Here is a 144,179-nt window from a genome sequence, read left to right as displayed (position 1 = left end):
GGGCCTGGATATGTTCGTTCTTTGACTATTCTATCAAGTCTCTGGACTTAATCCCAAAAAATATCACACACTGCACAGCATAACCACCAGAAATAAAAGGCAAAAGTGTGTGCAGGAAGTTGCTGTTTTTAATCCACCACAAATTTCTTGCAAAACATTTTGGATGTTTTTCAGTAGATCTCAAAACTCAAAGCCACTATGCAGTCCATTCATAAAAAAAAGAAAAAAAAAGAAAAAAAAAAGGAGATTAAAAGCAGAGTTTCTACAGGTTTCACCAACTCAAACTGATGATTTGATGTTCATGTGAAGAGGAAACTTGTATTTATAATTGTACAATTTGTTTTATGCAAACGACTGCAGTAGAGTTTAGATTGACAGCCTGAGCAATAACCAAATATTCGGGCTGAAACTTGTCAAAACAGTTTCCTTGATGTTAGGGTAGGTCTTCTGTGGTGTGTTTTTAATAAGCCTACAATGCATACAGCACAGTGAAAACTAAACAAAACAAGAATGCATGTTGTCCTTATTGTTGTGTTAATCTATTCATTAAAGTCTAAATAGATGAGTAGGTAGTTTATCCTGATGAAGAAAGAAAGAATGTAAGGTGCAGAAGTTAATTAGACTGAAACAAGCACAGTGCACTGGCCCTGCCCTGCTCCGCTCCCATCAATCACTCAGCCCAGAAGATTTGCTATTGACTCACCCTGTGGTTACAACATGTGACAAAATGGAACTGGAAGACGTCAAACAAAAGCTAAAAATGAAAGAAGTTACACGACTAAACCAACAGAATGCAGAGTCAGAGGCCTGGAAGTATTTTAAACTGGTTGTTGATCTCTACAAGACATGCACTGGCTTCACTGAGTGCACCAGATGTGTTGCTTTTCTCTCCTATGTCGGGTTTACTTTGGGCTCGAACCTCTATTTGAGGTTAATTAGTAGGGTTGGATCAAGCTCGGATACAATATCTATGGCCCTGGGCCGGGTCAGATTCTTTAGGCCCAGTCTAAGCTTTACTCTGCAGGAGGAGACACCACAGTGCCCAGTGATCCTCTTTAAAAATCAGGAGTACTTGCTGATGATTTAACAACCAATGTATTAATTCCCTGTGTTTGTTAGGTGATAATCACATGTGCTTATTTTAATTTCAATTTTAATAGAAATAATTTGTAACCATTTGTGCAAAAATACTTGACATTTCTTTACCTGATGTCCTGTGTCGTCTTAATACTCTCATAAAAAAATAAGAGGGGTGGGGGCATAATATACGGGGCAATTATGTATTCTTACCTTTGGCCATGAGGATTTGGGGTATTTGCAGGACTAGAATTCTGGGAATTTCCTGGACTGCTATGACTGCTACCTATGAAAAAAGTGGTTTTAAAAAATTAAAATGTTACATTCTAGGTTTAGATTTGAAATGTATCCTAAAATGTTTTGTGCTGCTTTATACTTAATTAACAGGGGGGGAAAAAATCTGCTTTTTTGAAGCACATTTAGAAACTGTCTTTTCTCCTTACATAAATATAGCAAAAATTATTTTATACTTTTATTGCCACTGAATAATTCCAAAGTCATAAAAGTATATGTTGCTTTTACTAACAAAACAATATTTTTTGTACAACCTTATGTTTATATTTGTTTATTGTTAATATATGCTTGCCAGTACCAACAAAATATATTTTTCTAAACTTTGGTTATTAGTTTGAGAAAAAAAGTTTTATTTACAGAGCATTACTTCTTACTATGCAATGAAAATCTGCATAAAAGTCACGATAGCAGCACTATCATTCAGTAGTAGCATTAATGCATTAATGGTGAACATCGTTTCAAGCGTTCCTAGCTAAATTACATTCCATACATGTTAAGAGGCATAAAAGCCTCCTCAGGAGAGAAGCTTTCTAGGCCAAAATAGTAGTTAATCTGTGTTATGGAGTATATGCACACTAAAAATGTCAGATTAATCATATGATTCAATGCACTCATGTTGACAAGCCTAAAATGTATCTATATATGACAAAATATTAGAACTTCTGCTAGTTTCTATTCATTTCAGGGACCTTTGTGGATTTTTCATTCATTAATAAATGGGTACCAGCAGTTTTGTCCATGAGTGTATGATATATTAATTAAAAATGTTACATTGCATTTTGTATCATTATTTCTACAATAATTGAAATTGACGTTTCTTCTCCAATTTAGCAAATAGAAATAATTTTCATAATTCTAACTGATCTAAAACAAGACAAGCTTATTTCAGACAGTGAGAAAGAAAGCATTCTTACTATGTGAATGTACACAAATGTACTCTTTTTTTTTGATATGACATGTTCTGGTAATTTTGTAACATTCCGTGTATCCTCACATATCTGCATAATATTGAAATGTTACCATTTGCAATTTTTATTAACCAACTTAAAATGTAAAATAATTTACTAAGTAAGTTGTCTAAACTTCATCTGTTGATGCTGTCATTTAATGCAAATACCGATAGATTAATTATAATTTGTTGTCGCATTATTTACAATGACCGAGATGTTAAACGAAGCTCATAAAAACAACCGATTTCTCACCCGTTCTGAACTGGACTTGGATCGTTTTCCCATACAGCGATATCCCGTTTAGAAGTTGCATGGCATAAGGCACGGACACCTCGTGTTTATAAACTGCAAAGCCAAAGGTTTTCTGTTTCCCATCCGAATCTTTAGGGATTTTAGTTCGGATGAGAGGTCCAGCCTGCAAACACAACCACTTTCTGTCACAAACCGGGCTGCAAAAACGTATAAATTACACGCTAACAGAATAGCTTTAGCTTACAAAATAAAAATGTTCAAAAAGAAGAAAACTTAAAGAAAGCTTAATATAATATCATGTTCGTAAATTATAACTCTGGCCTGTCTGTCCTCAAACATTTTCTCGGGATTAGCATTAGCCTGCCGTTACAAACAAACAGGACATCTGCTAGCTTGTGGCTAACAACAGCAGCACCTGTAAAAACAGCTCGAACAGGAGTTCCTCCGTAACTCTGGTGTCTAAGTTTCTTATGAAGAGAGTGCGATCCGCTTCGTCTTCTATACCCATCGTATTTGAGGTGCTAGTGAAACTTTTCAGTAAAACAAACAAACACAGACACTAGCACGAAAAACACCGTAGCATTCAAAAGTAACCACCTCTGTTTTCTTCTTCCTGAGCCGTCTTCATTACGGAAGCGTTACTGCCACCAACTGGTAAGGAGTGTGGACAACATGACAAATAAAATAAAATAAAATATTATTATTTCATTTAGGTATTATTCATATTTTAAGCATTACTTTTTATTTGTTCAGTTTAGAGTTTCAAGAGTTACTTGTTAAAACTGATTTTAGATGCACTCTTACATGTACAGTTTAAAATAAACATGTTTCCACCATATCTTTCCACTGTTGGTGTGAGAAGTGGCCACTTCGAAAGCAAAATCAGCCTTCCACTTAATAAATGGGGGTATTCTGAATTGTTTTCATTTTTCAGTGGGGAACCCGACTTCAGAGGGCATTCCAGTTAATTTTTTTGACTGGGAAGTTGGAATTTCCCAGTTCTGAGTACAACAGGAAAGCAGCATAATCCTTCCCTGTACTACCCCTTGAGCCTAAAGCAAACCGACATGCATACCACTGCTTAGTGCACTGGAGTGTGTAATGTAAAACTTGTGTGTCAACACACAATGTTTTAAAGGGACAGTATTATGTATATTTTCCAGGGACACAGTGTCGGTTTATTGCAAAATTAATGTTGCTTTCAGTTGTCATTAAAAAAACTGTTTATATCAAACACGACTTAAAAGAAATTTGACTTCACAATTTAGCACCCTGAAACTGGACCTCTATCAATTAAAGAAGCTCCTGCTCTGTCCGATTCTCTGCCTTTAGCATGTCATCACAGCAACCTTTCTCCAATAATCCTTTCACAATATTTTTTTTTTACCAGCATTTCACCAAGAAGCTGCTTGTGTGATGAGCTCAGCATAGTAGCAGTTTCACAAAATGTGTTTGCTGCTGCTGCTTGTCTGAAGGAGCTGAGCGGGGGATTCCCAGAAGTTAGACCATGAAATTTAGAGGTTGTCTTGGGCTGTCTGAGTGAAATCAAGGAGCCCGGGTGGCTTAAACGTGGGAGACAAAAAGGAGGAAATGGGCTTTAGAAGTAGATATATGCTGTGACAACTGAGTCTCACTTAATAATAATAATAATAATAATAATAATAATAATAATAATAATAATAATAATAATAATAATAATAATAATAATAATAATAATAATAATAAATGTAATTTGTACCGCACTTTTCATTAGAAAAAATCTCAAAGTGCTACACAATGCAACTAAAAGTCAAGTGTTTATTCTCTTTATAGTGGTGATTCTCTCTTTTTCAGCCATCACCTGTAAAAAGAATATAAATATCACATGTACCTAAAGCTTTCATATTAAAGAAGTTTTTATGTTTAAGTAAGCATTACTTAACCCTTCTGACATGGTTGTCCAACTTTTTTTAATGGCTTTGCCTTGGTGTTTTTCACTGAAGAACTTCAGCGTTTCGTCATCTGTCCATTCATTCATCCATGTGAACTGTGACTAACTGTATTGTCTTGACAGCTTTTGAGTTTTGAATTAAGATGTCAGACTTAGCATTAGATACCTAATTTCATGTGTTTAGTGAAATTAGGAACTACTCAGTGTGTACTGTACATTTAACCCACCTGGGCTGTAAACGAAAAGTTTACTGTGTAAGGTAGATTGCCATTTGGTTTATGAAAAAAAAATTATTTAGAATTAGAAAGTATTGTTTATCACTGTAGACACGTATAATGAGAGAAAAGGGTGAATTAAAGGAGCTTTTAACACTACAGGGTGATTTAAATGACTCCAAAGAGGTTTGCAGCATTAATTTGCCCTATTCACGCTGTGTATCCCTCTTCTCTAATTGAAAAGGACATTTTCATTTCCAGAAATGTTACAAGACTGACAAAGGTTATAGTCGTTAAAAAAGATGAATCCGGATTCCCACTGCTGTTCATGAGACCTTGATTGCTAATTGTTTTGTGTTGTTTTAACAATTTTTAATGTACTCTCTTTACATGTAGAATGTATTTTTAACCCTGTTTTAGCCGCTTTCCTATGCTTAAATCTAGCTGCCACATTATTATTATTTTTTTCTTACTTTTTAGTGTACCCTGATTGGGTCAGTTCCTTAAATTGTCCGGAACCAAGTGCCTCTAATGTCCGTGATGTGTCTGACTGTGGAGGTCGAGCGAGCAATTTTAGAGGCTTTGCTCTCGTTGTTATCAGATGGATTCTCGTGTCCGTCCTCCATGTTAATTAGATCAATTTGTCTGGTAATGAATTTCTCCTTCATGCCTGAGAAACATCTTCACAGATTCTGCCATGGTTAGGTGGCATTGGGGTAGCAGTGCGCGGGGTAATATTAGATGTAAATTAGGCCGCAGTGTCTCATTTCCATATTTTCTGGTTTAATTTAATATGAAACATCAAAGTGAGGGGAATGCAACAGACATACACACTAAGAATCTACACCTTATGCTTATGAACATATATTTTACATGCAAGGCAGAGTTTTGATTGCATTTTTCATATGGCAGTAAGCTCCTCAGTGTAAATGGTGGGCTTAGTTGTTAACACATGCTCTTCTGCATGTAAATCTCCAATGCAACACGATGCTTATAGTTTAATATTATCAAAGGGAAGCAGTAAAACTCAACCATAAAATTCACACCTGTGTAGTACAGCAATGAAAACCCTTCCATCTATTTTTAGTTCCTATATGGTTATTACTGCAAACACTTCCCTTACGTCATTATTCCCCTCGATTTGCAACTACAAGGAAGGTTTAGTGGGAAAGAGTAAAATGGAGGACGAAGCAGGCAGCGACATTAAGCATGCAAATATGTAATTGTTCTCTTATGCCGTGAGAGCAGGGCGCAGTTCAAAGGATTACCAGTAGGTGGTAGCATTGATCCGCTGACAATGGTAACACAGTTCAGGCAACATGAGGCTTTTTCTGAGATTTTTTTTTCTGAGATCCATCCATCCATCCATCCATCCATCCATCCATCCATCCATCCATCCATCCATCCATCCATCCATCCATCCATCCATCCATCCATCCATCCATCCATCCATCCATCCATCCATCCATCCGCTTATGAATAGAAACTGAAATGCTTATGAATTTTCTCCCTCTGCGTATCACCCACTGCCATGTCTTAGATGTTGTAAACAAACAGTTTTAGAAATAGCATCACTCACATTATTTAAATAACTCTATGTATCCAGGATAGACTTGAATTTTTCTAGCAACATCTAATGAAAAGAAGCAGGACTAAGAAGACAGTTTTACACCACACAGCTATTGTGCCTCAGTGGAATTATCTGCAAGATTTAATTCCTTATTCTCATTGCTACTTTTTATGTGGAATAGAAGCGGCGATATATCAGCACCTAAGCTGTGGCTGATCAATGAGTCACATTATGTATGTCATTAAAATTATTTTAAATCACATTATTTTATACAGCAGATACATCCAGCCTTTGAAGCTCAATGTGCTGTAGAAAAGCAGGGAATTTCCTAGCGCTGTCTTGTGAGCCGAAGCACTGACAAGCACTCTTACGCCTTTGAATCTTTTTGAATCTATTGACTATTGTATATGAACAAAAACATTGTTCTAATTTACATTTAACATACCTGCTGCACTTAAATTTGGAACCACCATATAAAAGTTAGAAAATATTTTTCTGACACGTAGATTTAGTGACACAGAAATAAGAGTGCCAGCTTGAGTTTGCAAGATTAGACTGTTGAACTTGCCATGGGGAAAACAGTGAAGAAACCTCCAAATTAGGCCAAACCAGTTTCCTATTGGCTGGTATAATGTGGGTGAGATTTTATGGTCACTTAGCCACACAAGACAAGAATAGTCAGGCTCAGCACACACACTTGTACATATACTTTCTCATAGCATATACACACTTCCAATTATGACCTCCAGCCTACGGGTGTTTGGTCGAACTGCAAAGCCAACCGACTGGTGGCTCTTCGTTAACCCCAGTCTTTCCTTCAGGCTCCATCATATACATACACACCCCACTGCCTTTTCCTCCTTTTCATTAATATTCATAATTCATGTGGAATGAAGTGAATTGGGATCATTAAATGCGCATGAATATTTGTCGGATGAAAGTTTAATTAAGCCATCCCTCTTTGGCAGCGTGATGTCATCACAGCAGCTTCCCATTCACTGCATCCAGCACCGCTTAATGGCCTGTGCCTTCTAAAGTGCTACTCTGCGCTCACCAGGCAGTCATCGCCCCACCTACATGCACAATCTTATTTTACACCCCTTGAGTTTGATTTGATAGAACCAATTGACAGGGATGGCATTTGAGTGGTTTATATTGTTCCAGTTGCAATATGGGGATCAATCATGCTTAATTCAGTGCAACAGGAGAGCCGCTTTTGTGGTGGATGTCATTTATTATTTAGGGCTGTGGCCTTATATATAGCCTATAGGCTCTGGTTTAGATGGCTGCTGGCATATGGATCACAGATTGCCACAGATGTGTTAGGTTATACCAGGTGCGTTTCAGCTTTCTTTGAAAGATAATGAAATTACACTCTGTATATTGCTGCAGAAGAAAAGTTGCTGCTTACATTTACACCTGTCCTATAAACTTAAGTTAGGATTTGGAGAAAAAATCCCAGTTTTAGTTTGGAGGACACACAAACAGGTCTTTCTAAAAAGTATTCAGCACCTTACAGATTTCTTCTATTTTTTTCTTCATTGTCACTCTTACATTTTTTTACATGATCAAATCAATTTTTGCTTCAAAGATAATATATCTAATGTATGTCATTGTTAGTGGAAAACAGCTCAGTTAAACTGGGTCAGCTGGGTTTTCTATTCAATTTATTTTGGTTAATTTGAATGCAGGAGTTCTGTTTGGATGTGGCTTCTTCGACAGGCCTCATCTTGGTATTTTCTGCAAAAAGGTGAAATTGATCATTTATGCTGATAAGGGATGGGCTCCTTTTTCAAAATGTTGACAGCTGTTGAATATAACTAATAAAGAAACTTATGATCTAACTTACCTACTCTTAAAATCGAGTAATCTGTAAAGTTACTAAGTTACTTATTCAAGGAGTAGTCATCGATCAAAAATCATGTCACTTTTTAAAGCTAACTATGCCATCTTTGGTCACGACATAAAAAGGGCAACTGATTTTTTACAGCACTGTATGCAGAGAACAGCTCATCACTGGCATGATGCCATGCTGTTTCACCACCCACTCAAGACAAATAGATTCAATAATCTAATGAAAGGTGCCCATGCACTTCTTTTCTGTACTGCTTTCCTTTTTTTCCTCGCAACATGCTTTTTATCCAAATCTCGTCATTGCATGTTACTGCTGCCCAGATATGCTGTGACCGCTTCCCTCTCACACAAACACAAACACACACACGCACACACATGCTCATACGCAGTGGGTTTTTCTATCTTCACAATGACTTTGTATTGACTTTCATTCATATTTCATTAGTTTCTGTAGCCCTGATCCTTACCCTAAACCTAACCTAACCCAAAAACAGCACTTATTCCTATGGGGCTGAGGGTTTGGCTGCGATAAGAAGTAGTTGGTCCCCACAATGTTGTATGTGTTAGGAAAATGGTCCTTGCAATGTATCAAACACACACACACACACACACACACATGCGCACACCCCCCCACCCCCACACACACACACGCATATTAGGGGAAAGATCTATCCTGTTGCTACAGTGCTGCAGTGCTGAGTAGCACTATAAGAAAAAGGGAGAGGGAAAGAGAGGGAGATATCTGGCAAGGACCCCACACCGCAAAAAACGGACTGCAGAAGGCCAACAACTTCAAAATCAACCAGCTTATTACTCAACAGACCATAATAAGAGTGTTAGCTGAAATATTTTAAGTTATTAATAAGTGCATAAAATGAGCATCTGTTGCAGCAAATGAAAATAGGCAATGCTTGTTTTTCATCCAGTAATCACTCTACCCCCACTGCTCCCATCACCCCAACCCCTGTGGCTGCTGCAAGAAGTGAGGTGTCAGCACATTTCAGACAGCTATAGGCTCACTTCATGCCTGCCTGTTGAGGTGCGGGCTAATGCCCTTTGCCAAAGGTGCCATATGGTAAGTGTTTTATTGCATTTGGGAATTGAGAGGGAATAATTGTCCTGGAGGAATAATTAAGAAATGTATTTTAACTGTAAAGTTCTCTGCAGCACAAATATCTAACTTCTCTGAATATATTCTGTGCAGGTCTTTTTTTTTCCCTTTTTCCTTACCTCCTGCTGCTTTTTAAAGCCTCAAACACCTTTTGGAAAAGATAATGAGCTCTGTCAAGAAGCAAAAAGAGACTGCTCCTTTTTGCTCCCTCATACCTCCAACTCCAAAAGTAAGCTTTTGCCTTCTTCTCCTCTTCATTATAATCAACAGCAGAGTGTCCCATATTCTTTGCTGCCGAGCAGAACATGCCCTCAGAGACAGTCAATATTGCAGCTTATAACCTATAACTCTAAGCTCCACCCCAGAAAGAAAAAGTTTTCCCTTTGAAGATTCTCATCACTATGGTAATCAGCTGATCAGAGGGTGTTATGCCAACTTCTTGTTATGCAAATATTTGATTTACATGCAAAACCTCTGGATTAAAAGTTTAATTTGTTCTTGAGTTTTTGCTTGGAGTCTGACTGCCATCAATAGCTTATTGCAGAGAGGAAATTTACCATTTATCATTTATTGCAGAGAGGAAATTACAGTTAGATGAAGAATTACTGAGATAGTCTGATCACTGAATGTAATACTCATTTTAGGAAAAAATAATCCTACAATGATTTGAAGTTTAAGTCTTTAAATGTATGGACATTTTTAAACAAACAGGTGCTCTCATCAGGTGTGAGGAGAGATTTTTTTTTTGCCAGAACAGGGAAGGTTGTACAAGGCAAATGATAGAAGAAAATGTTATGGGCAGTAAAAAATTTCCCTTCCCAGCATGATGAGAACTTTAAACATACAGTCACAGCTTGACAATAGAATACTTTCAAATCTGAATCTAATGAAGAATTTGTGCTAAGACTTGGAACTAATTCTCACAAATACTCTCCATCTGACTGAGCAAAAATGTTGCTTCTCTGGATGAATAAAGCTGGTAAGGGCGTAGCCCCAAAGACTTGCGGCAATATCAAAACCAGATTTACTTTTTTTATTATGCACTACTTTGCATCCATCACAAAATATTCCAATTAAATTCATCAAAGTGTTTTATTGAATCCTGAGAAACTGTGAAAAGTGTGAACACGCTGCAAAGGACTATCATTTCTATACAAATTGGTCATTTATTGAAGAAGTTATCTGAGGAGAGCTGTGAAAGATCATTTCTCAGTCTAAATTTTTACAATAGCCATTTCAGTCCAGCGCCTGTCCTATTGGGAAAAAGGCACACAGCCAACCTTCATGCACACAGTAGGCTCTTTTGAGAGCTTAGAGTTGTTGTTTTTTTCCTCCTTCGCCCCCAGCTTAGGCCCGTTATCGTCACTGTCAGGGCAAAGCACATTACTTCAAACTCATGCAGGAGCTGCTTGAGGCTCACTGTGTTCCTCAGCGCAAAATAAGAGGAAGAAAAGTTCAAGAGGAGTTTGGCACATCCGGCAAGATGGGACCATGTCAAATTCACTGAAGGCTGTTCCAGGCATTTGGGTCTGTTGTTGTCACAACTAATATTGTGTGGTCGCTCTATCCTTGGCTTGTGGGTTTCTCTGTACAGAAATGTGCAGCATTTGCCTTGACATGCAGTCTGTTTATTTAGAATGTCAGGGAATTGGAGACGAACTGTGAAGCTGCAACAGCAGATCTTGAGGGACAGGTTTTGTGTGGGGCTCTGTGAGATAATATCTCTATTTCACAGTCACTTAAATGCCCATGTTGTGGATGAGTGTATTATTACTTATCATGACAGATAACTTACTTTGGATTTTGAAAGCAGTATGTGATTAAAAAATGGTTTTATGCAGATTTACTTTTTACATTTTAGCAATGAATGCATTTCATTCATAATTATCCACGTGGACTACACACATGAATAAGAAAAGTAAATATTTTATATAATTAATTTTTCTACAATTATCCATTTTGACTGTCCATTCAGGTTTCATGAAAAGCTGTCATCCTTCAGGCAGCCCTGTGGGCACATGTCTATGGACCCACAGTTACAAGGAAAATGTCACAAAGGCAGAAAGAGCACACTATAATTTATTTTCATTAGTCCTTTAAACAAAGTCAATTCAGCATCTGATTTGACAAGTACTCATGGATCCATATTTTATTTTAAAACTTTGCCATCACCATCAAGAAAAACTCTTTGAAGTATTTGGAGTTAATATGACTTACAACCCATTTCAATTTCCCTTTGGGATCCATCCATCCATCCATTTTCTTACACCCTTGTCCCTTAGTGGGGTCTGGAGAGTTGCTGGTGCCTATCTCCAGCTAACGTTCCGGGCGAAAGGTGGGGTGAACCTGGACAGGTCGCCAGTCTGTTGCAGCCCTTTGGGATCAATAAAGTATTTTTGAATTTGACTTTGATCTGAATTAAAATGTTTAAAAAGTTAGCCTCTTAAAATATCTGAGAAATGCTGAGTGTAACTTAACTTCTTTGATTGAATACAAACTCTGCAGGAAAGCATCTGCTTAATGTATCACTTAATAGATTATGATTTGGAACATGAACTTCGAACTATAAAATAGTGACTAAAAGTATTCATACAGTAATATTATCTTTTAAAACTAAGCATTAAAATAAACAAGGGGAAAAATACCATTTTCTGGCAAACTAGGGTAGACTCAATGTGAACATAATGTTATCTAATTTCAGATGGAAGTCATTTTTAAGGAATTAAATACAATGCAATTGGTTCTATTTTTTGCACATATTTTGCACCTGTTGCCAGATTATTTTGTTCAGTGTTTACAAGGTGGATTGAAAAGCTATGATAATTTATGTTTGAATTTCTGCTTCTGTTCTTGAGTGTGGTTGAAGTTCTTATTTACCTGTTCTCCAAGTTGCAGATCTGCCTCCTGGGGGCATAATTTGGGCAGAGTTTTGCAGTCACCTGGGGGTAATCTTCTAACCATCTCTAAGAAAATAAGGAACTGTCTGATAACCACTCAACACCTGATGGTCAACTGTACTGGTAAGATATGAAGTGTAATGCTAGCCTTCTCTAATGTAGAAGGTTCCAATGTAGTCCTGTTCTCCGACCAACAGATTTGATGAAAAGACTCGCCAGGTCATGATTTGAGCAACTCCCGGAGCTCCTTTGTCCTTGAAACCTTTGACTGGGCCAACCAAGTCCTGAGTATGTTTACTAAATATTTAACATATTTAAATTGTATTCTCTCTCTGTAGTTATATCTGCTTACGACATAAATATGTACAGTGTTATTTTGTGATGTATTGTGAGAACAAAAAATAAATACTTGTAGTTTCTTGCTCATTCCATCTTGATGCCATTCTTGCTTTGCATACGTTCCCCACTCCATCCTCTTTCATGATTTTCCTGCTATTTTTTTTTTTTTGAAACGCTAGCAGTTTTGAAGATAGATTTTCACTTTTTTCTCCTCTATCAAAATTACAATTTATTTGTTTTTATGTTTCCTGCATATGGTTACAAACAGCTTTTGTTGTGTTTTACATGACTACTCCATACACATACTCGTAAACACTGAGATAATATCTAATTTATTTGGACAAACTGCATTGATGTATAGAGGTCATATGCCTGGTAAAGATATCTTAGAAGGAGATTTTGGGTAATTTGAGAACATGACGGACACGTGCAACCCACATAAAATGGGGATGCCTCGTTAAGAAACACAGGTTAGGGAAGCTAGGTAGTCTACCTAGCCAATAGGAAGTTTAGTTTCCAGTCCTTATCAACCAATCAGAATGCAGACTGTCGCTGTAGGTCCCGCCTTCTTCCCCGTGTCTGCAGCATTGTTTGTGTGTGCGGGAAAGATCCGCCATGAGGAGGAAACTGCAAAGCTGTGCAGCGTGAGAGTCTGTGTTGGTTAAGGCGGAAACTGTAATAGATACGAACTCTAAACAAATTCTATTGCAGATAGAATTACTCTTTATCATTCGACTTCTAAGCTGGAAGTTGTGAAGTGAGTTAAAAGACTGAGCTTCAGTTTTTCTGATGAGCACTGCTAGTGCTTTGTCGTTAGCCTCTTATTGGCTGTTGGTTTCTTGGGAGTTCATCTCGTTCTCCGTTCATCTGAAGGTAAAGACCAAAATATAGTATATTCTTACTTTATTCACGATGAAAGTTCATATTTATTGATGTTAAAGTATGAAAAATATGGCTTGTTACATTATCTAGTGCTCCACGTGTCCAGACTGAGAGCCACCATACTGTTGTCCCAAATGTGTGGCATTGAGATCGGTGAGCATATTATGTGCCTTTCATTTGGGTTTTTGTTCTGTTTATCACATTGTTATTAAATAATAACCTTTATTTGGACTACTTAATTATTCAAATGTAAACTTTTACCACTTTTGGATAAAATGTAATATTTAATATTGTGTTTGGAAAAAATGCTTTTGCAATTTACAGAAAAGTAAGTTCACAATGCAGTGTGATACTGCATTTACATAAAATATAATTGTTTTATTGCAAACTTGAGCAATTTGATAACAAATGGATGTCAAATGTGATGTCTACAGAAACATGATTTAAGGATTAAAGCTAGAACAGCTTAAATTCATCTGTCTGCCTTTGTGTGTCATTTAAACACCCCACTGTGCTCCGATAGCCGAACCTATTGGCTCATTCATCTAAAATATGTAATACCCTTCTCTACTTTGTTACACATGCAAATGTTCATGTATGATTTCCATACAGTCGCATATAAACTGCTTTGTGAATATTACAAATTGTAAACTGAAACACGTTCTACAACATTATACCCTTCAAAACCAGCATTGCCTGTATCAATGTGTCAATGTTGGATGACCCGAATCTTAAAAGAATCAACACATTCTTCCAAAAATAGTATCCAAACTTCCGTCTGCTCAATGTTCCACCCAGAGAAATAATATTTCATCAATCCTTCAACCCTTTATTGACAGGATGTCCACTTATATTTGCCTGACAGGCATTGGGGCATGATAAAATATTAATTTTATATTTGCTGTCTGGTGTTCCTGGATGTGGGAACAAGTCCCTCTCCCCTCTGGCAACAAAAGGCAAAGGTTCACACTGTACAATTACGAGCAGATAATGTTAATGGCATGCTGAATAGCAGGAAACATATTGACAGCACTGGCTAATAACCCGTGTATGTACAGTGTAATGTGGGGACAAATCACTTTGCTATAATGGTTAAAAGAACAACCTAGTTGTCAGAGAGAACATTTTTCAGTCATTTATTCAGTGCTCAGAAAGGCACATTTATATTCATGCTATTGAAATGTCCTTGTCTCAGAAACCCAATCCCCACCAGCTCGCTCATCGTGATATTTAAACTAGAAACTCTGCAAAGGTTGAAAAATCCAGCCCATCCATGCCTCTGCACTGAAGCAAAAAAAAATGTTAAATCTCAGAATATCCAAACTCAAATTTATATTTCACTGAAGAAAAAAGCTGTCATTTAACTTGCAGAGTTAAAACATATGATGCCACATTAAAATGGATGAAAATGAACAAAAAAAATGCTAAAAAAAGTTACCACGAACCAATTTTCATACTTTGCATAAATCATCAAATTGACAACCTTGCACACACTCTTAGATGTGGTGGAGCACTTACTTGCTGGTTTGGTGTGTTTTATTAAGAATCTGTCTGGAAAGTACATGAATTATGAGCATCTATCCCTGCAGCCAGTGCAAAAATCATGCCATCAAGTGTTACTACAGCTGTGAGTATAGATGAGAATCTTATGCATTAGGAAAATCTAATACAGTATTCATAAACAAGTGATACTGCATGTTAATCTTGTGACCATGGGTTTACAAAAATACTGTGAGTATAGATATATGCCAATTAATAAGGACATCATAGTTTCTTTTACTTTATTTCAGTAATTCAGTTCAAAAAAATGAAAGTTATTACATATTTTCATTGCACAGTTTACAGCTAATGAAAACCCAAAACTTAGTCTCAGAAAATATTTCTATTTCATTAGATGAATAAAAACAGATCTTTACAATAACAAAAACAGTTTACAGACTACTTATTGCAGGGAAAACTGCTGATTTAACTCTTAGCAAACCTTCATTGGTGCAGTCAACACTTCAGGGGTGGACTGGCAAACCAGCCTACCAGGGATTTCCCAGGTGGGCAGGTGGGTTAGGGGCTGGTGAGTTAAGCTGTCCTGTCAAATGCCTTCTCCATTTCTCCTCCTTTCCAGTCAGGCAGATCGCAGGACAGAGTGGACCTGTTAACACATGAATGAGCACTACAGCTCCAGTCTGCTGACAATAAAGAAGTAGTCTCATAAAGCTCGGCCTACGAAAACAAATAGCCTCATTAAAAACTCAACAGTAACTTGAGAAACCTGTCCTACCAGTGCAACATAAATTAAATCTCCCCATTTTTCTCTTGCATCCAGCTGAGTGATGCAGAGTGACTCCAGCTCGTCATGTCATTTCTCCTGTCAGTCACTGACACTATAAGCAACATCGAATAAGTTTGCATTAACACTAGAAGATGGAGCAGGAAAAGCAAACTACAAAATATAAAGACGAAGCTTACAAGTGGAGCAAAAAAATAAAGCCCTGTATTAACAAATGTAAAAAAAAAAAAAAAAGTCTCTGAGCTGTTTGGTGGTCATTGATCTAGTTCTGGGGTATATCCACCAGACATGAGAGGTCATAGTGCTGCTGGAGATAAGCATGGTTAAAATTGTTTTATTTTTAAAATGTTTTTTTTGTTGTTTTGGCTGTCACACATTATTTTTACAGGCCTTTAGCCATATTAATTTCTTGCATAGGCCTTGGCTGATGATGACCCACATGAGGCAATAAACAATCAGATTGAATGTTATATAGTTTGTCCATTCTCTCAGAACACATCAAGCTCTCAGAACACATCAAGCTCTCAGAACACATCAAGCAACAAAAAGGTTGAGGCACCTTTTTGTTGTCTGTGTTTTGTGACAGGACCAATGTAGCAGTACACCTCTGCTCAGAGACAACTCATTTCTGTCGGTTTATCATGAAGATGTTCTATGAAAGTGGCTGATGATGATTTAGGGAGCTATGTCATCTGCTGGTGTTGGTCCACTGTGTTTCATCAAGCACTGCGTGCTTTCCTCTGCTGACAAGCTTTATAGAGATGCTGGTTTCATTTTCAAGCAGTACCTGACACCTGCCCACACTGCCATGACCTTGGTATCACTGTGCTTCATTGGGCAGCAAACTGCCCTGCTTTAAACCCCTTAGAGAATATGTGGGGTATTGTAAGAGGAAGATAAGACACCAGTACCAAACATGTAGATGAGCTCAAGGCCACTGTTAAAGCAACCTGTTCTTCCTTAGCACCTCAGCAGTGACAGAGGTGGATTAACTCCACCTTACACTGCATTGATGCAGTAATTCATGCTAAAGAAACCCCAATAAAGTACTGGGTGCAAACATCATACAAGGCGTGGATATACTTTTTGACATTTTTTAATTGAAAATTAAACTTCTGTATAAAATTAGCACAGACACTTGAAAACACTCTGTTTAGGAACGTATATAACACATGATGTTTAATTTCTGAATTTAAATGACAAAAAAAGTAAACATTTTCAGCATATTATTAATAAGTAGTGTAAACCTGGAGTGACTGTGACTCAGCTGGAGAAGTCAGCTGAAAGTTGAGAGTTTGTGACAAGTTTCAGTATGTGCACTTTTGTACATGTATATCAGTTTTGTCTCATGGGTCCTCTTGTATGTGCAACTGGGTGAATGTGGCTCTAGTGTACAGAGCTTTGAGTGATCAAAAGCACTATACTGTATTATGTTTTTCAAGTAGGAGGATGTGCAGGAGTCTTGACGTGGCAGACTGTTGAGGAATTATGACGAGACGCGTATTACTGAGTAAAACTGAAATTGAACACCTTCAAATAGATAAGGTCAAAAGCATTTAATGATGAAGAGCTAATCCAAAATCAGATTTTTCTTCATCAATTGGATCAGTAAAGTGACAAAATGAGGGTCTGTGGGGACTAAATCACATTTTTGAAATAACAATTGCAGAGAATGCGTCACTTATGATGATATACGACTTCATTAATTGGCTATACGGATGATACAAGAGGTTGACAGAATCACCATTCTGGAAGCAACACACTCTTTTGTGATAACCTCTGCTCTGAAGGTTTTAATTCTACTTTGATGCACAGACAAGATAAATTAGCTGCCTAGGTCTAAGACCACCTACATTGAAATCAATATTGCACTCCTCTACATAGCCACAAAGTTAAATACAACAGAAGGAATAAAGGATTATTAACACTGAACTGAAACTCTTTCAGAAAACAAGAACCATGTAGTAGCAAGGTGTAAAAATCATAATAAACTAGAAGCAATTTTCCGCTCTATGAATATCCTTTGTACATGCTCATTATTGGTAGAAAGGCAACATCTTTAACTTTTTCACCCTGCAAAGCCTCGCTCTATAGGCGGTCTTCTTATTATCTTATTTTAATAATTTCCATCTGTCTAATGAGGACCCAGAGGCACACTTGTTTGTATTGTTGGGTTTCATCACTTGGTTAAATGTTAATTGACTTTTTTTCCATATAGCTTGTGCTGTGTTAATGTCTCACTCAAAAGATTTCCCTCAAATTAGCTTTAAGGGTCTCTGCAGGTGTCACAGCTCCATTCAAGGCATTGGGTTGTGTGTGTGTGCGCTTGTTGTTAAGCCATGTTTCATTGCGTAATTAGCCGTCTGTTGAATTTGGAAGGAGGTGAGACTGGTCCACTGGTTATCATGGAAATGCAATCTCATAAGTTGTCCATGCAGATCATAATGTTTGTCCCCCATGTAATTATTGTAACCGCATTCAGCTGTCCATGAGCCTAATGTTTGCTCCATTAGATCCTTCATGTAAAATTTAATCAATGATTGCTCTTTTGAAAACTTTTTTTCTGTACTTCAGTTTCTCTATGTTGTCTTACCTATTGATACATTAGCATATGTTAATTACAACAGCAGGAATGTGTTGCAGGTGACGAAACAAACCAATTTTACAAATAAGATGATAGTTGCTTAAAGTAAAAGTCAAATTATGAAAGCACTTTGTTATAAATAACAGGACAAACCTGGCTTAGGAAGTAGATATGGCCCTTGAAAAACACCTACACAACAATAAGATTCAATTGATCTTATTTGTATTTTATGCTGTCGAGCAAAATAATATATAGAAATAAAAATTACTTTGTTGTCAACATGTTCAGTATGTTGTGCCTCTAGCAACTTTACACACACACACAAACACAATTTTTTACGTATCTTTCAACACACCAAAGAGGTAAAACCTTATATAAATTCAGTATATGCCAGAGGAAGGAATAATTTACTTGAAGAAACATTTTGGTGACATAATGATATGGGCTGTATTTTCAGTCTTTACTGTGTTTTTACAGAACCAAGTAGGATGCGGCCCCAAGCACCAGCACATTTGGTACTAAAATGGAAAAAAGCACTAATACCAGCTGTTCAGTTTGAAGAAGCTGGTTGTTTGAAGCTTATGACAGTAAAAACAATTCTACAATCTACTTAATGCTCTAGGTTTACACACTAAATAAATTTTCACTCGATTTTCACAATATGGCTTAGTTGATAATCAAATGATGGCGATTTATTAAAGTTAGTCTTTTTGTTTGTCCTAGAACACTTAATACATTTTATGTCCCATAGTGTGGGTGTAACACAGCCATTTTTAACGTGTCCAAAACCTATATATTTGAAAAAGTTGTCCCGACTGATTGCCGAGTGGTCACTGCGTACTGACTCAGCAAATTTAATTTGGTTTTCATAAGCGAGCATGGCAGTTTTATGAGAACAGTATTGAATGAACCATGTTTCATTGTAATGAGTATTCTTGCTTAAAGGGTAGTGATCAGTTAGTCTGAAGGCTTGTGAACACTGACATAAAATTTAACATATGTATTAGCAAGCTTCCTTTATGCCCTGCAACTCTGCATTTATGAGTGATTTTTGTTAGCTGGGGTCACAGCCAGGGCACAAGCAAGGCTTTAGAATAAATCTGTCATTATGAAGCAATTCAATTTTTGAGGAATTGGCTGTTTGCTGTTTGAAATTCATTTGTTAAAGCAAAGGGATAAAAAGTGTAAGAATAAGAGGTGATTTCTAACATTTGTGAGATGCTATTTATAGAATTCCAGACGAAACATGCTTTCAAGTAGTAACTAGTTTGATTGCACATTCATTTTATGCTGAATCAGGTGTAGAAACCCATTAAGGCAGGGGTCCCCAAACTTTTTCCTGTGAGGGCAACATAACTTTTCCCTTCTCTGGTGGGGGGCCGGACTCAGTTTATAACAGAAAAAGTGTGACGATTGCAGGAGTGCCTAAATGTAAAAATGTATTGTTTTCCAGAAAGCACAATCAAATAACCCTCTCTGGGTTCTTCACAGAACAAAAGTCAGGAAATAAATAATAACACTATTAATGAAATAAATAATAACCAAATAACCCTCTCTGGGTTCTTCACAGAAAAAATCCAGGAAATAAATAATAACACTATTTATGACGTATTTTCCGGACTATAAGCCGCAGATATCTGCCGCTCCAGGTTTTCCACAGCGATGCAGCAGCAGCAGAGGGGGGCGGACACCCAACATTTGAGTCATAACAGGTCAATTGAATATCACATTTATTATGGTTGAAAAAGAAAAAGTTGCCAAGATTAGATTTAACTGAACTGATTACGGTGGTTTCCGAACGGTAACTGTAACAGTAAAAGTGCTGATCCTTCATGTCTGCTACTAGCATGTGCTAAATGAAAATAGACGCTTTCTTCTTCTTCTTTAGATTTCAACGGCAGCTTGCATCCATTATTGTTGCACTACTGCCATCTACTGGATCCTAATATCTATACCTCAAATTCTCTTAATGATCCCAGTATTATTTAAAAAAAACAAAAAATCTTTTTCCCGTCAATGCTATTTAACTGATCAACAACATTCTCAAATTTCAATTCCCTATTAAAACCTAATTCAGTTTTAATGGGCGCTTTCTTCTTTAATTTCCAATTTTGACTTCCAATGATTCACTTCCTGCTAAAGAGCCCCCTGGTGGTTGAAGAAAAATCCACATATAAGCCGCACTGGGCTATAAACCGCATGGTTCAAAGCTTAGGAAGAAAGTAGCGGCTTATACTCTGGAAAATACTGCAGATGAAAAAAAATCTAAATGCTCTCTGGTATTGTTCAGGGGGCCGGACCAAATGTGGAGGCGGGCCGGATCCGGCCCACGGGCCTTAGTTTAGGGACCACTGCATTAAGGTGTTACCTTGTCAACTTATCAATTAATGGTAATAACCTGGAATCCTGTGGAAGGGAAGACAGACCACTTCAGTATGTGCAATAATAATACAGACAAGGAGAAACTGACAGGAGCACTGACAGGAAGGGAGAAGAGTTTTGATGGAAGAGTGGCTGTGAGCATTGCCTAAGTCACGCTCTGGGCTATGAGGCTCAGGCAGCAGAGTGGCAGCGGTTGGTAATTACCTCAGTATTAGCATCTTGTGTGCTGTGTCGTTTATTTCACTGCACATCTGTCCTAAATGTGGAGTTGGCAAAGCATTACCTCCATCACCTCTCCTCTCCGCTTTTCTGACATTGTTTTATAATCCTTTAAAACTTTACAGATTCTCTTTTTGCGTGAGTTTCTTACTCTGAACGGAAATGTGTTTCATGCTCTGCTCTTAGTACAAGCAGGGAAATTACTGTTGGCATCCCTCTAAGACTAGCTGTTGGCTTCAGCTTCCAGGATCACTTAACCTGGATTTATGCATCACACTTTTTTTTTTTACTTCCTTACTTGCTCTCAAATTAGAAACATTAAATCAAAGCATATGTTACCAAAGACATGGTAAGAAAATTAATCCAGTTAGAATGGGTTTCACATTCACCAATGGCTACGTAAACAGACAAAACACAAAGTGTCAAGTTAGCACTCAATACACAGACACTACAAGCAGTAAAGACAACCCACTCTCAGTCTATCAGCAGCACTAAGCTCTAAATGCAGCATTACTGGTCGTCCTCTTAAGCTGAAGAATGTGCCAGAGTCAGAGTGAGGGCAGGTGGAAGTAGAGAGGAAGGACGGGAGGACTGAAATGCACTTGTGAAACTCTAAACAATAACTTCTCTTATTACCTGTCATAACTCATCCTTGTCCAATTTTGATGTGTAGCTTCCATCTACTGATTTATCAGTCAGACATCTCCTACAAGGGAATAAGACATTTTATTTGAGCTTCACTGGGGTAAGTTGGTTTAATTGGCAGGGTTGATTGGCTGAGCTGGAGATGGCGAGGTCATTTAAAATGCTAAATGTTTGATTTATTTATCTACTTATGAATTTGTGATATTAGATTTTATATTTAAACAACTTTCTGCAGTCTACCAGCTCCCCAATGGTTGGAGTTTATTCTTATGCTATGTGAGACCAACTCTTCATCATTCATGCTGTTTGGTTTTGGTCAACGTAAAATATATAAATGTGAGAATACAATAAAACATAGAAAAGTATAAGATCAATTTGTAAATTGACAAATGCTGTCACTTGGATAACAAATGTTCAGTTTTTCTATCTGGATAAAAACAGAAGGCATTATAAGAAGAAATATTTATTCTCTGCTTAAAGCTCAGAGATGAGTTATGTTTTTCTTAATTTAAAAGCAGCTGTTTTGCAAGTGCTTACACAATTTCTTAACCACATTCCCAAAGCCAGTTTTGCTAAATATATTCAGATGCTAATATGCACATGAAGTCCAGTAGATAGAAGTAATTTGTTACTTTTATGACAAGTTGCAGTTGTCTGTAGCTGGGAGTGATCAAAGCGAGAAAAAATGTTTTGCTTTATAAATACTTTAATTAACAGAAAGTCCCAGATCTTGACTTGATGAAACTTTCTACAACTTTGACTGGAAGAATTTCATCAGAGTTGTTAGCATCCTGGTGTGTAGACGTTTTTGTGTGTGTATGGGAACAGAAGATCTCTGCTGGAGGGCATGTCTATCTTGCTGCAGACTCCAAACCTGTCTGCAATTATCTCATGGTGTGCTGCAGATTTAAGGAGCTGTGATGCAGCCTGTCTTCTGCCTGGTGATCAGCCTTACTGGATGGAGTAAATCCTATGTGTTCTCGCTCCTTGAGTATCTTCTCTTTTCTTTCTTTATAAAGAATTAATATGTTTCCTGTTACTTTGCTCCAGTTGATTTTGGGTGCTCTCTGTGCCTCCCATATTAAAGTTCCCTTGTTGATTTTCACACCAACCCAGAACCTTCCTATGCCCTCTGTCAAGATCTCCTCTCTCCTCCAACATTAGCTGATTACTCGGGAACCATTCTCTCTGGTTCAAATTTATCTCAGTTCATCTCCATTTTTTTCCAACAACTTCTCTATTTCTCCAGCTGAGCTCAGATACTAAAGTGTCCTATTTTGCACATTATTTGTTGTTGTAAGTAAACAGCCTTTATTATTCATTCTGAGTACTGTTTATGATGTTGCATGTGGGTCATTTATATTGCCATTATACGCAATACAAAGTAAAAAAAAAGAAAAAAGTATCAAATAGATTGATTTAGAGAAGAAAAATGGTCAAGAAATGCATGGAAATATCTGTCAATTAAAACAATAGATTCCTTTTTTTTTTACAAGTGAATAAAGCAAATCATGCAGGATCTTTAGGTTTACATTCTGAATGAAAAAATGATTTATTACAGATGGAAATTGTTGCAAAAATATCAGGCAAAAGAGGATACATTAAAACTTCCCCAGCCTAGTTTTAGTAAACCCAGTAGCACATCAGGCCACTTTCTTCCCTTCTCATCTCCTCCACCAAAATTACCACAATCTTTCAGCGGACAGGTTTTTGTAATTTGTGTAACTTAAAACAGTTATAGACTTTCAACTACGTTTATATAATACAGTGTTAAATGCTTAAGAATTGCGTTAGTAAGGTAACTGGTTACTGTAACTGTATTTTAGAAGCAATTTGTCTTTGCATTTAATGTAACAATTAGAAGATGTGTCTTTGTCAGGCTTCTCCATCCATCCATTTTCTTGCACCCTTGTCCCTTAGTGGGGTCGGGAGGGTTGCTGGTGCCCATCTCCAGCCAACGTCTGTCGCAGGGCAACACAGAGACACACAGGACAAACAAACACGTACACACACACTCACACCTAGGGGCAATTTAGACAGACCAATTAATCTAACAGTCATGTTTTTGGACTGTGGGAGGAAGCCGGAGTACCCGGAGAAAACCCACGCATGCACAGGGAGAACATGCAAACTCCATGCAGAAAGACCGGGGCCGGGAATCGAACCCAGAACCTTCTTGCTGCAAGGCAACAGCTCTACCAACTGTGCCACTGTGCAGCCCCTGTCAGGCTTCTCCTTAACCCGATAAATGCTGAGAAGTGAATGTGTGCTGGAATATCTAAAATATATGCTACATATTTGGTTCCAGGGACTAGAAGAACGTGGTTTCATAGAAATTCATGAAAGGAACACCCCTTAGTAACATTGTTACAGAAGGTGCAAGCATGTAATACATGGAAATTGTGTGTCAGCACCATGGAAATCAAAAAGGTTGTGGTGACCTTTCATTGTTGCTGTTGCCATGGAGCAAGCACATATTTCAACACAATGCATGCAAGCACCACTTTGTAAGGTGTAAGAGGCAATGGCCACTTAATGTCTTTTAAGTCAACTCAAGACGGAATCGAGCAAAAGCTAACCTGGCTTTTCGAGAAACATGTAGCCTATCAAATGTTTCTAATGGAGTAAATAACACAGCAATCAGACATAACATTAAAGTCATTGTCGGGTGAAAGCAGTGATTTATGCTGTGAAAGCACATCTGTCAAACTGTTTTATATTCATATTTGTTTAGTCTTATAAGTTAGTATATGTCAGTGCTTTTAATAGATATAGGTGTATACAAATACATCCACAGGTTAAAAAATCCCCCTTAAATGTATGGATTCCTTAATGATTGATTGTCATAATTTCTAAATGTGATTGAATGTTTAAAGTGTGGTAGACTTATTTTCTATGTATTGCCTTTAATCCTCATTTGTTATGCTTGTTCATCATATTTGTAAAAGATTAGTCAGAAAAAACTAGTACTTTGCCACCTCCTTTGAATTCCTGTAGGAGTTAAAGTGTGGTTAGATTTAAGCTGTCCCACCTTACAAATTTCTGGGAAGTTGTCAGAAGGGTTAGCTGATTGACTCATTAATCTGGGACAAGAAAGACTGACTGACATTATTTTGCTTCCACGCTTTTGTTAGCCTAAGTAGGTTCTTGTGCATTCTAGAGTCCCATTTGCTTTTGCATTTGCAGTGATTTTCACTGCTGTCATTGGATAAAAAGGAATTTGTGGAAAGCAAAGAATGATTTTGTCTAATAATACCGGGGTGAATAGAGGAGAGAGAAAAAAGTCCTGGCTGCACTGCAGATAGTTTGCCCTCTCCAGCCCTTGATAACCTTCCAGCTCCCTCACTCTGCCTCCCCAGCCGTACACCGTCACCCACCCACTCCTTCCCACCACCTTCCCCCCAAGCCCACCAATCCCTGGGGCTAGCATTTGTGAATTCATCACTGCCCTCACAACCTCGCTCAGCTGTCACATCGCATCTCGCACACACAGACAGTCAATGGTAACGCTGTTAGAGCTTTTCATACTCCACACACCCAATTTCTACCTCTCACTATAAGCCACAAGTAATGCTGGGCCATTTGTTCTGTTTTCTCATTAGATAACCTTTCTCTGCTTTTTTTTTTTTTGTTAATATTATGGATTTGTTTTGAGAAAAAAAATTTATAGAATTAATGGTTGGTATGATACCTTGTGTTAAAATGAACATTATATACACTATTTCATAGTTGTAAAGACATAAATAATTCTGGGATGATCATTTAAAGGGATTTTATTAAAGGAGCATCTTTAAAGAACGATAATTTAAAGGTCATTCTTAATTCATGCTCTAAAGTATTTACCTTCATGCTTTAGATGATGAAGGCAAACATAGCCAATGTGTTTAACAGAGAAGTAATACCCTTTTAAATGAATAGTTAGAAAATGATTATAGCAGTTTGTGCCTTGGAAAGCGATAATCAAATTCCAAACAGAAATTAGTTTTTAAAAAATTGCAGCTTCTTACCATATTGACAGCTTTTAAAATTCTTAAAAATCAGCTTTAAACTTAAATATACTGTCCTGTATAGTCAGAAACCATTGGAATTGAATGTAAAATTAGCTCTACAGAGCTGTAAGAACACAAATATAGACAGAGACTCATCATCATCCTTCATCACAAAATGGACCCCCTGCAGTCTGTAATAATACACCGCAGTTGATATTTTACAGTTCCTTGCTCAGTGTGACACTCATGGTAACAATCACCAGAAATGTACAACCCCAACAAAAGAGCATTTACTGCTGAAAGCTGAGAAATATGTAGGTCAGATCTGTATCTAATGCATATTGAATATTTAAAGTCAAAAAAACTCTCAAGTTCTTTTGTAGAATAAACCCCTCATATTCATGTTTTCTTTTAACTGTTACTGAGTCAGTGAATTGAGTCCTTTTCCCTGTGCTGTCACCATATTGTGTCCTTTGATCCTGCTTTGGGATGAAAAGGATTAGAATATAATGAAAACCTAACGTTGCGCTAATCCATCATTCTTTTGTACACTCCAAAGATCAATAGTCTCACTGTATGAAAACAAAATGTTCTATTTTGTACTTGTTAGCGATAAAATAGGACATAAATATAAAAAGGGGGTGAGAACATCAAAAACATCTAATGGTAAACCTTGGGGATCAGCATTTTTATGAAAGTAGGGCACACAACAGAAGAATGGGCTTAGCTAGAGGGAAGAAAGTGTTTCAGGAAGCTGGTCAGATGCATTGTAGAGAGTGCAGTGTGAGGACAGGGGGGTCTAGTGGGATGAGGGAGAGCTAGTGAGAGTATGACAGAAAACGGAACAAAAGAAATATAGAAGTGAGAGAATGATTTGAAGCCCATATTTTATTTACAAATACCATAAAACTGGTTGAAGAAAAATGCAGTTTTATAAAAAAAAAAACTCAGTATAACATCTGCCAATCAACAAAAAAGTAATATCTCACATCAGAAGGCAGAGGAGGCGTCAATTAAGTAAACCGTCGGATTATCAAATCTGTATGAGAACACTGTTTTTCTTCTTCATTTGTCACTCAGGAGAATGTTTGAGTTAGTTCTGTTAATTCTGTAAGATCGTGTTTCGTGTTGGTTCAGATTTTTAACCCTGCTTGTCGAATCACATCTAGCCTGAAGTAAAGAGATTGATACAAAGTGGTGCAATGAGATATATTACAGAAACCTCGACATTTGATTACACCCTGAGGAAAGAAATCTGAAAAAGCTTTTGAATACAGTGAACTTTTGTCGCAGTAGTAGCATTAGAAAACTTGTTACTTGGGATACGGATGGGGTCATGTAAGGATTTGTTTTTAGCAAAACAGTTGTTGGTATCTCTGCCTTTAGTATTTTGGAACACATTATCTGCCAATACTTAATCGTCTATGGCATTTTACAAAGTTGGAAAGTTCAGAGAAAGGGATCTTTGAGAATTCCTCCAAGAACATTTATGTCGATCTGAAATATAGATGCATAATGCCTAGCTCTCTTACCCTTTCCAGTTGGCTTAAAAAACAAATTTATTGCACTTGCTGCAAGTATGAAAAAAATAAGGCAAGTATCTTTTTTTCTTTTCCCGAGTTATAAAAATTAGCAGGCCCAACGTAAATAATATGTTTGGTTGTCCTTTCCATTTTCAAGGTTGTTTGAAATTAATTGGCCTCTGTGGCAAAATCTTGTAATTACACTGAAAGAGGAAAAGTGGAAGATAAATAAAAAAAAATTCTGTTATTTCTTTTATTAATTGATTGATTTATTTTTGAATTATTATGGCTGTCTGTAACTCTTGCACTGGTGATTTAAAAAAAAAGCTTTTATGTTTCATTACTTTATATCCCACACATCATGCAATAAATGTAATCATTTTAAAGTTTTTTTTCAAATCTTCTAATTATGTTACTGCCATAAAAGTGTTTTACACTTAAGCATTAGTACATTTTGCTGATTTGTCATTAAGTCACTTAAACCTATTTCACAGTACTATATCAGAAATTCATAAAAAAATATAAATAAGCAAAAAAATTTTAATCCTTTAAGTAAGTCAAAAAGAAAAACATTTAATTGCCTTAATTGAAATAATATAATTTCTCTAGAGCATTCTTGATCATTTCTATTGAAGGACTCTTTTTTTAATAAAATGTTTAGGCTAAGAACAGCATATTTCATAGGAAATAATTGATTTATTAGTTTATGCAAATTACAAGACTGACTTATTCAGAACTTATTGAAATATTTCAATTAGACTAGCAGAAATAACTTTTATTATGAAACAGGAAAGGAATTGTGAAATGTGTTGCTTGGGGCTTGTATTTGTCCAGTTTGTCTGTATTCTGTTATTCCTCTGTTCGGTTCCATGCTGCGCCTGGTTCACCTGCTATACTCTGTACATTAATTATTAAATGGTCAGAAATGAAGACCAACATAAACATCTCTATTGCTTAGAGTATTTAGTTATTTCAGCAAATGGCTTTTTTTTTGAGTCCGTATGCTCCAGTTAACTGTTAATCAGTTATTAAATTAATTGACGATTATTTCAACAATTGATTCATTACGATTAATCTGATTAAATGTTGCAGCAAAAATTGTCAAAGGGGAGTTCTTCCTTTACACCATAAAAATATTTTCTTTTAACAGCAACAGCACTGGGAAGTCAACACTACAGGTTAGTAAGGATGCAGAGACTTCAAGCACACACTTCAGGATGGAGTCTGTCAAATCAATAACACCTCCTTGTGCATCTCTTCCAAACCAGCTAGTGACAGCATGAAAGAGCGTTTTTTCCCCCCAGAAACTTTTCTTTAAGCATTAAGGAACAAAGTAGTTGACCCTTAAGAGCCCCGTCAATAAACTTGGTCAGAACATTTGGCAGCAGTGAACAAAAGTCAAATTCATGACCAAAGAACATTTTTATATAACCAAATATAAACTATTCAAACTTCTCTAGTGCTGAAAGTGAGTGTCAATTAAAATATTTAAAAACAAGACAGTATTTTTTTTGTACATGAGGGGGTTAAGACGGAGTCTGAAGAGAAGTACGAGTATTGTTTTTACAATAAGCAGAGATGAAACAGAAGCATGTGAAGTGCATTGCAAAATTTTATATGCCAGAACTGTAATATATATTTTTTGTACCTAATGCAAGTCAGACTTACACTTACTCCAGCACAGGTAGACTGTATTGGTTCAGATTAATACAGTATTTTGGAGATAAAGTCACGCAAAGCAATGTTTGAAAAGTTGTCACTGTGAATAACCACCAGGATGCACCGAACCAGTGGACCGTCGCCAATGTCGTCTCCTCTCGTGCTGAAATTCATTTTTGCTGACAGCCTCTCTCCCAAAAAACCCCTTTATCACCCATTCTCCTGGATGTATTTTTGTCGCATGTCAAAGCGAGGTCTCTCTCGCTCCATCACAAGGATTCAACCCTCCAGATACAGACACAGGTTTTCAGGTGTCATCAAAGTATGCTTTTATTGGATGCCCCAAAGAAATAAAAATAAAAAAAAGTTGAGGCTGACCAAAAATAGAACACAATAACACATTGTCAGTCAACTTTAGTGAGTGACGGACTGAACTTGTTATTGAAGTGTGCAGAGCTGACAAATAAAAAAAGAGATGGAAACACAGTAGTCACTTCTTCAATTTCACGCAAGACTGGCTTGCATCATTGCAGTATATCCCTATAATAAAGAGTGTTTGCTTTGTGAATAGTGATTACCTTTCCTCGCTTACGTCACATGGCCACTTCAAGGATATACACACACGCACACGCATGTTTGACCCTTGACCTTAACTTAACCCCACAATTTAATTATTGATGAGCTAAAGTACTTCAGTTATGTATAACTGAAGTACTTTTCAGTTACAACTTTTAAAACACAGTGACACTGTATCAAAGATTATTTAATAAATATCACAGTAATAGCTCATAATGTAGTGATTTCTTCTGTATTTGCTTTTTTGTTAACTTACAAAAACTATTTTGTCAATACTTAATCGTCAAACAAATTGTAATATCAGACAATGTTAACTTGAGTGACTATATAAAAAATAATTTAGGATTTCATTTATTTATCTATTAAAAGGAGGGGGCGCGGGGGACATATCCCAATCATCATGTGATCATGTGAAAAAGTAAGTGCTCCCTAATAACTGGTGGGGCACCCTTAGTGGTAACAGCACCCGTTACCACTAAGGGTGGTAACGGGTAAAATTAGCCTTTTACCTTCTATATGAATTTTGGCTCACTGTTCTTGTTGAAGGAGTTGAAGTAAAGCTACACATTCAAGGACACCTGTCAAACCACCAAGCAGGTTGTCTAACATGGCTGTGCATCTATGAAGATGATCAATATCAGGCTGACATTGTGGACAGATACACACACACGCGCACACACAGAGCACACGCACCTCCACAACGCCAGCAGCATCTCTACTACCTGATTACCCTAACTCACTTATTTACGTGTTCACTTATGCCAGCAAGAAAAATGCTCTGCATCAGCATTAGGCTGCTGTGCTGTGTTTGCCATTAGGTCTGTGATTGCATTATGGGACATAAGCATGATTGATGCGCATGGAAGAAAGTGGTGATGCTGCAGAGAGAGGATGCTGCACCTCCACAGATACATCGCTTCATTTGCAGGATGATAAATTTTGATCACTGCTTAAATGCTAAAGGAGGGACTGTTGATTTTAGTATTTTATTGACCTATGCAAAAGTAGCCACACCCTTCAAACTTTTTTGAGATTTCATCATTTTAATGCCAAAAAACTTTAAGGAATTTTTGCAGGATTTTATCCATCAACACAAAGAAGTGCACGTTTATGACTTGATAGGAAAATTTTGCATGGCTTTTCATTTAAAAAAAAAAAAAAAAAACCAGCGAGGGTTGTGTAATGTATCACATTAACACATTGCTGACCTTTCACTGCTGTAAGAACTGTAAGCCTTTTGGGGCATGTCTATCTGCTTTGCACATCTAAAGACTAAATTTTACATAATTATTTGCAAATTTGCAGAAGCTCAGTCCGACTGGATGAGCAAAGCAAGTTAACATCAATTTCAAAATCTTACCCATCCAGAGTTAACATGAGCCTCTTGGCTGCCTTTTTCTATTTATTAACAATCTTGTTACCAGAGAGGTCATTTTAAGAAAAAAAAATCCTGTTAATTTTGCAGTAGTATTCCACTTTTGGATGATTGCCTGCCAAAGTAAATTGAAAGTTGGTATTTTTTTTCTTAATCAACTGCTTTAAACTTCTCCACAGCATTGTCCTCATTGATCTCTCTGCTGGGCATCTTGGTCCTCATGATGCAGTTTGTTCACATCATGAAAGAAACCTCTGAGGCTTTTGCTGAACAGCTGGATTTATACTGGGATTACATGTAAGCACAGGTGAACTCCATTTGTCAGTCAGATGACTGCTGGAGGCAGTTGGTTGCCCTGGATTTTATTTATGGGTTTCATGTTACTTTTATTTATAATGTGACAAAACATTAAAAAAAATCAAGAAGTATAAATACTTTTGCAAGGCACTGTACAAATGCTATAAATATTTCAGTCTTTATTGCTATCTATAATCCCACTTCTTTCTTCTCAAATATATTAACAAAACTACAGCAAAAACATTAACAGTTAAATGTTAAGTGTCATTGATTTGTACACATTTACTCATAACACTATCATAGCTTTGCATTTGGTCATGAAAATTATTTCATTGGCTTATTCTGAGGACTTCTGGGGAAAGATAAAAAACACGTTTTATAAGAACAGCAAAAGAAGCTCAAAAAGATGGCTGCTTTACCTGAGGCGATGGAATGACGCCTACGGATGGCACTGCACTATAAAAACTAGAATGTTCTTTGTCCCAACAACCCCTTTGTAAATCATTATTTCATTGCCTTATCGTCAGACTGAGGAGTAATTTAACATCATAATATGGCATTTGCCCTTTACATTAGCCATAGATGCTGAGTCACAGCAGCATTACACATTGTTATGGCCCAAGTTCACACCTAAGGACAGGGTCTGATGAGTTATGGTCATAACAAATGACTTGGTTATGCTCTTCTTGCCATCTGCATTTTAATTTCTTTGATTGGATTTCCTTCCATATTGGGGCTGATTAAATCAGATGTCTGCCTGATGCTATGTGTTCCTTCTTTTTTATCATAGCTCTGTCACATCCACTCATCATTGACATTTAACTCTCAGGAGACCTCTGCTGCCCTTACATCTACTGCCAAAAATTAGACAAACTGTTCAGTAAAGGTCCACAATATCATGCTTTATTTCCCTTCTTATCACTGCGTTCTTTTACTGCTCCACTACTTTTTGTATCCTGGCATTCTCTAGTTGGTAAGAAATGATTACTCTCTAGTCCACAAACTTTAAAAAATGAGTGACAACTGAATGTTTTTCTTGCTTGCAGTGAAAACATATAGGTTCTCTGCAGGCCAAACTGAAACAATAGCTCTCAAATCTCTACAGCTAAGATTTCTGACAGTGGAGTGAGATCTGGGAGTGGCAGCTGCTTCTTCATGGTCATCTGCCGTTCAGAGGCCCGGTGGTTTGATCCCAAACTCTACCTCGTGTTTAATTGTTCTTGAGCAAGATGGCAAACATCAAAGTTCTCATCAATATGCTCACTGGTTCTGCATTTTCTTGGTGGAAAGATTGTAGCATTTATAGGATGCAAACTTTTAAAACCAAGATAAGTTTGACTGTTCAATGCACTGCTGAGTAAAAGTTGAAAATATTAGAATAAGCTTGTGCAGAGAAATCCAATGTGTCTATCAATAATTCATGGGCACACACTGAAAGAAAGGGCCATTGTCAGCTACTAGATTTTCTTTTTCACTTAGTAAAACACAGATAGTAATTTCTGCAGATGATGGAATGAGTTTCTTTTTTCATTTGCATTTGTTTAGCAATCTTCCCCGCTCATTCCGATTAAACATCTTTCTAATAGCACTGTTTCAGTCCCACTAAAGATCAGGGTCTTCAGTGTCTTCCCGAACGACAGCTACTTTGGGAAATGCACCCCATATGCGGACATGCACCTATCATATTGTATTTCCTGCAAGCCGATGATGGCTGGCACTTCTGTTGACAAGCGTAGATTCAATGTCTCCTAAGCCCAGGCTCTGACAAGATCCTGAAGATACTGTGTCTTAAATAATCCCTCAGAGAAAGGTTGTGGGATAGCTAAGGAGAGGTGGGCATACTAATAAAGAATAGCTTGCTAGCAGAAGGGATTTTTCATTGCCTTGTGTGTCCACACTGAGACATGCGACGCTGAAATAAAGTGACTAATGAAACTACAAAGATCTTGATCACTATTCAGCTGCATTCTGTCAACAATGTTTTCACATACTGTTCTTCCTGGTTTCTTGATTATCCTTTCCTGTAAGGAAGGGAAGTCTGAATATGATCACTGAACTAAAATATCCTTCGTACTTTAGAATTTGCTCATTAATCAGAGCTGAATGTTTGCAATATCCAGTACAATGAAGTGAAGGCCAAAAAAATAAAAACAATTCCTTCTTTCTGCCCCGGAATTTAAGCTTTGCTTTATGTCACAATACCTGTCATGTGAGCTGAGTGGATTGCAACAACGTATTACAGAACACTGACTTTCCCAAAAAGTGTGGCTCTCCAACTCTGCCTTTTTTCATTTAACTCCAATATGACTATGTTTATCTTACAGTGGATATAACAAGTCTACACGTTCCTGTTACAGTCACATTTTCGTTATGTGAAAATGGAAGCATTGTAAACATTTTCAAAAGAGCTTCCAATATTATCATCTTGATCAATTTAACTGAAAAACGAATATGTTAGCTGGAGAGATATAAGAAATAAACTTGGATAAAACTTCAGCAATGTTTTATTCATTCAAAGGTTATTCAAAACAGAATACAAATATAGAAGAGTAATAGAAGTGGAAAAAGTTGAAAATGATTTATCAAGCTTTGTTTTCTTTGTTGCGTCACAGCATTTTAACAAATTTGTAAAGAAATTGTATGTCCATTTCACGATTTATTAAATGAATGTGAAGGAGCAAAAGAGTCAGCGAGGCAAACGCTTTTCTTAATCAAAAATCTTTCAGATAAATATTGTGATACTATCCATAGCCGCTAGGTCTTTGAAACTGCTTTGCTACCATCAGGCAACTGAGCTCATCTTGTTTTGTACAATACAATACCCATCATCATCACTAGCAAGGGCATGGCTAAAATAAACAACCATGTTTTGTTCTCCACAGGCCCATCTCTCAGGCTGCTTCACCACCAGATGTCCAGGGATTACCCCATCCCTTTGGAAAGAGACAGGTTGAGTTAGTCTTAAGTGGTCTCTTTTAGTCACTCAAAAATTAGCAAATATTTTCAGAAAAAAAATGCTAAATTGGTAAGCTGCACATAGCTTGTATTATTCTTTTTGTGAGAAGTTGATAGTTCGTGAACACCAAGCCTCACAATATTGCACAGTTTTGGGATTATACAATGAACAGTAGATTCTCAAATGATTTCTTTTCTTTGGTCACAAACATTGTATTTCAGTCAAACGATACCACAAAAATAGACAATAATTTACAATCCAACAAAACAGAAGTATGACAGTTAATTTTTAAGTTCTTTCAATATTCATATTGTTGTGGTGGTGTGAGTAAATTCTGGATTATCTTAGCCAGACTAGCAGCAGCAGCAGAGAGACCACAGGCAGTCAGGGTTAGTAGCAACCACATCCACTACCATCATGGGGAACACAAGGTCACTTCTGGGATGCATTCTCAGCCCCTTACGTTTCACCCATCAGACCCATGGTTGCATTGAATGTCTCTTTTCTGTACAGTGGAGTGTCTTTCAGTCTGCTGGTTCTTGCCTAACAGCTCCTCCTTCTCCTCCCGGAGGGTAGAAGGTCACAAACTTGACAAAGAAGTTGCTTTTGTGTGTTGGTTAATCTGAAAGGAGATGCTTGTCTCCAAAAACCCCAAAATATGCTCGCAGGACCTGCAGGCAAATCTGGTACAGTAAAGATGAGAGTGGATTCCAGTACAGTCAGCATGATACTACACAATTTTTAGCTTTTATTGGATTTTGCCACAAGTGAAACCTTGACCTGCTGTTAATGAACAACATAAGAACCAAACTAATGCTTGACAGGGAAAATGGAAAGAAAGTCTAGGGCTTCTCTAATAATGATTTTTTTTTTAATGATGACTCTAAAATTGAACTATTTGAGCACCAGATTAGAGGACATATTTGGCATGAACCAAACACAGAATTGGTTCCTGTATGTGGTTGGTGTGAATAACCTCACACAAACTGAAGCATAGAGCTGGAGGGATGCTTTAGTGCAGCAGCCAGCCCATCATCACTGATTCACCATGAACTCTACCAGAGATCAGTGGGTGTTCGAGAAAAATGGATCATACATAACAAAAAAAATTGAATATGATAATGCAGCATGTCAATGACCACATGACGTGGGGTAACCACTTCCTTTTAAGAAAAAAATTTGAAGAACCCACTCAAAAGCCTAAATCCTGAAAGTGAAATGGGGCAAAACTTTTCTAACACTGATGTCAGACAGGCAGATCAGACAGATATGGTTATTTCAACCAAAAAAGGGCTAACAATTAGTAATTGTTGTTACCCCAAGATAAAGACTGGTGACCATAAACCTGAAAGAAAAAGGCATTATGCAGAGGCAGGATGGTCATAAAATTTTGGTTCATCAGAAGCTTATTGTTATGAGGAAGGTGTCATTGTTTAAGACCCTAACCCTTTTTTTTGACTGTCACCTTACTGTTGCAAGGTGACAGTAATGTGCACTGTGAGCTAGCGAAAAATACATATACCCGACACATTTCGGTCAGCACTGAAAAGAAATAACTTACAATGTACAAATGATTTTACTTGTACATTTCCAAAAGTAATTTAGATCAGGCTTGTCTTGATTTATTGTTTCTTTTAATAGCTTCTACCCTAATCGGCTGGGCAAGATATTGTAGTCTAACTAACAAAGGCTCAGTGTTTAAAGTCAGCATTAATTGAAGCTCCTGACCTGTATCTGCATTAATGCATGCACTACATAAAATAATGATTCACATAAAAAAAATTAAAAAAATGGCACCCTCGCATCAGTTGAGTGGGTGGCAATGTGTGCTTAGCGTTCACAACTAATAGCTTCGTTAATCTTCATGTCTTGTTTTCTGAAGCTCTGGTTGCCCCTTAATAGGTGAGGCAAGAGAAGTTCTTTGTGTTTTGTCGTCTCTGTTCTCCCTCTTTCTGTGTTTTAAAAGCTATTCTGCCTGTCAATTATTAGAGTCCCTCTACGACTCTGTACCATCTGGCATCTGAGGTATTTATATAAATTAGAGCTGCAGAGACATTAGGCTCTAAACGTTAACTCTTTCTACAAAGGGAAACCATATTGTTCTACATAGAAAAATTACACTGAAGTTAGAAATTTGACTTTTACCTGCTTTCCATTATATTATTCCAACCCATTTTTTTCAGTTAAAAATTTATCTGTTTTAACAAAATATATCTGGATATTCGAATGCACACACAAAAACAGTTGTGTTTTATTATCTGTATGCTCTACAAACAAAGAAACAACATGCAGCCTCTCATTATTATAAGAAACTATCACATTATGGGGACATGAAAATTATTTTTTTCCCATCTCGCCATAGCAACAAAGTTTGACTTTTTAATTGGATATATATTTTAGGCAGTGGCAACAGGGGTTTTCTCCGGGGAGGGCTATAACTCCAAAATAGACATATACCAAATATATAAAAATAAATTAATTATGGCAATTTGAAGCTAAAAACACAAATAAAAATTCAATTGATTTCAGATTTATTGTTCTTTTTTATATACAAAAATAAGCAATATAGTACGGGAAACCTGTTATTTTTATTCAGTTCAATCAAATACATTGTTGGGCCTCACAATATGTGGTCACTTCCATCTGCATGCCTTCTTCAAAAACTGTTCAGTTGAAATTCTCTGCTAACTGAATATTGGTGTTTATTTGTTTAATTACCTAAACTCTAAGAGAAGCATACAGTGGCATGCAGAACATTGTTTTTAACTACTAAAAATGGCATACTGTAAAGCTGCAGGCACAATTTAGTGATTCTTGATTAAATAGACCCGTACATTGCAAAACCCCCTCCCCCCACTGAACCCGCAGTGTGTCATTTCCACTGTGTTGTATAGATTAAATCAATGATAATGAGTGCTGATTAAACTTAAGAGGGGCTGATGAGCAGATTTTCTGATGAGCACAATCAGTCAAGGCATGCTGGCACGCTGCAAGAGTTATTTTACCGTGGAAAATGTAAAGCTGTATACCAGTTCCTCTCAAAAAGCCCTTGGAATGAGTCACAATCTCATCACAAGAGAAGGATCCAACAGGTCTGCTTACTAATGGTGTATGTAGCAAGTTTACACAAACTGAGATATTATTTCTTACTGATCCATATAAACGTAGAAATATAAATCATGTTCATGCAACCGTGTATTGTGGTAATTGACCTGTACTTTATCTAGTCCAGAGGACCTCAAAGTGCCTAACATTACGTTCAATCCTTCACACATTCACACTCGCACTCACACAATGATGGTGATAAGCTGCTACATTGTAGCCACAGTTGCCCAGGGCAGTCAGACAAAAGTGAGGCTTCCATGCATTAGAAACTATTTCATGCCACTGAACCCTCTGAGCACCACCAGCAGGCGAGGCAGGTGAAGTGATTTCCCCACAGATACAACAACCGAGACATACAGAGGAGGGGTTCAAACTAGCACCTCACTGGTTACAGGACAAGCTTCTACCACATTAGTCCATACAGTATGTTATGGTCTATTTTTACAGGTATGTTTGACTTTGTTGTTGATGTTTTTATGCAGTTGTCGATGGGCATCATCAAACCATCAGGTCTATCCATCCATGACGGCAATGGTGCCAGCGGTGGTTGGAGTTTGTCCTCTAATCAGTGGGTTCTTGGTTATAATATAGTAAAAATTGTACATTCCTATCTGAAGCAATATGATTCAAATGTGTTTGAACAGTTTGAGTATCTGTTCCACAGATCCAAGTGGCATGCATTTATGTACCAAAAGGAGAATATGAAGACCCTTATAAAGCTAAGAGAAGGCTGCCTCCTGAAACACTCTGACCAATAGTGACGCAACAGCTTCCCAAAATCTTTCTTCAAGTGTTGGTGCACTGACAGAAGGATGAGTGTAAATCCAATGAACACAAACTCTTCTGGATCAGTTTTACTGATGCGGTGGTCCTTGGCTCTTTGCTGAGGGGCAACATTCACAAATGGGAGGACTTTTTCTTTGTCTCCCCTGTTTTATAAACTTCTGCTGCTCTCTGCTATTCTCCCTCTACCAAAGTTGGAAAATAGACTTACTCTCTCTTTCAATTGCATTGAGCATTACAATTAGGATAACGAGACCTGTGAGAACATTTTTGGAAGGGGTAGACACACTGGGTTATGGAGAGTGGCAATTACATGCCTTAATTTATTATTCACTTCAATAATATAACATAATCCAATGATTTTCCACCACGAGAAGGTAAATACACCATCTATTTTAAGTGTTTCTAATTCTTTTAATTGTTGACATTATTAACATGCCATAACCAATTTATTTATCTTTGCTTCACTATAGACGTCAACAAACATAACAGATGAGTACAATCAATCTACAAAACGGAATAGAACATTATTTTTCTAATAAATCTAATTCATTATCATTAATAGACAAGCTGTTTATAAAACTTGTATGCGATGTGTGTCCCTGATGACATTGGCCAATGGAGGCACTGATGTATTCAGTAATTGTATGCAGTGAGTAAACAGTACTCTAGCTGAGAAATTAGCCAGAAGAACTCAAACAAAATATGCAGCAGCATTTTGTTTAGATAGCTTTTACAGCAAACCTTTGCTTTTATTGCTTTTTCATAAAATGTTATGTGATGGATGTAAGTCAGTGACACAAAACAACAAAGCATTCATGTGTTTGTACACATATCTCTTTATAAGACAGGGATCTTCAATATAAATCAAGGAGATAATATCACATTATTTTTATGGACATAGTACGGTTGCCTTTTCAAAATATATTGCGTGGCCTTCCTGGTTTAGGAAGATAAATGCTCTATTTGACATGTCAGTTGCAATTTTAGAATAAAATGCTAAAATACAAATGCAAAACTCCAAAGGCAGTGATTTTAAATATATTGTTTCTGTAAGGAAATTTAATCTAGCTGCCTCTGAGTAGGTCAGAGGTCCTGATAAGGCTGCAAAACCAAAAGCGTTAAAAAATGACTCCAGGCAAAATGTGCAGAGAAAATTTTCTTGCAGTAGAAAATGAAAAAGATTGACATAATCACCTCTTGAATGAAGAAAGGTAAGCTCTGCACCCAAAAAGGTTCAATCTTAGAGTTTTTGACCCCATGCTCCTTCAAAGAGGCAGTGTTATGTATTTTCCTGGCATGTAGTGCCATTTTATAGCACAATAAAGTGACAATTTTAATGCTAAATATATCAAATTTGACTTACAGGAAACTTGCCTGTCTCTTTAAAAACTCCTGCTCTTTTTGAAACTCTGCGTTCAGGAAGTCAATGAGGTAAGTGGCATAAACAGTAGATGGATGGATTAATTTATAGCTGGTCATAAAAACTAAATATGTGACACACATTCACTGCATATTTTCAACTCACCTGCCTCCTTGTTTGTATGTCACTGGCACCGTTGTACATTTCTTCTTTATGCTCTTTCTTGTTGCCTTGATTCCAGAGCTCAAAATGATATCACAGCTCACTCATCTTAAATCAAGCAGGTCCATTTCCACAATTCCTCGTTGCTCAAGGGCGCACCAGTTACTCTGTTGAAATCTCCATCTGTCCAGTCCCATCTGTGTTGAAACACGGCCTCGCTCTGTGCTGGCTCACAGGTGAAGTTTGTCGCCTGATCAAGGTTAGCAACCATCTGCACATACAGTTTTTTTTTCTTGAATGAGACTATTATTACAGATTATAAAATGTAGGATGCAAAGACAATTTTAATAATAATAATAAAAAAACAGCGCAGCAAAGTGCGTAATTATTTTTAGTTTTCCAATATACCATCATGTGTTTGTCTAGAAATATTCAAAAACAAGTGGGAAGTTTATGTTTGCCAACAAAACAGACATTTCCTGAGGTGTTATAAAAAAAAAAAGATGTTGATGACAAAGTCTGCACAGGCTTTGTTTCTGTCAACATCAGTGACAGTTTATAAAATTGTCCCCTACAAGTCGTCAATTCACTTACTATTGTAGTTTTTTCATTTATTTGACTACATTAGATTAACTGTTGTGTCATTCTGTTTTCTTCATTCAACAGCACAGCAAGACAAGGCTGTGCAAGAAGAAACTATCTGACCTTCAAATTAGTGCATCAATACATGACTGAAAACATCCCTAACACATCTTCTCTTTCCCCTTAGAGTTCCCTTGTGTCTCACCGAACATTTAACATTGAGTAGCAAAACAGTCGAACTCATGCCAGCTCAATCTTGTGATGGTTATCAGAGTTCGATGATGAGATGAAAAGCTTTGGGACTTTGATCCTCCAGACAATTAGGGCATCTCTGTTCTTTTTAACTTATCTTATTCACAAATGTGCTTTCAGTTGTGTGATCCAAAGTGGATTATATCTATGTATAATATCATTGGATGAAACTTCAAAAAGCATTAAAATAAAAAAAGAAGAGAAATGTTATCACTTGGTTTTGTGTTTTGTTTATGGTTTGTTACTTGTGACTCTTCACTCTTTCCTATTTATAATTTTCAGCCTTATTCCAGCCAGCTGACACTGAACTTAAACTTAGACCAAAGAAAGCCTGGAGAACATTTTATGAGGCCCTATGTTTGTGAAAATTTTAAAATTTTTAACTGAACCAGGATTAGTCACAGTGTTTACAACATACTACCAACTGTAAATAATGGCAGCGGTAGCATCATGCTGGCTGTTTTGCTGGTAGGGGTTCTGGTTCACTGCAAACAGTAATACTTCCTCATTTTTCCAGATATTTAATATAATTGCCCCTTCTGGCAGACTAAAAGCTGTGACTTTTCCACAGTGTGATCAAATATCCAGCCAGAAATTTGCCAAAAGTGTATTGATAACTGAAAAAGCACACACATGTATGTATTTGTTTCATGATCTTTGTGTTTCTTTGTTTTGAATTTTGTGTTACGTTAAACATTGATTCTTTATTATTCATTGTTCTAATCTATGTTTTGTATCACTGGCTACTTCTGTTTGCTGTCTGCATACTTTGTTTCATTTTAATAATCCCTTCTTACGGTTTTGGTGACCCATTTCCCTTCTCAGTATCCCAGGTATCCAGCTGTCATTTTTCTATCCTTTTCTCTGTTTGAGCTCTGTTCCTTCTTTGTGCCAAATTTAGAGCCATCCCTGACTTTCTCACTTTATGTTTTGAATTTCTACTCATGGACATCTTTATGCTGCAAGTTTATCAAATTAATCAACATTTGGGTCACACACATTTTCATAAATGTTTACAGTCAGCATTTTAGTTTAGTATTGTTGTCTGTCTTTTTAACTTTACCAACTGGATCTCGTTGGGTTTTTATCTAGTTAAGAAGGTTTATTAGGGTTAGGTTCAGTAGGTTAGGTTTATTCAAACTAAAAATAAAACCCAGGTGTTATAGTAAAAGCCCTGGACATCCTCTTGGCTCCTGGTTTTAAATCAACTTGGAACGACCAAAAGTAATTAGATGTCATGTGATTGTGGAACTTATTTGATGTAATAAGCATTATATTATTAAACCCACCCTTAATTCATAATTGAACAGTGTCTGTGCTGCATTAACTATTGGGTTTCCTTGTGACTCTTGAAAGTCAGTTTGTCAGGAAGTGAAGTTTTATGCCCTGTGGAGGACCAGACTGGAACCTCGTGGCAGCTCAGCAAAAGGGGAGCTTTATTTTTAGCAGCTGAACTACAGGAAGTAGAAAAGGAGGCCAATTCTACCTGGCAAGATATGTAGGAATGATGACATCGGCTCAGTCGAGTGTAAACTAAGCACGGAGAGGTTGGTACAATTTGATAGGGTGAGCACTGTTGGGGGAAAAGAAGGGACGGGAAGTAAAACAGAAAGACAAAAAAGACAGTTTAGAGCAACAACAGAAGTCCCCACTATACAGACCTGATCCTGTGAGGAACTGTGCGTTTCTTAAAATGCTAGACATTTTAAGTAATGTCTAGACAGAGGAACTGTTTGGAAAGTTGCCATGATTTCATCATCTGGGCTTTCCCAAATTATTTGAAGATATGACATTTTTTGAGAGTGTAAACTTTGAAAAAGGTTTTTACATTTTATTTCCCCCTTTCTCTCATTATTCTGAAATGTAACAAATATAAACAATTTTGGTATTCATACTGACATTACATAACAGAAAGTTTTGTATATTTTATGAGACGGTGAGGAAAAAAATAAACATTTGTTTTATTTTTATACAGTAGCATCACTTTTCAAATGCATTTTTTATATCGTGTCCAACTATTTTGGAGTTAGTTTTGATTTACCTAGGTCACGCAGCTTCTGTTCTCTTTTTGTTATATTGTCCTGCCAACCCTGAGAATAATCACTGACCCACTGAAATCTCAGACTTGGCTCAGTATGTGATTGGTGGTACTGCACATCAGAGATACAGCTCATCTCAGACACTGTTGCTTTTCAGTGATTTGTTCAGGTGCCAGAAACCAGTGAAATAGAGATTCAGTGCCTGCAGGGCCTGAAGAGGGAGGCTTTTGTTGCTTTGTTTTGTTGTTCTAAGCGTTGCTGGTTTAGTGCATGAAAAGGGGTGAACTGCCAGCCACCATGCTAGTATGCAGCTCGATGGGGAGCATAGTATGCGCTCTAACAAAGCTTTCCTATGTCATTCAGTATATCATAACAATGTTCTTGTCAGCAGAAGAAATAATGCACTGTTGTTTTCAGAGTTTTTCCTGTTTTTCTTTCAAAATTTGTTTACACAAAGATATATAATATACCAAAGTACATATTATATATACACAGATGTGACTACCCTACCTCACAGAACAGAGACTGATGTCTCCTTGACTTGGTTGATTTCTGCTTTCATCTATAGACCTGTAACCACTACTGCCGCCATTTGTGAGGTAGTGCTGGTTCTTCTGATTCATTTTATTGGTTAGCATTTTTTTTTTTTAGGTTCTGACATCCCTCATGAGCACTGAAATCTTACGGCTCTTAAGCAAATTAGCAACACACCTGCATTCCATTAGTCCATACCATGATGGAACAGGTAAAACCAAACAACAATATCAACAGAGATAAAGTAATAACATTGTTTTTCTAATGTACAAACTCTTTTACATAACTAGATGGCCTGCAAAGTGAAACATGTAATGCAAGGCAACTAAAAAGGTTACTTTAAAAAAAAAAACAATCAATGCAATACAAAAAAGAAATCCTTCTTTTGGTAGAGCCCAGTGACGCAATCAGTGACACGCTGCCATTTAAGCAGTAAATGCTTAGCGGGCCCCTCCCATGCACCTTCTCTGGCTGTAACATCTGAAATGGTGAGTAAAAAAAGAAAAACAAAAATAATTTACCCTGAATTTACCTAGAAACAAAATAAACATTAATAATGTTCCAAAAGTGTGCATAAACATAGATGTAAACTGCAGCATAATGCTACCACAAACAGCCTCTTGGCAGCCGTCTCTGAACAATTTGAGCCCATTGTTTGCCATCAGGTATGTAAAATCTCGTCTTTGTCTTGATCCTTTTGTCCCATATTTTCTCTAATCTTTGATGACCATTTTTACAATAGCAACACATGTAAATAGTTATGTGGCACTGATAACTAATACCTTTTGTAGTGACATTGTGTGAGTTCTCTACGAACTGTAGCTTTAAGGACACAAATGAACAAATGTCAGGAAAATGCCTAATAGAACATTCGAACTTTATTCTAACCAAGAAAGCTTCACAATTATGATGGTGGATATGAAATTTAAAAAACACTGAATACTAACACAAAATCAAAGGTTTTTGTGTGGTCATACAGATGAAAACAAGTTATTGGATCTTTAATAAATTTTTGTAATTCTTCCAATACATTTGCTTATTTTTCACTGCACAGGATACATCTCACATTGCATTTGCAAAAAGTTCTTAAGTGGTTTTGAATTGGGCATATATACATTTTTTTTACCTGGCATTTTTACAAGGGTGTGTATACTTTGTTGTTTTTAAAGCATATGTGCAGTGTCCACAGTGCCATAAATTGCCAACCGTTGGATGTTTCCTTATTCTTCCTAGCTTGTGTATTTTTGTTTCTGCAAAAACGTCATCAATAAATAATGCTGGCGGCATATAAAAGTGTGACTGAAATGCTAATTAGATTTGGTTTCTGTCTCCCATGTCCCACTGTTGGTTTCTGGTCTTCCAGGGAGTTATTTTTGAGCCAAATGTGGGTCACGACTCACAAGGTGTTATTTTTAAGCATCAGCCCCTTTAGCCAGCTTCTGAGCCACAATAAATTCAACAAGGCTTGATTTGCATTTTTAAAAAGGACAGCTTGGAGGGCTGCTGTACTTCCTTGGTACTATTTCTGTCTTTTCTCTCTATAATTTCTTCTCTGATGCCAGTTATTTCAGGAACACGTACACTGACGAGATGCTATGTCTGGCTTTGGTAACATCTATTGTGATGTGATTAAGACACCTACTGCCTGAAGATGCTGTATCCTCACAGCAAAACTGTTCAAATACACATGAGAAAGTATAGAAAGACGCTGGCGTAGCACTGTGTATAACACAGATGGACTTTAATTAGTTTCCAGGATCTATGTTACAGTCCTCAGCATCTATATTTAAGCGTTGAGAAGCTCTCCTCATATTTGTTCCGCAGTTTAACTTTGCCATTAGTGTTTGGCTCTGGTGACTGACCACATTTTGGCATGGGACTAAATTACGATACGGCTGCTGTAAGCATGGGTGTCGCTGATGGCTTTTCTACTTGACCCCTTTTTCATTACAGAGTTTGACTGAGCTAGTATTTAATATTCTGCTACTATTTTGGGTCTTTTCTCAAATCCAATTAGGTTCCCGAATTTACTGGATTACGACACCGCCATTGGGATTTTAAAAGCCTCAGTTAAGTCTTTGCAGACTTATCAGACATTTTAAAGTGAAAATATTCCAAACACCGACTCATTTGGGTGTAGAAAGTTGCATATACAGTAGCTTTGCACTAAGTTGTCAGTTTGCTTACTGCTGTGATCAGATGTTAGGCAAATGCGTTTTTTATTTAAGTTTTAGACTTAATAAAGTGGACTTAATATCAAACTGGATCTGCTGCAGACATAATTATTCACATTTTGAATCAATTAATCTGTAACACTTCTTCATATTGCATCAGGTTTGAACATGGTTTGGACATTCAGAACATCCATTGTAATCTTAATTTGGTTTAAAAATGTACTTGGTTCTAAAAAAATCTAAAAAAAAAAAACATGAATGAATCAACAAATGAAAACCAAAAGAGAGCAGAATGAAGCTGAAGCTTGTGGCGCCTACACTGTAACAATTCAAACTTGAAAATCACACCTGAGAGTTACCATTCAAGGAAAGTGTTGTCAACATTTCTCATAATTTTGTCCTTTTATTGATAAAATATTGTTGGAGCTAACGTGAACATCAAAGTAAAACATATTTTGATGTGTTTGGAACAAGAGCTCCAGAGCTGAACATCGGTAACAGATCCACAATAAGGTTTTAAATTTGTCTGAAGCAGGGGTAGATTAAAAACACATTTATTTTCCCTCTCTTTGAAGTGTTTCTAGACATGTTTTTGGAGCTGATTATTCTTTGCTTAGTACATGATTAGAAATATTTTAAGGTCTACTTGATCTCAACATTGCAATTGTATAAGTAATGGATTTGCCGATTCACAGTAAGGTTTAACACATATGGTTTTGTTTGGTGATAAAAAGATTGACTTTGTGGGATTTACAGTTTAACATATTAAGCCTTGACATCAAAACTTAAGATTTAACTTTTACCCCAAAAAATCAGATGCACTCAGTCACCTTTGGGTCGCACGAAGTTTAAGCAGACAAAACAGATGGTGTGGAAAATGGAGTGAGGGGAACGGTAGGTAAAACCAACTCTTAGGTGATACCTGAGGCAGCCCTTTCTACTAACACCCTTTGTGAAACCACGACTATCACGGGGCACTTCAATAACCATCACAGGGCACTTCAATAACCATTCGCACCTTCAAACTTCAGGAAAGCAAACAACTTGTAGATGACATAAAACATCAAAATCATTCATAAGGTGGGAGAGTGGGTCCCAGTTTAACTTTTTTTTTCTGTGATTACAAATACATTGTTCTTTTGTTTTCAATCTGAATACATAATTTGTTCTTGTTAGGCCATTGCTTTATTAACTCCAGGTAATTTTCCATTGTTTCCAAATGTTTTTAAATCATTAACATGCAAAATATAATTTAGCAGATTTGAGAGACAAAAATATCCTTGTATGTCTCAAACATCTTTTTTGGGGAAAAAATATGTTTCTACCAGGAATATGTCAAATAGATGTGTAGCTGCCTAAAGGCAACACTTATAGGTTCGATGGTGAGCGCTCCTGCTTTCTAACCCAACTGTTTGCTCTGTCATAGTAAAATAATTAAAATGCTTTAAGGGAAAGAATAATTCAAGACTGAGGGAGAAGGACACACAATTAATGGCAAAGGAAAAACAAATTCATTGCAATAAGTCAGCAGCAAGAGCATCAAGGCAATTGAAGGCTGTCTGTGGGAAAGAAGATTCATCAGGTAAAAATAAATTGTATATATTTTGGTATTTAGTTGTGTCCTTTATCATTAGAAAACATTTTAGAGATGTTTATTGAAAGTAATCACTCTCTCCAATAAGCCCCTGGATGTTCACATACACAGCAATTATCTGCAGCAATAACTCATTGTTATCATCTGAACCAAATACTTATTTTCAGTATTGTGGTAATGTTAAACTACGTGAGTTCACAGACGTGTGTGGAAGAGTGAGACTTTTAACTGCTTCCTTTCGCTGTAGCTATGTTTTGCACAACCACTAAGGCCTGCTAATTTAAAGTACCTCGAAGACGCCAATCTTGGGAGGAAATTTAGTCCAACACATCCAAATAGCAATGTTGGTCAGAACTGGAGTAGAAATGACAATCTACATGGCCAGCCAGAATTTTAGCTGCATCCACAACACCCTTTGTGACGCCTCACCTGTTCTCCTGGGGCACTTTGATAACCATTCACACCTTCAAACATCTGACTAAAACATCCCACTTTCTGGCCAGGAAAGTAAACATCTCACAGATGACAAAAAGACACAAAAATGATTCACAAGATGGGAGCATAGGCCCTGAGTTCCTCTGGGAGAATTCACCCTTTATCTCATAAGGCTAAATCTTACCTTTGGTGGTAAGAACTCAAGTAACCTTCCTAGTGAGAACCAGAAAGGAAACCATTTTGGATCCTTAAAACCATTGCTGGCTTTAACAGTTCTGTGTTTTTGAGACTGACTGTCCTGTGTGGGACACCCATCATGAAAATGTCCCCGCTCTGGCATTAAGTTTTTTTTTCCATTATACATTTGCCGTGTCACTTCCTTTTCCTGTATGTGGTATAACAATATGCCCTCAGAATGATCTCTAATTTACACTGTGAGATCATTCATTATGTAGCACTTTTAACTATGAGGTTTGTTCACACCTGCTTGAGGTGGCAGGTTAATCCCATTTTGTATGTAAATGGTTCCTGCTTCAGGGGTTTGCAGACATACTCACAGAGGCACTCATGGAGAAAACTCTTACCACTGGGTTGTTAACATCAACATTCCCACTACATTGTGATTCAAGTTTAGACTGTCAAATCTTTTAATTTCAAACATCATTGCTTTTGTACTAATAAAATCAAATTTAACTGGCTGCTTATTTTCCCTTTAATGAATGTCAGCAGCTGTTTGACGTCACTTCTCAGGAAGGGAAAGAGGATTTATGTCACCTTTTGACACATTATTGAGCCACACAGTAAATATGTGGTTAGCACTTACTGCTTCACAGCAAACTTTTTGGTCGCTAATATTGACCGAGTCCATTCTATGTGAAATTTGTGAGCTTTGGTTTTCTGTACTTTCCATAAGTCTTAGAAATAGGCATTAATTTTAATTTTAATATTAATCAAGTTTCAATTTGTGGATGAATAGTTGCTCTGTCTTGTGCCAGTCGATTATTGGCACCTGGAATTTAGAATAGATAAAATATTCCAATCCAATCTCCATCTCTTCTGCACGCTAACTAGTTTCTTGACTGCTTTATTTCATCCAAAATAATAATGAAAACATTGTTTTTATGTAAACTTATTAGTAACTTAAGCATTTTCAAGAAACCCTCGCCCATTTGTTGGCCTATATAATTTCAGTTTTCTACACATAATCCTACTTCTGCTACTGAAGAGACATTTTGATGAGGTCGTAAATAATCATTGCTTTTGGTAATTACACATCAATGATCTGATGATTGATGATTCGTTTTCAAATGTTTAATCTCCTCCAGAATTTGGCTAGGCTGACGGTGAATTCTTCCTGAAGGCGTGTTTAGTGATTATTACACAGCACAGCTGAAAGTGATTATTATTTGTTCCAGATAAAATGGAGATGCATCACCTTGACGTCTGTGCCTTCAGATTTCTTTCCATGTACTTTGTTTTTGTCTGTTTGAGCTCATTAAACGTGGCTAGGAGACTGAGTAGTATGTCCCGAGGAGGAAGCTCGTCTTCCAAAAGCATTACCGTAACACAGTGCTTCAAACCCCTGGGTATGCTTCTCTGCCCGTCCCCACTCTTTTGTGGCCCTGAGCCAAACTACGTGTGTATATTTGATATTATTAGTAGGAAAACTGCTGTAAGGTATAGAAAATGTCAGGGAAGAGAGCTATTTTTAACAGCTGGCCTTGATTCTTCTATTCCCTCCGTTTTGTTCTTTTTTTTTTCTTTTTATATCTATGCATGCGGCATGCTCTTTTTCACCACTGGGAATTATACCGAGTGCTGGCTGGGTATCAGCGCCCCCACTTTCACCTCCATGCCGTGCCCACTTCCATACTTTGAAGGCTGATAAATCACAAGGTGTCAGGCTCTTCCACCTCACATGAAAACAGAAAAGTTGGCCACTCTGAGACACACAGTGGAGCTATCATAGCTTTGCTATTTTTAGATAACTTGCTTTTTAATTTGATTCAGCCAGTGACAAATTAATCAAGTGCCTAGCCAAGTGTTTAAATATTCTTCCAAGAGCTATGCAAAAATCCCTTCCTGCAGTTCTTGATACATACTAGTCCTCACTGACATTGTAGTGCTTATGCAGGCAGAAGTCCTCCTCTGTTGTGTCAGCTGAGATTTTCAGACAACAAAAGAAATGCAGATATCATTTTATGTGTGCTCGTAGAAGTACACTCAAATGCAAATGTTTGAGTGGAAACTACATGGTTAGAGTGGAAATATCTGACTATGCCTTTTATAATTAATCACTGAGAACGAACTGGTTAATTGGAGAGAAAAAAAAGTTTACATTTTCTCCCTCCTCTGGCTTTTCTCTTTAGATGTTTGGAAAGCATTATCATCTACCACTTTAGGACCCATGGAGATGATAATCTCTCAGCTGCCTTGATCACATTGTTTCAGGGACATATTTTGAAAAGAGACAGAAAGGAGAATAGTATAACTCTGATTAAATCTTTGTCTAAAAATACCAAATTTGTGAGCTGTCATTCTAGAACAAAAGAGGGATATTTTCCCTTTTCAAATGGAAATAAAAATGTAATGTTGTTCCTTTGTCAGACTCTTATTTTTGATGCTCAATGTGGAAAGTGTAATTACAAAGTAATATGTAGCTTTCTTTACAGCAGACTGGGCAAGACTTTAGCGAGGCAGCAGCTCGGTTGTAACGATACATCTATTCGTTCTGGTGATTTTCGGCACAGCCAATTTGGTTCATCGCAAGGTTTTTGTACCACACAAATGGTCATGCTTAATGCCCAGTATACGAAAGGGTTGTACACGAAAAACTAAAGAGCGGACCTTCAAGTTTCACTCATTCTAATGTGAAACTTTATAATGCGACGTCAAATATTATAAAATAGCAGTGTGTATTTCAGCCTATCTTTACAAATGGGGTAAAGGAATGTGGTTTGAACCGAAGCTACGTCACAGTGTTTTTAATAGCAATACAGTAAAAAGCCTGCTCTGCTGAACTTAACCACTCACATGAAATAAAGTCAAAAATGTAAACCCTACTGTCTAATACTCAACCATCCCTAATGCCATGGGAACCATTATTGTTACGACTGCAACCAAGCACCAGTACTGTGTCAGAAGGAGGAAGAAGGAATGTTTTATGAAGGATATATATGTGGTTTTGGAAAACCTACTGCAATTAGGAAAAACCTAGATGTGATGTGTGCCTTAAAATCAATCTGATGCTTAAAATAATGGTGTGTAGGAAATGTAGTGTTGATGTTGTAGTTCAAGTCATATTTGTTAGAACTCTTGGTAAAGATGTGTAAAATAAAACAACAAATAAACTGCCAATTTGATGCAAGCATAGAATTCCTCATCCTTTTCTTCTTTATTTCCAGTTCTAAATCCTACAGAAAAGGAAGAAATGAACTAAAGCAAAATTTTGAAAAGACCAAGTAATGGCATAGACAGATAGTGCAAACAGTGGAATGTTTTTAAGAAAGCCTAAGTACTGTCGTAATTCTGTTTTTTTTTTATTTTTTTTCTTCAGATCAAGAGGATAGTTGTGCCCCTGATTCTGCTTGGTAAATATTATAGTTTAAAAATGGTAATAAATGGGAATATTTACACCCAAATTAAAAGCAATTTTGCCCCCAGAAATTTCCAGTGTTAGACTGTGCTACTGTAGCTAAAGATGAACTCATTTTGAAGCTTTAAGTACAGCTTTACAAGGGGTAGCAATGAATGTGGTCCGGTCTGTATGTGTAGTGCCAAGACTGCTTCCTGCAGAATGTCTGAGTGTTGCAGAAAAAATTACTACCATGTTACATTTGATGTCAGCGAAAGCATTAATCAAGACTGTTTGTAATTTGGCAGGCCTACATAAGGTTATAAAAAATACAGTACTAAATAAAACTGTTGCAAGAAATAGACACTATATATGACAGCGTTTCCCAGCCCTGGTCCTGAAGGCACTCTTCCCTGCATGTTTCAAGGCACACATGTTTTAGATGTGTCCCTGCTTAGATACGCCTGATTCAGCTGATTGCTGTTCAGCAAACACCTTTAAATCAGCCATCAACTGAAAACAGCTGGGAAGGAAACTCCTAAAACACGCGGGTCAGTGTTCCTTGAGGACCGGGGTTGGGAAATACTGACATGGTGTAAAATCCAAGGTCTGTAAAATCATCCTGGGCTTTAAACGGCAGTAAATGTACTCACTTACAGAGGCACAGGAGAGAAAAGAGCAGACACCAGTTATGAAAGAGTGTATATGGAAAATGAGAGAGGTAGTGACAGACTGAGAAGACGTAGAGCCTGTGCGGCTGGCATCGGCCTAGCACATTCATTTTGAAAGGCCACAAATCAGTCAGCGCTATGTGAGTCACTGTGCACAACTTGAAACAGCAGCCAGTGTTCACAGTGTTGGAGAGTGATCAAATAGGACTGAGGTGCAAATGAACACACTGAAGTGAAGATGGAATGCATTTTGCTTTTAATTTACTAGTTCCTTTTTTAAAGCTTGTTTACTGCGCATTTGTGTTGCAAGTAATAAATGCAGTCATGTTTATCCACCTTGAGAGAGTAGCTACTGACCCTGTGCGGTCCAGTCATGCATAAATGGTAACTATTCCCCAGGGGCTTGTAGTGTTCAGAAAACACCTAGTCTAACTGTATGTAGAGTTGTGTACAACGAGTTTAACTGACTGGCACAATTTTATCCAGAGGCGGCAGCATTAGGCCTGACGCCTCCTTTACTGATTATGGGATTTATTGAACACCGTGTAACCTACAACAAAACCCAGTATGTTCTGTTGGATCAAAATGCACATCCTGAAATGCAGGTTGAATACATAATGGGGTATTTCTTTTGTTCCCACTGTGTGTCCTTGTTGGAAATAAATTCAGAATAGATTTTTTTTTTTTTTTTGTCATGTTCAGCAGCCCTGACGTGCGGTACAGCACAATAATGAGGTAGGTGATATTTAGTGGGTGGCCTTCCAGACTAAAGCAAAGTGAAAGCTGCATGCTAGGTTGTAATTTGTTTCTTATAAAACCCCAGTTCAGTGTCTGACTCCATTACATCTGAGAAAGTGTCACAAGCTGTATTTCACCAGTAAGTAACCAGCAGCTTTAAGCTCATAAAACCTCTAATCTCAAGGGTTGATGCAAGATACTGTACCGCCTCATCTGTGCCGAGCTTTGTTGCACAGGACTGCAATTTCATGGCTTTCATGCAAAGAGCCTGCATGTTGAGCTGAAAAGTAATGCTAAAAATGGATACATGTGAGGAATTGAAAGTTGACAATATATTTCTATATTTTCTTTTTCTTTTAAGTTTTTGTAGACAGCATAAAGCCTAACATGTTTTATATTCCTATTTATTCGTTGGTACCGATGAGCTCATCATTTCAGATTTTTACCCCAGTCAAAAACAATTGGATGGAATAATTTTCTATTAATGCTTTGGGAAATGCTGACATGGAGGGTAACTAGTTTTATAACTTTCAACTGTTCTTACAGAGTTAGATTTCTGATGCTGGTATGTCTGGGGTTTCTAAGAAATCAAACACTTCAAGATGCAGTATGTTGTCATGGCTCAAAAACATCGTGAAAGTTGAAGCTCTCAGCTGTAGCACTACTGGCAATTTATTTCTCCTAAAACCAGTGACACTTGGATCTGGACAACCTCTGTTTGTGAACATGTTCCTTTAGTGTTTAGACAGAAAATTGGCTTGTATGCTTACAAGCAGCTAGTAATTTACTTTTGCAACATAAACATCCTTAAATGAAATGTAGCATTTCAATATCCAAACTCCCCTTTGTGAGATACACTGAAGCATAATGTTATGGTAGCTTTGTGAAAACTAGGAAAAAATTGCATTGAAACAACTGTTTTTTTTCTTTGGTGTGCCACTTTCTTATTTTATTTGGTTTCACAATCTAAACATAGTTTTTTTTCTTCTCTGCTGTCATATTTTTGACCTTGTGTGCTTCAATTCTTTTCAGATAATAGCTGTAATTTTCTGTCTTGAATTAACCTGGAAGTACTGTCACAGGCCTGTGTATTGTGCATTGTCAGGCCATCTTGCTGAAAGAGGTCTTTCTTTAGCACAAGCTACAAGCTTCCCCAGAGGACTCTGGGACCTGAAGCAGCATTCGATTGTGTCTGTGTCTCCAGAGCCTTTTCATTAACTGAAGCGTGATAGTTTCCACAGCTTGTTCCACTTTGCCTGAATCAAATATTACTCACATTCGAGGCCAGCCAAACCTCCATTATCATATTCATTACCTACGGTACTGCAAACCACACGTGCAAGACTGAACTCCCCCTCTGACCGTATGCAAGCAAGCAAGACTTCCCGTTAGAAAAAGAACTTCTCCTTGGTTATTAGTCCTTTAACTAATTTCTTTCATCATTGTCTTGTTCAATCTGAGATGTGACTTGTGCACAGAAGGGACTACCATCAGCACAAAATTAGTAGGACTTATTATTAAACTGTTCAGTTAAGAAGAAAAGAATTAAAATCAACATAGCAGTGCCTCAAACGTATAGAGAATGCATTTAATTTACTCAAAATTATTTTTCAAAAGCTGTTTTTAGTGGATTGTTCTATATATATATATATATATATATATATATATATATATATATATATAGAGGCTCAGATCTACCACACCAGACAATACCCAAGGTGTAGGTTGTGCAAGGAGGCCCCTGAGACAGTCCAGCACATAATAGCAGGGTGCAAGATGCTGGCAGGGAAAGCGTACATGGAACGACATAACCAAGTGGCGGGCATAGTGTACAGGAACATCTGTGCAGAATATGGACTGGAAGCCCCAAGATCAAAGTGGGGAACACCCCCAAAAGTGGTGGAGAATGACCGAGCTAAGATCCTGTGGGACTTCCAGATCCAGACAGACAAGATGGTAATGGCGAACCAACCGGACATTGTGGTGGTGGATAAAGAACAGAGGAAAGCCGTTGTGGTGGATGTAGCAATACCAAGGGACTACAACATCAGGAAAAAGGAGCATGAGAAATTGGAGAAGTACCAGGGCCTCAGGGAGGAACTGGAAAAGACCTGGAAGGTGAAGACCACAGTGGTGCCTGTGGTCATCGGGGCCCTTGGGGCAGTCACCCCCAAACTGGAGCAGTGGCTCAAACAGATCCCAGGAACAACATCAGACATCTCAATCCAGAAATGTGCAGTTCTAGGCACAGCCAAGATACTGCGCAGAACCCTCAAGCTCCCAGGCCTCTGGTAGAGGACCCGAGCTCAGAGGATGAAACAGACCACCCGAGGAGGGTGAGAAGGGAATTTTATATATATATATATGTATACATACATATTCTTCACACATATAACGCCTAAATAAACAAAAGTGAAAGAAAGATAAAATATTATTGTAGCTGCTCCCCAGCATTCGAATGAATTGCGCGGTCTCGACGGGTGAATTTTCCAGGTTTGTTTATTTTCTTTGACTGGATCATCAGACGTCACACCCATCTCAGTCACCGTGAAAACTAAAAACATATACAATTATTAGAATATAAACATAAACTTACAACACAAACAACAAAATAAAACGTACCTCGCTGCTTTCACAGGGGAACACTAAGTGTTGATTGTGCCAAGCACATCTTTGACAGTTCATTCAAGTTGTTTGCGAGCTTTTATAGGCCTGCCCTCATTAGCTATGGCAGCCCGTGAGGTACAAAAAAAGAACTTTACAAAGTGCAATCCAAATAAACAAAATACAAACCATCAGTGGTAATCAAACAGACAAATATCATTAAACAATCTGCAACATACTTAAATAATTTACAATGAATAATTACAAATTTGAATAATTTAGGAAACTTAATTAAAATGATTCACTATCCATTACAATTATTTTTATTTTTAAAAAATACCTAAGTCGCCTCTCATAACTCGTATTGTGTTAAACAAAGATCTTACAAATGTACTTCTGCGCTGAAGGATCCTCCAGCTGGATTCACTCAGCACCAAAATCCAGTTTGGACAGCTAATTGAACAAAGAGATTGAATGATTGGTTTGTGTGTAAATCCTTTCCCACAGATGGTCATAAAACAACCTTTCTGCATAATCTGTAGTTTTGTACGCTGAATGTTGAAAAGCCCATAGTCTATAGTGGCCAATGGAAGTGCCACAACTTTGTGCTGTTTCCTGTTTTATTCCATTTCTTAGTAGTCCATGTCACATAAGTAATTGTGCATCACTGGTCTCTGTCAGTCCTCAGCCCACAGTTGCTCTGGAAAACTGCCTTTTACTTCATATTAGTCTTCAGCCATGGAAAAGCAAATGCTTTGGATTTGTATTTTTCGTCATGACTTGAAGAAGTGTTCTATTTGCTCTTACGGTTCCCTGGGATGATCTAGGGAACCTTAAGAGCAAATAGAACGCCGCTTTATTTTTGTTTATTGCAATGTTTATGACGGATTAAGAAAGTATGACGACTCATTCCTTTCTCATGCTGTCTAGGCTTTTTATTTATGTAAGACTGGCTTTTGAACTATTTTCTATATTCCATCCATATGTTGAAGTTGTTGTTTTTTTCTTTCTTATATTCCAGCTACTTACAGAGGCAGTAAAATTGCACACATTTATTTCTCTGTGACAATGTTGGCAACAGTGGTAGGAGTTCGCCCTGCAATTGGTAGGTTGCTGGTTCAACCTGCCTCTGTCATTGTGTCCTTGTGCACAATGACAAGACACTTCACCTGCCTCGGCTGCTGCTGCTGGTGGTCAGAGAGCCCGGTGGCATTGGTGCATGGCAGCCTTGCCCTGGGGCAGTCTGACAGAACAAAAAGAATGAATAAATCATCCTGAATACATGAAGCTACACAAAGTACTTGGAGATAAAATAGGTGTGTCTGATTCAGTAAATGCTGAGCATTAACTGAGGAGGATCAGTCAGAAAAAGCTAAACACAAGGTGAACATGGAATTCAGCTACATATGACTAACATGACAAAAGATGACAAGTGAAAAGCATCTTGGCAACATGTTGCATTGAAAACAGGAAGTACATAGAACAGTGGACAAGAGACAGACTAAGAAAATAAAAGAACAAAACAAACTCATGTAATACCCTCCATCCATTATCTTACATGCTTATCCTGGTGCTGATCTCCAGTGTTCTATGGGCCATAGGTGGGGTAGGTCACAGAGACGGACAGAACAAACAGCCTCACATTCACACCTAAGGAGAATTTAGAGAGACCAATTGACCTGACAGTCATGTTTTTGGACTGTAGGAGGAAGCCGGAGTTCCCAGAGGGAACACACATATGCACAGGGGGAACATGCAAACTCCATGCAGAAAGACCTCAGGCCGAGAAATTAGCTCAGGACTTTTTTAGCAGCAAGGTAACAGTGCTACCAACTGCGCTACTGTGCGGCCCACATGAAATAGCTATATAAAAACAAAACAGCTAAAGTAACTCAGCCTTTCATCTCATCCATTTCAGAACTGAAGCGTGTCCATGCCAAGATGCAGTTAGCTATGAAAAATTAAAGATTAATCACAAAAACTGAAAATGATAAATCTATTTATTAATGATCAATCAGTAAAGCAAACTTACAAGTCTAGCTTTAACATTGAGCAACCAACCCAGTGTATGTTTGAGAGTTGAAGAACGTTTCAAACTACAGCATAATTTAATCATGATCAATTTTCATGTATTTTTTAAGGACTTTTGTGACCCAAATTAAGACCTGAGTAACAAAAGGAAGAAAACAATGACTCCATTAACATGAACATAAACGCTGTACTGCAGCTTCTCTTGGGTGAAAGGTCTTTCAGTGGTGAAGAACCAGCTTTCTCTATTTAAACCAAACAATTCTTTCATCACCAAAGAAAACATTACCTTTTAACGCAGACAACTGTGGTGCCTGCATTCCTTGTTGTCCTTCACTACAAGGTGCTGTGCTGTCTTTTTGTGCTTCAGTTTCTGTTGAGTGCAGCTTTATTGCAGATAGCACCACTTAAGTAATTGGTTCCACAGTGGTCGGAATATACTCGGCTAGACTCGGGGTGATTGGTAAACGTTCTCCTTGCTGTTACTCTGAAAGTGTTTATCAACAGCTCGGTCATTCCCTCCAGTGATGAATGGAGACACACTGAGGATGGATGCCTCCAGCTACACTACTGCCTGACATACAGTTTGATGCAAAGAGTCCATTGATTTACGCTGGCTTTTTACCACCATACGGCTCACATTACTCATTCCCTGCGACCAAGATGGCAACCACGTTATCGAACACCACGGACAGGGGACAGTTACCGTGGTTGCTTACACTGGACAAAGAACACAGGAGCTTCTAAATTAGGCAAATCAAGCAATCTGCACTATCCTGGCACCCCTCCTCCACTCACTTATTCTCCAATCAAGCCTTGTTTATTTGCCAAACCAAAATGGGCTCGCAAGCTTTCGGTCCTGTGTTTGCAAAGCTGAAGAGGCAAAGCGATCAATGACAAACAGGGCTTTCAATTTAGGTTTAAATTACAGGCTAATCAGATAATTAGCTTTGCTGGAAGTGGGATCCGACCCTTCCTACAAAGGGGCCTCAAATGCCCCGATAATGATTAAGGCTGTAGTTTTTATCTTGCATATTAAGTCAGTTAATTGTGGCCACAGAAGTTAAGTTGCTGAAGGAACAGTTGAGATCCAAAAGTGAGACCAGGAACATGCCGATCTACATTTTTGCTGTAGTTGTGGTTAAAATCAGCACCACAAGCACTGAAAAACTATGCAATAAAACTACATTACAATCTAAATAATTAGGTGATTTTTTTTCCCTCCCCCCTGGGAAAAACACCTGATGAGAGGAATGGGTTTACTATGCCTCTTTGCTACTTTGAGTAAGAATGACAAAAATGTCATTTTCTAGATGTACAAAGCTGAAAGATGTATCGACCAAAAGACTTTCAGCTGTAAAATCACCAATAGGTATTATTATGAGCCATCAACTTGGTAAGGGAGAACCCTGACCTCAATACAAATTAAATCCCACTTAGAAATGTAAAAAAGCAAGATTTGCTCTACTTTTTGCAGATTCACAAAGGAGTACACATAAAACATGTTGGAAATTACAACATTAAAACTGTATGTGGTAAATATATACGTTTTCCAAGGCAATGTAGATAACTGATTGACCTGCCACACTCTGAGGTTACAAATGACACCTTGATCGTAGCAGGCTGCTGTGCATCCACGCCCTTACTGTTGTAAATGAACTCTCATAGCCTTCTCTTACTAAAAAGATGTAGCTGATTTTTCTTTTTGGAACATTTACAGGGACAGGCGAGATCCAGCATTTTAATATATCTCCTGGTGTGGAAAATGTTAGTGTTGAGGAAGATAAATTCTAATGCTAAATGCAACGATGTGGAAATTATTTTCCAATGTGATTGATCTCTTTTCCCTTGACTCAAGCACTAAAACTTTTCCCTTTTTAAAAAAATGGAATTATGTGATTTGAATTAAATAGCCACGAATCTTAACTGTTTCAAACAAACTACAACTTGGAAAGTGTTTGGTTTAATCAGTCATTAATTCACGTGCTGCTTGATGAATTCACCCATCCACTCTTGCATAAATTAGCCTTCTTGAACTTTTATATATACCTGTTAATTGGAATGAAGGAAAACTTGGCTTCCTGATGCTTTTCAGTTGCATACCTTGCCTTTAATTAGAGCATGGAAAATGTTTTTTTTAATACCCTGTCCCTAGCTTCTTCTTGTTCCCAAATAACCATAAATTGAGGCAGAATATCACATTTTGAACTGGTTTGGTTCTGGCGAAGGATAAAAAGTGGTATGAAATATGCTTTTCCACCATTATAGTGAGTAAACTGTGTTTTTTAAAGACACACCATAAATTAAGAATTCATGCAATCATTTCAAGGTTTGTCATGAAGAAATATCATGGACACAAGTAGGAGTTTCTGCAGGCTACAGGATGACTTGAATACTTTGTGATACACAAAGCTTGGAGAGACACATAGTGCCTATAATTTCTAGAGCCTTCTTGAGACAAATATAATCCACTCCTGAAACCAGGCTACTATGAGGCTGTTTCCATATGTTTGTGATTTCTGCCATGGTTGTAGATTTGCCTTCCCCAGAATCCTTAGACATTGTCTTCTTCATTGAGGGAATAGCGACCACATTAGATTAGATTCTTAAAGTGTTGCTTTGACAACCAAATAATATCCACTGTCCTGATCTGCAATTCATCAAAAAACAAAAAACAGAACAAACAAAAAGATATATAGATCAGAGTGGGCACTACTTTCTCAGATTTGTCCATTAGCCTCCTTAGATCTAGATCCATGCTTGAATGAGATAGCACCAAGGATCATAAAGGTACTCCAAGCAGAATGTCTCGTAGAAGTTTCTTAAAGTTTTTTAATGAATTAAAAATACCAATTCAGAAAAATATCCATATAACTCAGCTGTAGCTAAAATCTTATGTTACAGTAAGGCACCAAGGACAGGCACGCGTAAGAACACCTTAACCTGATGCACCATGTTTCCCAGCCGAACAAAGCCTTATTGGGAGTGTTACGTTTTCATTATTCAAGCAAGAGAATCCATTCTGCTAATGGAGCCTTTTTATGTGTGTGCAGCAGATGCATGCAGATAGAGAGGAGGGAGGAGACAGAGATGTGAGGAAGTTGTTACGTTTTTGTTGTTCTCCTGCTTCCATTGGCTGGTTTCTAGACACCCATTGCCTTAGAGCACCAGAATAGAAATGTATTGAACACCGCAAAATGAAAAGAAAAAAACAACAAAGAAACTGTAGGCAAGTGGCTGTCTCTCTGCACACAAATATACTAGCAAACTGCTGGAGAATAATTCTTCTTATCTTTACTTTGTCTGTCTTCTCTGACCAGAGAGTTATTTGAAAAGAGAATAAAAGAATATAGAGAGAGTAATTTATTTTACTGACTTAAAAAGAGGGTGACAATTTGTTCTTGCGGCAGAGTCAGAGAGCATAGACGGGATACGCCCTTACTGACCCACACAGGGATCAATAAGCTGACCAGCGCCGCCTTGAGATGTTCGCCATATATCTCGGCGGGCTGTCATCTCCCTCATTAAATTATAAAGGATCTGCGAGGCGTGAAGCACTAACGGAACAGCATCACATTGGTTGCTAAAAATAGAGATGCCTAAACAAGAGATTTTTTTTTCCTTCTCATCCACATTGTTACCAAGAATCCTTTTAACTACCCGCCTCTTTTATTCCCTCAAGTCGAGACATCTCAGCGCACTTGTGTGTTTGCAGGGTGTTGTCTGTGCTTCGACAAAAACCTTAACACATCTCTGTGATGCCATGATAAAGGAGATACAAATGCTCAGGATAGAAGAAACCGTCTCTGTGAAGCAGTTTGTCTGCGTCTAAAGGTCTGAGGTGCAACTAGTTTCTCTGATTTAGATTTCAAATCCACCTACAGTAGACGGGTCAGATGTGTCGTCAGCTAAAATACAAGCCGTGTCGTGGCAGATACTTTTCTTTTTTTTTCTTTTAAATCGTGCGCAACTGCATTTTGGAGGATTACATTTTCATGCACAAAAGAGGTGGCAGAGCTCTGATACATTATTATTGCCTTCAAGTCTAGAAGAAGCAAAGGATATTTTTTTCAAACACAATGATGTACTCTCAGTTTGGCCTTAGTAATGATTTTCACTGCTTAAAACAGGCTTTTCAGTCCACTGCAAAGCAACTGTGCTGATATTGCTTTGCTCTCAGTGATGTGAAACTAATCGGGGGGGGGGAAGAGCTGTTTCCACACTGGTGACTTTTCAAGGCCCTGTGGTATAAATATCAACCATCTGTGAGGCCATCTGCATTAGGGTGCTGTATCATGCACCAAGGCCAAACCACCAAATGCAGACAGGTTGCCTCCTGTGGCCCCATCTACAATGTCTGCAAGACAAGTGAACAATAATGCAGTCATTACAATCAAAAAAGCATCTGGGCTTAAAGTCCTGTTATCCACTAAATAGGTAATAGAGCAAGTCTAAAAACCTCAGTGCTGTGAAGTGTTTAATCTAACTTCGAATTTGTGTAGAAAAGTGGGCTTGCACCATTCTCTGTCAACCTCGGAGATGGTTGTGCTTGAAGAGGCACAAGTTTCTGTGATACTTATTGGAAAAAGAGCCACACCATTTTCACGGTCATGGTTAAATCCCCTTTTCCTCTCCATCCTGATGCTTAGTTTGAACCTTAGCTAGACGTCCAAATGCAATAAGTTGCTGCCATGTAATTGGCCGAGTTGTACCTAATAAAGTGGTCAGTAGTTGGTTATGTACTGTGGCATTGTTGCGTCTCAAATTACAATGCGACCGTCATGACAGGAAGAGGGAAGCATGTCTTTGAAACTCAGCCATTCGTGGTTCCTTCACAGCTGCACTTCACTCCTCTGTTCTACAGCTCATTCTGCGAATACCAACCTCCATGGAGGAGAGTTGCAATGAGACGGTGACCTTTTACATTCTGCTGAAAAAATATAAAGACAGACAGGATGAGGAAAGTAAAAAGGAACAGAATGGAATTACGAACAAAATACCAAGCCACACAAGACCAATAGTATGTCACTCACTGAGCATTGCTGCTTCTTGCAACATCCAGAATTACGTTGTTTATTTGTTGCACTCTCTGCCTATCATCGGCTGTTTGTGTCAATATGCATGAGTCCGTGTACTACTGTGCTACAGCCGATCAAGAGAGGAGCGAGTATGCGTGCATGTCAGTTTGTGAATGTTTTTTTTTTTTTTCAAGCTATCTAGTTATTGAATGAAAAGGGAAAGAGCAAGGCTGGTGTTGGAGAGTGGGCCACTTGAGGGCTGAAAGAGAGTGCGAGAAAGCAGACTAGCCACAGGCGAGTTAAAATCCTTTTGTTATTTCTGTTGATTGTTGAGACAGGGAAGAGCGGAGGATTAATTTGTCTCCGGGCCCCGAGAGCAGCCGTCAGAGCACAGCCGTACTTCTCATTTCGCTTTTTGTTTACCCAACTTGGACCACGCTGCTCTTGTAAAACATCCCACCAAAAATCCTCTCAAGAGATAAATGCAGTGTGGCAGGTTTGAAAAGATTGATTGAATAATCCCAAGATTGAGAAGCTTGTGGACAAATAAAAAAAAAAAAAGATATTAAGCAAATACGAACATGCCTTCTGGATCTAAACAGATTTTGAACCGGCTTTGATCACAGTCATGAATCATTGTAGCTTACAAAATATAAATAGAACAGAAACATGACGTTTTGAACTCGACATGTGATTCAGTTCATGTAGATTTTTACTAGCACAAAAAATATTTTTGAGAATAACAAAACGCCTTGGTCACACTGCTCACATTTACTGAAAATTAATTATTCAACTTTTAGAAGTATTGTCTCGCACGCACACATGGAAGCACAAATACTATGCAAATAAAACTAAATCACTGATGGCACAATTATTAGTACCCTGATCAACACTTCTAAAATACATACAACTGAAATCTCTTCACTTTAAGCTTTACTTCATTAATTAGAATTTTGAAAACATAGATAATTAAAATTTCTGGCTCTTCTCTCTCTTCTTGTTTTCTTCAGCTGACCTAATAGGCCTTTAATAGGATTACAATCTGGCGACTCAGACAGCCTGGGAAGGAGGCAGATTGTTTAGGTTTGGACCAAGGAATTACATATTACTGATAGTATTTCCCTGATTTGTATTAAACATTTTCTGGAAATTCAAAGACTTCATGTTGCCTTGCAGTGGTGTGAAAAAGTGTTGCCCCCCCTTCCTAATTTCCTATTATTTTGCATGTTTGTCACACTGAAGTATTCCAGAACATTATTACTATTTAAATATTAGGCAAAGACAATGCAAATGAATTCAAAATGCAGTGGTTAATTGAAGGTTTTCATTACAAAGGGAGAAAAAAAAATCCAAATCTGCATACCTTTATTTTCATGAAGACAGAATGACCCTGAATTTTTAACTGCAGTAAAACTTTATTTAGATTAACTTAATAAAAAAAAATGTATAAATGAAATAAATGTTCTAGGTACTAATAGTAGTGGCACTGGCGATTTTGCCAAAAATAATTAAATTTTCATAAAATGATCACTAATAAAATGCAGTTGGTTTTTTTTCCTGAATTATTCAGTATAACATTATGACACTATTTCAATGAGAAAATCTGGAACAATACAAGGAGAGCTGTGTGCCCACTATAGCAAAGAATCAAGTCGACTCACTACTGAGATTGTTTCAGTGCAGCCAACACACAGTGCTGTTGGAAACGTCATGCTGACTGGTTGCAATTCTGTGAAACCAGGTTTCAATTTTGATGAGAAGCAAAAAAAGAAAAAAAAAACACTGGAAAGGTTTAGTTTGCACAAAGCCATGTCCTCGCTCCTGGAGTTTGTTTTCACCTCCATTGTTTCTTCTGAAAATTCTGTTATGTTGAAAGAAAAGATGTAGATCTAGTTTAGATGAATTTTCCAGAAATTAATCTACCATTGCATATTAAGTTAGAAAATTAAGTCACAGCTGGATCAAGCACGCAGATTGTATGTCCGTCAAGACACAATAACATCAACATGGGTTAGCCTTAACATTACATCAACATAGCTGAGATGTTCGCAAAAGACAACGCGGCTGTTTTTCAAAGAAGCCACTTAGTGTGTCAGCCTATCGCATCACAAGAACAAATCCTTAAAAATATGGAATTATTTCTCATTTCTTTAATTTACTGGCATGTTAATGATTCTCAGAGTGTAGACTTTCAGTTTACTACAATTCTACCACTAAAGTGTTTTGATGCACAGATATTGTGGGACTAGCAGGTGCTATCATTTGATGTTAGCTTATGCTAAATGACACACTGTCATTTAACAAGCCTAACAACAATACAAATTGCACACGTTATGTACTTACATTGCCATCATCTGCAAATTTTTGAAAAAACAGTAGGGACGGAATCTTCCTTTTCTTGAAATACGTTGGCAAATCCTGTCGTGTGAGTAATTTTCAAAGGACCCCTTCCTAAACTGATCTGTACAAACTACAAATTTCTTTGTCAATACCGCAGAGACATTGCAAGCAAAAGTAAAATGAAGCTTTGTTTTCTGTGACTGGGACACATGCTCTGTATTGTAGCCAACAGCAAAAGATTTTCCTTTTCCAAGAGCCATTGTATAAATCCAGCAGAAAAAAAACTTAACATCTTGAAGTAGGTGGAGCTCCACTTGAGTTGCCATGTGATGGGCTTGGCTTGGTTTGGGGAAGTAAAACAAAAACACAGAGGTTTTTGAAAAAAGATGTTCTGCAGACACCAACAGAACATTTACTTTTTACCAAAAAAGATTGGGTGTTTTTTGGGGGTGGGATTTTTTGGGTTTGTTTTGTTTTTTTTTGCTTCTGGACCGTTTCTCAAAGCAGGAGATACCCAAATGGAAGAACAAAGACATGCAAAAAATACATTTTGCATAATAGCGGACCTTTAATGAATAGATTTTATGAAAACACCTTTTTTTATTTTATCATGGTGAGGTGTTTTTGTTGCATCATCATGTGTCTAACCATTGCACAAATATCTGATTATAAAATGATAATTGTTGCCCCACCTCAATCCTGGCCAAACGGATCAGCGGCGAGCAAACCTTTGGCACATGCGTCATGCTTTGTTTGTTCTTTTTCTTATTTTTTTAATGATTGAGTTACAATGTGGTATACAGGACAGTCAGTGTTAGTTTGTGGTAAATGACACATCATTTAGCAAGCCAAAGCATCATTCGGCTTGCTAAATGACACATGTAATTTAACAATGACGTGTTTATAAAGCGCTTTTTAGAAAGAACAATAAGACTGTTCCAGAAGAACTCCTCTTCAAATCTCCCCTGTAATAAACAGCTTTCTAAAAGTGGTTTTGGATTCCATAATTGCAGGCTAACTTAAGCTTCTGCTGTGGTTTCTGCAATGGCTTTCCCAAAGCCCTTCAAACTTATTAAAAATGCATGAACTATGTTTAAAAGCTGGGTCTGTGCCAGAAAATTAACCAGTTTAAATGAATTCTGCCAAGATTAATCAGAGTTGTGCCTAAAGATGTCTCAAGTGTATTGATGGCTACAATATATATCTGGTTGAGGTGTAACGTAGCTGGGGAAAATGTAAAATATAAGTGGAGTGTATACATGTAGACAATAGCTAATCATTCCTTTATGTGTGGTTTTGATCCGATCTAAAATTGTGTTCGCCCAATTCTTGTTTTTGAAATGACTGAAAGTGTTATACAAATAATCTAGAGTGGAAAAAAGAAGGGTGCAAATAACTACCTGAAAACCACACAATTCATAAGACATTCATGCACATTATGCTTGAATATCTCCTGAATCCAGAAAACTAAATCTGTAATAAATGTCATCACGTTGCAATCTTCTATGACATGAAATACATGGTTTTGGTCCCATGAAAATACACACGTATTTACCCATATCCAGATCACATTTGGAAGGATTATTTATTTACCATAACAGTGGCCACATAAATCAACGTGTCGGTTGTAGTGGTAATTTCTCACACCGGTAAACAAATCATTCTTGCTGCGTGACTACGGCATGATCTTGCCCTTATAAATCAAACCACGAATAGAATCAAATTATATTCATTTATCAAGCATTTTGAATTCTTATTTTTATTTTATTTACAGCGTGCATAAGACAACTACTCACACCCTCCCATGAAGCCTTTCAGTGTGTGTTGCAGGATGCTCTGGCTGCGTAAGAGAACTTCAGACTCTAGAGGTCTCCATCCTTCAGCATCCCCTCAGCAGCCACCTATTCGCCCTCTCCTCCTCTTTGGGAGCTTTGTGTAGCGCAGGAGGAGATGAGGAGAGGCTGCCCGAGGAGGAGACAGAGGGGAGCCCGAGACAAACACGTCCCACGCCAGAACCACACAGCCGGTGGGCAACTTTGATTTTTTTATTTTTTTTATTTTTTGGACGCCGCGGATAGCCTGCGACTGACACATGACAATGAAGAGAAAGAGCCACGTTTCCTCTTCTTTCTCTACCCCTTCCTCTCCTTGGGAGGCTTAGATGCGTCAGGCGTGTGCAACATACTACTACGTCCTTGGACTGAGACGCTCAATGAAGATTTATTTCTCTGTGATTTCGCTGCTCAGCTCGCTGATGGTGCCGCCTCGCCGTGCCTGCGCTTAGGTCAGCCGAATGAATCCGAAGGCGGTCTGAGCGCTTTGTTTCCTGCTCCGTTGCATTTGGGATTTCCAGCCGTGATGTCTGCAATCTTGCGCTCTTTGTTTCTCGGTAAGTCACTTTGTGTTTCTTTAAGAGATCAGACATTAGGCTAATTAGACAGGAGCGCCTTCCTGTCACAATTCTCTCTAATGCAGTCTAACGTGGATTGGCTGAGTACATCTTTTATTCCAATCTTTTATTGTCTGAGGCGTCACAACAGCACATCTGACTGCTTCATTTCGGAATGATGTCAGAATATATTGCCTTATAGTAGGCAATGGCACGTTACGTTTCAAAGAAGCTGCCTGTCACATTTGTTGGAAAACGTGGAGAAAAAAAAAAAAAAAAAAAAAAGCAGAGGTCAGCTTTAATTTTCAGCGCATGTTTGTTGCTCTTCTCTTAAGAGGATCTATTTAGATGAGGCAAAAAAAAAAAAAAATATAGGGATAAAAGTTTGCTGGACCCCTCCTTTTAAGTCCCTGCATGTACTGACACATACCCTGCATGTACTGACACATGTTCTTCAGAGGAAGGCCTGTTGTGAGTAATAAAAACCCCATAAGGGATATTCTGAACTAATGTAAACATATATATGCATGTACTTCCTACCTATTTTGCATAGTCATAGCTGTCAGGGTTGCAACTCTGCAAATGCCCAAAAATAAGACTTCAATTTGTTATGGTAATAAACCACCAGCTGTTATTCACATCGCATGTCAAGAAATGAAAGGAAGTGTAATGTTTCTTGTGCTGATGCCAAGTTCTGCTGCGGAATGGTCCAGAGGCATTTTCAGGTTTCCAACTAAACGAGGACTGTTCGATTCCACTGTGACTCCACTGACTGGAAGTTTCTGTTGCAGTGCGAGCCAGAGGTTTAAAATGACTTCCAGTAAGTGGCGTCACACAGCACTCCTCACTGTTGCTCTAATACCTGCAGTGAAACCGAGAGGGGGAAAAAATCCCAATTCCCCCACGCTGGGTGGAATAGTCTTTGAATAAGAGTGGCCGGCATAAAAAAAAAAAAAGTTTAGAGCTCTTTGTGTCGTGGTTGAGGGTGAAGAGGTTCACAGTGGCAGCTCTTCACCTATGGGCTGATCCTTTGGGGTTTGACTTTAAGGTTTTGTGCTGTTTGCTAAAAAAAAAATAATAGAGTGGAGAGGCTGTTACTGGCTTGAGCCCAACACGTTTTTAGGGATTATGAAAGTTTGTTCTCTTTGGTTGCCGTTTCTGGTTGTGCCTGTGTGTTTTAGCCTTTCTCACATTGTAAGGCCCATTTTTCCCTTCCCAGCTGCTTTGTGAGGGCCCACCTCTCCTTATGGGGCCCAAAGTCCAGGCCCCATAAGAACAAGTGCTGTTTTAGAGGTAGGGGTTAGGTTTAGGATTAGAGGTTAGATTTATGGCGATGGTCAGGGTACAGCTATAGAAAAATGAATGAAAACAAATGGAAATCAAAGTAAAGTCCCTGTGAGGATAAATAGATGTATTGTTTGTGTGTGTGTGTTTGTGTGTACAATACCAATATATACAGCAAAGCTTCACATCCACTGTATGACCCAGTATAAAATACTGAACAATACACATATTATGCAGACATGGATGAATGCTGACCTGGAAAAGGTTTGGATGCTCACCTGTTCTGACTCCATTTTGCACATCGTCTGCTTTTTGCCTTTCGTGATCTAATAATAGTAAATACATAGATGTAGTTTTTGTAACAATGACATAAATATAATTAAGCCAGCGGTAGTACAACAAAGTCTTTTGCCACAAGATTTCACAGAATTAAAACACTAGGATTTTTGTCGTCAGAGTAGTTTGTGTTCAGTTGCTGCCAGCAGGCCAACTGACTGCCTTGTCTGGGCTTGGAAAAAATCATTTCAGATGGCCCCCCACCCACAAAATTCTGTATTAGCAGAAACTGATGTTATATTTACCATTTGATATGTTTTTTTCTGCATTTTATTTTATCTTTTCTCCTCCCACCTTCTCCCTGTTTTTTCCTTCCTCTTGCTGTCTAATTCTTAATGTTAAATATTTTTTTGCAGAGTTCATTAGATAGATGGATCATAATTGAGAAATAAAAAAAAATCAAATAAAGCCACATTCAGTAGATTTTAATATCGTTGACAAGTTCATTTATTTGAGCAACTCACTCGACTAAGTGAAGGTCTTTAAGCAATGTAAATTGCTTAAAGACAGATGTTTTTAAGGCTTTCAGTTAATTACAATGATTACAATAGAATGTAGAATATTAGATCAGAACAAAACAAAACCTTTTAATTAAGAAATGTGGGCTAAATTTAAAAAAAATGTTTAAAACCTGCTCTAAAGGCACATTTAATGTTAAAACAAGCATCAGAACGTATATTCATATATAGTTGTTTATGGTATGAAAAATGCCGGGTTTTTTATTACTACTTTGCTTCCTGTGCAAAGCTACATCATGGAATTATTTAAAGACAAATATTATTTATCATTGAATGTCCTGTGGCAGCCAGTTGGAGGTTGCTCATGCAAAGCGCCACCTATTTCTGCAAACCTTCCCCTTGGAGCTGTAGTCCCCAGTCCGGAGCTCCCCTCCCCCGCAACTCCTTCCACCAGTATAGTAATTGGCACACCTGGTGGAATTGCATGTCTGTTGAGCTGATTATACAAACTACTTCACAGATCATGCTCCTAAGAACAGTTGTAAATAGTGAAGTGTAAATGGTTGATCTTCATCAAGAGACAGGTGCCAATTTCAAGACATCAAATGGCAAAGTCAAATTTCTTTTAGGTTATGTTCTATATTTAGCATTGTTATGATAACTAATTGTAACAGGGTTATTTGATTGTCTTTTGGGACTATACACCTGTAACTTACATTACATCACCCATTTAAACTATTACTGTGTCTGATTAAATACATTTTAACCCATGCTTATGTAAATTTTGATTAGTAAGGCTGAGAGACAAAAAGTAATTCATGACGTGATGCAGGAAATGACTTATTATTTTCTTAATTAATTTTTTGCATGCAACTTTAATTTTACAACAAATGTTCCCATGTACAAATAACAACTTTTGGACTTCTTAATTTATTAATTTGTGTCACTTTTGGCTTTCCACATAGGCTACCTGGTCCAATCATTTGAATTATAGGCTACTTCTTGTGTGACATGTTTAGAGCATTTGAGATTCTCTGTTAGTGTGCAGGTGCGGTAGTGAGGGTGTGGCACGTAGTCACATCCATCTAGAGCTATAGTTACAAAACAGCCTGACTATTAATGTTTACCAGCCTCCAAACAATAAGAATTGGACCTATTCTTATTAGAATTTCTGCCGGGAAAGGTGCAGAATGCATCTCTGACAGAAACTGCTGAGTTTGTTGGCGACATTAGAGCAGAGGACACAGAGATGAGAGGTACAGTTCTAGTGATGGAGTAGCTGCCTGACCCAGAGCAAAAGAACAAGGATGTGTATTTTCCTGTTTCTGCCTGTGGTATATGGAGCATTTTATACTTTAATAGATTAACTTAATGAACTCAAAGTCAGAAGTCTTGTCAGTGACAGTCTTTTTTTCCCCCTTTGGAATGAAAAAAAAAAAACTACTACAAGGATAAGTAGGAAGAAAAAATAGTTTTGTGTAATTTAAATATCAGACCTTCATTTTTCTTTACATCATGTTTATTTTGAACATTTTTACAACTTTCCAACCATTTGAATGACAGTATTTTTGTTGCACCTGTGTAAAAAGAAAACATGACTGAGAAACAGACAGGATGATATTGATTTGTAAACACTAGCTACCTCAAGGCTAAATCATGTTTTTATTTAGTCTGTTTGGTTGTCTAGTCATTAAAACTACATAACAGAGACTATAGTCCAGACTTATTACGAATGCTTAGAAACTACATTACTAATCTTCTGAACATTTACTCTGCTTGAGGAAACAAACAAGAGAACATGGGGTTATTTAAGAATATGACTCAAATCTGCCTCTATTTTTCATAAACCCAAAATCATGTGTTGACTTGTTTCAAAATAACCTGAATTAACAGCCAGTATTTTCAAGTAAAGTCCCAACATTACTTATTACATTATACTGGAGTTGCATTTTTGCAGCTAATAATAGAATTCCCGCTTTCTTAAAATAACCACACGCATGTGCCTCGAGTATTAATAGAGCTGTTGTTGCCACGGTGATGCTTTTTTCCCTCCCTGTATACTTTTCAGATTGAATGTCGTCAATTTTATTTAGCTAATTACTATAATTTGCCTGATTGTTCTCCCCAACAAAATCACACAAAGGAAGCATGTCTTCCGAAAGCTTCGCCAAATGAGAACAATGACTAAGTAAAAAATAAAAAATAAAAAGCCAAAAACGTGGTTATCACATTACAAAAAAAAAAAATCAATATTGGTTAATGCTGCCTTTTCTTTATATTTAGCTTTGGCTTTGCCCATCCTGAGACATCCTTAAATTAATATCTGCTGGAGATGTAATATCCAGTGTTCACATTACAGATAAGTAGCACAATTAATTGCCACAGAGAGTTCTTCTGCTCCCTTCGGTAACTCTGCCCAGACGAAGTAAGAAGCAGAACAAGGTCAAATAAAGTAACTCTTTCTCTCTCACAGAGCTGTGCATTTGGAGATTTGGCCAGGTAAAGACGAGTGATTGATTGCTCCGCTGGGCAGAATGAAGGAATTTTAAAGTGACTATCCGGGGCACAATAACATAGTCCGAGGCCCCAGACAGAAATGTAATTGGAAAGTGTGAGCACCTCTTATAAGAGATCGAAACCTTTACACTTGGAGGGCAATAAGGGTCTTAGCACCACTTGATGCTGATCCGTGTATGTTTGCATGCATAATTGAATAACAGTGGGAAGATGGCCGTGCGCATAAACACGTAAGCTAGCGTTACATGTAGATAAAGAGAGCAGTGGCTCCGAACAGAAATTCTGTCCCCATTCTATATTTAGCATGTCTGGCGGGGCAGGCAGAGGATCTCTGAAATGTGAAGATGACAGGAGCCTCCTGAGCCAGAGGTTATGAAGTGACATCTTGATGTGCTTGTGCCTGAATCACACTCCCACACACACACAGTCAGCCAAAGACTTTTGACATTCCAACCCAGAGACTTTTCTGATATTTGACGTTTAGTTACGATGCATTCAGGCTTGCTTTTGATCTTGGTTTTGACTTACATTATTCTTCCGCATTGTCAGTTGGCATCCCCTATGTATATTCCCAGCTTTGAAAGTATTGTGCGTGGAGTATACGGCAGGAGTTTGACAGCTGTGTTGATGGTATTTGTCTTGTGCATTCACATTGTAAGAACAGACTTTCAATGTCACCTCCAAACCTCTGGAATGTTCATCTTAACAATATGGTGCACTACAATAAAGTTGTGTTCAAAATAATAGCAGTGTGTTTAAAAATGTGAGATACAGCAACATTCATTTTCATACACCAAAATGCTCTGGTAACATTTACCATAACCATTCATAACCAAATCAAAATGTTAAAAAAAGTGAGGGGGGAATTGAATATTGCTAAAAAAAAAATGGATATCTGCATTTTTTTTACAAAGTCATACATTTAGTTCACAGATAAAAATCTGATTAAAAATTTTGAAGTTGCATGAAGTCAACCAATAGTTCTTTCAGCCAAGTCCCATTTGACATTTCATATTTCTTCCGCAATTCTTGATTGTGATGCAGTATTTTGATGTTACCTCGTAAATTATCGATTGCATTACGATTTGGGGATAAGTCTGGCTGCTCCATATTATGTATGTTGTTGCTCTGGAACCACAATGCGACTGACTAAGTATTGTTTTTGGAGTCATTGTCTTGGTAAATCAGCCATTTTGGAGAGTATCTTTTAAACAACATAAGGCCACATCCTTTTCAAGTATTTTACTGGATTCAAATTGATCCTTGACTCCTGGTATGTGATGAACAGTGAATCCCCATAACATGGTGCCTTCTCCACCATGCTTGACATTACACCAGGTCAGTGTTTTGGGTTTGTCCTACAAATGTTTTCAGTTCATAAATGTTATATCTACTTAACAGATCAGTGTGATCTTTACCACTTAGAAAAAGACAAAAAACCAACTAGACTTTTTGGGATCTTCTTGGCATTAGCTTGTCCTTACATAGCGTTCTTCTAATTGTTACATTAGACCTTATTTGATCACCCTGTAGCTGATTATTGACTGACTCTTTAACATGCTGGCTATTCTTTGAACCATTCCAATAGTTTTGTTTTCTTCAAAAATCTTCCTGGTTTTAGAGAGAAAGGGAAGATGTATAATTAATGGCCCAACACCGAGCATCAAACCCAGAACAACCATGCTGAGGACTATAGCCTCCTCACATTGACCCCTTGTTCTTCCAATTTAGCCACCCAGCACCCAGCCACCCTCTTTTTTAAATACACCTCTCTCGTTTAATGATTCGGCAACACAGAATCAACTGCAAGCATGTTATGATTTTTGGGTTTGTTGTTTTTCTATTGCTCTACAACACCTGGCAAATCATTTGCCATGTAAAAATCTAATTTGAAGCACATATTATAGATTCACTATTCATTTAAACGTAGGAAATGTTAACATCCTGACTCGTATCCCTGTCTGTCTTGCATTTACATTTTAGGACATGGATTAAAACAAGAAAAGCAAATATTTTTCGCGCATTTCTCCACATAGTAATGTGACTTTCCTTCCACCTTTCAATGTCAATTGTTACTCATGCGGCGTATAGTGTAAACAGATTTCCATGCAGAAACGATTGTGTAAGTCAGAGCAAAAAGTGCTCATTCCGAACGGCTCTGCAAAGGCACAGCAACATGGAATATGAAACGTCAAACACTCGGTGATGGAGCACACCTCTCAGATGAGTGCCAATGATTCAGCCAATGTTAAAACAAATGGCAAATATCATTAGTAAACACCATTTTACCTGCCAAGCACTTTTCCTACTGATGCATATGGATTTTGAATTATAGCTTGTTTGCCTAAATAAGGAGCTATCCTCTTTTTTTTTTCCCCATTCCTGAGAGATGCGTCATCGAATGTCACGCTTTAAGACACAGGGGCTTTTTACGCCACCACAGTGAAATGACTGTTGCACTTTAAATTGAAAATGTTTGCAGGTACAAAAAGATATTTTTCTCCTTGAAGCAGTAATCAGTGTTGTCTTTTGTTTTACATTAAGATATCGGTTCTGCAGAAGGGATTATTGTTGATCTGTTGATTGAAAATGGCCAATCATATAGTTCCTTCATTACAGCCAGACATTTCCCTGCATAGGTCTTTTGTCTTTTGCGTCTCGCAAAACTCAAGACACATGCCTTAACAGAGCTGCGTTTGTATGGTGCCTCTGACCTGCGGACCCCTCCCCCTTCCATCCTTCTCGAAGGAAAATTATTGCCAGATTTTTTTGGGAATGTATTAACAGGAACTGCTTTTTTCACTTTACTGCTAATCTTTGACAGATGTTCTGCGGAGGCTCACATTCACATTAACTGGAGCCACATGCGCAGCCTGCTGATGACATAGCTCCACATAAGTATGCTGCATTGTCCAACAGTGTTGGAAACAATAAAAGGCAGTTCTTGTACAATAATTGTTATTCTTCACAATAATTTGAACATGTGATAATCAAGATTCGCATTGATTTAAAGAAGATGAGAACAGCATCTAATTCAGCAGCCTCTTTGCTGACGGAATGTTTTCAGAATACATTTTAATTCATAAACATCTATAGTTTAATAACTCATTTGCTTAGATGCTCCTCTCTAACAACTTATAAAATCCTCCAACTCTGCACTTCTCTCAAAGCAATATTTCTTTCTGTGAACTGAACCATGATGAGGGTTTTTTACGGGCTGCTATCTTTTTGATACTTCAGAAGTGCTTTAGCTGCATTTTCTGACACACAAGGTAGTAGTGATCTACAGCTCCTTCATGCAAGGTGCAGAGTTTTAACCTCCAAAATGATCCACATGGAAAAATATGTTCAGGGCTTTTCATCTGGACGCTTGATTTCAAGTGACTAAACCTAAAAATGCCTGCTGCTGCTATATTTTGGTTTCACTTTAGTTTCAATCTTTTTTTCTTCTATTCCCTGTATTCACAGCGATAAAGATAAATATTTGACATTACCGCATGCTGTCCACAATATGTGCTTCACATGATCTGAGCCGTTTACACAAGGGAAGAGTAAGGATTTACCGCTTTTTCTTTGTTCACTGCCTGTGTTTATTTTTAGCAGTTGTTTAGAGCTTTAATTGGACATGGACTGCAAATGCAAGAGTTTGCTGTGGAATATAATTAGATCTAAAGATGCGCTGCCAGAACAATGAAAGCAGGGAATGACCATTTTCCAGGTTTGCCACATTTATTTTTACCATCTTTTGCTTTTAATGTAGGTCAGACAAAGTAGTCAACACTAATAGATGCATCAGTTTAATCAGAGAAAATTGATGCTTTACTTAAATGTTGAAATGATTTGTAAGCCTTAACATTTATTCTTGTAATTTTGATGAGTTTGATTATGATTTACTATATTGTAAGAGAGCCACAAGAGAGCAACCACAATATGATTCTAATTTATAATTGTAATTTATAACCGTTTTATAACTCATTTGATTGCACTCCATTTGAACCAGACAGACACTGAAAGTTAATCATGGTCACGTTTGTATGCTTTTGTAATGAATTGGTGGATGGGAAATGTTTGTGCCCACTCTTGTATAACCATTCTAAAAGAGGGAAGTAACAACAAGCACCAATCCTGATTTTTACTACTGGATTTAGTTTTGTCTTGATGAATTTAACTTGCAGCAACCCATCCAGCTAGCCACACTGTTCAGCTGACATCATAAAAATAGATTTTTTTTCTTTTTGGAATTGTCTTATGGAGGTGATCTTGTGATGCTAAAACATTCTAAGAAACATCTTAGTGTTTCTTAGTGTTTTTCACAAACCAAACATCCAAGTACAGGCAACGCAGTTAATATTTGTTAAATTTACAGAAGTCTTGATCCACTTTGAAATGATGGTAGCATTTTGGGTACCATATTTTCCGCACTATAAGGCACACCTAAAACCTTCAATATTGACCAATATTGAGCCACAACAGGTCTAGCAACTACGGTAAGCAGCCGCCAACTTCATTTTCCCCTGTAGAAGAAGAAGTGCGCGGTGCATGCTGGGACAGTTGTCAGAATGCTGGTTTGTTAATAAAGTTTGATAATACATTTAAAGTCAGTGGGGGCGGAAGGGGGGGCGGAAGGGGTGGGGGGTAGTAGTCTGCCACATGACTGTGTACTCGGGGACCAGTTCTTTACAAATGTGGTGTGTAATAATAGAGTACGGAACAAATTGGCAACCCAAACGGAAGCGTCTATTCTATGCGCCTTATAATGCAGTGTGCCTTATATATGAAAAAAGCCCTAAAATAGGCCATTCATTGAAGGTGTGCCTTATAGTGCGGAAAATACGGTACTCGGGAGAGAAACACTGTGATCACAGACAGAATGAGAATGATTTGTAAGAGACTATTAAAAATATGCCAATCCATTGTAGTTTGCTCCCCACACTTCTTGTCATCAGTAGTTTAGTTAACTATTACGAGAACACTGGTGTCCTCATGGACTAATTGGATAACATGTAATTGTTTTATGGGTGACAGTGAAGGGGTTAATACATAAAATACTAATTAAACTTTTTTTTTCCACTTCTTAAAAATACTTTACACAATATGTACAATTTGGCAAACTGTTATTCTGAAAACCCTAAAAAAAAATCAAGGCTAAATGCTAGTGTGTGATTCCCAGCTTCATTAAAGAGAGAGTGTAATATGAGAAATCTTGATAATAAAATGCCATCAAAGGGAAGTGCTATCCAGTTACTGTCAGCATGCAACTTTAATTAGTAGAATAAATGCAAGCTATTACTGTGAGACCTGGATATGAACAAATGTGTTTGTTTGCCTGACACTCATCTACTTCAACCATCTTTGAGGGAAAAAAAATGCACAGTGGAACCTCTGATATAAATTCAATTTGTTCTTTCTGAAGCTTCTCAAATTTATCAGTCAATCTACAACCCAACCCTCGTCTACGGTCACAAGCTCAGAGTAGTGACTGAAAGAACAAGCATGTGGATACAAATGACTCAAATAAGTTGAACTTGGAAGAATTAGATGACAATTAGAGAATTCAAATATGCAAAGAAGAAGTCTCTAATTGCTACAGACTCTTTAAAACATATTTGATTAGCGAAACCTTGCACAAACAAAAAAAGTCAGGGTTATTGTTAAAATCTGCCTTTGTCTCATTCTCATTAACTTAATAGCATGTGCCATCTCATCGCATAAGATGAATGTTTTATTAAACCTCTAGTCATGTTGTATTACATAAAAATAGCTTCAGTCATTGTTCCAAAACTATACGTGCCAAACTTATTTTTTGCCAAAAGTAACTGTAACGAATAACAGTGCTGGCACAGTTACAATTTTCCCTTTTCTAAGAAAATATTAAATGATTTGCTCCATGTAAGCATTAGTTCTGGATTTTAATCAAGTGCTAGGATCGCTTTATGCAATTAGTGAGTAAATCAGGAAGCGAACAAAACAGAGATAAATGCTGATGTCTGCGGCGGAGAAAGAAATAGTCTTGCATGGACTCATCCCACTCGATGTCCATCTTAATTCTCTGCAGATATTGGCAGGACACAAAACAGAACTTAATGGTGAGTGCAAACATGATTAAAATTCAGACACCTTGCAAAAACACCATTTAAAATGATTTGTTTATCAGGGGAGAGGTTGAGATACTATCATCTTTGAGCCCCCAGCCCTGCTTTGGTGCTTTCAAGTGCTTTCTGCCTCAGTGAAAACTGGCAGCGCAGAGTAAAGCTGCCGTGTTTTTCTTCTCTAAGCAGAACATGCTTTTGATCAATGTTCTCTGTCTCTGAAACCAGGGATATCTCCTGTTTTCTATGCAGCTGTGCAATCCAACTGTGTCTGAAAATAAACTGCTAAAATAGCAAAATTCCTGTTACTAAGATGCAGCCTGGGATAGTGCATGCATCAGTGACAGAGCAACCAAAAAGAAAACCTGCTATTATTGATTAACAATTTATAGCTAATTAGTGGCATAGTCATGACCCCATTGCGTTAAAGAGGAGGTCAAGCCTCCCACTCAGCTGCAAGCAGGTTAACATGACTGGTTGCTTTAAACTCGTAATTGAACATAAAAGATGTCTTTCTTGTTAGAGAAAACATATTTTTGCCTGCTTTTTAGTGTCAAACCCTACAAGCTGCCTGTTAATTGATCCTTTCTTAGCAGTTGTTTAGCACTTTAATTGGTCGCTTTAGTGTACCTGTCAGACCCCTGCTTCTGCAATGCCTCATCTCACACAGTGATTATTGACTATTATGTTCAGAATTCAGCTTGGACAATTTGTTTTCTTCCTCCGAGACTGGTATCAGCGAGAAAATAAAGCTCACGGCTTGACTAGCATTGACAAAGCATGAAAAAATAATTGAAAACACAAGACATTTTTCTTCTCCTCCAACCGTTTGTTGAACAAAAAAAAAAAAGTACTTTTTTTCACTCCATAATTCCATCTGGAGGATTGACTAAACATGAATAAAAGCAGCCGATGCTGCAGCAAAGCAATAGCTGACTTGGTATTGTTGTCCTCTCCCATTTCTTCCCCATTTTTTTCCCTTGCAGGAGCTGTTGGAATGAACAGGAGGAAATGTTCCTCATCGTTCTATTTAGTCGCCTGCTGCTCCTTTCAATTTGAAGCAGTCTATTAGCTCAGCAAGCAGACCACTCCATTAGGTGTTTTGAACCCTCACACTCCTTTGTCTCACTCCATTTCCTCGTTTGCTCACCAGGCTTTCCTAAACCAGTTGAGGCTTTAATCAACATGGGCTCCACTCGTCCCTTGAACAATCATCCTTTGTCATTCTTGGTCATCGCAGAGCAGCCAGGAAAGACCTCCAAATGGATGGTGTGTACAATGAAGGGAATTTGGTATCCACTTATTACACTCTTGGTTGACAAAAATGGTTATCTAAGACTATCTGGAGGAAGATCTGTTCCGTTCTTAAAGGATAACGAATACCTGCACTAAATGATCCTCTTGGGGGTCTTCATATAGTACAGACCTAGAGTAGCAGAATATGACGGTGGAGACCAACAACTAGTGGGTCAAGTCTGAAGTGAACTTGGAACATTTAAAAACAATTTCAACACCTTCATAGGACTCTATTTTGTTTGCAACATGTTTGCAGTCGAGACTGATTTACAGAGAAGGTGAAGACTTTTTACATGCAGCTACATGGTGGCAGGTCACCGATGACCTTCCAGTGTGGAAATAAAAAATTGTAGTGGTAATGGGACATATTAAGTTTTTCCAGTGACTGTCACTATCTGACTTAAATATGAAGAGGTGTAAAAAGATAAGTCGTAGTCATTTAAGTGAACATTATTTAAATTATTTGACTGCCTTTCTCTTCTACCAGGCAGTTACTTTGAAACTGTAAATCTTCCAAACGGCGGGCCCCCAGATTAAAAAAATCTGGACTTGGATCTTTTGAATCGACTTTAACCATGAACATTTACAGTCATTTTATCGTGTGGCATGGCAGGAGCTGCAGCCTTCCTGTTGTTGCAGAGAAGCTGACCGGAAGAGAATTTGTGATGGTTAAGCCTGAAAAAAAAATATATTCTCCAAGCACACTGAGGAAAATCTGCATGCTTTTCTCTAAATACAGATAAATTGAGATGGGACAAAGATTTTTATCACACCTAACTGATTCCTTGCAGGTTCTTTATGTCTATGGAGCGATTGAAACCTGCTTGTGCAATATTTTCAGAGAAGACAAAGAGGAAACAGAATATTCAACTATATACAAAACATTTAAGCTACACAGATCTAAAACAATATTATCCCAAAACAGAAAGTTATCCAAAAACAAAACCTTTTCCTTTTTACTTTTGAATTCTAATCTGAATCTGAATTTAGATTAAATGCAAATATCATTATAGTTATCTAATGCAGCTAAGTTGTTAGGTCCTTAGAACTTTTTAACAGTTAACTAATTCCGACTGAGTGATCATGTTAATACAATGTTGCCATTTCCCTCTAAACTCTATTCCCATAACAAAACATAAATTGTATTGTATTGCAGTAAAAGCATAAAGTGCTTTACGCTGCAACAGTAAAGAGTGGGCTTTATCTGTTTATATTCTGTAACAAACCATTGAGGTTGACCTTTAAGTATCTACTACATCCACAATTTCTGCTGATCATTCCTTTACAGTCCCAAAGTCCTTTGTCATCAGAATTCCACCTTGCATAATTACTATTTAGCAGAAACTGTAAAATGCTATGATTTCAGTCTGGTCTTGAGGTTCCCATCTTGTCGTGTTTCGTTGCGGATGTTGTGTGATGGATGATTTAATTATCCAACCACACTGCAAGCTCCTTGGCTTTAGATAGCACAGCAAAAAAAGGCAAAGTAGAAAAAAAAAACACATAGTAAATATCTCTAATCAGATTCAAGGTTCCCACATATTAAATACCTAGCGTCAGAAGTTGCACTTCAGTCGTCCCTCCAGTATTAACATTAAGGAACACAGTGTCTTTATTAGGCCTGGAAGGTTGAGGACATTTTTTATCACAGGAGATAAGGACTTTTTTTTTTCCCAGCACTCGGGCTGTGGCTGGTAGTCTCAATGCTGAGAAAGCTTTTCTCCCCCTCGCTTGTCCTCTTACTTTGTTTTCCCTATCCAAGCAAAGTGGTTCGGAACAGATGGCACCACCACCTTTTTTCTTCCAACTCGTTAGACTTGACTTGTTGATGAAATGGAGCCTTTACGCTATATTGCCCATGCAGATGTGTAGCTGCTCATTTTTTATTGTAGCCTCTGCTGTAAACTGCCCCTGCAGTGACGACGAGCAGAGAGCGCAGCCTGAATTACCTGCAGTACGAACGGCGCGCTTATATCTTGCACCGTTTCTATACGGTGTTCTCCAAAATGGGACCCATTTCCGCTGAGACCGGGGAGGCTGCGCAGGATTTTTATAGTCCTAAAGTAAACGTCGGATGTGTTTGTGTTCCTGCACAGTTGCTGCATTCATTACAGGACTGGAAGGTCTTTGTAAGAGAAGGACAACACATTTCGCTCTTTGAGTCATACTCTGCCTGTTTAGCCTGGCCCGTCATGGATTTTGTCAGACTGAACTTACACAGCAGCACATCTCTTGTCAAGAGGCAGACAGGGGCTTAGGACAACATTCAAGATGCCTTTCATGGTTTGGCAGTGTTGTCCAAACTGTCATGTTCAGTACAAAATAATTTCACTGTGATTTCTAGATGGTAGATAGTGATCTGTTTCGGTGTGTGAATGCTGCAGCTGCAAGAGGAAAACTGTGGCGCTCTCTGAATTTAATGCCTCTCTCAAAAGTTATTAACCGTTGGGCTTTTTTTAGATCGCATTTTCTCTCAGCGGCAGACATCATTTTTGTTTTGTGTGTCTTTCTTTAGAGGCAAATCAAGAGTGTTTGCCTTTTGGCTTGATTTGCTGTCTGGGACTCAAAGCAGCTGCGGATGTGGAAATAGCAGAGTTTGCAAATTAAAGCTCTTAAAATAATTAAAGTTGGCATGATGACTCTGCTTCCTAGACGGATCCAAGCTTAAAAGGGGAAGCTTTGGGAGTTGCAACACAGCAGCAGCAGCAGGCTGCGTTATACTCTGAAATGAGAAATAATAGAAGTTAGAATATGCAGCGGGCTGATAAGACGAAATCAAATGCATAATTTTGGTAGAGTGGAATGAAATTAGGCTTTTTTTTAGCACTCACCCATCATAGTGGAAAATAAACATTTTTACATTTAGAAGATAGAAACACTGTTTACGCTATTAACCTTTCCTCTCAGTTGCACTCCTGACATTGAACAATGTGGAGGAGACCGAATCCTCTTCGGCCCTTTTCCTAATGAGGCAATTAAGTCTCCCCTGCCCTGAATGAGCAAGGGGCCGAGAGAGAGAGAGAAACGGAGAGAGAGAGACAGAGACAGGCAAGTCATCTGCTGTCTCAGCAAACACCAAGCACCTCAGCTGAGCAGCAGTTATAATATATAACCCCCCCCAACCCCCCCTTGATGTCGTGGCATCCCAGTCCTTGTGGTTCTCCCTTGTCAGTGTGATGTGTGACACAGGCAGCAAAAGTCACACTTTGTAGTTACTACATTCAGGGGGATTTTATTTTGGGGAATTTTTTTGTGGCAGAGACTGAAGCTAACAGCTAATCAAAGAGAATCAATACCAAACAAATTTTGTTGTCCCAACACAACTCCAGTCTCAAAAACATCCTAGGGGTTTGTCACTTTATGAACTTTTAACCTGTTTAAATCTTTACAGTGGACAGTTATTTACATAAAAGCTGACTGACGCATTTCACAAAAAAATAAATAAAATTGAGTATAGTGTACCGCCAATGTCATTCCAGTGAAACAAGTGCTGAGAATAGAATATTAAAAGCTATTCTGAATGCTATTTTACAGATTTTTAAATTGCCTTTTTTTTCAGTTTTGTTTGACAGAAATACTACTGGGTGTGCACTACTTCATAAATCAGTTTCTTGCTGAAATGATCATCAGCTTTTTTTGGAAATAATCACTCAATGCAAATGTGACATTGACACCAAAGTTGTTTTAAGATGAAGCTGGTTTTGCCCCTTCTCGGACTAACTGTCAGCTTCAGCATTCGCAACCAACTAATCTGGATTAATATTATATAAAGACACCAAAAGCATTATCAGCTGCAGGTAAGATATTAAATCCTATGATATTTTAACAGAACTTCAAACATCCTGAGCTGTCTCTTCAAGTATTTAAAAAGTGTCCATGAGCCACCATGGCTTATATTTACATGTTAGTATTTCACAAGAGACTACTGGACTTTTAGCAATTCTGCTTGTTTAATTTTCGAGTGTTTGTGTGGATTAAATAAAAATGTTTGACTGCTTGGCTCAGCTAGTTTCCACTGTGGAATCAGCTTGAGGTCAACCCAGAAAACAGGAGTGACAGTGTTATGATTATTCTAATATACAAGACTTTTGAGATAAAGTTTGAGCCTTTTCATCTGATTATCAGATGAGCATGAATACATGACTCAAAGAGTAACTATATAACCATATGAACACTTGCATTTTAGGCTAAATTTTAGTGCTCAGGATAAATTAATTCATCAAGTCTCTTCCCAGACACACGTTTAAAGGCTACTACATTTGCATTAGGTGCTGTCCAGAATGAGGCAGATGGCTTTAAAATATGCTGATGAATAACCCCCCCCCCCAAAAAAAAAACAGTTACTTGTTCAAACAAGCTTGACAGCAATTAGCATGCTTCTTCCTTCTTAGCTTAGTGGTTGTCTGCTATGAACAGATGCTGTGTCATACAAAAAAGGCCAGCATTTGGACCTTAGTTAATGTCTTTAAAGGATGCACAATTCTAACGAGTGATATCCGAAGGCTTACTGCTGCTCAGAAGGGATTACTATACGTAGCTGTCTGTCTCAAAGCTCAGGCTTACCACTACACTCTTTATTTATTTCCCCTCTTCTATTTCAGCTCCCTGGCAATGAATCGCCAGTGAATTCTGACACAAGGCATGAAATAAGACATCTTACCCTGTAGGGAATAAAGATGGCTGCTCATTAGCTGTGGAAAGGTGTACCGAACCAGAAACGGAAGATGTCTAGGCAGATTTGTTTGAAATCAATGCTTGTCTTCTGAAGCTTCCTCTACAGTATTCGGCTGCCACAAGTCATCAGATAAGATTCAGAGAAACTCAGGTAGCCTCGCATGTAGTGACAGCAGAGAAACAGAGAACAAAGGACAAGCACCATGACACCTTTTAGCATCAGATGTCGGCTTTTTTTGTGCAGGTTTCACTGTCCACTTTTACTTATTTGCCTTTGCAACGTGACCAGATCGATGCAAAGTGATTATCTATGCTTTGTGTGCATCACAGATTCCTCTGAAGTAGCAAGAACGGTGACAGAGGTGATAGTTTTCAGTTACAGGGCACTAAAAGGTGCATGGGGCAAAGGCGCCAGATTAACTGCCCAGTTAGTAATCGTCTACTCTGAGAGCTATCACATGCTAGTTGTTGATTTAAATTCTGGCATTGAGCTCACTCTGTCAGTTCTCTTTTTTGTACCTTATAAAAAATAATGAAAATATTAGGACCCTCCATAAACATGTAGTATCCTACTAAGCATGGCAACTATCAGTAGAAACATTATGGCACAATGGTATTAAAGCATAGCTATTATTTAAAATACAAAATCAGCAACTATTTTTACAGGTCTGCCAATATATTCTGACCCTCATTTTTGGTCTCGAGCTTTGGTTAGAGACCAAAAGAATGAGACTTTGGCTTTACAAGCAGCTGAAATTAGTTTCCTCCTCTGGGTGTCTGGGCTCTTCCTTAGAGATAGGGTGACAAGTTCCGTCATCTGACAGCATCTCAGAGTAAAGCCACAGCTCCTCCACATTGAAAGGAGCCAGTTGAGGTGGCTGGGGCATTTGGTTAGGCTGCCTCCTGGCCACCTCCTCTTCTTGAAGGTCCCACTGGGAGTAGACCCAGAGAAACACCCAGGACATGCTGGAGGAACTGTGTTTCTTGACTGGCTTGGGAACGTTTTGGAATTCCCCTGGAGGAACTTGATCAAGTGGACGGAGAGAGGGAAGTCTTGGCCTCTCTGCTTAGGCTGCTGCCCCTGCGACTTGATCCTGGATTAAGTGGAAGATCATGGATGGATTGTTGGCTACACTTTCGTGTTTTCATGCAGTCACTTTCTTCATTGTCTTTCATTTTTTAATAATGGTTAAGAAGGGAGATCCGATCTGTCCGACACGTGCATTTTTACGTGTTGTTCAGTCTAAAAGCATTTGCATGGCTTGTGGAATACAGAATCAGAAAGCCCCTACTATTTTCCATATTGATTTTTATAAAACGTCACCTGTACGTGAGTTGAAGTAATTCCACTTATTGCTTATTGATCGTCTCTGTGGTAGTGTATTTCATTATATGGGACTGGAGAGCTGTTCTTCAAGTTGCCACAGTTTGCCTGCCCGGGTATGAAATGCAATAGAGGAATGAAAGATGTTCCAAGCGACTGATCAGTATGGTCATTAATCCTAATATCAAAGTGGACCCGCCATCCACTCCTTGCCATGGCTGGACTACAAGTAATCATAGTTGTACACCTTTGTGAACTGAGCTGCAGGAAAAACACTACAATCGAATACACTTTCTCCATCAATCAAGAGGCCATGGATTTTTTTTCTTCTTCTGACCTCCTTGTTGGATGATTTTACACAGCTTCCTCCTCCATCTTGATGGACTAATATTATAAACCATTTCTTTTACTGTCCTATCCTTTCTCCACCCACTCCTCCCATTCTTTTAAGATCTGAGTTAGGGGTGCTCAAGTCAACTGCACCAGTATAGCCTTTTGCTGCAGGGTTGTGATAGATGGTCACTCAGCTCTGCGCCCCTTGCTCACCAGAGGCTGACCGTATTTCTCCTCCGCTGCAACGATAGTCAGGAATTCTGCTTTCTGTCAGCTCAGCAGGGCCGAGAACAAGTATTTGATTAGATATAATGGAATTAGAGTAATCTCATTCCAAAAAGATGACATCTGTAATCTGTTGCAGTCACTGTAAATATGCAATGATCAGATTAGATTCTTGTGATGTTCCAGAGTTATTGCTTTGCTCAGCTTAGATGTCCCAACTGTGACATCCAAATTGTGAAAATTCTATATGTAGTGTAGATTCACAGATAGAAAAAAAAGAGCCAGATTTAATTGAATGATACTGCATGAGTGTGGCATAAATTAACTATTCAAGTGGCATTAGTGGTTGTGATTTTCAGCAGGTAATCAGCACTTTGGGTAATTGCTTTTTAAATGTAATCGTTTGCAAGTGTATATCTTGGGCTGCGGTGAATGATTGTCTCCTTGTGGTAGGTTGAATTGAAAGGGATGCCTATACGTACATGTACACTGAAGTGCAGAATTTGCAAGTAGCTAATTTTATAGCAACTCTCTCCTCAGGCAGTGGTGGGTGGGGGTTAGATTCCACTCTTAGATTTGCCCCTAGAGTGGATAGAATATCCTACTGAGAAATTGAACACTGTTTCAAGAAGCTGATTCATCATCAGTTGTTGCCGTTTCCTGGTATATTTTGGTAACCACACATGACACAATGCGTGGTTATTAATTGTGGTTTTGGCATTTTTTTGTGCTTATTATGCATTGAGTCATTACTTCTACCTATCAAGAACTCCCAATATTTTGATGCAAGTTACAGGTCCCATTAAGCAGTTCCTGTATTTTTTATTTTTTTTAAGTTGCCAAAGAAAGTGTCAGAGAGAGCTTTGGTTTCCACAGCTGTACAGGCTGAAAGACGGCTGCTATAACCTTACTTACTAAAAATGAAATTGTTTTTGGCTGTTTGAAATTATTTCCAGTCACAAAAAGCACATGTGGCGGAAATCCCAGCCACCACTCTCATTTAGCACAACACTGATATAAATGTGCAGTTACATATTAATCTCCATTCTATAAATGTAGATATCAGTGGATTTTTATGCTGTATTTTTGCCGAAGTCTATGGATGAAAATGCTAGAAAATTGCTGCATTTGTCAAAGTAATTTCCCATCTTATTCATCTGTTTTAAAATTGTTATTAGCACCTTATACCTTAGCCTGGTAAAAAATTCTAAACTGCTGGTAAAAACAACTCTGTCGTCTCATTAAAAGCTATCAAACTGTTACTACTTTAAGTAGTAAGAATAATGTGACAGAAAACCTTAGCATCTTTTTGATATCCTAACTTTTTTTAAACCTTGGTGTACTTTGATACTGGCAACTGGTTGATGCCTGTCCATTTTTATTTCCAAATGTGCCTCTAAAAAATCCTTCTGTTTTTAGAAGGATTTTTTAGTTGTTAAACTAAAAAACAACTAAAAAACAGAAGGATTTCTGTTGTTAAAAAACAGAAATCCTTCTGTTTTTTAGGGCTAAAGAGCCATGCCATTTAGCCCTCCTACTGCTGGACACAATAAATCTGCCTCTTACAAACGCAGGCCTTGAGCTTTCAGTTAAATTCAATTCATTATATTTATACAACACAAATTTCCAATAAATATTGTCTCGACAGTGTAAAGGGCAAGAAATAGAATGAGACTGAACCTAAATTCCGTAGGTTGCTTTGCATGGCCGTTCGCTGCTGCTTTTGGGCCAAACACATGAAGGGAGGGAAAGAACTGAAGCAGATAAGCCTCTGCCATTGATCTGGTGGCATTAATCTTAGCTGCAGTCATAGAGATGCCAGTGTTGTGTTGGCTCGAGGTGCGAGTCTGAATGTGTTTTTGCCGTTAAGAACTCCAGTGAAGTTCAGTCTGCTTTGGAGTGTTTCTAAGCTGGTGATTAATTATAACCTGTATTGACACAAAAAACATCACTCAGAGCCGGCACTATGTGTAACATATGTTGGTGTTTACATCCTCACATAGTCTTGGGTTAGCTTAATTTTGTTTGTCTATGTTTGGCCAGGTGTTTGTGTGAGAAAGTATTCAGTATGTGCAGATCGGAGGAGTGTGTGTGAACACACTGCATCGTCGCAGACTGACTGAATGCATGTTTTATGTTTGTGTGATACTCTCGTGTGTATGTACACAGTGATGAGGCACGAGAGACTTCTTGGCGACTCATCCATCATTTTCCCCTCTGGCCCACGCTGCCCTCAGAGGAGCGCTGCTCTGTCACGGTGACATTGGGCTCATTTTAGAATAGAAAAATGGCGCATCCAACCCCAACATTGCCAGCGCACAACGTTAACCTTCCCCTTTAGCCATCCGGCTTGGATAGTTTGGTAACAATCCCTCTTTAACAGTCCCAGACTTCACTTGCTGTTGGGTTTACACGCTGTGTCCGCAGGGAGAGATTAGCAATCTGAGTCTTATTTTGAAGGGCCTTCATATGTCTACAGCAGCTTCATAAAGTAGCTTGAGGTGGGATTTCACCTTCTCTCACCCACCTCACCCATATCATTAGCATGTTTCTTTCCCTTCCTCTCTGATGGATAACCTTGGACGGTTTGGACGGAAAGCAAATGAGGGAGAGAAGGGGACAGACAAAACTACTTCATGAGCATCCCACGTCCTCCGTGCCCTGCATCTTTCCCTCACTGATAATGTAAGAGGTGAGTCAGCATGAACAACTGCAGTAAAGCCTCCCAATCAATCTGTTTACACTTGCCTCGGAAGAGACAATGTCAGTGCCACACTGCCAAGCCACTGCTGCAGTGTGCATGTCTTCCACCTCTCCTCACAGATCCCCTTCCCCCCCTACCCATACCCACAAACATAGGACAGGCTTTCCGTCCAGATTGATATGCGACATTCTGTAGAGAGGGAGAACATTCCTGGCATGAGACGAAGAAATGAAGAAAGGGGGGGTTAAAAAGCATGGGAGGGTTAGGGTACGATTTTTCTTTTGCAGGAAAGTGTGTCGCTGCACTATGGCAAGCCTTATGCAACATGCAGTGCCACTTTGTCTCTCATCAGGAGTCAGACAGAGTGGGTGGTGCCAGTAGTCCTATGTAAGAGTCTGGACTCAACTTGTTGAATTTTTAAATACTGGTTTGGGAAAAGATGGAGCACAGTTAAAAAGATATGAAACCCCACAGATGCACCAATCAATTGGCCGGAGATGTAAGTCTGAAAATTTCCCCTTGCTTGGCTCTGTACAGTAACTGAAATCTGAAAAATCTGATTTTTATTGAATTTATTTCATACCTCTAAGCTAAAAACTCCCTCTGTTTTTGAAACACATCAACTCATAGCATGTACTTTGTTGCACTTGTTTCAATTTTGTGAAAAATAAATAAATAAAAGTTGGGGTTTGAAACAAATGCTTTAATGCATAAATGTAGATAACCTAATTCATTCATTTTCAGTTTGATTTAAATCTACTACCTTCATCAAGACGTGTGGTATATTTTTCTTTCTGGTGCTGGATTGAGCAGGAGGTGGTTTACTTTACCTGTCTTTAAGTTCACAGGACCCATACACTGTTAACTCTGCATAATTCTTTTTTTTAACTTGTTTTAGATGCAGGAAAACAAGTTTTTTTTGTTACTTCAGTCCCTTTTCTGGCTTGATTCCCAAATTCTGCTTATGTTATTAAACTGAGTCGGTCATTTGTCTTCTGAAGTTTAAGCATAATGAAATCATATTTACTTTCTAACACCACTCTTAAAAATTAATAACACTGTAAAACAACTTTGTTTTTGATATTCATCTATTTAGTTGTGGGTATTGTAGTGAACTTATAACATTTGCATAATATACACTGTACATTAATATTTTCTACCATGAGGTTCGGACAGTCATTCTTAGAAAACTATTAAAAAAATCACCTCAGACTAATTCAGTCGCTAAATAAAAGTAGAAACCTGTTGAAGAAAGCTGTTACCATGGAAATGGATTTAAATCCCAATTGATATTTTTTCCCCAATTCTCACCTTAAGCTGCTCCAAGACTGACACAACTACTGCAGACTTTGGTCACAAGTTTGTTGGCATGTGCAACATAAATGCAATAATTTGTTGGACAGACTGTTTTTTTAAAATTATTTTTATTTTTATCACAATTGTGACATTGGTCACACTGTACAGTCTTTTTCGAGATTTTTTTTAACAGTAATATATTTAAAAGTTTAGAGAAAAATTATGTCAATTTGCTAAAATTTTGTCGTTAAACAATATTAAATTACATCGGTAATATCTGAATGTCCAATATGAATTCACAAACGCTGACTAAATAACTAGCTTGTTTTACTTTTATTGTGTAAAGAGTAGAAAAAAATGTGTAATCTTCTGTGCAGCTGGCAATATTTTTGTTTTTTATTAAAATCTATACATAAAAATCAACGTAACAATAAGTATAGATAGAATTATATCAACTATAATAATCCAAACGCTATTGTAACAGCAGGATCAAGTTTTTTTGTAACAAATACATGTAATCAGATGATTTTACCATGGCACCATGAATAGGTGGTATACTTAGGCAAGGTTTTTGTACTTTGTACCCAAACCTCATACTGGCCATTTAGCAAAGAGCATTCTTATTTATTCTTTCATTTATTTATCCTCTTGAGATTGCACTTACTGTGATGTTTCAACTTTACACTTGAATATGCTGACATTACCACTACGCAAAAACAAACTGATGAACATAAAAATGCATCAAGATGTAGTTCAGTCACCTATTCCTATTTCATCACATCATTCAGCACATTTTACTGTCATTACTTGCAAATGACACCGTGCAGTCAGAGAAGAGGCCATTACGAAGAGAGGGGAAAAAACAAAAGAAATACAGCGTACATAAAGGGCACAGACAGTGAGAGGTTTGGGGATAGAAAAAAAGGCAGTACAATAGCACTAATATAACATGTTATCTTCAGTGTCATCCTTCTACTTTACATCTACACTCAGAAAACTGCTTGAGATGTGAATTGATCTTCTGATACGTTGGCTGAGACGCATATCTTTTTCTCAGCAACCTTCCCTTCATAGATAATATCTGAAAATTGCTACAATCACATAAACCTGGATCCAAGTGGGCAGCGGTATCCCTCCTTGAACTAATATCAAGTTTCAGAGCTCTTGTCTTTTTATAGTATATTAAGGAGGGACTGGTTTTGCTAACCATAAGCGTTCTGAGGGGTTGTTGGTTGCTAAACAGCATGTTGTCTCAATGTCATCTGCCATCTTAGTCATCCATCACAACCTCTCATAGTACGCTTAGCAACTTTACATCCACACCTGATCTCACTGTAATGGTAAGTCAGGCCAAAGGTCAACAGCTGTTATCAATTTGAGCGACCTTGCTGACTGTAATGTCCTATTGAGCTACTGCACAATGACATGAGTGTATTGTCTTTCGTAGAGTCCTGAAAATAACTTCCTTCCTGTGCACAAATCAATATTGTGGCATTGTCTGTAAGAAATATTTTTTCAGTTTCCCTTGAAATAACGCCAGGAATCTTAGAGGACGTATGTTTGCTTGGCTGGAATTGATAGCTGTAATGTAAATGTAAGTCTTGGTCTACCTCATTTAGTGAGGTAGACCACTATTCAAATATTCAAATATATTTAATAAATGCAGATCTGTGTCTGAGAAAGCTTCCCTGAAGGTTGTATTTACATATTAGTGACATGCGGTGAGTTTCATAGCTGGTGAGGCACTGACTTAATCAGATACAAATGTAGACACCTTGGATGTTATTGTTTACGTACAGAAATTTTGCGCATGCGTACAACTGCGTTAACGCAATGAAACTTGGAAATACAGGTATTATTAAATTCAAGCTATGCTCCACAGCAAAGAGAAAAACCAAAGTACAACTCAAGACCACTTCTTTCTCCCCTTTGTGTCGGCCAAGCTACACACAAACTCGTTTCCATAGCAACTGACAACAATGCCACTTTATGTTTTAGGATTCAACACCAAAAAAACAATCAAATATTTTGCACAATTTACAGAACATTCAGTCAGTTGCAGTAGTATGTTTTTAGGCTTAGTGCTTTATTAATAAGTGACTGCCGTGTTAAATTAGATACCGATGCTATTAGCTAATCTAACAGTGGGTTGTTTCTTTGCTGAATTCTTTACACATACAAACTACTTCCCAAAACATGCACATATGATTAAAAAAGTAAACAATAAAATGTTATTGCAATCTTACCTTTACTTGTAAACGAAGTCCACGCGCCGCTCATTCTGCACAAAAAATATCCGTTCCATCAAAGCCAAGTCTATCCTCGACATGTTTTTTCTTGTATCCCACTCTGCTTGAGAATCAGCAAACTGTCTCGAAGAAAACCTTTCAGCTCTGGTGTTGGTCTTCCTTTTGTTATTATTTCGTGGTTCAATTGAAAATCCTCTCTAGAAAACTAAGTGTAGAAATGTAGTCATCCATGTTGACGTCAGAAGAGAGTAGAAAACAATAGAAATATTGCTGCACTTATTAACTGTATGCCTAGCTCGCTGTCCCTTACGCTGTAGTTGTGGAGTCACAAAACCAATGTCTGGGATCATGAGCGCCCCCTGCCATGAGACAAGAAAACTCCCTGTTTCGCCTCGAGTCTGTTCTTTGCAGTTTATGATCCGCACACGAAGCATGTTACATGCACAGTTGGTGACAAAAATCACTGTACATTATATAAATAAGCTAAATTATGGAAAATCAGTTTATTATTATTATTATTTATTATTAAATGGATATGGTTTTCTAACCATTTCATTGGCGACGTACAGACAGGAGGAACATGTTCTCATCGAATGGCAGCCAGCGCAGTTAGCAAGAGGTTGCACAATCCAAGGTGAGGCTCAGCTCGCTGCTGCCTCGCCAGCTGCGCTTCTGAGCATTTCAATGGGAAATTGCGAAAATTCAGTGATTTTGAAGAAAAAAAAAATCTAAATGGGTTAATCTAAATGAAAATTAAATACATTATAGTACAAACCACAGGGTGAATATAGCAATATAAATTATTTTATACATTATTTTTCCCCGTCTCCCCTGACCTCACGTCACGCATATATGTATATAGCTTACATTACAATTTTCCTTTGTAACCATAGCCCAGCAATATGACGCAGCGCTCGATAGCCTCTTATCACAGCCTCTCACCATGAAGCAATAGCATGTTTCAATCATGCTGTCACAGGAGAACTGTAATCTCTTTTTTTCTTCTGCATGGCATATGTCCTTCTACTCCTAACTAATCCTTATTATGCCTCAGAAGCGAAGGTCATTGTCAAAGCCGAGGGGTGATTAAGTTAATCCACTTGTTTTGTGAATCCGATTTACCTCATTTTCCAAACTAGGGAATAATGTTCCAGCGCAACGACATCAAGATGATAGTGTTGTGTGCATTAAGGAGGAGGACCCCTACACCGGAGAGCCTTCTACTATCTACCCTCATCATCTGCATCACATTCTGCTTCCCAGTTCTCTATCAGTGGTTTCCTAATAACTGCATCCAAAGCTCTCTGTGCCAACTTTTTTTTTTTTTGCCAGAATGACAGAGAAAAAAAGGGACACGCAAGTTAAAAGCGACATGATCGCTTCTTTTCTGAAATCAATATGTCACTGCAGCATAAGCCAGTAGCCAAGAAAAAGCACATTGCCACGAGGAGTGGGAGTCCATGCTGCGGCCAGCGAGCCTCAGTAAGTTACGCAGTGCAGTGGCATACAGTTGACTTCATTAGCAGGTCCCTCCCTTCAAGGGAATGGGCTATTTACTTCTGCACAGTGCAAAGACAGATGCTGCACAGATAATATACAATAGAGATTTAGACATGTACAAATAGGTGTGTGTATGCGTGAGTAAGTGTGTGTTACAGGGGAAAGGCTGTTTGTGTTCCTTCTGCCAACAAATCAGGTTGAATCCATGATAAATCCTGAGAAAGCCATGTTTAAATGCAATGCATGAATGAAGAGATGAAATTATAGACTTGTGTTATTGTGTGAAAATGTCTGCAATCGAGATAAATGATTTTGAACTTTAACTCATGCTGTATGTGCCTTACACATGGTTGGTGTGTCTTCTGCTGTTGCATGTTGCTTTACATTTTTGAATATTTCATTATGAATATTATAATATTAATGATGTATTAATAAAACATAAAATTTTACTTTTTTGTTATTTGTAATTTGACTTAAATAAAATTCAGATTATGTGAGCACTAAACCATTGTATTTGCCGTCTTGTACTTTTGCAGTTTAGGTCACACTGTACCTTACTTTTAGGTATGAAAGAAGCCTGTATATGTTTCTTACTGACCTCAAGCTGGTCTTTGTGTGCTGACTTTTGATTTAAGCTAATTTTCTGTAAGATACCCACATTCTGCTGTAAGAAAATGGTTTGTGAGATAAGCGTCTCCAAAACATATCAATCAGTGGTTACAATACTGGTTTGTTTAACTATTTCTCATTTTGGTGCTTATTGTAGTGGCAAAATCTTCCACAAAAAGAGCTGCCTCGTATGGGGCATTTTATATTAACTGTTCATGGACTGAAATTAGGGGAATACCTGGCTTAAAGCAGTTCTTGTTGGTGAAAGTTCATATCTGAGTTATTTGTGTTAACTAAGTCACAAAGATGGTAACGGTTTTCAAATGTCATATAAAAGATTTTGAAAGGCAAGAGGCAGGAGATAAAGAGTTAAAGATGAAACAGGGACTGAATCTGGGATGGAAAGAAATAACAGAGAAATAAAATCTGAGAAAAACAGTAGCCTGATTAAAAATAGCCCCTTGTTCTATGCTTTGCTTCATACAGAGGGTCTGGGCTCTTGTCTATCAATTGCTTGCTGGACTCTGTTGAAGTTTTAAACTTTACCCAATCACTAATGTTTGGCCAGTGCGTATGTGATGCGCCATTAAAATGCTATGATGTTTAAACAGCTATCCCCCACTGCTAAGAGAGAATACTTGAGCCAAACTAGATGGCTGTGGATGTTAATTCAATATTTGAAAGCCATATCTAGCCAACATGGACTGAATGACTTTGAGCACTTCCTCCGCTGCCATCGCCAGACTACAACCCTACATGCACAGTTCAAACACAGTGCAGAAAATCAACGTCATCATTCACAATTCTTCCTTCTGTTTGCTGATTGGCTCGGTTGAGTTCAACTGCAGAAATCAAGCTCAGTGGGAGAAATCCTAGGCAGAGCACTTAAAGGAGATGAGAATTGAGCGGAATTGCGTAGGAATCGATGATCAGGCCAAAAAAAAAAACAAGAGTTTTAATTGAAAAATTGTGATCCCATTTATTCTCTGAGTGAGTCATAATAAAATTGATATTATGCACAAATGGAAACACCTGGAGCCCCTCCATAACCAACTGAGTTAAGATTACAATCAGTGCTTCTTTTCTACCTGCGCTTTTCTCCAGCTTCCATGTCTGAGCTCCACATGTTTGCAAATTAAAAGTGTGACCTTAACAGAATAAGATTTATCTCCAGTCAGAACAAACACAACAGTAGGCATTTCTCACAAAGACTATGTTAAACAGTATAATAGTTATTTTTATGACCACGGTTTTGTAGTAATAATTAAAATTATGACTATTGATTTTCTTAGAATCTTCCCTACAGAGAACTGCACATCCCAGCTTCACAGTGTTCGGCATCCTTGAGTCATCTAATACAAGTCTGACTCCTACGCTGAACAATTATGGTTACTTAACAAAGAAAACACTTGATTGCTAATTGGCAATGGAATTTATAAGTGACACATTTAATTTCTTTGCTACTTTTACTGGCAAATTACAGCAAATGAGTGTTTGAGCATTTCAAACACTCACTCAATGTACTCGGATTCGATGCACATCAGGCAGAGTTAATGCACTGGCAAAATTAGTATTCTTTCTAAGTAGCTATTACAATTAAAATTATATTCTTCTTGTTTGTGAAAATGAAAATGTATGTCATCTGGTGCTTTGATTTTAGATATTTTAGAAACAAGCAGTTAATCGACTGGATTTGGTTAAACAGCAGAGTACAATTGTCAGTTTTTTGAAATTCCTCTCCTGGTTTGCACTCTAAGCTTTAAGCAGCCTTCTGAATGAAATGGCTTTAACTTGGACTTGCTTTTGGGAAGGTTTTTTGCGAAAGCCACAAAAGTACTTGCGTAGAATATTTGTCTGTGTTTCCTGCTACTCTAGCTCATATGCAGGGCTGTTTGTGTGTGGAGTACAGTTTCAGAACATTAGCATTCTGTTGCTGACCCCTGAAAGTAAACCAAACTAAGAACAACAAAACTCTACAGCATTCCATGCTTCTGTTATTTGAACATTTTCTTCTCTGTTAAACAGAACCACCCAGGGTTTCTCTTAAAGTTTTTTTTTTGGCAAAGCAAGTCAACATAACTAACCTTTTGAACTAATGCTCATTTGGGCCAAAGAGGAGAGGAAATAATCAATCATAAAATGTAAAAATTGCACAAGTCTGAACTGTCTGTGGACTGTCTGTTTAAAGCAAGGAAGAGGATTCTTCAGCTTGCTAATTTCTGAAAATTTTTCAAAATTGTATACAGTATAAAGACTTTTAGGAGGGATTGTATTTTGCTGAATACAAAATGCCAATTTTGTATTCAGCAAAATTGGCATTTTTGTGCTTTATATCATTATATTGTGATTCCCTCATCAAATATGTGTTGCTTTGACTCTCATGAACGTATTTCCCCAAAGCTTCAGTTCACAGCTGAACTCCTGCCACACAGAGCACCCCAGCCTCTTGCCTCCGCCACACAGCTCCACCAGACTAGCGGCAGCAGCAAATAACAAACACTTGGTAGAGCTGTGTGTGTGTGCGTGTGCGTGTGTGTGTGTGTGCTGAACCAACACACGAACTACAGCACTCCTGAAAACTGGTAAATGGCATAAATGGAGAAGTATTGCTGTAATGATGTGCTGAAGGGGGAATGTCAGAAAGGTTGTGAGGTTCTTAATAAAGGCAAATTTTAGTTTGTCACATATGACTTTGATATGACGTTAAATTTCTTTTACACTGTTTTTGATGTATACAGTTTTTTCATAACAACTGAAGGTGACATAGTTGCTTAATTGTGGTATAAAATGTCACCATATGCCTGGAATATACGTGATATCCCACTTTAATTAAGCAATGCATTTTATTTCAAAGACAGATTAAATAAAATGTAAAAGAAACATTTGTGGATCAGCTCAGTCCCACCCCACTCTTTCTTTATTGCTTTCTGGATGACTTCTTTCAATGATGAATCAACATTGGTAGTGGCCAGTATGGGAGCAGATCCTTATCTCTTGAGCTCCCATTGTGTTTGCCAGATGGAGCTCATGGTGTCAGTTTCTCTGCCAGAGTACATTGGAGAAGAAACTTCAGCTTTCAATGAGGACTCTAATAGTTCAGAGTGACAAACTTTATCCCTCCACACGTCTTCATGGACTATTGGAAATGTATGCCAATTGTGCCTAATACCCGATCTCCTACTTGCAAACCAATGTTGTTTTTTTTCTTAATAGATTTGCAGATTTTTTTAGAAGCACTTTCAGTTGTTCCAGTAGTTATTAACTGACTGCTTCCTATAGAAGAGGCTAGGGTGGATTTTATTAACTATTTCCCATCATGCAGTTTAAAGTGCATCTGTCCAGGTTTGCAGCTACCCAGCTAAATCATTGTCTACTTTGAGACTCTGCCTGTCCCTACAAATTATCTCTTGGCTCACCCTGGGAGCTGGAGTGCAATGATCCATTTGAGCAAGAGAGACACCTCCCCCATTACTCTGAAATTGAGCTCAACACCTTTTACAATGCCATTTTAGTCCAAAACAGAAGTGCTTTGGATTTGTTTATGTGAAAGAGATGTCTGAGTGCATTATTCAGCTCTGCATTGATAAATCATCTATTTTTCATGAGATTGTATTATTAAAAATGTAGAATCAATTTACAAAAGTTAACAAGCAGATTGGAAAAGCTGCCTAAGCCGGAATAGAAATTGTTTTTTTTAAATAGACAGTGTAAAGGCATAAGAAACTCATGTTGTTTATAAGACTGTCTTTGAGGATTAATGGAGAGATGATCTGTAAAGCTCTGTAAAAGTAGCGCCATGTCCAATCTATTCAGTTTGGACTAAATACATGCAGTGACATAAAGTTCAGCAAATGGAAAAAACATTTCTACCTTTTTTTTGTGAAGGCAGTTGTTTTACTGTATTTTCAGTCGCAAACACAATAGAGAAACGATTGGTAACACTTTATTTGAAGGGGGATGAATAAGACTGTCATTACACTGTCATAAACATGACATAACACAAGTCATGAACATGAATAAGCCTTCATGAATATTTGACAACAGTCATAAAGCGTCATTCGGTAAATTATGACACTTTTAATACAAAGTTGACATTATTCAAAATGTCTTTATGACAACTTGACATGAACCAAGAAATCATTACTGTTTAAACTTGACCTTTTATAACATAAAGTTACCTAATTTTTAAAGTGCAATCAATAATACTTTTATAAAAAATGTATATCGGTAATGATTTCTTGGTTAATGTCAAGTTGTCATAGCAAAGACATTTTTGAATAATGTCATCTTTGTATTAAAAGTGTCATAATTTACCAAATGACGCTTTATGAAAACAGTCATAAATATTCATGAAGGCTTATTCATGTTCATAACAGGTGTTATGTTATGTTTATGAGAGTGTCATTTCAGTCTTATTCACCCCCTTCAAATAAAGTGTTACCAAATGATTAAGAAAAATAGCTGTAATTATTAGTTAGCCCTCCTGTTTGTGATAATTTTCTTGCAGTACCTTCACTTAATTTATACAAACAGCATACACTTTGGAGTTGCAATTTGTTACCTAATTTTAAAATTTTATTGTTAGGCATTGAAGTTTATTCAAAATTGCATTTTTGTTTTATTTTTTTTTTCCATGTACTGTAACACACTAAATTCTGCAGCACATTTACATGCTGACATTGTCAAAGTCAAACTAGCATAAGTGGCCTGTTTCCCAGGCCCTGACAATTTTTTTCTAAGTTTTTCCTCACCTTGTTATGTAGTTTTCATTGTGTTGACAATCACATGGTATCTAATCAGGGATGCAAGCAGACGCTATCTTGATGTTGATTTTTCCACAGCCTGATAAATTAGCATCCTGTAAGCCTTTGCAATCTTCCCAGCTGAGTTTCTGCCATAATGCTAATTGTTTATTTCTCTTCAAGCAATTTTACTGGTGGCAGGTAATAGCAGGCAGGTTTATTTTCAGTAACTGATCCAAAATAGGAAAAGCCTGTCTAAGTTGTTTGTATCACTCTTCATCATTGCTATGCCTATGTTACAGATTAGCATTTTTGCTAACTGCCCCCCAGCGGTTGAACTATGGCCTGTTAAGATAATGGGGATTTCCCATGTGTCCCAGAAGTTGATTAAATCACAGGCAAATGGGTGTTATTTACAGCATAACCCCTCTGTGTGTGTCTTGTGTGGCCTGTTTACATGTGCACACCTCTCAAGGACTTTGCATTCTGGCACCATCACCTTTTCCCGTCACCCACAGTTGCAATGTATCATGCTAGGGGGATGAGAAAGAAGCCAGTGCACTTAGCTGTAATATTTTTTTTTTCTGGCTGATGTGTCACCTCTTTAGCCTTGGTGAAATGCTAGTTTAGGGTTGAAGCCTACTGACATGCACTTGGAGCGTGGTGAATGTACGTGGGTATATTTTTGCACATTTCTGTCCGACTGGGTGCTCATGACGGTTTGTTCAGCCTGCTAGTGTATCCTGTATATTTTCATAGGTGCATTTGGGCAGGATGGTGCTTGTGAACGTGCACCTAAGACGACACTGCAGCTGATGGCTTGTCACTGATAGTGGTCATGATGTGAAACGAAGGTCACAGTACTCTTCTCTGGGTTTCATCTGGCCCTCTCTCAGGAGTACTTCCGTAGCTGTCAGCTAATGAGACACCAGAGGGGGCCAAGTGAAGCAGAGGGCAGATGGAAAAAAGTGACAGAGAGGAAAAAAGAGAGGAGAGATGGTGTTAGGACAGGAGAAAGGCGAAAAACAGGTAAGTATGTGAGGATTAAAAAAAGAGCTGGGTATCAGCAGGAAAAGAAAAAGACAGTGGTGTTAAGAGAAAAGAGAATTGAACTTATAGGAATACAACAAAAGGCAAATGAGAGGCTCCAAAAAAGTTAAATGTAACACTCAGTTAGCTCTAGTTCAGAAAAGCTGCAAAGCGAAGAGAGAGTAACAGCATGGGAGTGGCCTCCTGCAGTCTGCCATGCACCACACCCTCACAGACATCCAGCCCTGTCTTCTTCAGCTCCTCACTGCCTGCAAGTTTCTCTCTGTGGAAACTGTTTTTTTGTGTGTTTTTTTTCTGTTTTGCACATTTTTTTGTTCTGCCCACTTTTTCCTATTTTTCCTTTGGAGATTGCTCTTGGACATTGTCTGTAGGTCACCATGCTGTAGAATGATAGATTGGGTGGAAGGGTCATGGAAGCAGAGAGGGGCTTGTGGTGCACTGCAGTGTAGCATGACTGATGGGAACATGCACTATTTTCCTAGAGGGCTCAACCATAAAGGGCCATAGTGCAGCCTAGCAGTACTGCACAAAAGAAACCTGCAGCATCCACATGAGGCTTCATTTGTATTGGTTATTCTGTTATCCTGAATCTTGCACCTCTGGTTATCACTTTGGAATAGGCGTTGGCAGCAACAGCAGAAGGAAATTGCTGGTGTGAGTTCATTTTAACATTTACTTCTTAATGGTTTATTGAACAACCATTGGTCTGCTCCACTTCAGTGCAGTTTGTTTCCTGCAAATGCTACGCTTTTGCTGCATCTCGACCCTCTGAGTCACTATTACCATAGGACATCATCTCCCAACCACTACCTCACCGTCATACATCATAAATAAGCATTACTTTGGGCCACCTCCATTTTGAACTCTCCTTTTTTTTGTTTATCAGTCACCAGGGTGAGCACTTTAGGAGAAGTCATTTAAAACAAACTATCATAGGCATGGGGGTCTGCCCATGCCTATGGGCAGACCCCCAGACATCCTATGGAGATCTCAGTCCTCGACATTGCCGAACCAACAAAACCTTTAAAAAGTATCCAAATTATCCAGTTGGCCGTTCCTGCCGTTTCTTCAAGTGATGTCATTGGGTTCTCACTCAAGATCGATATTCTAGTCCCATGAATTTCCAGTGACTCAGAAAGGAAAAAAAAAAAGTCTGTAAATGTCGCTTCCATTACATTGTGCCTGTCAAGCCACGCATATGTACCAAAGTCTCAGCCCAGCTCATTCATTTGTAATGACTGAGTTATGACTCCCCTGAGTCACACTGTGGACTGAGGTCTTAATGTTCATTCAACCAGAACCAACTGTTGGAGATGGAAAAACAGGGATGTTCAGCTAGACATTCTTTTAAACACAGCAGCAAAGAAGTGATGTTGCAACGTTAATATCCAAGTGGAGAAAAAGTTGGGGCAAATGCAAGAGTACAAGTCAACTGTTTTGGATTTTATTTAACTAAAATTTAGCATTTTTTTTGTGCCCATCATGTCTTTCAATTGCATCAAACATTTGAATAAAGGTCTGTTCATCTCAAGCTGTCTGAGCAGAGCTTCATGACATTAGAAAAAATGTGGTTGAAATATCTGTTTTTGTTATGATGTTATAAGATTCACAACCATTTTACACTGTTCTTACCATATTTGCCTGTAAAACCTGTAGCAGGTCTTGGCCCCAGGTGCAGGAAAAGCCTCTGTAACTAGCCTGCAAAAATTGAATCTGAATTACTTGTAAAATAATAGCCTACAGAATATTGCATGCAGTATTTTGCATTGAAGATATTGCACACACTGATGTTGTGATAATGATTGGATTTTAATATATAGTGGAGCTTTGTGTTTCAGATTAGACATCAGAAATGTAAGTCACAGTCAAATATCATCTTTATGTTTGTCTTTTTGGCTTTCGGTTTAGTTCTAGTTCATAAACATCATGGCTGTTACTGCTCTCCTCTATGACCACAAGTGCCTTAAGCAGCAGCAAAAGAGCGCACACCCTGTGAAACTCAGGGGTTTTTAGAAAACATCTCAAACCCATGAAGTCTTTGAACCGCACTGTGGCTGCTTTTCTTTTAACTACTTTCAGCTGCACGTTTGAGATGTCGCAGAGCTGCACCTCCCCCAGCATGCCCTTACCGATTCATAATCTGTACCTCTTGTGGTGATGATAAACATGGATACTTCAGGTCCGTCTTGCAGTCTGGTCTGTATAATTACAATGGCTTGGAAATGTCAAGATTATAGAACTATTTATTTTTTATGAACCATCAGATCTGTTTTAAGAAAACCTGATTCTCAGTTTGCCTGAAAGTTGGTATTGGAGAGATCCCGAGCTTACTTTTGATTCCAGTTTTAGCATGTCAGCACAACTTATATAATTTCCCACTTTTTCCCCATATTGCTCGAAAGCATTTGTAGAGTGATGGGTTGTATCTCACTGTCTGTGTCATATCTAAAATGTAAAAAAACATGTGTTATTACAGCATACCATTGTCAGTTAGCTCTTTGATTTAACTGTCAAACTCAAACAAATAAAAGTTTTTCTGTACGAGAACGAAAGTCCGTTATAAATCAAGACAACTGTGTGGATTTAATTATGTTGTTAAAATGTTTTTACCTACATGTGTATGTGGTCAGAGAAAACTTCAGTTCAGCTCTGATATTGTCTCTACGGGTGTTTTTTGAGCCCATGACCAGAGGCTCTGTGAAGGGAAAACTCTCTTTCCAAGGGACTAAAGCATAAACATTGAAAGAGCACACTTCATCCCATCTGTCTCATGCCACGGGTTTGTTTTCTCATCTCTCTCTCTTTCTCTCTCCCCTTCCCTCCCTCCCTGGCCTGCTCCCTGTTGCATTCCTGCTCTCACTCCTTTCCTTGAACCATTCTCTTACTCTTACTTTCCTCTAGCCTTTCCATTATCAGTCTACTTAGCTTTTTATCTAATCTAGCCCACTGTCTCTATCTTCACTCCATCCTCCTATCGTTCCTCCTCTCCTGCTGTGAACTGGTAGAGCAGCAGAGAGCTTGAGGACATGATGTTAAGAAGCCAGCTCCCATGAAAGGCAATGGGTAACCACTATGCCTGTATAAGGCCAGATGACTGGTCACTGTTGCATTCATGTGAGTTTTGTGTGTGTGCATACGTGAGAGTGAATGTGTCGTCTGTGTTGGTTTTAGAAAGTACCTACTGCTGCGTGTTCGAGAGTTTTTACATGCGACTATACATTAGGGAGAGTGCGCTTAGGCTTAGCATGTCAGCGTGTGTGGGTGTGTGTTTTTGTGCGAGTTCAGCCCAGCAGCAGGCTGACGTGTGCCGAGCAGCCACAGGGACCAAAAGGGTTTTGCTCTCTCTCAGCTAATCCAAACAAAGCTCAGATGGAGCCAGAATGAGGAATGTCTGGGCTGTTGGTCATAGATGCAAAGAGGTCAACTAGTACGAGTGAGAGTCGGTCTGCAAAAGAGGCAAGGGGGCCAGCTTTGTGACTTTTTCTTCACTTTTTTTTATTTGTTTGCGTAAGAGTGCTGTGGTAGCTCTCCCATTCCCAAACTGACTTAACTTTGTGTAATCACAGAGAAGCAATGAATTATCCCTCGACTGAAATTAGGCAGAATGCAGCTGCAGTCCTAACATGACAAACTTTCCAGAGTAAACTAATTTACAAACATAAACAGAAAAGTAGTCACAGTTCACGTTTTTTCCTTCTTCCATTCTGTTTACATGATCTGCATTATGCTGTATACAAGAGCTTGTTTTTCTGAACTGAGGCCTTTGCAGAACAGGTATATTTATACTAAAATGCCTTGAACTGTTTTGAATGTAATTTGGGGATTTGGGGATGTCGTATTAAAAGGGACTAAATATTTATGCACCTGTGCATCGTTTGCTTTTATTTCACAGTGATGCTTTAGAAATACTTTTACAAAGCAACTTATATTCTCTTCTCCTATCCAGTCACATTTGCACAACACATTCCTGTTTGGCTCTCTTCTCACATTCCTATTGCATTTCAAAACTAACCGCTGACGCCGAGTTTTTCCTTTGGGGAAAACTGGTGAAATACCATTAAGGTTTTTGAAAAGTTGAGTCTTGTGCAATGTGTTCTGTCAAGCACATTAAGAAAATACAGAAACGACAGCACTGACCTCATCAAATCAATCGCTAAGTTAGGAATTTATCCCTTTTATAAGTGAAGGAAGGCATTTTAACAAATATTAGTGTCAGAAGTGAAGTCAGGCGAGTCGTCCTTGGAAGCTGTGTTGTGATAGGGGATGTTGTAGTTTTGATTAATTCTCACTTATGCCAGGGTGTGTTTGTGTGTGTACAAAGAGAAAGCAAAATATTGCGATTTATCTCTGCGTCCTCAGACCCTGTCGGCTACAGACTTTAGAACAGCTGTGACTAGTTCACCTCTGACCTCTGAATATTTTACTCTCAGGGTGAATCCCAGGCTGCTGTGTTTGCTTCCACATGCTGATATTTGTGCATTTATTTGGCTGCATGACAATCAAATATTTTCTTAGTATTCAGTAAAATCTATTTTGATTGTATCACAACATTAAGCGCTGTGAGGCAGTATAAAACTGGTAAGAGTACTCTGCAGTGGCTCTGCAGATTACTATATGCACAGATATTTGACTACTGTTTGGCACTAATTAACTTTCCCTTCTCTGCTTTTTCTTCTGCATTGCATCACTATGAAGTCCAGGCAGTAGTGGAAAAAAGACGCACCAAAGCAGGTCACTTTGTATTTGAGCACGGTCAAAGTCTTTGGGTATTTGGCCCATCGTCTATTGCTGTAGGCCGTTTTAAACAAACTTTGTGTCTTTCCGTCGCTCCCAGACACAAGCAGCATTGTAGCCATACAAGCAGACCAATTACAAGCCAGTGACATTCGGGTGTGCAAGACAGAGTGACATTAGAGCTAATTCCTTTTAAAGCCCAGTGACATTACATCCACAGTCAGACAACTGGAGACTGTTCTTTTTAATCTACTGCGTTACACAGTGAAGAATGTGGCACTGTGTAAGAAAACTGCCAGTGGGAACTTTATGAGCTGCCTTTCAAATGTCATTAGACTTTTTTTTTCCTGCGCTTTTAGCAGCAAAGATGACCCACGTATACTGTACAGGGTAGCCTGGGGATTGATGGGCAGGGACACTGCCTGCTTGGAGCTGTGATAAGGATCTAAAGCACATTGTTTCACTGAAGAAATTAAATGCATTTTTAATGCACGTGTTTAACATTTCATGCAGATACAATGCAGCGCAGTGCATGATTGTGTTTCTTTCCACATAAGTACAGGAGATTGATCATCACAGAGACAAGCATGCATTGAGTACTTAAAGGATAAAAAGATAGGGAGTTCCCTTCCAATCCTGTTTTCTTTTTATATCCTCGCTTTCAGCCTCAGATGGATGTTCATTCTACCCTTCCTGCTTTGCATTAGTGAAGGATAGTGGGGCCAGGCTTTAATAAGGTAGACCTTAGGGATGAAGGACACTGGGGCTGGAAAGGTTACACCATGGAGTCGGTAACACATTGCTGAGGGAAGCATTTACTCTCCTACTCAAGTGCGCATCCACCCATGTGCTTGTGAACAGCCATGAAGATGCAGCCTAAGAAATGTCTATGCGAGTCAAATGGCTAATTAGGTATGTATTCTCTATAGATTGTTTATAGGAAGAGAGCAAGATGTGTATTTGCTTCTTAAAACGTCGCCCTATGCTGGTTGAAATGTAAACATCACAACAAAAGAGTCCCATGTTCTCCAGCTAGAACAATGTGATTTCCACACTCTTGATCCCAGTACACACGCACTAGTTAAAAAGGCACCTGATCAAAGTGAAGCGCTTACTTCAAAGACAGGAGAGGACTTGATGTTTCGCTAAATTAGTTGGTTTTCCTCATATTTAGACCTGCTTCATATGCCTGTTTAATTAATATGTGATAGAATTACAAACAATGTGACAGAAGATTTAGATTTTGAACTAAAGGTAAACCAACTTTTTAAAAAATCCATGAAACAGATCTTTTGCACCCATTGGAAGCAACTAATACTGCTTTAAAGCAGTATTAGTTTTTGCATTGTTACCATCTGATAGTTTGACATTCACAATATAAAAAATAATGGTCTAAATCTTTTTTTTTTTTTTCACCTAAAAAAAGTGGTGATTTATTTATTTATTTATTTATTTATTTATTTTTGTCAAATGACTGAGGCCATTATTTCAGGAAGGTGATGGTATTCTACTCTTTTGCACTATGCCTACATGGTGCCACACAAACTGAAGTTTTGAAGGTTCATTCTGTGACATGTAATCAAGCAGTGTTGGCAATCACATTGAGAAGTTTCTAGTTGGCTCTTTCAATGCAACACAGCAACCACAAAAGAACCTACATCCTTTGTTTCCTCATGGCTTACTTCTCCAGATGGTCACACTCTTAACAGCAACTAGATAGTGCTTAACCAGATCTTGTGGCAAGAGATTCTGTTACACCATTACTTTATACAAGTTATATTGGATTTATTTATGCAGAAACTGCCCATCAAAAGGTGTATGTCACTACCTATTAAAATGGCGTGGATGTTCATTCGTACCGCCTCTGCACACATGCAATCTTTCACGCAGGAACAGCATTAATCTGTCGTGTTCTCTCTGTGTCTCTGACCTCTTATTCTCTTCCTCCTATTAGCATGGCTTCTCATGCAGAGCCACAAGTGTCACATTGCATCATTGGGAGGCACCACTAATAGAAACATTAATGCGGGGGAGATGATAGAGAAAAGCTTTTTTTTTCCACTCCCTCTCTTCCTTTTTCCCCTCAGCGAACAGATTAGTGCCTAATCCACCAAGAATAGGAAAGATAAAATGGTCCTGATTGGCTACATTGGGATAAATAAACACATGTCTGCTGTAAGTGGATTTATACCACACCAGCCAATTTTTATCAAGTCATGTCTGAAAGTTTAGTGATAAAACATTACTCTCCTTTAGATAATTGAATTCTGGACCATTATAATGTGTAGTGGAGTGGTATGTGTGTGTGCGTGTGTATATATATATATATATATATAGAGTCTGTTATTGCGCAATAGTCAGCCCCACCTAAACCCTCTCAATTCTCATAGACTGACTATTGACCAGCTCTCCAGTTAATGGGTCGGGAAAGTCTCTAGTTTCTAGGGCTTTTACTCCATTGATAGTCTAGAAAACATTCTGTTTAATCTGGTGGCAGGAGGACTCGTCTAGCCTCTGACTGCCTACAGTCCAAAAGTTATCACCCTTTTCGATTATTAAGGCAATTAACCGAGTAGCTCTCACGGTTACCTAACCCCAATAATCACTTTTGTTAACCGCAGCTCTCTCCCTTATAATAACGAGCACTGATCCTTGCAGAGTAGTGAGGGGGGCTGGTGGTGCCCATCTCCAGCAGTCATCAGATGAGAGGCAGGGTTCATCCTGGGCAGGTCACCAGTCCATCACAGGGCCCTGAAAGCCAACAACAAATAAAATGTATGAAAGAGATTAACAAGGAGAAAAATTATGTCCAATTGTTTTGAAATTAAATCATGTTTATTAAGCACTTGGTGTTGGTAACACACCAGTTTTTGTTGTTAAAAATGTAGCTAACCCCTCATTAAAAAAACCAAAAACAAACTTGCATCATGAAGACAATGTGGAGGTTCATCTTCAGAGCTGGTTGATGATCTGGTGGAGTTAGAACCTCTTCTGAGACAGAAAAGTCTTTAGTTTCCTAACACCTGATTTCTCTGGCTTCCCTCTTTCATCTTCATTTGCTTAGACTGCAAACATATGTTGAAGATAAAATAATTGATGAACGAGTTAGAACAACCACCTCACAATATCAAAGTCTCTCTGTCTTATGGAGCTTAATTAAATCCAGGTTAAGTTTATGAATAAAAGTACAAGTCACAACAAACAGCCTCCATGCAGTTATAACATGAAGCTGAATAATTCCTATTGTAATAATCATACATGTCACAATAAAATTGATAAAATGATTATTTATGAAACCAATGTAAGTTATATATCTTTACTGCATTGTTTATAATTAAATGAAGATAATTAATAAGCAAACTTACCACCAGCTAGCAACACTTAGCAGCCTTCGTCCCTCCGGGCTCCTTTTGTGACAAACATTTCATTTCCATCGGTTGTTGTCCCGTTGTGTTGTCGTCTAACTCGGACTATGACGTCACCAGCTTGAATTTACCAAAATTAGTAACTATTGTCAAGGCCTTCTCTACTTTTAAGGCAATATTATTAGTGTAACAAAGAGCAGCACCACACAGAGCGGTGATTGACAGCAGGACTAGCCTCCTGGCTCTTATTGGTTGTTTCTAGATAGCACTGGGAACACTGGGAGAAGGCAGAGGAGCCCCATTCGGTCTCATCCCAAACTGTCACGGCATCTGCCAGTTTCAACAAATGTGTAAAAAATATATATTTTTATGAACATTGCATGTTACAGTTTTAACTTATAATGTCGTAAACCATAACCCTGATTTAGTCTTCTTCCAAAATGTTTTAAAATCTGAAAATACTCGAGCAAACCCAACAACCTAATTTGGTTTTCAATAATTAGCAACGATGCTCTTCCCAGTGCCTCACTTGGAGGAGTGAGGCACCACTTCTCCACTGATGTCCTTGTCTATCTCAAGGACATCAGTGAGTTTCTACTGCTGTGATAATAGTGGTAGAATAGCGGCTCAGATGTTTATACAGATTTTTTATTTTTTTAATGTGTTTTGAAGCTATCTAAAACAATACTGTCTTATGAACCCAAGAAGGAAGATGTTCTTAGACCATAACGTGACAGACGGGATTATGGATTCTCTGTTCTGACCAGTAGTCATGCAGGCACATGAAAAAGTATACTTTTACGGCAATTACTGTGTGCGTGTGTGTTCTTCATGGGGTCTGACGTACATCAAGGTCGAGAGATAAGAGAGAACGGAGATAGATGGTGATGGGGGTGAGGGGAAGTTGAGTTCCTGCTGGTGATGGTGGTGGTAACCTCTTGCTTTAGGCTGCCAGACTCCTCTATTTCCCCAAAGAGCAGAGACTGAGAACAAGATTTTTGAGGTGCCTGTGTAATGTAACGCAGAATCCTTTCTCCACAGAGGAGAAAGGATGCTGTATGGGGTATTATTTGTTTCCTTCAGAGCTAGCAGGAAGTTTGACAGGACTGACTTTTTTTTTTCCTTTTTGTACCACTTTAACCTAAGGTCTGTGTGATATTTGTGCTTTGATTTTATTTAGTCTCGCATAAAGATTCTTACTAATCTTGAGGTTGTGTAAAGATTAGTTCTGATGTCCACACCACAAATTTAAAGAGTTTATCTCAAGGACATCAGTGATATAACCTTTCCGGCTACAAAAGATAAGGAGAAGCGTTGAAGCTTTTAAGAGCTTAACCAACCAGACACTTCTAGTCATCTCTGAATTAAAAAAAAAAAAATGTGGCTCTGAGTTTTCTCCCCTATTATACAAACATCAGGGACTTAAGAATACATCAGAATGTTTATAAGGTACCTCATGTGTACCAGACAGATGTGACCTGTAATTTCCATCTGGCTGTCTGAATTAAGATAATAATAGCTTTCCTAACACCTGGTTCTTGTAGAGCAAGATCCAGCTGCTGTTGGTGCTTTCTTCTGTCATCGGAAAACTGTATACTAACCAGCTTATTGTCAGCATGTTTGAATAACTGACATGTTGGAAAATTATTCATTCTCTTGAGCTTTTATACTTTTTTGTCTTCAAAATATCCTATTTGTGTTTACCCACAACTGAAGTGAGTAGGAAAAGAATCCATAATTTATATTTTGATGCAGCAAACCTAGAATGCGTTCTGGTCAAATCAGACCAAAAGTGAACATTTAGGTCAACATGCCAAACAGCATGCGTGCAGAGAAAATAGCACTTCACACATCAACACACTATCTCCACTGTGAGATACGGTGATGGCAGTATCAGTATTAGTAAAATAAACAAACCAGCAAAGGAGTTCTCAGTAAGATATTCTTTATTTATATTAGTAAAAACTCTGTTGACATTTCAAGGATGTGACTTTCACGTGCTTGTACAAGTACTGAAGGCAAGACAATTTAATTTAACACATTTCAGCAATAGGGCCGTTCAAAGTAATTTACATGATTTAAAAAAGAAAAAGAAAACTTGAACCAGAAGACCTGAGTGTTTTGTAAAGTTGATACAATGACAAATGATTCTTAGTGTAATTTGGCTCTAAGCCACTCAGGAATCTATGATTGCAACATGACAAAATGTGAAATATTTCATTTGGTACAGATACTTTTGTAAGCCACGTAAAAATATTGGTTTGTAATTTTCATAGAACTGAGCTCCACTTTTTGATGTTGGCGAAAATTAGGGATAGGCTAAAATAATTGCTTCCCTGGATGAAGAACATTTTTTATGGGCGTGCCACATAAACTTCTTGCTGGTCAGAGGCCATTTATAACCTTTGCGTGGGATCTAAAATGCCAGAGAACGAAACGTCTCTCATTAATCTCAAGACAAAAGCTCAGCGCAGCTCTCAGCGCATCAGCAGAAGCAGCAGCGTCGGCAAATCATATCCCAAACCTCCAGAGAAAAATATATCACCAATTTTCGTTGCAGCAACTTCGGGTGAAGCCTGGAACATTCTCCTTCTTAATTAGGGAGTAAACACTCCTTGAGGGCTTCAAAATACTTCACGTGTCTCATCCTAACTCAAATCCTCCTTTCAGGTTCCAAAAATATACCAGTTTTATTGGTTCCCGCTGGGTTTTCTTTGCATGATGTTGATTGTAACGCTGTAGACTGCCCAAGCTTTAGCAGTGGGGCCAAATTTAAGTGAAAGCACTGTGGGAAATGAATTTGCATTATACTCACATGTAAGAAGAATGGGAGTGGGTTGGGGCTTCCGGCTGGGGAGGGGAGAGGTTCAAGGTAGAGCTTGAAACGAAGTGACTGCTGCGTCAACAAACCAAATATTAAATATAGAGCTTTGCTCCGTCCTCCAACACCCCTAAAAATATCCATGCTCACATCCTTATTCTAGCATTTGACAAATTAGTGCCTCATCTCGATGACGTACCCTCAGATACACCTCATTCACATTCAACCTAATGTTTAATTCACTTAAAACTTGAGCAGAGGGCATGTTTTCCTTTACCCAACGCTCCCTTTTCGCTGTCTCCCCATGGCGATGTCACAGGGGATTAAGTCACGGAGGCCGAGGGACTTGTTTATGATTCATCTGGAGGGAGGCTGTAGCCGCCCGGAATACCCACAGGGCATGCAGCTAACAGGCTATTTCCCCCGTGAAGCATCCTCACTTGGCTGCATGCTAACAGAGCACCGAACACTAAGAAGTTCCTAATGATCGTTCTATCTGTGGAAGGGCAAAGCTGAAGTGAATTGTTCTTTGCCGATTCATTGCCTGATATACAGTGCAGTGCAAAAATAACCGTTTTTCTTTTTATTTTTTACTTTTTTTTTTTACATCGCCGCCACACAATTCTCTTATTGTGATTTTATGTGATAGACCAACACAAACTAGAGTCTTACTGTGTAAAATGCATAAACTCTCTTTATGCATGCATTTTTTTGAAAACAAAAAAGACGAAGGATGAAGTGCACATCACAGCAAGCTAACGTTATGTATTTCTGGTGTTTCTCACTGGCCAGTTGTTCAGAGATTTGCTCCTTGCAGGACTTCTAAATCACGGTCATTCCACTCCAAAAGTAACGCATTTGCTCCAGGTGCTGCTCATGATTAAACACATAATTCCTCCACACTGAGCAGCTCTCTGATAGCAGACCTCATGTCCACCTGTCCACTATGGCGGTTGAGGTATTGTTTTGAGTTTGCAAGGTCCGCCCTTCACTCGTGCAACGACGTAAATAATTGATCAGTCAATGAATGCAGTCTGCTGTCAATCAAATGATTTTGCATGCAATGCAATGACATAACATGACTTCTACTACCCTTGAAATGGTTAGCGAAAACAGCGACGATCTAATGGAGACAAATTTGCCTGGGGCAGAACTGGTTAGAAGCGACTTCAGTAGTAAAGAGGATCCACCTGTGTGTAATTTAATCTCAGTATAAATTAAGCTGTTCTGTGAAGGCCTCAGGCTTTTATAGAGAACATTCTTGAACATACCGTATTGTGAAGACCAAGGAACACATAAGACAAAAAAAAAAACATTGTTGACACAAAGTTCCAGAAGTCCAGTATTAGATTTACTAAAAGCCACATGGAAGGACACTAAATTAGTTTAAAAAAATTTTAAAAAAAGAGTAAAACTCAATATTTCGACCTACATACAAAGCATTTATGGTTAAAATAAGAATTTGTTCTAAGTTTTTTTTTATTTTTAATCTGAGTCCAGCAGATCTTACTTTGCAGGTTCATTTTTTTGTTCTTTTTGGGTTTTTTTTTAAATGTGCGCGCCTCATCGTGTCTGATAGAAGGAGATGCATGGCATGGCACCACTAGGGAATTTACCTCTAATGCTGGCAAGCTTTGTCCAATTTACCAACCTGTTGGAGTTAATTAACATTTTTTAATAGGAGCGTGTGTATAGTGGCGAAGATTACTTTTAACAAGCTGACTTCCAGTGCGTAAACCACAGTGACTTCTGAGGGTTAGTTTGAAACACATGTTCGGCCACAAAACAAGCGGATCTCAAGCAAGATGCGTCAGCTCGACTATTACTGCTCTCCTTTGTTCTTTATGAAAGGTGGTTTGTTAGTTGTGACACACTGCAGGAGAATAGAGTTATTCAACATCAATGCATTGGTGTCAAGGGAGCTTACATATTACCACTGTTAGTGGAACTTGATGTCTTCTTTTAATTGCTCTTTTAATTAACTCATGTCTAGCCTTCTCTTTGTCAGAGGATGCCCGAGCTTGCCATTTAGCACAAGGTAATGAGATTAACCTCTCATTGACCAAGCAAATGTAGATTAAACATTATAGCCAAATGAAATGAGTGAGCTTTGTTTACTAGTGTGCACAGGCAAGGCGGCAAGCAGTCGAGCCGCAACCCTCTTGGTGGTAACATAACTGAAATATCAAGGGGATAGAGGGGAGTGTGCTTGGCTTCAACTTGCGAGTGTGGCTGACCAGCTGTAGTGGGGAGGAAAGAGAAAGCAGCCGTCGCTGGAAAATAGTACCAAATTCTCCCACTCTGCCTGGCTATCTCTAGAGAGCCGGCTGCAGGCAATCGGTGAAAACGGGCCTCTAATCATTCAGTCACGCTCACACCTAGTGTGCTAGGTGCTACAGTCAGAAACAAACGGAGACCTACACTATCTAGATTCCCTACTTTGTAATGTTCTGTTGCTGCTCACCGCTAAAGATTTGTACAGGAAAAACTGACAGAAAAAATGTAATACTCTTTTAATGTCAAGAAGACATAGCTTGACAAAACAGTCAAACTAAGGAAGGGGGAACTTCTTATTTTGTCTTTTCTGTCCGAGATTGATTGAGTTTGCAAATAATGGGCTGAAATTTCAGTCTCTAGAAATTAAAAACCCCTAAAGCACCAAAAGAAATGTGAATCAGGAATGGTGAAGGTAAATGTAAGCAATTCTTTAATGAGTATCCTTTTCCTTCCACTTTAGAATGACTAGTACTAAAAAACAGTAACGCAAATTAAAAAACGAAATACTCCAAAGTCTGTAGTGGTGAAATGAGGAAAATGTGGAAAGATTCAAGAGGTGTGAATACCTCTACAAACATGTAACTAACAACGCAATTAGGTCTTTTATCTCATGCATGCCACTTACACACAACAGTGATAGTCCTTGCTCCAAAATTCTTCACTCTCATTTCATATGATGCGTTACTTTAAACATCCTCCTTGACAACCACTGCATCCTTCATAAAGCACTTTGTGTGTCAAGGCTGGATCCTGTCCTATCAATCTCTAGTAAATATTATGGATTAAATAAACAGAGAAAATTTTGCAAACTTGACTGCCTTTGTCAGAAAGATTTTCTACCTCAAATACACGAGACCCTTTCAGGCTCGTTATTACTAACCTTCCCCTGTTTTATTTTTTGCCTAGAATGTGAGTGCAAGCAAATTCTCTTCTCTGAGCCAGACTTGCCTGCCTTGGCCTCAGTTAGTGCCACACCTCGTTTTAATCAGGCTCTGAGAGTGAAATATAGCCTTGGCAAGAATTCTGTACCAAGCTCCATTCATCTGGTTTCAATCTTCTCTCCGCCCTCGGATGTGGCCGTGTGGGCATTCCTTTTCTAGACGTGGGGGTGGGAAGACGTGGTGCTGAGAAGCACAAAGGGCAGGCTTATTTGTTTGTGCGTGTGTGTGTTTGTGTCACTGTTGGAGGCTTGCGACTTATAAAAGAAGGATGGCTTTTTATAACTTGCAAAAATTGAAGTAGTTGTAATTAGGCTAGTAGGTCAACAGAAGTGTGATAACAGTAAAGACTTCATGAGATGTCTTCAGGCTATAACCACAAATTTAAGTCTATTTTGTTGAAACGATTTTAGCAGACCAACACAGTAGCGTTTTTATGCAATGTAAAAGAAAAAGATAAATAGTTTTCAAAATTTTACTAATAAAAATCTTTGGTGTGCATTTGTTTGCTGCATCACTGGTAATCCCAAATAAAATCTAGTGCAATCAGTTTCCCTCAAAAGTCACCTTATTAAGTTTGTGTGCTTTGTATTGTAACTTAAACAACCAAAATATTCAAAAAGAAGGAGAAGTTGTGAATGATGAAGTTGTTTTTCTGACTTGTTTTGGAATTGTGGTCCACCTGTAGTCCAATGTCATCCACTCTAGTTTTAGCAATGGCAACAGAGGAAGAGAATGGAGCCGTTCTGTCCATGTTGGCCACCCTGAACAGCCACCCCATTCGGATCGGCTCTTCTTTCTTCGCAGGGAAGGACGGCCGTTTACAGCGTGGGGGATTTCGCTTCTTGGCGTCAAACTGGAACCTACTTACGTCCAACATACGTCATGGGCAAATGTTAACAATTGGGTAAAATTTTAAACTTCAACACAGTCCACACTTCTAAGAAGCAATTATTTCTCAGCAGCCAAGACCCTTTGCACAAACTAAATTGTGCAGGACAAGGGGCTGGTTTCTACCAGGCTAAGTTGAATTAAAACCCACAACTTTCCAGTCACACGATTACTATCCTTCTCTTTCGATCACATGTGCCCTTTATATGGCAAACACAATGCAGGTTTGCCTTCTAGGAAGACAATGATCATAAACATGCGACCAGAGCTATGATATAATGGTTTAGATTTAAGCATATTAACGTTAGAATGACACATAGAGGTTAAATTAGAATTCATATTATTTGACTAGGTTTGAGTTATTCGATATAATTCTTTTTTTCTTTCTTTCTTGTCCAATTCTGGACAACTATACAAAATCATGTCAGACGTTTTAGAATTTTATGTGAGAAAAATTTTGAAACCAGGTTTAATTTTTTTACACTATGGGTTCTTCTGTTATAAAAGTCCAAATCCAGTCAAATACACTGAAGTTTTGTAGCTGTAACATGAAACAAGTGAGATCTAATAGCACTTTAGACTCTTCATCCTGAAATAAAAAAAATGTCAAGTTGCAAATGGCTGATCTTTAAAAGTTGAAATCCTACTTTATTTTTTAAAGTAAAACAGATGCACTTGTATGACCTGTGCTTTAGTCTATCTTAAATTAGGTAAGTCGCAGTGGGACAACACACTGTGCATGTTTATATTTTGTTGCACTACATGCAGAAATGCACTGTAATTTGGCTGCTGTTTATCTGAAGCAAGCAAAAACAAAAAAAAAAAAGCTTTGGGTCTTGCATGAATGGACTTGCCTAATCATAAGGACAGATGGTAGCTTGGTCTATTAGCGCCCATAAATGAGTCTAAGTGAGGCCTTTCCTGGAAGCCTTGCAGCCCACGCTGACCTCCTCGGTCATCATACAGACAGCACTTTTGACTCTGACAGCTATTCTAAAAAGTCTACACCTTTCAGTTTATAGATCCTAATAACAATTTTGTGCTTTAGAGCTGCAGTAGTAGAAGCAGCGACAATGGCATCCGCTCTAGTATTTTTTTTACCTAACTGATCAAGTAAAAGGATGTGATCAGATACATGCCATAGGACTGACAGCAGCACTAATATGTCAGTGATGTAGCACACCAGGCCTGGATGGATGGAGACAGGGAGTCAGAGCCCCATGTGTTTTCAATTAGCCAATGAAATGTACAACATTGGAGCTGCTCTGTCGCGTTCCGCTTCTATTCTCCCTTGAATCCAGAGGAGTAAATTAGTGTCACCGCCGATACAGACCTTACCATCAAACCCCAGGTGAACTGGAACTTTAGACAGTGACAAATAATCGCAGTGACCTAAATAATGGAAGTAAATCTATGTGTGCAGAGAGGCGAGATTGCGGAGGAGAAAAGGAAGGGAAGCATGCACAATCCACACACACTGTATGAGCTCACAAAATGAAATGCTTACATGTCCAGACTGGAACTATCTCCCACTGCCTCTGAAGCTCAACTTTAATGTGGCTTCAAATCTAGTTCTAGCTCTTGGCTTGTTTTCTTGCTGTTCATCTTGTTTTTCAAGTCTCTTTATACTTAACCATAAACCCCAATGTAGCTTTTATCGTCTTTCCACAAGTTAACGCCTGTTTTGAAACTCCATTGGGATATTGAGTTGTGTTTAATGAAAGCAAAAGGTGTGGTGTTTTGTAGTGTAAAGACGTATGTAGCATTTTAAGTTTCCATCAGTTTCACACCATTGTAAAGCATCCATCATCAGGATGACCACGATATATTCCACTTCCTGTGCCCATACACCTAGTCAGCTCTATTTTCAACCTAATGGGCATAAAAAATTGCATATTGCAGCAAAATGGACTTGGCAGCACAAAAGCTTATTAAGTATTGATCCGCTGATGTCAGTGCCCATGTCCAGGCACTCCAACAATGCGAGAGAAGTTCATTCACATGCTTGCCAGCCACAAATTGAGATTAGACCACATAAATAACTGAGGAAATTGAGGTACATTTTGTGAACAGCAAAGGACGCTCACATTTATCTGAGGTTGTAGGAGGGAGAGGTTGTACATATATACACAGTGTGGGCTTTAAGGCTGTTTTTTACCATTGCTTGCCCATCTGTCCGCACCCCAGTGGTGCTTAGCTAGTTTGATATACACCAGTACCAGTGCCCAACTGGAAAGATTTAACCCAATCAGCAGCAGGCAAACCTGTCTTCTGCAGTGTTTTTTAATGAACATGGCTCATCTTGTTTCTCACCATGCCATCTGTCAGGTATGCAGGATCAGGCAGAGCTTGATCTCAGCAAAATACAATGTTCCACTGAGTTGTAAAAGGAGATTTTTGAGAGAGTCTGCTTAAAATATCTCATGTTACTCTACACATGTTCGCTAAAGTACCAAAGAGATACAGCAAATATTTGTACAGTTAGACACCTTAAAGTTTTCAGCAATTTGTGTGATTACAGCAGCACACCTCAGTGTTTTATCCTGGGATTTTACCTGATGGCCCCTAAGCGATATGAATGGGAAAAAATGGTCTTCAAAATATGTTTTAAAAATTCTAATAAGGATGGCCAGCATATATGTTTTGCCCCTTTTATTCTGACCACCCTAAACGAAAACCAATGCCTTCACAAGTTATGTAATTTAATCTCAAGGTAATAGAGTCTCTGAAGGCATCAGAGGTTGGTAAAGAATGTTTTTTGAACAAACAAATGTTCTGAAGATGTTCTATGCAGATTTGAACGTCACTCAAAGCAACATTTAATTCACCATTTAAAAATTCTGATACATTTTTTGGCCCACATGCAAAAAACAGTGTCACAGAAAATTAATTCTGCAGATTACTCTTAAAACATCATTCCTACACTGATGGATGGTGGTGGCAGCATCATGCTGTAGGGAATTATTTTTCTTGAGCCGTCACCCTTTCTATTTGGTTATTTGGTCAGCTGTATTTGTTTTGACCTGGGCTGGACAATAAAGTTGGTTGGAGTTACGGAAAATGCTCAACAAAAACAGGCTCTGAAGACTTGCAGCTGTCAGTGCAGCATGGATTCTTCAAAAATATTGACTCTAGAAGTCTGGGAGCACTTTTCAGATTTTCATTTGTAAACAAACAAACAAACAAACAAACAAACAAACATGTTTTTCCTTCCAATATGTTATTGTAGGAAAATATGAAAACAAATTTCAGGAGTTTTCATATTTTCCATAAGTTTAAGTTATTGCAACAAAGAAATCTTCACAAACTTAAGACCAAAATTGCCTATATCATGAAAAATATTGGAAAACATTTTTTTGTATAGGAAAAAAGAAGAAAGCTTTATTTGTGAACCAAATGGGATTTTGTCCAAGCAAATACAATCTTCCACACTGGATTTGGAGTTGTTTTCTTTTGATAACCCGTATTTGCTTACTTTGAAATGAAGCAATTGTTTTTGTTCCTCAGATTTGGATGAGATTCAGCAAAAATGTAATCGACAGCAGCGTAACAAAAGAGTCTTATTATATTTTTTTAAGTATAAGTGAAAGAACATTCTCTCTTGTCCTCATTTACTTCATGTTCTCAGTGGGAAACAGCAGGTTTAGTCAAGGCTGTGTGCATGTGCTGCAGGGAAGATTTGCCCTTTACACACACACACACACACCGCATGCAAACACATGCATCCACACATACACATGCGTCTTTTGTCACCTTGGCGATACGTTTCATAAAGATGTTAGCTTTCCTTCTTATTTGTTGCTTGTTTCACAGCTACAGGGATGCTCAAGCAGAACAAACTGACTCTCCATACATGCTGGTTTGTTTAGGCTTTGCCACATGTTGGGACGATTTGTTGTTTCGAAGAGAGGTCACTGTCCAAGCCCCATTTAACTAAGGCGTATTATCTGGTACAAAGCAGACCACTTGACATTTGGACTTTTTGTTCACTGGAAAGACATTAAAGGGAGGAAAATTTTGTTTTCTATAGTGCATGTAAGCCTGGGAATGGTCTAGGCAGCATACACTTCTGGACATTAATACGCAGAAGCTCATTCATTCAAGTTTGTAGAAGTTCATGTGCTACTGTAATTAACATTTAAAATAAGCACCATCCTTTTCAAATGATAGATTTTTTTTAATCTAGAGATATGCTTTTTATAGCCAGCGACAGTGAAATCTGTCATTTGAAGTATAGAGGTTTTTGGTATTCTATCACCCTTTCTATTTGGTTATTTGGTCAGCTGTAGTTGTTTTGACATAGGGCTGGACACAAAAAATTAATAACAATGCAAGTTACCTAGTAACAACATGCTGAGCAACATGCACAGCGGCAGGGTTTCATCACCGTGCCTCACAACTACTTAAAAAAAAACAATAGCATGGAGTGAAAACTATGGCTAAAACAGGAAAGGTCACGTCACTAATTTGGTAGTATTTCAGATATTTAAAATAAGAAAGCAAATGAACAACTATAGATTTTGAGTGATATGAAACGCTTATATCATAAGTTTTTCAGGCATATTATTTAGCCCTATTTTGACGCATGCAAAGAAGGCTAAAGGACTGATACAATCTGCACATTCATGATCAGCCATCAAACATGGTGAATATGTTGCATTTGTGCCTGTAGCTTTTTGGCCAAAAACGGTTGTTCTTGTTAAGATGCTTGTGTTCTTTGGACAGTTTCAGGCTAAAACAGGGAGATTTATGGAGCAGCCAAAATGCCTTGGACAGCTACACCCATGAGTGTAGGAGATGCCACTAGATGCAGCATTGATAAGATATGTATAGCTATGTAAGCAGGTTGCATTGCCGACTTCACTCCCATGGGGAATGGTGTAATTAGCTTTTTTTTTCCTCCCCATTGTCCCTGCATCCCTATTTAGCACAGGGAAATAGAGAATACTTTGGGGGAATTAAAAGTGCTTGTTGCAAAACTAATTTTGGATCTATTTTGGGGATGTGTCAGCGGAATGATATTGCTATCGCTCAACATGACGGCAATGACAAGGCCATGAAAGGGATGCTAATGAAGGCAATAAAAGCAGCACAAGGTGAACATTTACCACAGGGGCTTACATTATTCAGGCCTCCATGGTATTCATCTTTTTTTCCTATTCCCATTGGGCCTTCTCTTTTTCCAATTTGCTTTCCTTCCAGGTTCAAAGGATTAGTGTGAAAATGATACTTGCTCTGTTTTTCCATCTACATTTCCAAGCATCTCTCCTCTGGCCCCACATATCTTCTCATCAAAAGATGAACATTAAAGAATACGAGCAAATTAATTAATATTTTGACTCTAATACTTCAAGTAATTATAGAAGTTCAAAAACTGAATGCCCTAATTCTGTAGAACAAAAGTAGGACTTTGTTTTTTAAGTGTTTTATACTAATGGCTCATATTTCGATCAGTTATTTTTCTCAGATAATTTAGAATGCAAAGAGATGACATAGTGGAGTTGTAGCTTCATGTAGGTAAATGTCCTGATCCTTCAAACTGAAGTTAATGATAAAATAATCAGGAAGTCTCACTCATTGCAAAAGTTATAAGAGGTAAATTTGTCAGGAAAGCTGGGCATCGCAGCCCAACACTCTGGTGTCATTTAGTTTCAATATGCAGGTTTTATTATGTGAAATCCCTTATTTTGGCCTAGTCTGTAGTCACTGTTCTATCCAAAAGGTAGAGTTAGTTAAAACCCAACCCTTTCAGGTGTTGGACTTTCAGGGAAACAAAGGAATAAAAACACTACCTTGGCATGTGCATGTTTGCACTGAAAGTTATGCCAAACTCAAATCATGTGGCTCAGATATTATGAACTTAAATCATGAAGCTGATGGGCTACTTTGTTGACCCTGTATCCAAATTAATCAAACTGATATAGCACATACAAAAGCAGATTCTGTAGATCAATTCCACCGAGAAATCTATCAAAAAATAGCAGACAGCGGTCGTCCAGTGACAACTATCTGCAGGAAAATCAAGGAATAGTTTTTATTATCTCTTCAAAGACGTAGCCTAGATTAAAAATAAAGGCAATGAGTAGAAATTGAAACTAAAGACGAGGGTAGTAACCCATATACTGAACATGCATTTCAATGGAGCAGTGATGACATTAAAGAGTTGAACCCCTAAGAAGTCGCTTGACTGTATGAGTGAAAACAAATTTCCTGAACATGAAAATAGCCTGAGTATTGGTTAATGTTTTCCAGCAACTCTCCGGTTGAAACATCTGAAGAACTGTATGCGTGTGTTCTTCAAGAGAGGCAAAAACTCCTATCTGAAAACCTCTGACTTTGTGTGTATTTATAGCACGGTTGCTGTACAGTTGAATAGCCATCTGGGCCTCACAACAGTAGATAAATAAAGTAAAACAAAGGCTGTGAAACAACACGCTGAGCTCTGAGTTATTTCACTGCTGCTTCATGCCCTATGCTCCTCTCAGCATGTCCCCAAGTCAGCTAAAAAAAAAAATTGTGCTTGTTGTCAGCAGTAAGAATGGATGGATTGCATTTGCATGTGCCATGTGAATTATTTCTGGTTGCATGCATCCAGCTCAAACTCTGTCCCCTTGCTTCTTTGTGTTAGGATCCATTCCCTGAGCAGCCTGGTAATTACAGAAAATGAGCTGTTCTGGCAGAAATTGGAGATAATTGTTTTGCACGTTGCAGTGAGACTCCGGGTGTCACTTAAGCATCACAATGTTGGCCTGAAACTACTGTAGGTATGTGTACTGAGACACTAGTTGTTGCAGAAAATTATTTGTATCTGAACTTTTCCTGGACAGTTCTTGATTTGTCCTTGCAATGTAGAGCATGTTCCCATTATTCATGCATCATGCATAGCAGGATGTATACTTTGTCCTATATGTATTATGCGTCCATAGAGAAAATTCTGATCTAGGATATCTCAAACCTTTTTTTGTTATTATTATTTTTATTTTTGTGCTTTCAGCTTCCTGTGTCTAAAACCACCTTTGTGATTCTATAATCCTTCCTCCACACCAGTGACTTAGCCTAGCATAAGAGCTCAAAATAAGGCAATGCACCATTCCTCCCTCCTCTCCCTTAGCCCATTTTTCTCTGTCCTTTCATTCTCCCTTTCTGATCTGCTGTGTTTGAGTACCAGAGGTCATAAAGCTTTGGACAAGGCAAAGGCCCCAGCCAGGCTGATGTGCTGACTGGGGGGATATGAGGCTTGACTTTGGGGCAGTGTGAAAGATCCAGGCCTGTCTTGTTTGTCTGTCTGTCCGTCTCGCTGGCTACACTATAATGAGATTGCAGGGTTCTGTAAGGCGGATTTACTGGAGCACAACTCCCCCTAGGGCCTTTTCATAGAAATTGGTTCCTCCATATTTCACCCAAGCTTCTCACTCTCTCTCTCTCGCTTTGTCAAATGTGTCTATCTTTCCCCCCTCACACCCTCTCTCTTTCTAAAACCTCTGATGTCCGCTCCCACTTTTGTTAATTATGATACGCTGCTTTCCTTTCTTTCTGAGGGGAAAGATTGAAACTTTCCATAAAGCACAAAGCTTATCCAAAAGCGGGGAGAAAGAAAGACACAATGAGAGAGAAAGTGGGATGTAGGATTTGGGCTGGGATGTGGCACCAATACCCTATCGCGAGGCCTCTCCACATTATCTCCCCTTCAAGATGGCCACATTCATTTTGATGGCCTCTCTCAACTCCATGTGGAATCCCATAAAAATGCATGAATGCATACATGCAACTGTGACGAGGATATTTTCCTAGCGGCTGTTAAAACAGTTCCAGTTTTTTATTGTCTCCCAGTTACTTTGCTGCAAATTGAAAGCCAAGGTCATAAAGCCCATGCACATTTTTTACAGCACGTATGCAAAGCATTTCGCAGAAATGTTTTCTGTTGGTTTACACTACTGATGTTTACACACATGGTGGGGTCTCACAGTCCAGCCAGCCCAGCTGTGCACATTGAGAATGGGGCCAATTCAAATACAGTCTCAAACTTGCATCAAGCCAGCCTTTTTTTAAGAGGTGCTACGTTATCCTCTTCATCATACCAAAGCACCTTTACCTGAAAACAAATAGTTTTTTTCATTTTATTCCCAATATCAGCACAATACCATTCATTTTACACCACCCAAGGATGTGCAGTCATTATTCACCTGCCAAGGCTCCTGATCAGATTGTGAAGGAACACTGGATGAATATTTTCAACTTTCCTGGGTCATGTAAACACTTGAGTGCACATAATCAACAGCTTAGGCAGCAGAACATGAGAAATAAGGTAAGATGAGCCCACCTACTCAGCAGTGAGCTAAGCCCCAGGCTGCTAATTGGTACAGGGCCACTGATTGCAGAGGCTTGCGTAAAGCGCTGCAGGGAGATTGTGGGTAAAGGTTTCCCAGCAGACCCCTGTGCCACCACCAAACATTAACTTGCACCATTAGGTCCAACCAGCTGCGCTTACACACATGGTCTGGGTATTCTCACTCCCCAGAGTTCTTATCACTGAAAAGCTTTCTCTCTCTTTTTCTGACATCCAAACCAATATCGGCGGGGAGCCCACAAGATGAATGACCCTGCAAATGCGACATTAAAAAGTCATAAACGGGAATACCTTCAGGCTCAGGAGTGGGGTTGGCCCATATTTTATTTTTTATTTTTTTGCTTACTAATGCTTGAACTGCTAAGAACAGGTGGATCAAGGCAAAAGAAGAACCACAGTAATTTATTACATCACTCTTGTGTTACAAAATAGACTGAGAAGCATTTTTAGCATGTGTTCAAACTTTTATTCCACCAATTAGAAACTTTTTAGCCATTTTTCAACTTATAGCATTTTGTAAGCCAATTGGCATTAACCATATAGCTCAATCTCTGTGTGTATTTCAAAGAGGTCCTAGATCTTTAACCTGGAGATTCCCAAAAAAGTTGCCAACATTTCTAAATCTAGCATGTGCTTTAACAGACAGAAAGTGAAGAATCAAACCAATGAAACAGATCAGGTTTTTTGTATATTCACCTTTCTTGATATTGACTAAAGTCCTCTTAGTCAATTCTCTTCTTCACTACTTAAATGAAAAGTCCCAGTACTAATTGCAGTTTTGTGACAGAGGTCTATCCATGACTGCAGCCTTAATGAACAACATACATACCTCATCAGAAAACACAGTTTCATTTTCATGAAGTTCTTTCAGGTTTTGCACTTATTCTCACTCATTCTACTAAAACTGAAAATAGCTATTATTTTTTATCCCCATTGCAGCAACAACACTGAAATGAGTTGTCACCAGTATGACATGATGTAGTTTGGGTATGGGAATCTAAAAAAATTTATTTTTTTTATTTTAGTTTATGACTGGTCAGCCATTAGCCAGGACAAGTCAAGCTGAAAATAGGCCAAATCAGGTCACCAGTCAGAGTTAATCTAAAATGAAACATTTGTTTTTTGTTTCATGCAAAGCAAAGAAACAATTTATAATTTTGATTAAAGTGGTTAACTATTAACTTACAAAGTTAAGACAGAATTTGAACAAAACTTTAGAAACTGTTGACAACTGTGCAGACAAGAGAAGATGGTCTCTTTTAGGCTGTTCTTTTCCACTGTGTCCTTCATCAGCACTGACTCATTGGTTTCAAAGTGCAGTGCTGACATTTTCATTGGCCCAGAGATCACTTATGGGGCAGGGTGTTGGCTCCTGTGGGGTTGGACCAGTAAACAAGTGGACAGGGGCCCAGTGAGGGCTGGCCTTCTGAGGAACATTTGACAGCCCATAATTATGTCTACTGCATACAAAGGCATTTTCACTGTCAGTATGTCCAGACTGAGTCACACAGTAGATGTAGACATCTCAAAAAACATCTTATGAATCCCATGTATGATGTTTACCTATTACCTGGTTCACATTTCAATCCCAGCGAGGATGATGATGTGAAATTTTGATATATTTTATTTTCAGAACTACCTAAGCTGATGGGTGATTTGGTATGTAACTAAAAGATAGGCTGCTAAGTGTAATGTCATGTATCCAAAAATAGACATCACAATTGTGCGTTTAAGAATAGCTGGGCTCTGCAGTATTGTGCACTCTATTGTACACGTTGGAGGGAGGCAAATACCTCACAAATGCATTACCCCTTCTGGATGTTGAGTATCGCACAGTAACACACACACAATCCATAATTTCAGGTTCCAGCTAACCCCAGTGACGCCTTTGGTTAATTCTGCTGAAGCCCAGGAGGCTGTCCAGTATGCGCCAGTAAATTAGCCTTGGATATCCTCCATAAGTCCTCTCTCTCTGGTCAGTGCCTGAAGTCACAATCACGTGCACACACTCTTCAAATTCACTGTAACGGAGACTTTAACTTTGAATAATGTGGAGGGTTTGCGCATATGTGTGTGAGGTGTTGTGCTTTTTGTGTAAATGCTTCCTAAAATTGTGGCCAGATCTGGTTGAATCTTCCAACTGGCTCCACCTTGATATTAGTTCTTAGTAGGAATATGTGTATGCGATGGCAGAATGCCAGACCACATGCTACTCAAAACTTCAGCTAATGATGAAATGTTTCTATTACATTTGTTGAACCACTTATGCTGATACTAATCTCCTGTAAATACATTTTTTGGGCCATTTATTGTCCTCTATAAAAATGTGAAAAGCATATTGCTTCTCATCATGTAATCTATTTAGGTCCTCTAACAAATCTCTGTTTGCCTCTTTGATTGAATTTTTCTATCTCTGTGGTTTCTTTGATGAAACAACCTGCCTCTCTAGGGTTAGCCCACTGTTCTGATCTGACACTGCTTGTTGGTTTTTTTTCACCTCTTCATTCCTTCTCTCTTCCACAGTTCTGTTCGGTCTGCTGTCAGTGGGTGCCCAGACAGAGATGAAGAAGGTTGTTGGGGACAATGCCACTTTACCGTGCCACCACCAGTTTCCAGCTTCCAGCCCTCTTGACATTGAGTGGTTGCTGCAGAAACCTAACTCAAAGCAGAAAGTGGTAAGATTTCTTAGTCTGTATTCTGTATGGCTTTCTCTTGCTACTGCATCTTAGTGGATGGTTAAAAAAATGGCAACACCTTATGTGAAGGTACATAAGACTGGTATGACACTGTCAAAAACATGATACAACACCTGTGATGTACATGAAATGTACTTGTTTTTTATTGTTCCTGAACTTCATTATCAGTGTCAACATCTTTAACTTATTTATCTTATTTGTTTTTATCTATCTTTGAACGCATGTTCTTTCACACGAAACCCTGCTGAAGGTGGTGTGGTGTGCCCTTTGGACTCAGGTTTCTGTGTCCATGGCTGGATCTGTCAGTGATTTCAAAATGAAAAGTCCTGACCACCATGTTTATGAACAGGACAGTCCAATGACTTTCCCATGTTTTCATTTTTACAGTACAGTCTGGAAGAATTTTCCAATGAAAAAAATTTGATGTTAGCAATACTACCTGAAAATGTTATTAAAAGCACTACAGGCTACATGCACAGCCATTTGAAACTGTACTGCTTACTGAACTCAACAAATACACTAAATTATACAGAATACATGTGCTTTAAATTTTACTGTGCACAACTGTAAAAAAAATCACGTGGAAGCTGAGATTCACTTGAGTGAAACTGTTCAATTTGGGAAACATTTTGACAATAGACTGATGAAGAATTTCTTAAAATTGACAGATTTTGACAACTAGTTCAACATTTTTGATAGTAATGACTCAAGCAAAGAAATAAGAACTGTTGGTTAAAGTTTATGTTTTGTTTAGTTTAATAGATGTACTTATTAGCTTTTAGCAACTCCACAGTAAATAGAAAAATATATTTTCTAGATGATGGACAACAACAAAAAAAACATATTTTCTCAAAGAGGGATCTTTAATTGTCCTTAAATGAGAACTAGTGTAAACATTTTCTGATGTTTTTTGTTGGCACAAAGGTTATTTCATTCTAAAATTATACACAAATTGTGACGGTGCAAAGTAAATTAGTCTAGAAATGACTTTTTGCTATTTAGAATGGAACACATGAAATAGAATTGCCATACAATGAGGTGTTTCACTTGATCAAATTAAATTAAATTGATTTGGTCCTAAAATTGTTTATGTTGGCATTGCAGTTTTCTTCCTGCAAAGTGGCAGGGAGATTTTGCTGAATTTATTCACAGCCTTTAACATCAACCTTAATGTTATGCTGCACACTTTTAAGAATTTTTCACATTGGAAAAAGTAAATAGAAATTGTGGGAAACAGCTAAAATTAATGGGAAACTATATATTATTTCAACAACGTTATATATTTAAATATGAATATATTTATTTAAAAATATATGTATTCCATTACATAATGAAAGCTTACTTCTCAGATAATCAGGTTGAGCTGATTTACTCATGATCAGTCTCTTTCAACTGTATTTGGAAAATTATTGGCTGATTAAATGGTAAATCAAAGAAAAGTTTCTGCTTTTTGTGTATATTTTTGGCTTTCCTCAGTTTTATGATTTTTCAGTTTGAAACTTCCCACCTTTCAAATCAAATTAAGTTAATGTAGTGCCTTAACAACTTGTTTTTATTACTTTTTATAACATTTTTATAACATTTTTACAACTTTTGTGGTATTTGTTTGTTTAACTACAGTGAAAAAGACACACTACAACAACAAAACTACAAAACTACAATACTGCAGAGTGGAAAACTGGAATCTGGAGCAGAAAAAAGGAGCATGTGTTTAAAAAAAGAAAAACATCAAATGTTACATTTTAATGATCTCAGAAATAGGCTGCCATATTGCAATGAATATTTAAAAGGATGAAAACAATGAAGGCACCATTAATTAAAATCAAACATCCAAAGATGTGGTTATGACACCACGTGTGCAGCTGAATGAATGAATCATTCTTTTTTTTCTGCTGAAAGGCAATATTTGGGAGGAAGGACTGGGCATTTGTCAACATTTAGCCACTATTTAGCAATAGAAGAGATGCATGCATTAATGACTGTGAACACTGAAGTAGTCATGCCTCTGGAAGATTTGCATTTATTGTCATTCAAGTTTGTTTCTGATGGGAAAAAAGACAAACTGTAAAAAGCTGATAAATGTTTCATCTGATTTTATTAAAATATGGCATGTTGAAAATTGTTTATACTTTTGTCAGCAATAGTAAAAATATGTATTGCCATTATAACATTCAAGAATTTCTTGTAATTTCAAGTAAACAAAATTATATGTAGATTTATTGACCTCCACTGAAAGAAGGACTCTTAAAACAATTGTGAATCGTAGCCAGACACATGGAATAAAATGTTCAATAAATGAAACACAAAAGCGAAACCAAAAAAAAAATGATGGTCTCATTTTTGTTCTTTTGGAGGTATAATTGGCAATGCAAGATTAAAATGCTATTTGTTGATTTCACATTTGTTTTAATTAAACCTGAAGAATACATTAAGGAGTTTGGGGGGATATCTCATCATGTATTTCAGTTCGTGCTGAATAAACAAACCACCTCATTTTAATTGGAAACTTTATCCACAGCCTGTGGTCATTTTGCTCAATTTTCCCACAATTCCTCACACTCATGAGTACTTTCCACGTCTCTGTCCCATAAGTGTTTGCAGTATACACCCAGACATAACCAGAGGCATAAATACACATAGTCATATGGCGCAGCCTGCGCTCACATATGTATGAGTAATAAATGCCCACAGTTCATAAAAAAAAACGTGCCCATAGGCAAATATCTGTAAAATATTCTTTTCATGGTGCCAAGGCTGTTCACGTTTGCACTGTAATGTACGTCTTGTTGCATTTATGGAAGGTGTCCTCAAAATCTGCTGCGTGTGAAGTCTAGATATATACATGTGTAAGTGGCCAGTGGTCACCTGTGGTCCCAGCAGGTGCCCCCATTTCTTTGGGCACTGATGTGCTGTGGCACCGGCATTTAGCAGGCCCCCATCTGCAGGCTCTCACTTGCCCTGAGTAATAGGCCACTGTGACAGCTGCGTTTGTTTGTGTTTGTGCATGTGGATAGAGCGTAAGAGAAAAAGGAGAGGAACACGTGTATTCTAAGCTGAGAAAAAAAAAACTTTGAAAATAAATGACCATGCTTACAGTGGAATTATCCATCATATTTATTTATTTTTAACAACTTTTGACTGTATAGTAAAATAAACTAAAGCTTTAATATTATTACAAGCCAACTGCAATGTTTTGTCATCTGAAAATACAGCGTTGCATTATGCAGTGCACTGTGCTTCTGTGTGGTTTTTAATTCTGTGCCAACACCTAATCTGTGCCACAGTGGGTACTTTAATCTTTTATCAGCAAACCAAATAGATTTTTCTGTCTTTTTGTATGGTCAGTTTGACAGCTTTGCTTGTACAAAGACCATAAGAAGATAGTAGTCCTCATAGATAATCAGCTGAATGCACTGTAGCATCACAGCAAATGCGTTCATCTGTGAAATATTCTATATATCCCAGGGGTTAATTATAAAATAATCGCTAGCATTGCTACTCATACTGTAAGTACTGGAACGGTGAATTTTCCAGCATTGTGAGTAGACAGTGAGGTAACACTATGCTTATGTACCAGTCATTCACGTACGACCTTTGGACTTATGAAAGTTTTAATGTTCCTGTCTGCCTACCAGTTAAGCAGATTGAGGATGTTCCTTGTGAGACATAAAAGTCTACTAGGGCAAATGTACTTCTAAGTAGCATGAATTGGAGCAACGTTTGGAATGATAAAATAACAGGTATTTCAAACGTAAATGCAAGATTAAACAAAAATCTGTTTTATTTTTTAAAATTAGGAAAACGACTTTTTAGAAAGGAGCAGGGCAGATCTGATTTTAGTCTTTGCATAACACATTTGAAGCTTGTTTCAGACAAATCAGAAATAAGCATTTCACAGTCAAATTTAGTAGAATTTTAAATAAATTCCTGTAACTTACATAGTCAATCCACAACACCATCTACACTCAATTTACATAAAAAGTTATTTCAATTCATCTACACTTACATTTCAGTTGAAGCTAGTTATAAAACAATTCAGTTTATTATTTGAATAGTTTAAAAAGGTTTTCTAAGGAAACTCAGCAGATTGCACTCACTACTCATGGTTAAGCATTTCATGAAAGTAGACAAAGTCTTCCATTGTGTCGTTGACTTCACTGCAGTCCCTCATCCATGTGGAAACAGTGGAGAGGAAAAATTGGCTCAGTACAAGTGGCCATCTGCCCCGACTAACGGGGGCTTGAGGAGACAGAGCAGACACACAAAAAGAAACAGAAGAGCTGATGTAGGAATACTTTCTATGTTAATGAAATTTAAAAAGTTAATAGTAGGAGAGGAAGAATGTCTAGTTGTTGGCAGCATTATCTCAGCCTATTGCCCCCTCCAGGAAAGCATCACAGTCGCATGGAATGCCAGACCAGATGTAGCCTCTATGGAGAGAAGTAGAAAAAAACTGAGAGAAAACATAAAGTTAACACACAGTTGAAATAACACAATTACATCTTCTTTCCCACATCCAGATTATTACTTTCTTCGGAGGACAGGTCTACACTAACGAGGCCGTTGGCAGTGACGCCAGCCGCTTGTCCTTCGCCGGGGAGTACCTGGGCGGCGATGCCTCCCTGCTGATCAGTGACCTGCTGCTGACCGACTCCGGGGAGTACTACTGTAAAGTCAAGACTGGGGGAAAGTACCACTGGAGCCAGGTCAACCTCATTGTTCTGGGTAAGGGTTTTCAGAGATACTCTCATAGTGAGCATACAAACAAATAAATAAATGCAGATGACAAATCCACTCAGAAGAATTCACACTCAGATCCTCAGACATGCCATCAGGTTATGACGGAACTCATTTGGACTGAAAACACACACAAAGACTATCAAACACATACACATGTAGGCCTAATCAGAAGATCATTAGCCTGGCACATTTCCTCCATCATGCTCACTGATCTAATGATTCAATTTGATGCAGACGGTGTGATTTGATTTTCCTTATGCTGTTTGGGTCCGTTTGGAATGGTTTCTTGATGAGGTGAGACGGAAAAACATTGAAGGACATAGAAATGGGCTCGGGAAGATGAATTCAGGGACCGAGTAACACAGACAGATATGCTAGTGAATTCAAAAATACTTAACATCCCCTGTTAGACAAATGAAACAACAATCTGAAAAGGCATTTGCTCCCGAAATGTTTCTCTGTGTTTCCACTATATTCTTTGTATAAGAAAAAAGTTATGGAAACCGACCTGTGTAAAATAGTGACTGTCCCGTAAATCCTGAAGCTGATTTTTGACATTCTTTGGCAGCAACTATAATAATGGTAATAATTTCTTGTGGAGTTATTTTCCCCCACTCTTTATGCAGAACTCATCCTTAATGGAGAGTTTTTGAGCATAAACCACATTTTTAATGTCACAACATCTTTATCCAATATTAAAAATTGATGATCTTATGGATTTAAGTATGACAAAAAAAAAAGCTGAAGAGGGCAAATGTATTTTCACAGAACTATAACATGGATTTTTCTCAGTTTGCGATACTTTGTGTAAATTAAATTTACACTCTCTCTGTCTCTCTCTCTCTCTCTCTCTCTCTCTCTCTCTGTATATATATATATTTTTTATTTATTTTTTAAACGTAATCTATAATGCCTGGACAGCAGATGTACCTCATGGTGTTTTAAGAACATCAAAAGAGGAGGAGCTCTGCCACATGAGTCTGACACAAAGTCTGGTGGGAGGAGCAAGATTGTTCTGTGTCAGAAAAGTGTCAGAAGAGCAGGCGAATTAATAAAACATCACAGGAGATTAGTTCAACCAGACGTTATTGGTTTTCTAATGGAGCAATCTGTTAATCCTCTCGCTCTCACTCTCCTCTCACTTCCATGAAGATATTGTGGTGACTTAGAGCCTCAATTTTCACAAATTGCCTTCAGCTCTGCGTCGACACTTTTGCTTCCAAGAGGGACAACCGTCTAAGATCCTGCTCCTGCTCCCCCGCGTTCGGATAATGACTTACAACTGGCTTGGCATGAAACAGTAAATGTCAGTGGTCGCATTTGTTTGCTTGCCAGTGCATATAGCATCATATGCAAACTTGGTCACTCATGCCAAGGAGTTTACTGTCTGCTCGATCGAATGTTGGCATTTTCATGTGCAGATTTTGGGCTTTAGAAGAGATATGGATTGATGGTGCAAATTTGATAAACTTTTTTTTTATGGGACTTCTTCTGCGGTTTAGTCTTACTCACCATGACAGAGCTGACAGATGCTCAGTGCTCTGCAATCACCCGCTCTCGTTATATTGCTCACAGAGCGTGTGAGCCAATGCCATTCTGCTTCTGACATACTCTCGAATTATGTTGCCATGTCAGAGTTACTTATTCTCCAACTTTGCTCACAAGCAAGCACATGCAACTTCACATGGCTAATTTGACAGTTGCACAAAACACAAAACGGATATATAAATTTAGTCGACCAATCATCTAAAATTATGTCACTAGAGAGGGAGACAACTGTGCTCCATTTTCTTTTTATAGTGAAGTCGTGCCTCACAGCAAGAATCTAAGCAGAGCAGCTGTACAGATCTCAGCAGGGCTGCAGCTATACTGCTCTGTGCCTCCAGCTGTGGCAGACTATGACCAAAACTATTGACCTGTGGAAAAAATGGTACTACACGCATTCTGGCCTGGTCTGGGGCCCCGTTTGTCCATTCCCTGCAGAAAGCCATTTTTTTATTGTGTCACCAGTTTGCAGAAAGCAAACAGAAAATGGCCAACTAACTTTAAAAAGACTACATCTTATGTTTTAAAATACCTACTGTAATAGTACCCACCATTGTTACTGGTATTTGCCTTATTGTAATCTAAAACATCTTCAAAAAGTGATGATGAACCTCAGATGTCACAATTAACCTCTTTAATCATCTTGGTCGCTAGGTGTGAGGGCACGGTGACCAAAGTCCTCATCCAGCTGCATTTATTAAAAATTTCTCTGACTGTAGTTATGGAGACATTTAAGCAAGTTGTTTTCTTGCAGTGATTGTCTGACATTATGTGCTTCACTTAAGGGGTATTTTTTCCTCTTTTTACCATTTTGAAGAACCGTGAACTCATTTCTGTTTATACATACACAACGACTTACTGGACAGTTATATACTTACCCAATGTTGAGATGTATGCAGATGTTGCCATCATGTAGATATCTGCAAAAACCCTAATAAGAGGCAGCAGACTGTAATTACTTTTCCATTTAGCTAGATCAAACTACTACCAAACTTTGTTGTGGAGAATTAGCTTTCTCTACTGTACATTTTCATGTTTTTCTTATTTACAATCACACAAATTCAGTGTAGGGTTGTGCGTGTGTGTGTGTGACAGGAATTTATAATTTTGTGGTCTTTTAATAGCGGTCCAGCCAAGGACTGGGTTTACAAATTAGCCTGTGTCTAGAAAACCTTTCCACAAAACAACGGTTGCTTTGTTTCTCACATGTAACATTGTTTACTGAGTTGTCCTTGATGAACTCGATTTGAATTCAGTTCAGTTGAAGCGCCATGTCTTAAGCAGATGGAGAAAACTGCGGGCTTCAGCACTTTCTCCACTGCTCCTGGAGCTGTGTCTACCTGCCCTTTGCCGCTGTTGGGTGCTGAGGGTTGCAAGTTTTCCACCATTCTCAACATTCTATCAGTTTTGCACTTTCAGATGACAAATTGTTGAAGGTCATAAAAACACAGGGGCCTGTTTCAGCAATGTGCCCTGTCTGCTTTAATGTTACATGATGTCTTGATCAAATAGTCAATAACACAACTGGGATTCCCTCTTGAGATATCCTGGTTGTGGAGCAAAACTACCCTGGCTCATGTAAGCAGGCAGCTTCCCCTAAATGGGGAAGCTGCCTGCCTGCCTGTTTTTTAAACAAAAACCTTAGTATTCTAAGAAGTGTGCAATCTTTTGAAAACTGTATCTGCTATTTTTAACATTAAAAGAGAAATAATTCTGTTTTCTCTGTGGCACATTTTTTTTTGTTTTTTGGTTTCTCACAGAAAAGCCCTCCAAGCCAAGGTGCCGGATGGATGGAAAACTCTTGGAGGGCAAGGATGTCAAGCTGAGCTGTAAATCCAGCGATGGTTCAGACCCCATTAGCTACAAGTGGGAGCGAGTGCTTGACAAAGGGAAGAGTTTGGGCAAGCTTCCAAACTTGGCACTGATAGGTAAGAAATAATACTGCTTTAGAAAGACTTTTAAAAAAAGAGAAAGAGATAACACTACACTGAGATGATGTGCTGATTCACGATTCAGTTCCTCTTCGCAGAAATGCTATGATAATTCATTTTTATATTAATGACTTTTTCTTTCTTTTTTATTGCTGCATTAGTCCCAGAGAGATTTCTGCAAAGGACACCACTGTAAACCTGCCTCCTCTATTATCTTAAACATCTGTAAAACACCGGCACCTAAATCTACCGAGGCAAACCTCATTCTCCCATTGTAGATCCTTTAGCAGCTTCACAATAATTATTAAAAGTTACAACATTTGGCTCAAGGGAACATGCGTTTATTTTTTTCCCAGTTTCATCCACTGATACTTCAATCAGTTAATATGCTTGGATTGTTCTGATTCTTTGCCCACACACAACCAATAAGCCTAAAACCATGAAAATGAGTTCTATTTATTCTTATTCAGGAAATCCAATGGCACAACATTGTGATTTGTGGTTTTATTCAGTCAGAATTACTTGCATTATTACGAGAATTTGTGCTGAAACCGGGTTTAGTGAATTTGAAATGTCAAGCCGCCTCAAGTGAATCACAGTTGCGAGCACACACATTAAAGCAGTGTGTGCATTTTCTGGGAGTGAAGCTGAAGTGGGAAAAATACAGATCAAATCCAATACACTGAAAGGTTTTTCAGCTTTTTTTTCTATATTCCAATCAACAAACCAAACGATGGATAAATAAAGTACCACTATTAGTTTTTTTTTTACTGTAATAGTGGTACATGTCCGGCCAAAAACCCTCTAGTTAGTGGCATCAACCAAGCACCACCTGTTCAGTATAATTACTTTTCATGGGACAATAACACACAGCATCAGCAGCCATTATTTATGGGTCTAGTGAAAGCTAATACCACATGGTTGTCAGTGGTGCAGATGACTAAATATCCCATAGGGCTCTGGGTCTCAGTCACCCTGTCAGACACACTCCAGCTTCTCTCCTCAGATCCTCCTGACTGTGATGGACCTCCACTGGAAAACACCCCCCCTCCCCCGATTCCACTCCTATTTGCTCTTTCTAGTTGAATAGGCCCCTTTTTTCATAAATGACATCTTATGCTTTTTGGGGCAGATCTGAAGAACCCAGAGATTGTCACCCTGAGGAATCTTACCATGGACAGCACAGGTGTCTACAGGTGCACAGCAAGCAACGACGTGGGAGAGGAAAACTGCACCATTGAGGTCACGATGCAGCGTGAGTTGTGGAGGGGAACTTGACCTCGCAGTCTTCACCTCACACCAAACTGCCACACTGATTGATGGTTATTGTTTTAAAACTACAGCTGCAAATACATTTATTCTTCACCCTGCCTCTACTCCCCTTTACCCTCCCATCGAATGCAGTAAACCCGTGGCGATGGCCTCTCTGTTTTAAATGCCACGTTTCACTGTCAAAATGATGCATTCCTCAAGAGTCTCCTGACAGGGTCATGTATGGGGAGGGGGGAGAAAAAAAAACGACAGATCTATCAGCTCAGCATAAATGTTTTTTAGTCTTTGGTGGTAAATTAATGTCCTTAAATTAAATATGGATGGAGGGACTCAAAAGAAAGAAGCGAGTCTTTTTCTGGTGAACGTGCATGTAAAATGATTATTAATAAATTGAAGACTAACAGGGAAAATGGAATAGTATTTTACCAGAGAGAAAAGCAGAATATATCTCTAATCGCTTTCTTCTTTTTTTCATCTACAGATGTGAGGGATGTTGGGACGGTAGCGGGAGTAGTGGTGGGAATATCCCTGGGTGTCCTCATTGTCATAATAATCATCTGGCTCGTCTTCTGGAAGAAAGAAAAAAAGAAGTACGAAGAGGAGGAGACCCCAAATGAGATCAGGTTCAGTCATATTCTTGTCGTCCGTCTCTCTTTTTTTATCGTTTTTACCATTTAAAAATATAACTCACTAAAATTCGGGACACAAAATGTTTTAAAATAAATACTATTATAGTGTGAAACAGCTCTTCATGCTCAGGATCACCATGCCACCGCATTGCCTAGCTTATAGGTCTTATGCTTCTGTCAACATCAGCTGGAAATTTTGTCCTAATGCAGAAATCTTTACACCTATTTATGAAAGAATGTAGTATAGTCTCAAGCTTGAATTTGCCACTTATTTTCATTTTTGCTTGGAAAAAAAAATACTTTTTTAGTTTTCTGGAACTGTTTACACTATGCACGTGAACCTTGTTCTCTGCATGGAGCTGTGTGGATATTTTTGTATGAATTTGTAATGGATAAAGCTTAAAATGTTATCCATTCCATTTTCTTGTTAATAATAATAATAATTTTGGCTGCATTAGAATTATATCCCTGCCTAAAATGTGCATTTCTGACTCTGTATGTTCACAAGCATCATTGGACTTTGTGTATAGACCAAGAACTTTTTCACAAACTTCCTGTATGTTTAACACTCTTTCTTATAATAGGTTGCTTTTGAAATTGAAACAAAAACAAGAATTATTGCTTTGAGTCAGTTATTCTTAATAACATCAGGGCAGCCAGGTACCATTTTTCTGAGACTTTTATCATGTCATATTAGAACTCAAGTAGAAGTTGATTTATTTAGGATGGTTTTCATTGTATTTTCAGTGCCTTTTTTTTTCTTCAACAGTTGCATCTGGGGAACCAGTGATTCTAGCAGAATTCATTATTCCATGCAAATTTGCTTCAGAAAACTCTACGGCTAGGGGGTATCTCATGAATCACATGAAACTCTGGCAAACTACAAGTCCCCAGTGCTTTAGACCTTGGAATAGTGTAATGCAGGGACACTCTGCTGTGCTGTTATTGTGTTAGGGTTCTCTTCTCTGTTTCCAGAGTTGCTTGTTTTATATCAAATAAATATTGTTGTCCTTATGCGCTGTGTTTCCCAACATACAGGGAAGACGCTGAGGCTCCCAAGGCCAAACTGGTGAAGCCAAACTCGCTGTCCTCGTCCCGCTCTGGCAGTTCACGCTCCGGCGCCTCCTCCACCCAATCAATGGTGCACAACAGCACCCAACGTGGCCACCGCCCACGTCCACCTGCAGTGGCAGCTCTCAAGGAAAATGGACAGCCTCCAGGCTTCCCCCAGTCCCCTCCTGCTTACACCACAGTGGTGCCCCCCAAAACCCCTGAGCCCCCTGTCACTCCAAAATTCAACTCCAGGAACATGTCTGGACCCACACCCCCAACTCTCATGGTCCCAGCCCAGACCAAGGCCTTTCAGACTGTGTAGGACTGAAAGCCACGCCCTTTCCTGCAGCCATGTAAGACTCCGACCCCTCCCTGAGGCCCCATAACCCTCTCTCCCAAAGACTGAGACTCTTCCATAAACAAAGAAATGCAACTAGTTTAAAGGATGTAATTAAAAAAAATCAATACTATAATTCCAAAAGTACTTTTAATGAATGCATAACTTAAAGGGTAAAATATAAGACATGCTTGCCCCTACTGATTCAAAAAATAAAAAACAAACAAAAAAGCTGAAACTTGAGATGCAAAACGATCCCATGGCTGAAGGTAGAACTTTTTTGCTGCATTTCTTCTTTTTGCTTCAGATGGCACAGAGAAGCACCATGTGCATTGAGGTGGAAGGCGCCCCCTTGAAGAGCTTTATTTATTTATCAAATCAAAGGCTTAGGCATGCAGTCGGAGTGAGAAAAGGAAACTAAAAACATACTTACATTCGCCATCAGTTAAACAAGATGAATATAAGTAGGGCGGAAAAGAGGGGAAAAGTGGGAGACTGTCTGGGAAGCTGGGTGTTTTTTGTTTTTGTAAAGTTGGAGACCAGGGAGGAGGGGGTGATTCTCTGATTCATATCACTCTTCACCTCTGTCTGGCTGCTTCCAACTACTTGCTCTAAAACCACAAACCGCTTTGCCTCCCCCCATGGGCCTGGCCGATTTTGCCCATCCATGTGGACAGACACGGTGCGCAGCGTGTGCATCATCCGCCTCGTTGCTTTCGGTCTTTTGTGCTCTCGCAGAGGAACCCGTGAGAAACCACAGACTGACTCAGCTGGCTCGTGAACGCCTCATCTGCTTCACTGTTCATACGGCATACGGGGCGGAAGGGACTTCAGGAGCAAGGATGTAGCATTGACAGTCAAATCAATGGACTTGTTATCGTTCCTCCCACGTCTACATTGTTAAACTCCTGTACTGCTACCAAATATTCTCCTAAGTACTTTAGTAGCATTTATTAGGCCTATAGCGATTCTTTAAACATAGAGGTAAGCATCTATTAGAACAGCTAGGATCTTTGTTTGGTTTTGTCTCTGTTTCCTTTTGTCTCGTTTTCCTGTGCGGGTTACAAAATGTCAAAGGCAGCCATGTGTCCAGTCCCTCATTTTAAGAAGTGCCACCAATGCCCCAGGATGGGTTATGATTGGTATTTTTTTCTTATTATTTTCTTTTTGTTTACCTGCTACATTTCTGAACTGAAGCCAAAATTCGTTGAGATGAATGTGTGATTTACAAAGATGGTGGAGTCCATTATTGTCAGCCTCCTTCAGGGTACAATATCAAACTAAGGCACATGACTTTCAAATTTTACTTTAGCTTGTATAAAGATGGGGAACAAGGAGTGTGACTTCAGATAAATCCAACACTCTCCTTGGATCCGTAACAGCAGTGTGGCACTTGATTGTTGTTTCGCCCAATCACTTGCTTGGTTAATGCTTGTTGTCAGCAAGAAACCTATTTGTTGTATCCTCTGAGAGACAAAGTGCAGTTTGACTGAAAGTAGCTGAAAAAAGGGCAAGTAGCCTATCTAGTGTGCCTTTGCAATCCCTCTCCCTTTAGATGTTTTCGTTTCTCTTTTCTAAACCCCTCACCACCCCTCTCCCTTGGTCCTTATCTTCAGTGTACCAGCGGTTAAGTCTCTGTTCACATGAAACTCTGAGGGTCACCAGCAGGAAGCACTCGATGTCACAAGAACTGTTCCAGAAACGGATGCAGCCGAAGAAGCACCAAGCAGAGTGAGTGGTGAGAAAGCAATCCCATGCCACAAGACTATTTACTGTACATTCTGTAATCAGTCTTGTTTTATATTGTACATACAGATAGCTTATACGCACATGATGTCAGTTCAACTTAAAAATTAGGGTATGTCAGGAAAATGTTTCCTCACAAAATAATGCCAAGTGAGAAATCCAAAGTGAAGTCAAACTGCCTTTTTTTTCCTGAAGTTACAAATGACAATGATATTGTCAGTGACCCTAAAAGTGAAACAAACATTTTATATGACCACTTCCAACTTACCATATATTTTCTGTTTCTGAAAAACAAACTATAGAAAAAAACTACATCTATAGACACTTAGACACGTTTTCCAGACCACCATTGTGTTCAAACATGACATGAGTCAGTGACAGTTAAACTTTGCTTTGAAGGTACAATTTAATTATTGAAATAAAATGTCATCTTGTTATAAAAAAGGAACATTGACCTTAACATATTAACAACATATATAAATATTCTATATAAATATATATTTTTTTTACTAATTTCTCGTGCATTTATTCTCAATAACTTTGGCAGGTACATGTAGAAGGTGTTCACAAACGAGATTGTTTTCATTGCTGCACAAATCCAAATATAATTGTAACAATTTATTTTGCTACATTTGAAAAATTATTTCCATCCAGACATAATCCGCTAGTCCTTTCAACATACAATTAAACTTGAATTCTGAAAGGTGAACTTTCAGTACACAAAGTGTGCAACCTTTTAGTGATCACACACAAATACCATTGTGATTTCAACCTTTGGAAAATGTCTAGTCTTATCTTGCTCACATCTGTAGTCAGGTAAATAATTCAAACATTTCAAACAACCAGAATTGTGAAAAAAATAAAAAATAAAACAAAGCTATGTTTATCTTTGTCCTGTATTTCTACATTTTTCTTTTTATTTTCTTTTTTTACCAGGGTAGCTATTAAAGCCACTGTGTCCTATTGTGCTATTTGACAGCCTAGAACTCCCATCATGCATGGCTCTGCATCATTAGAGCAAATTTGGTCATATTTCAAGTCTAAATCTGCAACATCTGCCAGGAAAAGATGTGTTGTTTGATTTCACACATTGGATTTCACACATGACTTAACCACAGAGGTAATAGGGATTTTTTTATTATTTTATTTTTTTGTATTTCACTAAAAGCAGAGTGTCGTGTTCGACCAAGGAGGCTACTCTATGTTTGTAATAGAGCAGTTTTGAACGTGCGTACTGGCATGTCTGCGAATACACTTGTAATTGTGTGTGAACGTGTATGCGTGGGTGTATGCATGTAAATTCAGTATTTGCCCTTGGGCCACACCCACACACTCTCATGTTACCCATTCAATGAGGGCGAAGGATGCAGTCAAGCAAGGGAACCTCTGTTTAAATGTACATGACTGAAGACTGGCAGTGTTGATTTTAGTTTTTGCTTAGTTTCATATGCCTACTGAACTTTGCTTCACAGGCAGCAGTCATGTTTTTGCTTGTGGGGGCGGCGTCTCGAGACAAAGAGCGTTCATAATTCATAACTCTCCTCAGCTCTGGAGGGGACTGGTACGCTCCTGCTGCCTCTGTGCAGAATGCACTTTGCCCAGGTTGTCTCGGTGGCATCTCACCAAACAGACACACATAGTTACAAGTTGTATATACGTACACATCAACAGGTGCACATATCGTATGCGAGATGCATATGACAATGCAGTTGTGTGCACACGCAAGCACACCTCACAGAAACTGACACCCTTTGCACAAACAAAAGCCCAGACAAGCATTCCCTGTTATTTCTGCTTCTTCAGAATCAATTTGATGGATCGAATGTCTGGAGGTATTACGGCTGACTGATGGAGCCCGGATACTAAATGCAGCACAGAATGGGACGTGGCATCACTCAGAGGACATGTGCACACACTTACATAAAAAAAAAAAAAGATACAGTAAGAAAACACACACGCACACACACGCACACGCACACACACACACACGCACACACACACACACACTTGGAAGCACTCGCTAAACCAGACACTGCTATGCATCTTAAAGATCTCGATGGCATATGCTGAAAGATTTTTTCCCCCCAGCTTGGGAATTTACAAGAGTGGTACCGGGAAACAAGAGAGTTATAACAGGATTGGTTCTGAGCCAGGGTTGTGGGCTCTTGTCATTGAAATTCCCTCCTCCACAGATGAAAGTAGCAGTGATGGTGGAGGATGGGAATCAAGTCTTCCAGCTTTAAATTCCTCCAAGCTTTTTTGATTTGCTTTCCAACGTCGGCAAGTCTCAGGTGGCAGATTCCCCAGTTTATGAGCCCTCGCGCTGCACACTTCTTTGTGACCCAACAAACTCGCTCTTTTTCCAACAAATGAATTCTAAGTCGCTTTTTGTCAGTTTAGTGTGCGCAGGAGGGAAAAAGTCTTAACACGCCCCACAGCTCAGCGCGTCGGCTCCACGTGCAATATTATCAGTCAGCAGCACCGCACATTGTCTTGTTACCAACACTCAAAGGTGCAGTTTAATGGTTAATGGTTATCCTGCGGTATGTGATGGGAGAATGAATCTCGTGTAGCTACAGTGTTTTATGTTCTATTAGTCGCGTTTTATTTCTGATTAAAGCTATTGAGCAGGGCAATCTGTGGTTTGGCCTTGTCTGTCAGTATAAGAGAATGTGATGTATTATTGCTTTTTAAGAGTGGAGATGAACGAGGCTCGGTTCAACCTCCAGGAAGTCGAAGAGAGATTGTAAGAGGTACCTGCATGTCATAAGATTGAGCAGATGAACGGGAATGCTTTGCTTTGATGTAACATAACTGTAATCAACTAAAAGTAATCAAAAAAAAAATAATCAAAAATTGTAAATATATCGACACTAATTGATTTTTGAAGCTTTACTTTTGTCTACTTTTGTTTGTTTGTTTTTTGGGGCTTTTTTTTCCAAATGTTTATCCATGTACTTTGCACTTTTCAGTGTGCTATGCTCATCACCGGTGTGTGTTGATTCTGTGTGGTCGGCTGTTTCCTCTTGACTGCGTTGTTTCAGTGTCAGGGGCAGACAGGCTCAGCATGGCTCGACTAAAGGGAAATGTAAAACACTTTTGTTTACTTTACTCTCATCTGTTTTCTGATGTGCATTTTCATTTTAGTTTTCTAAAATAATAAGGGATTTTTTTTTTTTGCTTTGTTCATTTGATGAAAACAATCCTTGTAAATATCACGAGTAAAAAAAAATGTATATTTTTACGACTTCTGAGTTATTACTCTTTCATTTGCAAATAAAATATTCAATGACAACCTAACTGGTCTTGTGACATCTTCCTTTTGAATTAGAATGAGGTAGACTCCTAGAGTTATAAAATCGTGAATATTTTATTAGTGCTCCAAAGTCTCTCATCCTTTGCTGGTGTGTGGGAAATGTTAAGGTCAGAGCTTTTATGCTTAGTAGAAGCTTGCACGCTTTACGTATGTGTTTATGAAACGGTCAGTCTGGTCTGCTTAGCTGACTGTACCAGAATTTGACAGCTGTCAAAAAGAATTACTTTTATTGTCTGCTTATCAGGAGAATCTAACCTGCAGAGCCTAAGAAAGCATGAATATTAGCAGTGCATAATTTCAGTATGACACATATTTAAGCATTATACAGTTTGACTAATAAGTTCAACAAGTTTTTTTTTGTTTGTTTTGTTTTATTTTAAGCTGAGTATTTAAGATGTGCTCTATAAAATATCGGCTTTTGACAGTGACAATACAGAACAGTTGTCGCCACTTGTAAAGATGTGTAAAATACCTGAGAATAAGTTAATCTTTCATTGCTTTAGCATAATCTGAATCCATTGGCTTTGTGCAGCCCATTTTTTTTTTTACATTAGATTAGCACGTAGTCACAAGGTTGGAGAATACAGAGAGCAGGATCTTTAACTGTTCCTCTGAACAATCGACCACTGACATGGGTACTCTATTGCCTTCAGCTTATCTACAGGTTTCCCATTGAAATGGAATGAGAGAATAATTGACACCAAATAATTAATTTGGTGTCTGTGTCTGTATTAATATTTTATTTTTTTCATGACGTTCCTGATAAAGACCCAGAGGTGACTCATTTTCAAGATTCTGGTAGAGTCTACTAGGTTTGTATTTTAAATCTCTTGGTATTTCAAATGTTCCCTGGGAATTTGTGGAAAAAAGGACCCACGGCATCACATGTTTCAATCACCTCAGTGGGCAGGAGGTGCTTTTCCACATAATTTCATTCATATTGTGATTGATTAGCTATATTCTAGTGTAGCTGGCTTCAGGATAACTTTTAAGTGTATATGCTAGCTAGTTCAAAATTGGCATGTGTCAGCTAACTTAGGAAAGATAAGACTAAACTTTTTTTTTTTTTAGACATTGCCTATTTCTCACACCTATAATATTTTGAAGCCAATTTACATTTTTTTCTGCTCAGTTGCTGGGACCCAATGCTTCTCAAAATGTGAGGATAAATCATTGGGCACTGAGATTGCTCTTATTCTTCTACAGTCAGCCACATATTGACTGCCATTCATCTGTTTCCTCTGAAAAATTTTCTTCATATTGGCAAGCTACCAAACTGCCAAGACACACAGTATGTATAAACCCTTGCAAAGGGCAAAATGGTGGTTTTGTCTGTTTCAAGGACATGCGGAGAAGGTTGCAGGAATTCACAAAAGCATGCATAATGCACTTTGCCAAGTGATCCATCCATGGAGGCTAATACATTTAAGAGCTGGCTACAGGCTACGTGATGTGTGCGTTGTTTTTAAACAAACAAAAAAAGCATCCAAAGCAATATCAGATTTTCAAGGCCAGAACACAATTCTCCACCCTCTTTTTCATGCCTCTGTTCTCATTGTTCTACATGATTAACCATGTGTGATGAGACTGTCATAAACTCTCTCGCATGCCTAGACACTATGCACACTCAAATGCCTGCACTACCTTAATGGCATTTTAGTAACAGATTGGGACATTCTGTAACCTCATATCTGTATCCTTCATGTCTCTGTTGGATATTATTCCTTATTTCCTGCATTGTCATTTCCACAAATGCATTGACCTCATAGCATGAAGTTCCAAGTGTGTGCAGTGAGCAAGTTCATGTTTAAGTTGTATTTTTCAAAAAAGCTTTATTTCATATGTAGATATGTTAATGTCAAACATAGATATACAGTTGAGAAAAAATTCAAAGGTTTAGAGTGGCTGTTTCTAAACATGCGTGGGTCTTTTCCACATACATAAAACAGATCTGCAGCAAAACAACAACTAGAAATTGTATTCATGGTGATGCTCTCAGAACTTTGTTTGACTTGATTTCCAATTTGCAATCTCTTTTTTTAAGTGGTGGTTCTGATTTTATAAATTCTCTTTAAAAACATCAATTAAGAAGTTATATTAACAGCATATAAGGTATATTTTTTCAGCCCTTCTGTGTTAAGAGAATAGTTGCTGTAAAACTCGCTATCTGTCTGGGTTTTGATTTTCGTCTGTGTTTGAATTTTGATTATTTTCTTGTTCATTTATCAGTTTATCTGTATATTTTGTTCAGTCCTCTGTATTTTATATTGTTCAAAAAGTTTTTTTCACATAAATTCATTTCTATGCATTTAGTTTTTTTTTTGCACTTTGTAGTTATACATTTGAATTTTCATCTGTTAGATTTATGTTATTCTTTTACCTGTGATTTGTGGTTTGCTTTACTCTCTGTTCTTCTCCAGTGTTTATTATTCACCTTCCCTCTTGCCAATATGCTCCCTTGTACTGCTGTTTTCTGTCCCTTGATTTTCCTCTGCCTGCATTCTGTCTCTGCTTTGTTCTTGTGGCTTATTTTGTCATTTCTGCCCCTCTTCAGTATTCCAGCTCTTGGATTTTTGTTTGATACTGGATCTTTCTGTTACCTTGTCATGC

General features: G+C 38.2%; 2 protein-coding genes and 2 long non-coding RNA genes across 5 annotated transcripts in view; 2 read left to right on the top strand and 2 right to left on the bottom strand.

Annotated features, from left to right (window-relative positions):
- The window catches only part of rbm7 (RNA binding motif protein 7), a 6,093-nt gene extending 2,904 nt beyond the window's left edge, over positions 1–3,189 (bottom strand). Inside the window, exons 1-3 of the mRNA XM_008403480.2 lie at positions 2,989–3,189; positions 2,574–2,736; positions 1,291–1,363 (exon numbers count right to left, since the gene is read on the bottom strand). Coding sequence (XP_008401702.1) covers positions 1,291–1,363; positions 2,574–2,736; positions 2,989–3,081 — 329 coding nt within the window. The 5' untranslated portion in view covers positions 3,082–3,189. The remainder of the gene's footprint in view (positions 1–1,290; positions 1,364–2,573; positions 2,737–2,988) is intronic.
- A 5,701-nt stretch (positions 3,190–8,890) lies between these two features.
- Positions 8,891–13,595, top strand: LOC103474756 (uncharacterized). Of its 2 annotated transcripts, XR_535219.2 has the most exons (4): positions 8,893–9,217; positions 9,347–9,482; positions 12,143–12,273; positions 12,348–13,595. It is a non-coding gene; the product is annotated as an uncharacterized LOC103474756 (long non-coding RNA). The 2 variants fall into 2 exon arrangements; XR_014090717.1 differs by having other exon boundaries at positions 8,891–9,217; positions 12,143–13,595.
- A 51,984-nt stretch (positions 13,596–65,579) lies between these two features.
- clmpb (CXADR like membrane protein b) lies at positions 65,580–141,553 on the top strand. The gene is made up of 7 exons (XM_008425954.3): positions 65,580–66,245; positions 124,828–124,979; positions 129,521–129,725; positions 133,046–133,213; positions 134,349–134,471; positions 134,970–135,111; positions 136,156–141,553. Exons 1-7 carry the CDS (start codon positions 66,215–66,217, stop codon positions 136,490–136,492), a joined length of 1,158 nt encoding a protein of 385 aa, XP_008424176.1. The 5' UTR covers positions 65,580–66,214; the 3' UTR covers positions 136,493–141,553.
- Positions 80,078–91,157, bottom strand: LOC103474753 (uncharacterized). Its single transcript, XR_535218.3, has 3 exons — positions 91,028–91,157; positions 81,057–81,216; positions 80,078–80,947 (listed from the first exon to the last, which is right to left on the bottom strand). It is a non-coding gene; the product is annotated as an uncharacterized LOC103474753 (long non-coding RNA).
- Positions 141,554–144,179: the final 2,626 nt, after the last annotated feature.

This window comes from Poecilia reticulata, chromosome 13 (assembly GCF_904066995.2).
Source record: "Poecilia reticulata chromosome 13, P_reticulata-male-v2, whole genome shotgun sequence".
In the NCBI taxonomy this organism is placed as follows: domain Eukaryota; kingdom Metazoa; phylum Chordata; class Actinopteri; order Cyprinodontiformes; family Poeciliidae; genus Poecilia; species Poecilia reticulata.
This window is presented reverse-complemented; position numbering and strand designations above follow the sequence as displayed.

Bases quoted from the DNA above. Each gene is read 5' to 3' on its own strand.
- clmpb (XM_008425954.3), top strand. From the start codon at position 66,215: ATGTCTGCAATCTTGCGCTCTTTGTTTCTCG. The intron at 129,726-133,045 runs GTAAGGGTTTTC...GGTTTCTCACAG, and splicing joins GGTCAACCTCATTGTTCTGG to AAAAGCCCTCCAAGCCAAGG. The intron at 134,472-134,969 runs GTGAGTTGTGGA...TTTCATCTACAG, and splicing joins CATTGAGGTCACGATGCAGC to ATGTGAGGGATGTTGGGACG.